The 144,179-nt window shown below is 40.7% G+C and overlaps 1 protein-coding gene across 3 annotated transcripts; it reads right to left on the bottom strand.

Moving 5' to 3' along the window:
• Nucleotides 1-46,027: 46,027 nt before the first annotated feature.
• On the bottom strand, nucleotides 46,028-120,136 carry col5a1 (procollagen, type V, alpha 1). 3 transcript variants are annotated; one of them, XM_063478176.1, is made up of 66 exons: nucleotides 119,753-120,136; nucleotides 104,253-104,420; nucleotides 98,348-98,561; nucleotides 97,842-98,004; nucleotides 86,457-86,588; nucleotides 84,278-84,376; nucleotides 83,785-84,165; nucleotides 82,042-82,647; nucleotides 81,884-81,940; nucleotides 80,115-80,156; nucleotides 79,532-79,594; nucleotides 79,358-79,432; nucleotides 77,855-77,947; nucleotides 77,339-77,395; nucleotides 77,155-77,208; nucleotides 76,896-76,949; nucleotides 76,684-76,737; nucleotides 76,502-76,555; nucleotides 76,363-76,416; nucleotides 75,877-75,921; nucleotides 75,045-75,098; nucleotides 74,532-74,576; nucleotides 73,733-73,786; nucleotides 73,596-73,640; nucleotides 72,596-72,649; nucleotides 71,544-71,588; nucleotides 71,246-71,299; nucleotides 70,557-70,601; nucleotides 70,382-70,435; nucleotides 68,562-68,669; nucleotides 67,134-67,187; nucleotides 66,097-66,150; nucleotides 65,267-65,311; nucleotides 65,027-65,080; nucleotides 64,896-64,940; nucleotides 64,732-64,785; nucleotides 64,579-64,632; nucleotides 64,429-64,482; nucleotides 63,689-63,796; nucleotides 63,490-63,579; nucleotides 62,923-62,976; nucleotides 62,519-62,626; nucleotides 62,313-62,420; nucleotides 61,169-61,222; nucleotides 60,983-61,036; nucleotides 60,775-60,882; nucleotides 60,641-60,694; nucleotides 60,415-60,522; nucleotides 58,646-58,699; nucleotides 58,343-58,450; nucleotides 58,156-58,209; nucleotides 57,998-58,051; nucleotides 57,844-57,897; nucleotides 57,705-57,758; nucleotides 57,475-57,582; nucleotides 57,245-57,298; nucleotides 57,116-57,169; nucleotides 56,850-56,957; nucleotides 56,553-56,606; nucleotides 56,431-56,466; nucleotides 56,282-56,335; nucleotides 55,898-56,165; nucleotides 54,558-54,670; nucleotides 52,962-53,030; nucleotides 48,629-48,862; nucleotides 46,028-48,386 (listed from the first exon to the last, which is right to left on the bottom strand). In XM_063478176.1, exons 1-66 carry the CDS (start codon nucleotides 119,850-119,852, stop codon nucleotides 48,240-48,242), a joined length of 6,060 nt encoding a protein of 2,019 aa, XP_063334246.1. In that variant the 5' UTR covers nucleotides 119,853-120,136; the 3' UTR covers nucleotides 46,028-48,239. The 3 variants fall into 3 exon arrangements, with proteins under 3 accessions (XP_063334246.1, XP_063334247.1, XP_063334248.1); XM_063478177.1 differs by lacking the exon at nucleotides 52,962-53,030 and adding an exon at nucleotides 52,828-52,896; XM_063478178.1 differs by having other exon boundaries at nucleotides 84,278-84,373.
• Between the last annotated feature and the right edge of the window lie 24,043 nt (nucleotides 120,137-144,179).

Raw genomic sequence — 144,179 nt, 5'->3', positions numbered from 1 at the left:
ACTTAGCTCCTCTGCAAAAAGAAAGACTTCTAACCAAACAATGTTCCTCCCTGGGCCTGGTTCTGCTGGAGGTTTCTTTCTGTTATGAGGGAGTTTTTCCTTCCCACTGTCACTAAGTATTTACCAAAAGGGGTCTTCTCAAACTATCAAAACCTATAACAAAATCTACTCTGTTATAATGAAATAAGCATCTTCAGCTACGATAAATTGGTAATATAAATTGCATTTCATTTTACCATATCAAGTTTCTACCAAACACCTGGATTCAGATTGAGTTGGCTTGACATATGTCCACTGGTTTCTTCCAGAAACGGAGTAACACAAATTTTGCAGGGTCTCTCTGCCAGTGATTTTCACATCGTCCTCAGAGCGCAGTGCTGTTCGCAGTATATTGCAGCATTTTTATGGCAACCCACAGCCATTGCCCAGAATGTATTTTATCCTACAGTAGAGCACAGTTTTAATGAGAAACAGTATGTAACTGTCAGAAGTTGGCCGTATTCTTACAGCAGATTGTTACAGTGTTTACTGATGCCTTTCTATGTAAACATTTTAATGTTTAGCAGATTCAGCTGATACTGTTTTCTCCACCACTGATCATTTATTAGTTGTTAAACACATTTCTTATAATACTGACTTCCAAAAGCAACTGTGACAATGATCTCTTTCCTCCATAAAGACGACATTTGACAACTTCCCCAGTACCCTTATTGAAGAACTTTGAAACCTCAACATGTATCATTAAACCTCTTGTTTGATAACCATTAGAAAAGTTTTGTTTCCAAGGGTAGCCCTAGTAAGTGATATAGGCAATGTTGACCCTCACTAATTTCAAAATGACACCGAGTCATTTTGTTCATGAAGGAGGCCTGAAATACGACAGAAATAGCTCAGATCAGAAAAGACAAACTTGGGTTGTTCTTAGCAGGTGTCCGGGGGGAAAGCCTTAGCTTTATAAAAAGCTAAGTAGCCGAAAGGACTCAAATCTGTTCCACCACTTGACTACTTGAATGTTTCTTCCAACCTGGGATCAGATTTATGAGTCATTTCAATTAAATCCACTGCACACTACATGCACTTGGGCCATTTTAATAATGGCGTCTGATTAGACTTTCCTTCGTAGAGGTGGTGCTTGATTGACAGTTCCCTAAGCCTCCCGTTAATGTTGTAGCACCTGTAAGGGTTGGACGGATTTTAATAATCTTTCATGGAGTCTGATAACTTCCAGTAATTCCAGTTTTAACGCACACTCACCTTCCACAGCCTTATCGTGAGCAAAGGTTTCATCAGCCAGAATAAAATGAAACTACCTGCGAGGAGGGGAGAGCACAGCCAAAATCCTTGGTTGCCAAGTTATATGTGAATAATTTAATGCCAGGTTTTCGTTCTCAGTGGTGTTCGTGTGTGTATGTGTGTCCTGTGATAGGTATGCACTCTCTTTCTGTGTGGGCTGTACAATACTTATCCCATTGTGAATGCCAACAATAGGCCTTTAATTGGGTGGTCATGTGGTTCTGAAGCTGTTCTGTTTCAGACTATATGAACCACACATTACACTGGAGCTAAAATAAAATCTCATTTATTGGCTTCAAGATGAATAAATGACTTCAGAAATGACATCAGGGCGAATTTACATCTGTGTCCTCCACAGCCGATTCTTTTTTTGTCTTTTTTGGCTGGTCTGCATACCTGAGAGAGGTAATACAAGGTCAGACTGAGAGGGCTCTTCAGACTGATATCCCAACAGTAGGATATAGGTTTTTCCAGATAATGACTTAAAGTGCACTGCACCTGCTTCCATCAGATTTACATCAGATTTTGTTTTTTCAAGAACGAAATATATGCGCTTGCCACTGAGGGTGTGCCTCTGCACATCCACAAATGCATGTATTTTTGCTCTTCTAGTAGTGCTAGTAACTGAGTTTCAGCTCAGTCACACGAAGATTTGATTATGGAGCAGGGGAATGCAGTCTGTGAGTAATGAAAGTGAAATACTCCAGACATAAAGAAGAACATTTGTTTGTTGGCAGGAGCTCTTCCCTGCGTGGCAGTACACAGCCCACACACTGGACAGCAGGGGATACATCTCACTTGCACGTTGGCCAGTATTTAAAGTTTGTCTCGTAAGCATGAAGTCACAGCGGATATCGCTAAGCTCCCCTAAAATCATGCCTGATGAAATGTTCTATTATTACGAGTACTGCAATAGCAGACTTTTAGTTTGCATGGGAAAGATGCCATTAAAAGAAACACAATGGCATCTGTTTTTTTTTTATATTGCAGTTTGTTTGGGTTTTTTGCATAAACATGAATGTAATACGGCAGCAGTTTTATTGATTCTGTGCATGCTAGTTAGTGTGAGATGGAGCCATGGAAATCTGCGTCCCAACTTCCTATGTGCTACTGGAAGGAGGCTGATGATGAGGAGGGAACTAGTATGGGAATAAAGCAATGAAAGAACCTGAATTTTAAAAAAAAATAAGACTTTGATTTCTTTTTTCTCAAACATAGCAGGGCTGAACAAGAATTGTTTATTACACTGCTGGTGTGAATATTTCTCCTTATGATTTATTTTCTGCCCATTGAGCTGAAAATGCAAATGATGGAATTGTCTTGTTTGCATGCAGATATATGGAAAATGTCTTCATTGCAGGTGCATTGGAGGGGAATTTGCTCTGCTTCTCTCATTTGCTTTTGGTGCTTGCAGAATTTAACACCGCAAAAAAGCACCTGAGATTTGGCATCGTTATTCAAGTTTCACAGAAAAACTGATTAACCTTCAGGAATTAGTATCCATTTGAAAAAGGCTCGCTTCTTTCATGAGGTCAGTTCTTTTCTTTTTTTTATTTTGTTCAGCTTCGGTGTCTGTGTGTGTAGGTGTGAGTGTGCGTGCATGTGTGTGTCTCATTTCATGAAAGAGACAGGGAGCGAGAGGCAGAAAGAGAAATTGAGTAAAAGAGCTCCAGTTTAAATATAGGTCCTAATAGAATTTGTGTCTTTCCTCTTAGGCAAGCTGCCATTACCTCCCCCTTTCATCACTTTTCTCTCTCCCTTTGCTCTCCTCGGGGTTGATGCCACAGATAACTATTAAAGATATGTTTCCATTATGTCCCAGTAAGGCTCTGCTCATTTAGTGTGCTGAAGACCCGGTCAAGATAGGTCCGTGACCTTGATCGGTTCTGTGCTAACAAGGAGAGCTCCATAAAAGTATGATTTAACAACCTCCTGTGTGTTAATCTTAAGTTGGCATTAAAGCATCGGATAATCACTCTATCAACATTCAGCCTTCAGCCCTTGGGAAGATAAAGCCTGAGCTGTATAGAGGAAGGTAAAGAAAGTGGGATGGGTAGGGAGGGGGTGGAAAAAACAACATCTATCTATCTATCTATCTATCTATCTATCTATCTATCTATCTATCTATCTATCTATCTATCTATCTATCTAGTCTCTAATGCTGCCACAATGCCTTCATTCTGTCTTTCTCTATCTATCTCAATGACTAGTAGTGGTGTTTGACAGTTTCATAAGATATCTAACATTTATCACTTTAAAGGTCACATTTGCATAAAACCAACATCTCTGTGAAGCAATAAATTGGAATCTCTTAGCCTCATACAACTAGCATCCAAGCCACAGTTTCCATTAAACATGCAGATATCAAAGGTCAGTGCAAAAAAATAGATGAAACGTGTAATGTGATTAGTTTTTTTCGTCTCTTTTCACTGTCCATACAGATTTATGTTTAGAGGCTTTGGAGAAAAAAAACGGTCATTGATGCTCAGTGTCAGTTGCAAGATGTTAAACAAGTTTTTAAGTCTGGAGGGATACAGATGGCCATCTACTGTGAAACACTACAAGTAATGATTGCACTACATGATTGGATAACCGGTTGAGGTGCATTAGACTGTGTTTACAGCATTAGTTGAGCACACGGTGAGGTAAATGCATTCCCCTTGTGGTGTTGTCATACCGCAGGACTATAATGTCACCAGACAGGCTGCTAGAGCTGTTCACGAGCGGTTTCACTGATGTTTGGATGAAGTCAAACGCATTAAAGTTCTCTTCCAGTTACCACATCTTTAAAACATTAAAGTTTTATGGGACATTTGTTATTGCTGAAGATGAATTAGATTGTTAACATACAACCTTCTTGACTCCCTTTATCAAGGAAGGCTTTCTTCTTGGATGGACAATCCACGGATAGGATGGAGCGGTCATATAAAGAGACTGGTGGAGACTGGAGGTGGCCAAGTAAAAGATGCTAAACCTTTCACTGGGAATGGCCAGCATGGACAAGATTAGTATATATAGAAGAGGGACAGTTCAGGTTAATGAGGCAAAGCTGAAATGGTTTAGACATGTGCAGAAGAGGATATATTAGATATAGTATGTTAAACATCGAGCTGCTAGGCAGGATAAAAAGTCATGAAATGCCTGATCTCATGAAGTTACAAAGCAGGACTGCTGAGTGTTGGGGTGCACAGTGTGGAAAAATCTTCATGCTATAGTGAGCTACAAACTGCCTCTGGAATCAACATCAGCACAAAAACTGTGTATCAGGAGCTTCATACCTGGGTATCCATAGCTGAGAAGTTCCTGCATACACAATGTGTAGGTGGTCCAGTACCTTTGTTCATATAGTGTATTTAATGAAGAGGATGGAGCTGGAGAAGAAGAATAGTTGGAATGTTCAAGAATCTGAGACTAATGTGCACATGTTAGTGACAGTTTTATTTACATAGAGCCAGATCATAAAAGTGGTAACCTTGGGGTGTTTAATGCAAAGACCCTAAAATATTAGAAATAAAGCAATTAGACCATCGTCTATGAGCAGCACTTTGTGGGGAGGAAGAACTTCTTTCTTAAGAAGTAAGCCTGTCATCTGAGAGCAAAGTTCTCTATTATGATATTATGTTACTGTGAGGTCTTTAAGATATATAGAGATCATATTCCTTCAGGACTTTGTATTTGAGAAGAAGGATTTTAAAATCCACTCTAGGTTTAATAGGGAACCACTGAATAGATGCTAATGTGTCAGATATATGCTCTCTCCTTCTATTCTCTGTTAGTACTCTTTGATTTTAGTCCATTTCCAGATTAGAAGTAACAAATGCATGGACTAGTTTTTCGATAGACACACCTGAATATTTATCTGCTACAATACAGGTAAATATTTTAGCCAAAATTGTATCCACAGCAATATGAAAGACTCATTAGTAGTTATTGAAAATGCTTGACTGCACTTCTTGGTACCAAGGAGATAAACCTTGTTACTAGTTGTTTGGTTTAGGGGCCAATTCATTTTTACATAGGGCCAGATAAGTTTGTATAGCTTTTTTCTACCTTAAATGAAATCATAATTTAAAAAAATGCATTTTGTATATACTCAGATTGTCATTACCTACCTAGTTTGTTGCACAAAAGACACAATTTTTACAGTTTTGCCTCTGTATACCACTTCAGTTCATTTTAAATGAAACAATCAACATGCAATTGAAGTGCTTTCCTCTTCAATTTATGCGAGTTTACCAAAAACTGTTGGAACAGTTCTTTTTAATCATATTGTTGGAAAATGACTGTAATTTCAAACTGTTTACAGCTTTTCAGTGTAATTGCCAAAGAGATGACAAAGCAAGTGAAGGAAGTTATCATTAGTGAAAAATCTGAATAAACCTACAACAGAGGTTGCAAAAAAAAAAAGAGTTGACAAACAAACAATTTTGGTTCATTCTTAAAATGAATGAATGCAATGGCCAGCTCAGGAACACTAAGATGCCTGAAAGACTACAGAAGGAAAACAATGTGCATGGTTAAGAAAAACAACTCCATAACATCTAACCAAGTCAAGAACACTTTGAGAACTTGGGCCTGTTATCGCCAAACTCTACAATCAAGAGATGCCTCCATGAATAGGCACATATGCCTGCCCGAACCAGGTCACTTGTGTTTGCTGATGATGAAGCTGCTGACAGAAACTAGTGGCTCCATAGTGTAATGCTTTACACATTTGCTTGGAAAGCAAATGGTTGCTGGAAACACAACTCCCCTTATGGGTTAGGTCAAGACAGGCATTCGGCATAAAGACAAATCCAACATGCGGACCTACCCGCTGCAGTACTCCCTTATGACATGGGAGCGGTTGAAAGCTGTTTCTTCTGAACTGCTGATAGAAGTAGCAGGCTTAATTTGGAAGTGTATTTACTGCTCACATTCAGCTAAATGCTGCAAAACTGATCAGACATGTCACAATGCAAATGGAAAACACGCCTCATTGTAAAAACAATACAATTGCAATACAGATAAAAAACATTTCCACTTCACTTACACTTGCATATATTGCACACTGCAGTGACGTAATATCCAAATACTCATATGGTAAATGGACTGGTTCAGCGCTTTTCCACTCAGAACACTCAATGCAATTTACACAACTTGCCTCATTCACCCCCATTCATACAAGCACTTTTTCTATGTTCTTCCTCTGTAAATGCTTTCTATCTAACATGCACACACATTCACGCGCTGGTTACTCAAGTATAACTGGACGTAAAAGACTGGATCTAACCACCAACCTTACGACCAGCAGATTACATCAATACATCAAATACTCATCATCTTTGAAATCCTTTATTATATATATGGAAATATGAACAATAAATTACACATCCTGTAATTATCAGGACATCTGTGTTTATTAAATACGTTTTTCATCATGTTTTTTGTTGTTGTGTGAGCTAGATATCCAGTCAGGGAAATGTCAAAACAAGCCAAGTGAAAACATTTATCATCACCGAAATTAAATCATAAAGCGTGTATTACTCCATTAGGTAACTCAACCTTGCATTACAAAACCAGTGCTGCATGTCTTCACTGATGATCATCTTGCATTGATATTAACTTTTCCCCGAGACATGTGCAGAGTCATTAGGACATGTGCTATTTCAGACCTTTTTCACAGAATTTTCTTTTTAAAAGTAACCACTCTGCCACGTGTCATGTTATTCATTCAGTAATTCATTGCAGCAATTAACTAGTAGACTTTGGCAAAATGTTTCAGTGACAGACAAAACTGACATTTGCTGGATGAAAATGAAAAATCCCTTTTTGTTGTCTATGTCTGTGTGAAATTAGTGAGCCATTGTTTTAGAAATTACACATTTCAAGTGGTAAATCTGCCACTTTTGTCCAGTATGTACATTGTGTACTATACATGTCGAGCTCAAGGAGTGAGTAATTAAAGGGGTTTGGGTGGGCTTGCATAACAAGCTGTCAGACTTGCCACCACCTGCCCCTTTTGCACTAGTAAGCTGGGAGATAATGGAGACATTTAGTACATGCTGCGTGTGTAGGCTGCTGTGAGTGTCGCTAATCCAGCACAGTTTGCTATGGTAAACAAAGGCAACTCTGCCCTGGGGTGGAAAAGCCTACAGGCCAACCCTCAGGCCTTTCCATTGATTCACTGACTAAACACTGTGATTTCACTAATGTGGCATTTACGACAACAGCACAGAACCCCAAATTGACCGACATTGTGCATTTCACCCACCGTCTACACTGAGCATACCTTTTTTCCAAAAGATCCAGAAACATTCACTGTGCGACATGCTTACTGTAAAAAATTGTTTCTTAGTACTTCCAGTCTGATAAACCGCTGTACACGCTTCACAACTACATCTGTCAAACATTGTAGAAGGTTTCGGCGTGCCTGTGTTAGCCGATTTGCATTCCCATTCAATTCCAACCTTCTATTAAATACAAAGTTTGTGTATTTCTCTCTTCGTGTTTTAATTATCCGTTCCATTTATTTCTTTATTCCGTACACCCAGTGTCTACACTGCGATATTATCAACTCCTCTCAGACTGTGCAGTCTTTCACCATGTTTCTCTGCCTATGAATAGGCTGCAGTGCTGTTCATGTGTGTTTTTGCTAGAGGGGGCTTATGTCAGTGAATGACTGCTGCAGCTTAGATTTATGCTTTCTTTGTGTGTTTGTGTCCAAGTGTGTGCCTGACATAGCACTGTTCACATCCCCAGGGGGACCTTGCTGCCACAAGAATTCGTGCATCATAATACTTCAACAGTATACAAAATTGATGACCACAGGTTATGTGGGTCAGGCCAGAATGACGCAGCAGACATGCACAAGGGGGATGTTGACAGACAATGGCAGAGAGGGTTAGGCTGAACACACTGGAAGCTGTTACAAACAGAGAAACATATTTAAAAAAAAATAAAGTCATATAAATGCTCCAATGTGATGAGTAAAACAAGACAGGAGAGAATAAAGGAGAAGGGAAGTACAGCGAGAGCTCTTGATGTTAGTATTTTTGTCATACAGTACCATCCTTTGTTTGCTCATCACACACTGCATCTCTGTGTGCTCCTTGTATTCATGTCAGAGCTAATTACAGGACGATGCTGCCAGTTGCCAGATCAGTAGTTAGAGGACAGAGCAGCATCTCAGCAATGTGCTTTCCACCCTACTGAGTTGCCAGATTCCTGAATGTCTTAATTACGCTGTATAGGCTTGCAGCAATGCCTCACCTTCTACGTGTCCTCAAAAAACAATGTCACTAGGATTCAGATTTCTGGAGTTGCCGTTCAACTTGGTGCATTTAAACATTCATTTAAATGCTCGTAAATGTAGCTGTGAAGAATACAGCCATTAAACACTGAAGTTTTGCCCAACATTTTTATGATTATTTCAATCACATTTTACAGATTTTCCTCTGTATTTTTCAATAACTTTTAACAAAATTCTGCATTCAGGGAGCAAAACAAAGATGTGATCAAAAGTAGTAGGAAAAGTTATGGGTCTGAGAAGCGAAAGGCCTGAATTCAGAATGACTTAAGCATCGTGTTATGTATTGTCTTATGCTGTGCTGGAGGACTGGTTGGTTAATAAACAGAGTGGTTAATATTTATTCACAAAGCTTTTAATTCTAGGACTCAGTAAGTGCATCAATATAGTCATAGCTAAGAAGAAGTATTTCACAAAGAAGTTCATGCTGTATTGAATACATATCACAGCAAGTATTGATTACATGATTTACACAGTTCCCTTTAACACCCTCATTACTTCTTGTATGGTGATTAAAGCCGCTATAATCAATATTTAGTAGACCATTAAAGGATGTGAAGATTACCTATTTGTAAATCATTTTGCTTGAAGTGACAAATCCAGAGACAATAACTGCTTAACACTGCATACAAAAGATGGATGTGGTGTGCGGGTCTGAAAGTGAAGTCAATATGGATGTGCATTCTTTCTAAAAGCCAACAGCTGGCAACTCTTATTGTAAAAGTAAAGCCCATTTGTATATAAGTCTATGTATGCTAGCTGTGCCCTCAGTAAATAATTTCACATTGCTCCCAATTGCTGGTTTGAGTCTAGTTTTGTCAGATTTCCCTACTCCTACCTACTGAATACAGCTTGATTTATAAGTTACAGTAGTTGGAGAAGCTATAAAATCATGAAACTTTGAGCTGAACCTTTTAGCCAAAACGTCTTGATTTTTTTCCAACCAGCTGAAGAGAGAGGTGGCTTGCTGTACTCTATGTGAAAGATTGATATTTCCATAGTGGTTTCTAAACTCTACATTTTGAAGCCTCATTGCTGGCCGAAAAGAACATATTTGGATAACAGCATGAGCCAAACATGAACTTGCATTAGCTGATAGCATTAGCTAAGTTATCAGCTACTGCTAGTAAGCTTGATTATTCAGGTGCTTTTCACAAAATATTCAGATGCAGTGCACAGCGACACATACCTGCTAATTAGTGCTAAGTAACAGGCTAATAAAATACAAGAATTTCACTCACCAAAATTGAAGCGCAAAAGAGATCCAGGTAAGGCTAAGCAGGAAACTACTGGCTAAATCAAAGTGGTCCTATCACTAACTTGCCTCACCAAAGGCCAAACAGGTGAGCTATGAAAAAAAGAGCTCACAGTTCGTGTCAGGCTTTGATCATGTTAACTTTAACTAGATCTAACTGAGAAACCAAGACACACTGCAACCTCAAATCATCAATCACAAGATAGGCCCACCTTAAAGCACACCACACTTTATTCTCCTTTTTGATGCTAATAGGGACCATAATTAACTAAATGAGCATCATATCTATGAGAACTGAAACTAGCAACTAAAATTAGGGATTTTTTTTCACTGAGGGATCCTAAGTCTGAAATCTAATTTTGTAACCAAAAAGAGGTCACCCCTGCTGGCCATTAGAAATAATGCAGAATTTAGGAACTTTTACATTGTCTTCATGTTTTAGACAGACAGCTACACCTGTCTTTTGATTTCTATGCTCAAGTGACATGTTTAGTAGTTCCCTGTCAACAATATATAAAAGTGTTTTTTTGGAAATTATATCCACATATTTGCATAAGTGCTCTAATGTTTTTGGAGATGCCTGTTACTCACCAGCTGACTGGGTGGTCACTCGGGTTAAACATAATATATAAGGCTGAACTGACAAAAAAATCGGCCGACTACACCACCAGGTATTATAGGAAAAACCATAAATCCTTTGAACTAAAACAAACGCTGTTGTGACAGTGATGTACACTGTCTTGTTGGTATATATGTATGATTTGTATCACCTTCATGTTTCCCTCTCACCAGATATCCAAACCGATATCATGACCAGCAGCTTTTACAGCTGTGGCTCCAGCAAACATCAGCTGATACTAGAAAGTAATATTAAATAAATTCAAACAACAGCTGATCAAGCTTGAACGTGCTGCTGTTGTTTAGCACAACATCCCCTGGTTTCCTCTTTCTGGCGCAAAGTGGGCGATAAACAAACAAGAGAGACGATTAGCTGATCATTGATCAGTTTCATGACAGGAGAGGGAGGGGAGAGAATGAGAGAAGAAGAAACAGCTGTGCAGCAAAAACACAGAATAACTCTAGCGTTGTGTCTTTTTTTTATTCTAGCTGAAGTACGGGACAAATCGCGTTCCTTTTCCCCTCAATACGGATGTATTGTAATTGGTCCAGCCCAGAGTTGATCATGACCAATTGGCTACCTTTCATTGTTTATACCGTTATAAAAACAAACAAACAAACATAAAAATGAAAAATCACCATCGGCCCACCGGGCAAATGTCCGGTATGCCCAATGGCCAGTCCAGCTATGCGGTCAGCTAGTGGCTAACAGGCATCTCCGAAAACGTTAGAGCACTTTTGCAAATATGTGATGTCTTGATAAATCGAGCAGATATTTGAAGTTTACACAGCACCATTCTCGCATGAAAAAATCTTAAAAGTTTATTTTGTGACCCAGAAAGAGTAATATTTCAAACTCCGCCACTCTGTGTTCCTCCGCCACTGCCTCGTTTGAGTTTTGGACGAAAAGGATTCTGGGATATTGCATTTCGTCATTTCGAGCTGATTGGAGACCAAAACAGCCAATCAGATTTTTTTGCATCCAAGTCTGTGATTGGCTGGTTTTGTGGCACAAATATAACGGTGTACAGAAAGAGTTGAGCGCGCACGGGCAGAAATATTGAGAGCGCAAGCAACACATTGCGAGCAAGCGCAAATGCAAAAACTGAGCAAGAGGGGCTGCTATTGTGTGTGTGTGTGGATAATAGCAAACACTGAAATACATTTTTTGCACGCAGCAATGAATTTTGTTCACTCAAATTTAGCTTTTCTTCGCTCAAAATAAATTTCTCCTCAAAATACAACACTTGCACCTGCAAATTTTTTTTACGTGCGCTCAATTTTTTTTGACGTGCGCTCAGAATAGTGGCACAAAAATAACACCATACACAGCTCGACACTGATTTTTTTTTATAGATTAGTTTGGTTATATATCAGTATTGAAACAGGCTGAACAGCAAGTGCAGACAAGAAAATGAACAGCAAAATGAGTGGAGAAGAAAAGCGATTTGGCATTCAAGGTTGCTATGAGGAAACATTGTCAAGCCGGTTGCGGTGATTTATGAGATTGAATATGTGTGATTTGTTCTTGAGACCAAAAACTGTGATATGAATGCGGCTCATGGTTTGTTCGTGAATGTTATATGCCAGCCCTATAGAGTTCAGTTAAACATTGTTTCAAAGCCCATCAAAAGAAGAATTTGGATTATAGTGATATATTCGCTACTCTGAGACATCACAGTGTGAGTGTTACAACTTCAAAGTGGTGACTGCAAGTTCCACTGGCTTGAACACTGGGGTGCCATAGAAACCAAAGCAAAATGAAAAAAAAAATCCTTCTGTGTAAAAAAATAAAACCAGCCCATAAATCAGAGAGCACTGAACATCCTCAGTGAGTGTGTTGTCTGAGGATAATCTTTCTAACATCCAAAGAGCTCTGGCTTTTATCTGCATGCCCTTGTTCTTGGCTGTTGGCTTGTTTTTGACAAATGCCAGTTGCACCTGCAGGGGGTAGTTACAATCTTATGAAGACCTTTACAATGTTAATGCACCCCTGAGAAGCTTCTAATGTGCACTTTTTTGTTGAGTCTGTGTCTACGGTTTGTTGACAGCTCTGTTGTAATTTGTTGAGGCAGTTCATGGTCTTATAATGGATTGCAGGGGGTTAAAAAGGGGCACCCAATATTTTGTCCACCTATTGTAATAGTCTTTAATCACACTTAAAGGCTATGCAGAAACTCTGCCATTTGCCTCATTTTTATGTCTATGTGTACCTCTTTCTCTTCCTCTGTGTGTGTATATGTGTGTGATATAGTTTTCATCTTTTTGTGCTGTGTCTGGAGGGTGCCCAAGCAGGGAATTCATCATCCTAATACACCGTGTATAAGCACTTGTTAAAACCCCAACACTGCATTTTTTCAATATTCGTTATGGTTGTAATATTACTGCTCCGGGTGCCTGAGGCAATTTCTTCAGCCGGTCAAAGAGCATCATTGAAAAGCATGAAATCATGCAGAAGGCTATCTGGTGGAAATCCCAGATATGATAGAGAGATGGGAGTTCAGGAATACTGTTTTGCCTTGAGGAGAATACCAGCACATGTGTATCAATGGGTGAGTAACTGAATGGATTTTTATGCCACTTTTGCAAGCACAAAACAGTGCATGCAAATCTGTGTAACTGAGTCCATTATTACTGAGCTGAAAGCACTGTGCATAAATCCGGTGTATGTACCTTCATTCATTGTTAGGAAGTACACATTCATTACACAACTTCCAGATCACCTTGTAAGCCCATCTGGATAATGATCTCACACAAAGCTACAAAGCCAATAGCACGACTGTCTAAATGTTATTTCCTTTGATTTGTTTTTTGCCCTGTCTTGCCACACACACACAGACACACAGCGAAAGACCCTCCACACATTACCAATGTAATGAGACTGCTTGGCTCTGTATGGTAATGATGTTGTTCACTTTGTCGATGCCTCCCTAGACATTGTAGTTGTTTGTTTGGTTTTATGGATAATAACCATTAAAGGTCAGAAAAAATGTGATCCAAAACACTGACAAGCCTTTCATCTGGGAAACTAGGGTTCAACTCCCATGTGGTTTGCCAGGATGATGCGATCAAGTGCCTGAAAAAGAGATATAGTCATATAAAAAAATGGCTAAGGTACATGGAATATAAAATTATATGTGGTATGCAGAAAACAAACACAATCCAGAATAACTTATGTTTCAATTGAAGCAACACACGAAATATGCTTTCTTTGTATGTATATTTTTTTGGGGGAGGGAATGTGTACAGTGAGACATACCATATCAATAAATAGTCAAAATCTGACAAAAGATGCCTATTTTCTCATTATTGTTCCATACTTTCTACTGGAAAAAAAATCAAAATTTATATATTACTCAGGATTTAAGAAAAATAATTACTTGGTTTTGCTCCCTTACAACCGAGCCAGAATTCTGGTTCCCATAGATTGGCTTTATATGTATACAGCACATCTGTTCAAAAGATCAGTTTCTTCCATTCCAACCTCTCCACCACCATGGGCAAGACCAAACAGCTGTCAGGGACAAGATATTAGGCAATGACTGTAGAAAAAATGGCCAACCTGGCTGGAATTCCTCCTGTTGTTCAAAATCAATCCAAAATTTCCCATTTGTGGGAGTTGCCATGTTGCCCTTTTGGAGCCAAAGTCTGTGCACTAATGATTGTAAGTGCTGGACATGACCACGAACACGCCCCTCTGCACTTTTTCTGTAGTTTAGCTGCTCTAGTTTTGATGGTATCTGCCCATGGGTTTACTGCGACTGACAATTGGTTAAATTAAAAGGTAAGTATAACCATTTCTATATTATTAAAAAGACACACAGCTTAACATCTTATAGTTCTACAACATCTAACATCGCTCTGTAGCTTCTGTTGTTAATTCTTTAGTTAGATTAGCCATTAGCATAGGCACTGTGTTAGAGGCTTGTTGCTAGCTAGATAGCAATGCTACACACCTGTTACTCTCATAATCTATATGTTTGAATGATTTGCACGCCTTAGTTTGCACACTCCACGGAAGCCTGGAGTTACTGTTAATATCAGAAATATCTAGAAATGCAATGTTGCCCTTTGAGATTTTAACTTAAGACTGAGGATGAAATGAAACTGAAGATTTAAACAGTTTTAGAGCCATTACGTTACCAGCTTTCCTAGGTCAAGAGGTTCAGAAAAACTAGAACCCTTCTTTTCATCACAGCTGTCCTGTGCCAGATGTTCTGTTGACCCACTGAGAGAGGTGAAATTTCAGAAACATCAGGAAGACTGAAGCTCATTGCAGTGCTCAAGCAAGACTCACAGTTTTCATCAGCAGCTCCCTCAAAGGGATCCCAGAGATGGACAAACCCAGCACTTCATCAACAGTGTGATAGTCACCTTTGCTTTCTGTAATGCTCGAAGCACTCACATTATCCTCATATAATGCATCCTCTCTGGTTACTCTGTTACAAAAAGCTCTGAATGACTTTATGGCAAATAATACACTATTGGCAAAACACAGTGTGAACGAATTCCAGATAAAAGTTTTTAGTTCAACATACATGTGAAGACCTTTGATTTTAAATCAGGTTGTATTTAATACTGTCAGAGAAAATCATGTCCTCTTCATGTAGCTGACTACATTCAGTGTTAAAAGCAGAAGCTGTGCAGGTCTGAGATCAGCAACTTTCTGAAACACCAAACTGAGTTATTGTTTATGCTCTTATATAGTGACACTAGTTGCATGAATGATTAATCCCTTTGACTTTTTGTCTTTAACTTTATCAGTAAAACAGTGTTGTCAAATGAACTATTTAAAAATATACATACATACATGCTGGCCGGGTCAAGGCCCTGCCACAACAAAGCAAGCTGCTATGGTCAAACTGCAAGATGCTAGGCCGACCTTGGAGATAAAAGTTACTGCTGAGCACAAGCACCCGCTCCCCGAAAGAGGGGCTGGCTGCCACATTCAGGCAGCAAAACCTAGTGAAGATCAATCCAAATGACCATGTTGCTGCCACGCAAATGTCCAAGAGGGAGGCCCCCTTCTTAAGGTGGCCACCCCCAGATTGAGTGGGCCCACATTTCAGATGTGAGGGGAACCCCCAAAGAGACATACACCTGCCAAATGACCTCCACGACCCAGTGGGACAGCCAGTACTTAGACAGGGTTCTGCCCAGGATCTCAGAGTGGAAGCTCACAAACAACTGGTCTGTTCGGTTGGGTATGCCACAGGGCAGCCTGGTGCCAAGCCGCCTCCTGGTCCAAGCCCTCAGTGGGAGCTGTTTGTAGCTCAATCGACTGGGACAGTTGGAATTCGGACAGGACAAACAGCAGGAACCCTGGGTTGGGCCGGAGTACCACCCCTTTCCTGTCTTGCAACCATCTGCAGCAATCCATGTGGATTAACAGTTCATGGAGTTCACTGTGTCCTCCAACGGTTCAAAAAGAGGATGCTGAAGGGTGCCAAGGCCTAGGTTCAGCTCCCATGGGGAAACCAAGGGCCCAGTCTGTGAATTGAACGACCAACGCAAATGGCCTTGATCACTGGCACTATGACATGCATGGGATTGAAAGCAGGATTGATAACAAGCATGGACAAGCATGGATTTTTAAATCTCTTTGGGGCCAAAGAGGGGCCTCCAGGATCAGCCTCAGCATCTCAGTCTGGACCAGGCAGATGATCGACTGGAGGAGGAAGAAAGCAGGGAAGGCGTAGAGGAGAGGCTGGTCAATTGGCCATTGACCCGTAGATCGCACCCCAATCTACTGGGGAGGCGTCTCTAAAGACTAACTGATGGTAAGTCTGGCTCTGCTCTAGGTTGGACGAGTCCCTCCACTAACAGAGAGCTCGGTGAGCCCTTGAGAGAAGACCACTGTTGCCTAGTAGGACCTCTGCGGGCACAGACCCAGGCTCAGCAGGTGTCTTTGGACTGGTCTCATGTGCAGTAGAGCTAACGGGACTATGTACACTGTAGCAGCCATGAGGTCCATGAGGTGAAGGCACAGCCCCCAGCTGATCTGCAAGTAAAGCCCAAGTTGATCTAGGCACGCCCTAAAGGCTTGATGTGAGGGAACACAGAGGCCATGGACATGCCCAGAAACATTGTGACCTGGAGGGCTGAGAGTTGTTCCCACAGTATCTGGGCATCTGGGCATGTAATAGTAAATACCACCCAAGGATCCGCCCCCAGAGCTGACCAAGCCACCCTGCGCTGGGCAGAAAGGGAAGGGGGCTGGCCTGACCCAAGGAAAAGTCAACAGGGAGGGGGACGACCGTAGGACAGCCGAACCTTGACTGCACATCCTCCCCGTTTCTTCTGTGTGTCGGTGCTATGTCGGTGAAAGGCCTCTAGCTGAGGCCTGAGGTCCCCAGGGCCTCCATTCAGCAGAGGATCCAATTATTATTTCCTCCACTGTATTGAAAATAAAAAAGTAGGGTAGCTTAATGGTACTTCCATACTTTTCTAAGGGTTGCACCTGCTATGGGAGAAAACCCCTTTGGAAGAAACTGTTTAGCCCCTGTTGGCCACCCTATCTGCCATTATCATGTATTAATGCTGGTAGCATGTGTCCAAAGATTCATGATCAGTTTGAGAGTAAAATCAATAGTAGCTCCGTCTCTTAGCTCTTCCTGCTTAAATATTGGGAAGAGCAGGGGAAAAGAGATCAATGACCACCCAAGAGGCAGGTACATACTCTACTTACACCTGTGCAGCAGAACATATCCATCTTATTCATTGACACAGGAGCATTAAATTGCCAAATAAAACCCCACAAACAACGTGGCAAAGAGAGATCCCAGTCTTCCAGTAGAGCTGAGACACCATCAGTCTTCGACCCTCCCCCACTCCCCTAGGCTACCACAGACAGCCCGCTCTGCTCTAAAAACACATTAAAAATACTAAGTGTTAAATGCCTGTATAACAATTTTCTGTTAACTTGAGAGTCCATCTATTAATTTGCAGCACATCCAAACTAAAGAATCTATTAGCATCAGTGAAACTATAAGTAATTTATTTTTGCCTTTTAGATAATCCTTGTGAAATTTGACAAAATGATATTGGCACTGATAATATATTAGTTAGCAAATGGGCAATGCGGATTTACACCAGTATATATTTTTTAAAGAGTGGACAATGTGAAAAGTATGGCTGCATACATTTAAGCTAACTTGTACTTACGCATTTTACTTTATGCTCCTTCATCCAGTCTGAAGTATTTGTACACTTTTCACTTAAAATGACTGGTATCAAATCTTTAGCCTGCATTAGCTGATTTTGCTAAATTAAATCAGTTTGTCAGCCCAGAGACAAGCATGGATTTTTAAATCTTTAAACAGGGATCTTAAGTCAGCATTAATATGGCATGCCATCAGATATCCTCTCATCTGGCTTGAGGCATCCAACAGTTAGTATTACTCTATAAAGCTACTGTCTCTTTATTATTTCAGGAGGCTGCACAGTGAGAAGAGTAAATCAACATAACCCCGCAGAGCTGCCTCCTGACAACACATATTTTTCTCCTTTTACAGGAGGAAGTTGTGGGTCTCTTATTGACATCTTCATATATCAGTGCCGTCCCGTGAAGAGTGCTCGCCTGAGTTAGAGTTGTGTTGACAGATCCTCATCGCGCAAGCATGCACAAATATGCAGCTTGCAGGGAGAAGATTAATATTGGTAGTAAGCATGGTTCCAACTGGACACTGAGAAAATTATTTCTTCTTTATCTTGCCAAAAGCATCCGTTGTATTCTTTATAATTGTATACTTGATGCGTTCGAGAACAAGGCTGTGGAGAATTGTTTTTTTATTGCTCTCATTTTGATGTGCACTCACAAGCCTAACTTGATACCCAAAGCATGCAATATTAAACCACACCAGTACTTCTGAATGAATATGACACCATACGCTTAGCATCTTTAGCGCCATCCAATTGGCAGGGGTGGTAAATTGTCAGTGCGATGATGAGCAGGCCGGGCCCTGTGGACTCTTTATTTTGAAATAGAATTTCTAATGTAATTTGAACAAACATCCACAGGCTTTGATCAGATCCCTTTCTCTGTTTGATTTTGTTGCAATGGTGTAAGAAAAGATATTGTGTTTGCAAATGAATTTGAGCTCTATTGCAAGAACAGAGAATCCATCCAAACATCATTACGTCTGAGTCCCCCCCTCCCTTCGATCTATTCCAGGCGAAGCCAGGCAGCGGCTATGAATGAGTAATTTGCATCACACTGGTCATCATTAGCAGCCTTTACGGATCTTTAGACTGTGAGAGTGTTGCTCCTTTTTCCTGATGAGACAAAAACTCTTCCCTCTCAAACTCCGCAGGCTACAGAAGAAATAAGAACTTCTATAACTATAAGGGTGACGTATCTTTTCTTCACATATCAATCTGTGAATAATTCATTAGTTCACAACTAGAGTCACTTCATGTGACTGACTCTTTCCTAAGACCCACTACTGTTTGCTAGTGTTGCTGCTCCTGGTAAGCTTTATAATCTTACATGGAGTGTATTGCAGTTTCAGCCTAGATAGTCAAGAACAACTTCCATTACTAGCTGGTGATTATGCAGCTGGTTTGAACTGCAAACACCTTTTGTGGTTCCTGTGATAGATTCATTTTTTACTGGTCTCGTCCCCCTTCTTTAGTGTCTCTTGGTCCCCTGTTTATCTCTCTCCATGTTTATTCAATTAAGTTAAATTCAGTTTTATTTATTTAGTACCAAATCACAATACCTCAAGTCTTTTATATTGTAAAGCAAATAACCTGCTATGCAATAATACATAGAAAACTGCATCAATCAGATGGCACAGTATGAGCAAGAACTTGGCAATAGTGGGAAAGAAAACCTCACTTTTAGCAGGAAGAAACCTGGACAATAGAATAGAATCCCTTTGTTGTCACTATACAGATGTACAATGAGATACAAAATATACAGTCTGATAAAAAAAAGGAAACAAATATGTAAATAAATAGTGTTATGTATATACAGTTTGGATTATTGCATAGGTGGTTTATAGGGGGAAATCCTTGGGATGGGGGGTGGAACTGTGTTTATCAGTGCATGTCTGAGTTCAGGGTGGTTATGGCTTTTGGGAAGAAACTGTTCTTGAGTCTATGGGTGTTTGTGCTGATGCACCTGTAGCGCTTCCCTGAGGAAACCAGGCTGAACAAGTTAAAACCACGGTTGGAACTGTCCTCACAATGGACGAGCGGTAGAAGGTCAGCAGCAGGTTGGAGTTCAACATGACAAACAAGAGCAGCTGTCTGTGGTTACTGGTTGCGGGTGACTGCGGACAGAACAGGATGATAGACGGGACAAAAGAACCCAAATTGGGAGCTGGATCCACAGAAGGGTACTGAAAGATGAAGGCTCCGCTTGCCATTCTACTTTTAAACACCCCAAGAACAATACGTAAGCCTGCAGAGAGCAAAGGGCTCTACTGGGGTGATATGTTGCCACAGGGGTCATATGCAGAAAAAAACCCCTTCTTTTGAATCTGTCTGCTTTTGAGTCCAAACCCTTTGTTTATAACTCAGCTTGACCAGATTTCAGCTCTAGCTGTTCATGCAGCTCATTAACATTTTTGCTTGACTCATGGAGGGTTCACTTCGTGAGTCAAATGATAATTCAGTGTCCAGCTGACCCACTTTAAGATAAGTACCCCATAGGACCTAACATAACCATGTTCAGGGCTAAAAGACTGAGCTGCAAGCTGCAAATACAAAGCCAGCAAGCAGGGCTGATTATTAATATTGAAACAGGTTTTAATCAGGTGGGTACAGTTGTTGTTGGTTTATTTCTTAGTTGCACTGCAGCATGTGAAAATTAAAAGATGTACTTTAGCTATTAACAGTGGCTCATGGTCAAAGTAGCCATTCATTTCACCTCTGTCCTTGAATCCCTCCCTTCCTATGTGTGTATATATGTATATATATATATATATATATATATATATATATATATATATATATATATATATATATATATCCATTTTCTTACCACGTTAATTTCACCTTGCTCTGTCTCTTCCTCACTTGTGCCAGCAGCAGCCTCCTGTGACTGAGGCCTGGATACTAGTTGTTGCTGACAGAGGTGGCCAAACTCCAGACATTCTGTACTTAAGTAGAAGTAAAGATGCTTGTGTTAAGAGATACAACAGTAAAAGTTATTATATTAGTACATGAGAATACTCTGTGCAACAAAATGTACACAAACAGTTTGTGTGCTTGCTGATGTTTGTTGAGATGACAGAAATGTTGTAGGATGTTGCTGTATAATGTCCAGCTCACTTTGACCCCCAAGTATAAACGCTGTAAAAGATATCGTTAAACCTAAAGTAATGAGTCTGCTTTGAAAATGTAAGGAGAATAAAGAAGAGATATTTGTGTTAAAACATAGGGAGTAAAAGTAAAATATTGACAGAAATAAAATAGTCACAAATAATACTCATTAACATTTAAAAAGGTAGGGAAGCCCATTACGTGAAAGAAGAAGATCTTGTGATATGGGCCAGTGGGCAGGTTTAGAGTATGGTTCAATATACAGTCCCCAGCCACTTCATTAGGTATACCTTTATAGTAATGTGTTGTGCCCCTTTTGCCTTCTGAACTGTTTTAATTCCTTGGGGAACAGATTTAACAAGGTGCTGGGAACGTTCTTCAGAGGTTTTGATCCACATGGACATGATAAAATCACACAGTTGCTGCTGATTTATTAGCTAAAGATCTATGAAGATCTATGCTGCCTATGAAGCAAATTTCCCATTCCATCACATCCCAAAGATATTCTTCTAGACTAGAGTTCTGTTTACTGTGGAAGCCATTTGAGTACATTGAACTCGCTTTCATACTCAAGAAACCAGTTTGGATGATCTCAGCTTTGGGACATGGTCCATTATTCTGCTGGAAGCAGCCATCAGGAGATGGCACACTGTGGTTATAAACACAAGGCAGTATTTTTTCCAGTCTTCTATTGTTCACTTTTGGTCTGTGAGATCCGTAGCCTCAGTTCCCTGTATTTAGCTGGCAGGAATGGCACCTGGTGTGGTGTTCTGCTGCTGTAGCCCGTCTGCTTCAAGGTTTGATGTGTTGTGTTTTCAGAAATGCTCTTTTACATATCTTGCTTGCTTATTAGTTATTGGTTATTATCTCCTGGAGGCCTGATTCCTCCCTCCCACCTTCTGCTCTTACAGAATGCTTATCTGAATTTCAAACCACAAATCCTGGTTCAGCTCTAATTTTCTTAAGCTCAGTGAGGATGAAACTGAAATCTTTCTGTTGCTTTCCTATCAGCTCAGTACTCTGAACCTTCTTCTCTTCGCCTACTGGATATTTTCTCTTATTCAGACCATTCTGTCTAAATTCTAGAGATGGGTGTGATGAAAAATCACAGTAGATCAACAGTTTCTGGAATACTCAGTTCAGCACCCATGTCACATTCAAAATCACTTTAATCCCCCTTCTTCGCCATTCCGATGCTAGATTTGCAGGTCTTGAACTTCAGCAGGTCATCTCGACCATGTCTACTTGCCTAAATGCACTGAGTTGCTGCCATATGTTTAGCTGGCGAAAGATTTGCTGTTACAAGCAGCTTGAACAGTTGCATCTAATAATGTGAGCAGTGAGTGTTTGTAATTAGGCACGTGCACAAATGTTCCCCTATTATTACACATCATCCAAATAGAAATATCGGGCTTTGCTTGACTGTATGGTTCTTGCCAAATACTGAACATGCACAACATTCATACCCCTCCCCCACTCACCCCCTACCCACCTCCACCTAGCTAAAAAAACAGACACTCCTTAAGCCAGACAATTGGGCATCCAGTGAGAGGGAGAGAGGAGAGAAGATGATGATGATTTGCCTGCAGTGAGAGTGGACTGGCTCTATTCTCTCTCAGGGTAACTTGAGATTTCCCTAGATGTAGATGATGCAGCTTTTAGCCAAGTTGTCTGGGAAGCTATGTGAGGATGCACTGCCTTCATTAGGCTTTATCGACTGCTAATGCTGCTCTTAGCTTGCTAATAGATGAACAGTTCACGCTGCCAGAGAATGATATAACTTACAGAGACTTTAAAGAAAATAATGGAAGCTTGCGCTTTTTCAGTCCAAGGATCCGAGGGGTGTGTGTTGTTGAACTGCTGCACCTGCAGCTGGTAGAGCTGGAGTGCAGTAGAGTATAATAGGCTGACATCATCTCCATCACCGTCTTGGCCTGTCATGCTCTCTTATCAAATCCATCAACATCAAAAAAAAGAAAGAAGGTAATCAAATTCTGAGATTTATTTGTCCTGAACCCTCTCCATAAGCTCTCAAAGTTACTGAGAGTGCTTTGCTGCAAGACGTGCTGGGCCATTTCAAAGATCGCTCGCTTCACGGCTCTCTAAAACTTTTATAACTCTTGACATTGGGTGTGAGAGGGTTTTGTCCAGAAGTAACTGTGTTTCAATTTTGTCCTGTGGAGAGAGGGCGAGAGAGAGGACGCATGCTCGAGGAGAGAGAGTTGCTAAGTAACACCTCAAAAAGCCTTCACTAGGCCTTTTACCACCTCGGAGTTTATTCTTCGGGCTCAGCAAAGTATCTTCACAACATCAGCAGCTTGGCCAAGTTAACTTCAGAAACTCACAGAGTAGCTTCTTTTTGAGATGAAGCTGCCATCCCTTCCCAGGTCTCAAAGCCACATTTATTCCTACTCAGCTGTTTTGCTGTTTATTCAAAATGTATACAGTCTGTCCACTTGGTCCATGTGGTACACACTGCATTCCAATTAGTTAAAAACAACTAATGTTTAAATAGAAGAAAAGATCTTAGACAAAATTGCGCTTTCTTTGTTATCCCCTGCAGTGCTCCTTCCTCTTTTTCTTTTTGATCTCTACTCATGAACATCTTAGCTGCATCAGACATAGAAAAAAAGCTGCTTGAGCTTACTTGCCTATTCAAAAGACAGAATAAAGGGGAACGATAATGTCCAACTGCACACACAGAGGAGAGGCGAGAGGCAGCAGAAAATCATAATGAGCAACCGAATATAAATGGCAAGTGTGAGAAAATTGGCAGTTGGTGTAGGGAAAGACATATAAAAAGTTAGAGGGAAGCAGAGAATATCCAGTGCAAGGGGAGAGAGGAGGATTTAAATTCAGCGGAGCAATAAATGTTCACTGGAAGACAAAATAGAAGAGCCACAGAGAGAGCAGGAGGTGGAGGGGGACGCGGTGACTGCACAAAGATAATGGGTAGAGAGCGATGAGTGACAGTAGTACAGAAGTCACTGTGAGCATCGTTTCCCCCCCCTTTTCTCAAAATGTGATAAATACACACACACATGCGAGCACACACAACTAAAACAAAACGCCACCTTCATGCAAAAGTCAGTCTGCAGGCAGTGATGAAATCAAGAGGGAAATAGTGGGAGCGAAAGCAAAACAATCCTCTGCCTATTAGCAGATTCATAAAATAACAGTAAAATACAAACAAGTGCCCTACTTACCCTGACATGTGATTCCACCCCTCACCGTCTACCTCGCTGTACACTGAGCTTACATTTGCTGGATGCACATTGTTCTGATTTACTACTGTCAGTTAAATATTCATTTATTCATACATAATTAGTTTATATCTAGGGTGAACAGGCTAGCCAATATTTATTCAGAAAGCATCATCCGGTCTGAGTTGTATTTTGTGGCCATCTCTCTCTCGCTCCTGTTTTTTTCCTGTGTTTTGATAGTCACTAACACTTTGTTCATCATTTGATCCTGGGCCATCTGGTAATATGGCCCAGGATCAAATGACTGTTCTGTTCTCTCTGAACAGAATTCTATTAACTAAACATCATGTTTTTTTCACCAGCCTTTAATTTAATTTAATTTTATTATTTTAATGTCAAGTATGGTGGCCTCACTGAAAAGTTCTCCATTATGGTGACTTTACTTTTTGGGTGAATCATATCATGTATAGCATTTTCAGAATGGCGGAAATCAAGAATAAGAATTGAAAATATAAAAGTTTGGGTCTTGGGTGTTGAAGTGCACCAAGGACACAAGGAAAATGAGCCAAAGTGTTAGCATACAGTACCTTTTAAAAAAGTACAAATATGTTTACTGTGATGAATTACCCATTGCAAGCTGTTTTTAATTTTCTCCATAATTCATTGAACTTTCATGAAGAAGTAGCTGGAAGCAACAAGCTGCCAGGAAGAGAAAAAAATCAATCCAGAAATTGCTGGTATGACTTGGAAAAACACTTGATGGTAAATTCAGGTGCATGGTGTATAATGACTAATCTAACCACACAAAACCACCAGTATGGCCCATTATAGCTCAACAATCACACAAACCCCGTGGGTGTCTGTCTTTTTTTTTTTAAATCTTCGCTTGTTTTCTTGTTTTTGCTTGGTCCAAGATGGCATCTCTAATTAGAAGAGGGATTAGATGGTGAGGATAATGTGCCATCGCCAACTTCTGTCTGCCCGTGCTTTTATTAGCTCAGCTCATCATTTTGGATCATAGAACGCTGGGGAGACAGACAGATAAGTACTGATGGATTAACATGCCGCCCCCGAGAAACCCAGGGGCTTAAGCAGGGTATGGCTAATACCGCCACACAAATTTGGTCATGATGGGAAAGCCATTATGATCTTTAAAATACAGTAACAAGCTCCAGGATCCTCAGCTTGCACAAACACTTTCAGCACAGGAAGCCCTGACACCTCGGAGGTCTGTGACATTTGGGTAGGGGGAGGTTTCGGAACACGTGGGAGCAAAGTGTGATGGTCGCTGAATTTGAAAAATCTCTTCCCCATCGTCGTGTCACGGTAAAATAAATGGCCTGTGAAGAGGAGCTGTGAGTCACTGCCGGTACTGTGACTAGCCCCCAACAGCTGTTTTGGCAATGTTTCATGATCCAATGTCTCATGTTCAGTCACAGGTTTCATAGAGAGACTTTAATCCTTATGAAACATTGAATTCCTTGGCCTCACGCCTAAGGGAACACTGAGATATGGGTGTGCGTGCATGTGTGTGTGTGTGTGTGTGTGTGTGTGTGTGTGTGTGTGCGTGGTGTTCTACCTCTCCCTCTTCCTCTCCGTCTTTGTGCATGTTTGTGCCATCGTGCTGCAATCCCGCCATCTGTCCTAGCTGAGAATCAGGTGCTGAATGCTTTGTGACTTGGCTTCCAGCTAATTCCTTGTTCCCCAGCCTCGTTTGCTCTCCGAGGCCAGTTTATGCCTAAATGAGCCCAATTGTAATGACAAGGATACTGGCACTGAGCTGTACAGGTCCAATTTGCATACTGGAACTAAGGAGTGTGTCAGAATGATAATAGGCTATCACCACTTAACCATTTCCTGTTCTGTATTTGCTTCCTTTTTCCTTTAGTGAGGTGCTTTTTTTTTGTTGTTCATTCTTCCCCTCACCCACAAAAGAAAAACGAACTGTACGAGAAACGAATGGAAGACGGCGCTCAAACAGCTGTTCATCTATGAAATAATTAACACAATAACATCAGTATTAATCTGTGATCATGAAGCCTGGATGCATGAGCAATCTCAGTGCCTTGCTATTTTTTTTTTCCTTTTGTGTCCTAGCCCATCTTGCACTGGACCCTTGCAGTGTTATTGGAGCACAACATAATTAATAATGCATTAACTGAGAGACATATGTGGGCCACAGTGCAAAAGCTATTTTTGTGTCAGAAAAAAACAACAACAAAAAACCCACAGATTTGACTTTTATTTACAGCAAAAATGGCGACCACACAGGCATTACCAGCCTCCAGAATTTTGTTTGCCTGGTGCTGCTGCTGCCTGTTATTACAGGGCTAGACAGACAACACAAACTGCAAACTGCTTTGATAATTCAGATGCAAGCAACAATATGAAGAGGGTCTTGCCTTTTGGAGTTTATCATTCGTGCAGACATGTAGATACGGACAGTAAATCACGCCCACACACTGTACTGCTCAGTTAGTTTCTGCCACCTACATATTGAACGAGGCCGTGTTTGGGTTTACGGCTCCTGTAGCCAGTTGTCGTGTCGCACAAGCAGCCCAGCGGTGTGCACTGTTCTCTGTAATGAGTGATAACCCACCTCTCTCCACCAATCCGCTGTAATAAATGACATCATACGCCCTGCTCTCGTTCCCTCAAGATCCAATTTCCTTCCTGTGTAACCCCGGGGTATCTGACTGCAACTAATTCCTCCAGTCCTGCGCGAATCATTTCACTTTCTTCGCCTTCCTATTGACTTTGGCATTAATGTGTGCGAGCCAGCACGCGGCATCAGGCGCCGTGGCCATCATCGAGGAGAAACGGCGAATTAGGAGAGAACGGGAGGAATGAGAAGCGGATGTAAATGAAATGAGTCAACAGCCAACACAGATGGCTGTGAGACATCCAGACATCCTATTTCCACAGTCATGCATGAATTGCAGAACAGCCTTGTTCTGCCAATATTGTTGCCGTGTACTCTTAAGTGCAGAAGTGACTGAATCACCTGTGACCCTCCCCCCTTTTATTCGAGTTTGTTTTTCGAGACAGATTGTGTGCAAGCTGTTTAAATGCGCAGGCGTGCACATGAAAACAATGTAAAACAGATATGCGGGAGTCTGTCAGACTCAGTTCAAAGATGTACACCGATCAGACATATGACCGCCAACAGGTGAAGTGAATAACACTGATTATCTCTTCATCACGCCACCTGTTAGTGGGTGGGAACTGTTAGTGTATTAGAGAATAAGTGAACATTGTGTTCTGCTGGGAAACCTTGGGTCCTGCTATCCATTAGTTCTCATGCAGCTCTTGTGGGTTATTCCTATTTTGCAGCGGTCAGTATCTATCAAAAGTGGTCCAAGGAAGTAAGAATGGTGAACCAACAAAGCTGGTGGAAGCAGTCTAAGGCTACGTTCACACTGCAGGTCTTAATAGTCAATTCCAATTTTTTGATCAAATCCGATTTTTTGTCTGCTTGTTCACACTACAAATAAAATGTGACAGCAAACGCGCTCTAGTGTGAACCCTCAAAGTGGCCCGCATGTGCAAAAGAAGACGTCACACACAACGCGCTCTGTTTAGACCCAGACCAAACAGTATTGTTTGAATGACGGCCGTTAATATAAAGACTTGTTTCGGACTTTACGTTTCCCAATTTTGCTTTAAGTTATAAAGTTATTTTGTTATTTACATATGGCCTAATAATGATCCTTATTGCTGTTTTAGAGAGGAGCGGTGCTTCAAAGGATAGTTGCAGATTTCTGTCAGAATCTGCAGATTATACAGTACAAATACGTTTCTCCAACGTTGTCTTCCCAACAGTTTCACTAACATCTACACTGGATGGCCAGGAAGCGTTCGCGATGTCTTCTCGGGCACTTCTCCGGTGCTGATAATTGGCGTCTGTCCTGTGTCAGTGATGTAAAAGACTAATTTAATGCAACATGACTATTCAAACAGCAGTCGCTTTCTAAAACATCAGATATGTATCGGATTCAGTACCACATACGAAAGTGACCCAGGTCGGATTCGAAAATATTGGATTTGTGCCGTTCACACTGGCATACCATGATCGGATATGGGTCGCATAGGGTCAAAAAAGTGCGCTTTCGCCTGCAGTGTGAATGTAGCCTAATGCTTTGGGCATTGTTCTGCTGCCAAAACTTGGTTCCTGATATCCAGGTGGATGCTACTTTGACACATACCACCTACCTACCACCAAAGCATTGTTGTAGACCATATATACCTTTTAATGGAACCAGTACTCCCTGATGGCTGTGACCTCCCTCAGCAGGGTTATGCTCAGTGCCATAACGCAAAAATAGTTCAGGAATGGTTTGAGTAGCACAACAAGGAGTTTGAGTTGTTGTAGCTTCCAAATCAAGCACTAACCACTGTGCTGCCCTGCGCAAGAGGTGGAACTCATTTTTTTCAGTCTGTATATTGATTATATTTTGCTCACTCCCAGAAACAGACACACTCATATACAGTGATGGGAATAACGGCGTTACAAGTAACGGCGTTACTAACGGCGTTACTTTTTTCAGTAACGAGTAATCTAACTAATTACTATTCCTATCGTTACAACGCCGTTACAGTTACTAACAAGGAAACGCGGTCCGTTACTATTTTTTAAACAAACAGACGGTTGAAGCTGTGTTCAGCTTACCGCATCTTATATCAGCTGCAGGAAGTAGCTGTAAGTAATCTGGGTGCTACAGCTTTAAGCAGCTGCGCGCTCCCGCGGATGGCAATCACGATCACTGTCTAGCACAACACCTGGAGCTAAGGGGCAAAACAATGGCCGTTTATCAATATGCGTACTTGTGCGTACTTGCGTTCTCGTGTACTCGTGATACGTCATCAGTCGGAGACCAAGTACTGTTCCAATTCGAAGTACGCATCACGCCGAGAACGCGAAAAAGTCCCGGATGTGTTCTCGATCCGCCCGTTTTATCGAGCATGCATCGGTGTAGACTTGGGACAGCTAAATATCCCAGAATGCATTTCGTCCAAAACTCAACAGCGGACTCCCGGCACATCGTTCCCCCCCCCCCCCCCCGAAACCGCTCGCGGACTTCTCACTACTCAGGTTAAAGAAACCCCAGCAGCTGTCTATAGTATTGAGTGTCCACTAGAATAGAAATAAAAGCGTTCTAACATCTCACCTGCTTGTTTGTATTAAGGTATGTACACGTATGTACATGTACACTATTTTTATTAATAGAGGTTTCACTACTGAGGTTAAAAATGATATATAAGTCTCTTAGATCACTTCCAAATGTTAATGTTTGGTTTATTTCAGTGTTTTATTTGTTCCTGAGAAAACCGGTTTGGCTGTGATTAAAGTTAAGCTTCATAACATGTTACTCACAGTTAAATTAGGAGGGGACGGCAGTAAAAACTCCGGACCTGTGACATCATCACGCACGCAGGTGTTCCGACTGTACAAATCACGAGTCCGTGCTCGCGTACTTGAGAATTGAGAAACGGCCGACGAGTCCGTGCTCGCGTTCTCGGCAGGTACGTACTCCCGTGCGTTCTCGGCGGGTACGTACTCACCGAGAACGCGAGTACGTACTCGCGTACTTGGGCATTGATAAACGGCCAATGGCATGAGTGCTGCTGTTTGACTGAGGAAGAATAAAGTAGTCGTTGTAAGTCAATCACATGACCACTTAAAGACAAAGCAACAAGGTGATATATACCAGTTTATAAAATGTGTTGATAGGCCACGTTAAACCAGAGTCATGATAAACAAGATATACGCGGCGTTTTTACCTCAATAGTTTTGCCACGTTAGCGCTAGCAAGCACTCTCTGCTTATGAGCAAAAAACCAAAACAAAACAGGGGAAGTTTTAGGAGTGACGGCGAGAGAGAGAGAGAGAGAGAGAGAGAGAGAGAGAGAGCAGAAAAAGAGAGAGAGCGAGTTTTGAGATGTGAGAGATTTGTGACGTTTAGCGTGTTTGGAGTGTGTAGTTAATGTGTTGTCTTGTGTAGTTAGTGTGTAGTGTTGTGGATAGTTTTGTGTTGTGTGTTAGAACAATGAGGCGACTGCTGTCTCCAGGTAGAAACAGGAGTGATACACCTGCTGCTGTCAGACCTGCAGGTATCAGGCTGTGATCTTCTCCTTTATAGTGGACAGACATTATGTTTTTGGAGTGGCACAAATAATTTGTGGCATCTTATTGAAGAACAGCTGATTGTTCTGTAAATAGTTTGAAATGGTTATTTAAAAAATCAAGGTAAATGGATGCAAATAAATTTGTTGTTTGCAAAATTTGTGCATAGGATTTTAAAATTGACAATTAATATTTGCATTTGAAGTTATGAAATATGATTCATTAAACATGTTTATGGTTGTTACAGTAAAAATATAACTTTTTCTACTCTGATTTTATGGTTTTTGTCTGATTTTAGATCAATTCTGGTTATACAGTTTGTCAAAATGAAAACATGACTGTAAATTCAGACACGTGATGTTGTGCTAAAAAGAATGATACCAAACAAGGCAAAGCAAATAGTTTTTAAAGGTAAAATGTGGAGGGAAAATCAAGAGTAGTAAAAAAATGGCCAATTATACCCTGGACCCCAGAGGGTTAAATGTTCTTTGTTTTTTTTAAAGTAACGCAATAGTTACTTTTCCAAGTAATTAATTACTTTTAGAATATTGTAATTCAGTTACTAACTCAGTTACTTTTTTGAAGAAGTAACTAGTAACTATAATTGAATTACTTTTTCAAAGTAACTTGCCCAACACTGCTCATATACTTACCTGGCCTGTTTCCCTGTGGATGTGCTGTATCATAGAAAATTCAAAATGAATTATTTATCAGAAATTGCATATTATAAGTGTGCCAATCAGTGAAAATAGTCCTTGAAACCTAACATGGCCTTACAAGCCATGTTGCAATATAAGTCTTCAAAGGTGCTACCACCTGCCCGCAGACACATAAAATGCAATCCACTTTCTAAATAACTGAACTGATTTTTACACCAGATGTTCTGCAGTTTCTCTCCGATTATTCCAACTCTCACACTCCTTTGAAAGTAAATGCTATGGAGGACACTTTGCTGAGGACAGACCTCATGATAGACCCCTGTGATGTCTGAAAGCGAGCCGTAAAAATTTCTCATGGTCACGGCCTTCACTCTCATGGCTCAAACTAGGTTTAATTCCATCCTGTCACCAGCTGTGCCGCAAGAGAAGGGCTGTAGCTACCAGCTACTGCAGGAGACGAGGCTCCCATAATGATCCCTCCTGACTGCTGCAGGGTTTTGCTCACATCAAAGCTAATACAAAATCCCCCCCCCCCCCCCCCCCCCCCCCCGAAGATGGGCGCAAGGTACAGAGTAGGCCTGACAGCTGTGCGTGAGCACGATGCCAGGCTTAATATTCCGACTACTATCCATAACAATTCTCGGGCAGATGGAATCCTGTAAAGTGAGATCAGCAAAGTGGAGGGTTGCCACTGTTTTCCAGGCATGTAGGTTAACATTTCATCCCCCAGTTTTTCTTCCAAATTGGGCCAGAATATAATTAGCATTCAAAGTGCTTTGTTTTTTGAGGTTTTTTTTGTCCTCTGAGGCTTTGCACCGCATTTCTCTTGTTCTAGAAACTTCCTTTTCACTACATATTATCAATAAACTTACTTCACCTTGTGCAGCTCGCACACGTCGGTGGCTAATGCGCACACTCTCTGAACACTGCATCATTATTAAAGAGGCTGTAGACTCAGGATTGTGTTTTGAAGAAGTTAGTGAGATGTCACACTGAGTTTTGAGCTGTCAGACACATTTCTGGATGAGGCTCTAGCTGCCAACAGCACACCTGTGCTGGCACTCAGACAGGCACGATTGCACCCTTCTCTGAAAAGCGCTTGAATCGAACAGTTAGCGACAACAACAAATGGTAAGGAGGGTACAGAGGCATGAAGAAGCATCTGGATTTTGGTGACAACCTGCCACTTCATGACAAACGAACGACTCACTGGATTCCTAATTTATTGTTTAGCACTTTAATTAGTTAGGAAAAAGCATATGGTCATGAGATTCATCCCCTTTTGTTTGCTAAAAATACACTTAAATAATTAAAGCAGTGTAGAGAAATAGAGTTAGGATGTTTTTTCCTCTGTCCATATTGGATTTTTGTTTGTTCTAAAAAAAAAAATAAGGGGGAGAGAAATGTCTGTTCTTGATTTACTGAATGTATTCACTGAGAGTGAGAATTGTGACTTGTGTGTGTGTGTGTGCAAGGGAGTCAGAGAGTTGTAGAGAGCAAGGAGGGAAATAGACTTTCTTTAATTAATAAAACAAGATTAGGGAGCTTGTAGATTCAGGTAAATTTATTGTAAGCGCAGCAAAATGAACTAAAAGAGGAATGAAAAAGCAAGAAACCCATGTACTGCGAAAAACTGCATTAATACTGAATGTGTCTGTGCAGAGCTGCTTTTAACTTATTACCAGCTGTGATAGTGTAGCTGTGACTGTTTTCACCTTGTAAACCTGCCTGTGTGAGTGTGTCATCACGAGTAAAATGAGGCCCTGGAGACACCCACATGCGGGAATTATTACAAATGCTATTTTGAGTGCTTTTGACAGTTTTTTGCATGTTTGCAGTTTTTGTAAACACGACAATATTACAACTGTGAAAGTCAAGAAATATACTGTCGTGTGGTTGAGAATGGTTATGTTTATTAATTAGATGCAGTAATAAGAGTGCTGATTGGTCGGTAAAAATCAACACATTGACAGCTAGTGTGTTCCATTCATAAGGGGCTCTTTTGTTTTTCTCTAAAGTCATCACATTGATGTCCAAAACACCAGTGCTCTGAATTTAGCCCAGCGTATATACGGATCAGGAGAAATTCAACACAATTCAGTTTTATTTATATAGAGCAAAATCACAACAGCAGTCACCTTAAGATGTTTCGTATTGTAAGGTAGAGACCCAATAGTACAGAAAAAACACTAATAATGAAACGACCCCCTTTTAACAAGCACTTTGTGACAGTGGGAAGGAAAAACTCACTTGTAAATGGAGAAAAACTGATATAATCAGGATCAACGTAGATCAGCCATCTGGCATGACTAGTTGGGGGTGAGGGAGACATTATGAGCACTGATGGGTGATCTTTTTGTCATGACACCTGTTAGTGGGTCGAATATATTAGGTGAGTGAACATTTTTTTTCTAAAAATTGATGTTAGAAGCAGGCAAAATGTGCAAGCATAAGGATCTGAGTGAGTTTGACAAGTGTGATGGCTAGATGACTGGTCCTGCCATCCATGTGGATACTACTTCGACTTGTTTCACCTACCTAAGCATTGTTGGAGACCATGTACCCTTTTTGCATTAAAAAAACGTTAGTCCCTGATGGCTGTGGCCCCTCTCAGCAGAATGATGTGCCCTGCCACAAAGTAAAAATGGTTCAGGAATGGTTGAATAGCACAACAATGAGTTAGAGGAGTTGACTTAGCCTCCAAATTCCCCAATCCAATCGAGCATCTGGGGAATGTGCTGGACAAATAGGTCCAGGTAGAGCCTCCCACCACACAACTTACAGGACTTAAAGGATCTTTTGCTAATAACTCAGAGCCAGATACCACAGCACACATTCAGGGTCTAGTGGAGTCCATGCCTCAACGGGTCAGGACTGTTTTGGCAGCAAAAGTGGGACCAAAACAATATTACGCAGTTGGCCTCAATGTTATGCCTGATTAATTTATCTCAAATTATTTTCTTATTGCCTTTCATGTGTCTAAATATTCTAACCCATGTTTTATTATAGAGAAAAACTACTCACAATGAATCTCTCTGTTGTACTTGTGGCAAGGCAAATATAAAATGTATTAAGTAGGGTGTTGCAACATATTGTTACCTTGGTGAATATACATGTAAAGCATATGTACTTTTGCTTTTGTCATAATTTCATTTACAAAACATCTGTTGTGTCCATGACAGGTTTTCCATTATATATTTTTTTCTTTCAGGGCAACCTGCTCTTTCTTCTAGGTTACCTGGTTTTGTTTTTTTCAATGAAAAATTCTTCTGGCTTTGTTAACCTGAAGCCATCTGAACAAGCACCTTCGAGTCAGGCGGTCTTGTTCATGAAAGTCAGAGAGATCAACAGTTCGACAGGGTGGTGCATCAGCAGTTAAGCAGGTAATGTACTGTACTGCTGTCTGAAAGCAAAATTTCTCTCTACTTTCCAAACCCTCATATGTGGTCATAAACTTCAAGTGCAGACTAAAGGAATGAGAGTTCAGATACAAATGTCAGAACTGAGTTCTCTTTGTAGGATTTCTAGAAACAGCCTTAAAGAGTTTAAAGAGAGAACTTTGAGTATAACTGTTGATCTTTCAGTGCAAGTTCAGTTGAGCTGGCTGAGGAATGTAATACAATCTGAAGAACAAAGAACTGAGAAGAATATCTTGGCTACCATGCTTACTTGGCTCCCTGTCTACCTGCATAAATGTAGCAGATGGATGCTTGATAAACAGTAGACATGAATGCAATAGGTAGCTGAACAAGAAACAGAATAAAAAGCATGACAATGATAATATATGCACACAGCATTGTGTGTGTACTAGTTTCCAAGCTTATTATATTTATATGTTACTATTCCCTCCTCTGAATGAAAGCCTCTACACCCCTTGGGTTTGTTAAAAGCTATTCAGCTGCAGAGAAAAATCACAAAACACAGCAGGAGTCGAAGATGGCTGACAGAGTGGCTGCACGGTGGAAGTCCCCTTACAGAGGGAGTGTCACAGATTGATGATAACTAACAGTGTAAGAATACTTGAGGGTGGATTATTCCTTAAAAAGTTAATGCTTCCTGATACCTGCCTTGGCGCCATTAAAGATGCATCAAGCACATGTATTTGATCCAGCTGAGTTTTGATGATGAAACATCTTTGTTGTACTTCTAACGTGGTGTGCTCGGCGTTTCCTAATCCAGCTGTCATTTCAGGTTTAATGACACCTCGAGCAGACAAAAGTCAGCCCTTAAACAGAATCACTTTGACTGATCAGCGTCATGCTGCACACACGGGTAGAGATATTTCTAGGCTGGGATTGGAGACCAGTGAGAGGCTCTGTAGTTTTGAGGACCATTTACGGTATTTGTGTGTGTTTGCTGCAAAATAGTTCAGGAGGTGATGATCACAGTGGAGGTGAGTGGCAGAAAGAGCAAAAGCTGCTTTAGATGTACAGAAGCTGAGGTGCATCTGCCAGTCTGAACTTTGCTATGCATACAGTACAGTGTGTGTGTGTGTGTGTGTGTGGGGGGGGGGGGGGGGGGGCAGAGAGGCAGCAGTATGGTACCAAGGGAGATGAGTGATGACAGCAGTGAGCTGTGTCAACTTAATACCATTAGATGAATTATTCTCCCCATCAGTCAGTCTGGCTGTGGACACCAAGAAGCACAAGCTTGACAAGCTGCAGTCCAGCTGGTCCTCACCAATCATCTGTGTCTCACTGATGTCATTCTGCTACAGGGAGCACAGCAAACCTCAGAGCTTTGCTTTGTTCCCAATTCCCCCATTTCAAGAAATCCTAAAAAAAAAAAAAAAAAACTAAACAGGGGATGAAGATAAAAGAGAAAAAATTGTGCTTCCTCAGATTTGGTCAATTCTGTGTCTGTTTAACAAATATCAAGCTGCAGCTATCAAATGGTTAGCATAGCTAAAACCTGTATAAGCACCTTTAGACTGTTGTTTGAACATGCTTTACCTTAGTGGTTTCATCACAAAATTGCTCACATTTCCTGGATTTCGGTTTTTGCTGTTACCTGCCACGACAACAAATCAACCAATCAACATCATTCCTATATGCCAGTTCCACAGGGAAATGGACATGGTGGTTAAGCTGTTAACATGTTTTTTTCAACAGTGACTTGCAAAAACCACCACCTAGAACCCTCTTTTTTTCTCAGGTGGAGTCTCTCATTCAAGTAAGGTGTGATTTTTGAGCATTACTTTATTGAATGGCTTCTTATTGTAAAATCAGCATTGAGTGATGGTAAGAATGGCACAAATAAATCATTTATAAAATTTCAGTCTTACTCTTTTTTAAGGCACTCAGGAAGCCAATGTTAAAATGCTACGAGCGGGATAACCTCATTAGGATTAAATGTTTCTCTTAGGACCGGTTAGTGATCTGTCTTGCTTAGCTGACTGCAAAAGAGTCTCCTGCAGGCCAAAGATGCTTCACTGGTTTTGATTCTGCTTGGCACCGCTGTCTCCTGCTGATGTTTAATCAAAGGTTTGGGAGGGTTTTTTTTACCTGCTGGGAAGGTGTTGATGTTGAAATGACAGTGATGAATTACCTTTATGCGCTGTGACCTCAGGTGGTACATTTGCACCCATCCTAATTTAATCTTCTCTTCTTTTTTCCGACCAACTTTGTTTTGGCAGGATGCAGTGAAGCTGGATGATTCTGGGTGACTCTAATCAACAGAAAATGACATTTGGGTAAGTTGGCAGAGGCAGTTCTAAGACTTGAAATAAGAAATTGGAACAAAAAAAGTAACACTGAGGTGATTTTAGACACTAAAAGTGGCTCTGTCTGTCACACAAGGACGAACCTTGTATGTAGAAAGGAGATTACAAATCATGGAAATAGCCACTGGTATGACAGAGTGAAAAATCACAGGCACTCAGTGTTGTCAAGGCTAGTCCAAGGACCCATCCAGTTATTTTAGGTCCATTAGGGTCAGTGTGTGTGTGTCTGCTGGGAGATGCAGAGCAAGGTGTGGCTCTTTCTTTTGTATTTCTTACAAAGAATATCTCAAAATATGGCACGTTGATATATCACCATGTCATTTTTACAACAGCGTACATGCACGTCTCTCCATGCTAACGCTTGCATATACCGTGTGTTTTATAGCAACTGAATTTGCATCCGCAAATCACCTAGCCCCGATTCTACTTTGTCATTCGGCAAATGATTTAATAGCACGTAAAAGCAGGGCAGAGAAATGTGAGACAGCGTTGCCGATAGCTTTTGTCGGCGTCATGAAATATTCAGTTGAGTGCACAGACGCTGAAATGATTTTATCAGCTGATTCATTTGAATCTGTTAGACATATGCTGCTAGAGACCTGAAAGATGTGGCCTCCCATCCGAGAAAACAAAGAGGAACTGATGACTGAATCAGACATGTCCTCCGCTAGATCTTCCCTCGCATTGTTTAGAATGGCTAATAAATGGCGTGCAGTCTCCATAAAACAAACCCGGGGATTGTTAAGATCTCGTAATAATGGCTTCATAGTGATGCACATTCCTAATGCGACCCTGCTGCACACTTGCATGTTAAACAACTGTACAATGATGACACTGATCCCACCTGTGCTTACCCAGCATGCACCGGCAGAGATGTGGCTCATTTGTGAGAGGAGTAAAGGAAATAGAGTCAAAGAAATATTAGCAGAAAGTGTTTGTTGACAGATACCAGAGCCACAAATAAAAGTCTCCCAAGTGAATCTGAGCGCAAACAAAATTGGTTTCTGTGTCATCGCCCCCCACCCCACGCTTCCGTATATTCGCTATATGATGTGCTTTTTTCTCCTTTGTGTCTCAAAATGTCAAGCCATAAGGCATCTCCATCTCCTCCCCTGACTCCAGCGGCAAACCTTTCTCTCTGCACACTGGACGGTCAGTCTCAGGAAAAACATATGATGAAAACAAAACAAAAAAAGCTGCCTCAAGTGCATTCATTTATTTCCACTGAATTTATTGTCCTGGCTTCTGGCCAGATGAATAGAAAAATGTGTTTGTGCCTGGTCTGTTTTCCTCATATGAACTATAAACCTTCAAGGTGGTTTTTTTTTTGTTGTTGTTGTTGTTGTTTTGTGGGTATTTTACATGAGAGATGCCTGCAATTTTGTGCACCCAAAGGAGCGCCATTTGAAGTGAAATTTGATGGGACTGTTTGTGCTTTGTTCCCAGGGCTCGAGGCATTTTGAGGTGTGAGATTTGCTCGGAGAACCGCAGCTCAGTTTTAAGGCAGAAGTGTATATAATACAAAACACAAGAACTGAACTCGGTTAAGTGAATTCATTAAGCGATTAATTCACTCTGTCCTTGTTTGTCTTTCTTGAATGACATCAAGGGGAGAAAAAAATCTGCTCGTATTGTGCCTAGGAGAAATAATTAATGCTTTTAATGTGGGCCTGTCCTTGGCTGCTGTTTGGGCCCTGTACCACACACAGGTTTCAATGACCCTGCCTCTCTACAGGGGAGCGCCGTAGTGTGGAGGAGAAGCCTGCAGCTTCAAAGCTGATACTCTAAGAGCCTGAAAATAGAACAGTGCTACTGTATGTGAGTGAAGAGCGGGGGGAAAAAAGTGCAGGACCATATGCTCTTCCTTCTGGCTGTGAAACAAGATGATCTAATTAAATCAAGTGCTAAGTTTTACATGAGCGGGACAAAGCTTCTCCTGCTGAGAGAAGGTTCAAAGTCATATTGCTAACTGTTTCCATTTGGCACCAAATTCAACAAATCACCTCGATAATTTAAGAATTCCTTCCTGAAAGTCGTCTGCACTGACACGCAATATGCCGTTTATGTTCAGGTTGCAGGCTTTAATATTTCTTACTTCAAACTTTGAACATTTTTCTCAATCCATGAGCCATCTCAAGCTTTCTCAGTCCCCTCGAGAAATCTCATTTCTACTAGGAAACTGAATTTAACGACCTCCCAGATGCTGCCTTCCCTCATGACGACAGCTGAGAAGAACAAAGGAGATCCACGGGACAGCAACGCTAATTCATCCCCGGCATGCTAATGATAACCGCTGACAATTATTTGAATATTATTCTAAATCCGATCCAAACTCATGTGTTATTTACCTGCTTTTCTGCAGGGAAAACATCACCGGCTGTGTGCTGTGTATTTACACATCAAACATCTCCCTCGCCTCCCCGTCGCTGCTTTCCCTTTTTTGTCTTCTAGTTTTTTTTTGCGATCCATCTGCTCTTAGCATCGGTTTTGCCTCCTCTCTAATCCTTTTACGTGATGTTTCTCTTTCCCTTTTTTATTTTCTTGAAAACTTTGGCTCTCTCCCTCTCTCGCAACACAAAGTACAGCATTGTGATTATTGTCTGGTAATCATCTTAAAATTAGACCATGGTAGAAATAATTAGTTGTGCAACATCTGCTGGAATACATAAAATGAGTTGAAAGCCAAAGTAAAGGAAATAACTGCATAAATGGCACTATGAAGCAATGAACATCCAGCCCTGCTCTGTGACATGCATTAAAATGCTGAGCAGGCTCAGCTTGTTCCATCCTGCAAAGAAGATTAGATCTAAGACAGTTTGAAAAAGGGTTCATTGTTGGGAAATCAATCATTGTTTACAAGTCGAGACAGAAGTACAGACATGCATGTTGACCAGTGAGAAGATCCGTTGGCTCTACTGCAAATCGGTGTAAAGTTGTTCAGATTTGTCATCTTTATTCAATAAAATGATTGGTTTGAAAAGTATGAAACTGATGTAAATCTTACGCTGTGGCCTTAATGGTCACCAGGTCTCAACCAGTGTGGACACGTCCGGTAGATTTTGGACCGGACGTGTCCAGACTGTGTCAGACAGCACTCTGTCTCACCAAAACACCAAATCTGTAGGGAATATCTGTAGGGAGGATGGTGTTTCATTCATCCATTAGAGTTTCAGAGACCTTTCAGAAGCCAAAGAGTGCTGAAGTTTTTAAGGTGACATTTGATAGACCTCCGCATTGCCAACACACTTGTTTTATCCTTCAATTTGTCACCAGTCTTCAGCAAAATTACAGAACACAGATTTCTTGGCAAACCCAGATGCGATTCACAAACTTTGAATGTTTGCAGAATACTTAACACTAATCAGCAGAGCAGTGAAACAAATATATACAATTCTTCAGACTGCAGTGGCTCCTATTCTGCCTCTGCACGCCCACACAGGTGCTGGAGCGCCATGTGGGAGTGTGCAGACTATGTTTGAGTGGCATGTTCCAGACTCCCCTGACATTTTTTTTCAAGATCCTGTTTTGATTGTTTGGGAATAAAATATGTGGTTTTAAATCCTGGCAGATTTGTGTCATATGTGTGCATAATTTTCAAATCCTCTTCTATCCTAGCATTCAATACAATTCTCACGGCCCCAGTCTGCCGGTAGGCAGCATTGACTGTTTAGTTTGGGGTGTTTATCTGCTGCTCCGCTGAACTGCTGTTGGGGTTCTAGCACAGCTACAATTATTGGCAAGGTGGTGGCAGAAGGAACGCTGGGAAGCAGCAAAGGTCTTAAGTTGGAGAAACTATATTTTGCTGCTATTGACAACACTAAGATGGTGTCACTTCCGTACGGTGGTACTAAAGGTGTTGGAGCATTGGTATTACAGCTAAATTAATTTTGCCACACATTTGACTGTTGTGTTAATTGTGGAATGCAAAGCCGCGGGACGTAACAAAACGTCGGTATACTATGCCCCGGGAGTGAGAACGGGCTGAAAGTACTGTGCAAAAGCCACGTGTCACCCCTCATTTCTTTATTCTGCTAGAAAAATGGGGGAAAAGATGCAGCACATGCATGAGGCAAAAACAGGGTTTTTATTCTTCTAACAACCTTGAAAGTCAGTATTTGGTATGACCACCTTTATTCTTCAACACAGCCTGAACTCTCTTAGGCAAACTTTCTTCTAGTTTCTTTAAATAGTTCCCCAGGCTTCTTGAAGGACATTTAAAGCTCTTCTTTGGTTGTTGACTGCCATTTGTTGTGTTCTCTGTCAAGATAATCCCATCATGCTTCAGTAATGTCAAGTTATGAGTTCTGGGCTTTGTTGTCATGTGTTTTCTTTTTTTTCTCCAGGTATGTTTTTACTGTGTTAGAAGTGAGTTTGGGATTATTGACATGGTGAAAAATGAAGCTGTTGCTAGTCAGATGCTTTCCTGATGGTATTGAACTTTTATTTTTCTGTGTTATAAGATCCCCAACACCACTGGCCGGAATGCAGAGCATCTACCATGTTTTACAGAATGTAGACACTCACAGTTTTACCAATCTTCTGACCTCCTGCAAACATTTTGACGACCACTTGAACCAAAAGTTGGATTCATCACTTTTATAAGATGGGTTGCCACAGATTTGAAATCCAATTCTTGTATAAATTGGCATACCTGAGCCTTTCCTCCCTGCTTCCCTTTCTGAAGAATAGTTTCCTGACAGGAACCATTCCACATGCATGTCTCAGGATTTTTTCCTATTTCTTAAGGACATGCCCTCCACTTGTAGAGTTTCTTCAGACTTTTTTTAGGAGCACACTGCACACTGTGCTGAGATATGCCAAGTCTTTGGCTCATAGCTCTTTGGGAATAACTGTGTTGGTGCAAAAACATTATTTTATTCTTGTCTACCTGTCTTTAGCATTTTTTGTACATTCTATTAAACTAAAGAAATTAGAAGAAAGGATGTGTTACATTATGGGCTTTTTTATGTTTCAGTGAACTATAGGTCTGTGTTTTTAAAAGGTTTAACAAACATTTAAAAAACAATTATTTCTCTGAAGACAATCAGGTAGGAGGGCTGGATTGAAAATGAGTGAAAAAGCCAATGTCCAAAGAAAAACTGAAAGACCTTCGGAAAGCCTGAAGAACTATTGTTCAAGACAACTTTGAGAAAATTCAAAGAAAGTCTGGCTTCGTGGAAGCAAAATAAAAATATATGAAGGGTAGCTCAAACCTTTTGCATGGTACTAGTCATAAGTAAAGCTGAGATGAAGTTGAAATCTATCACGTGTAAGGATTTAATTGAAAAGCAGACCCCAAAATGCTGGCAGGTGCAAAACAGAAGATGATTTGAATAGGACTCCTGGAGTGTGACAACAACAGCCACTGCAAGCTAAACAGGATAAAAACCAAACTAGGGTACAGAGAAAAAATCCAATGAGTAAAAAAGGAGATTAATATTAAGGAAAAGTAAAAAAAAAACAAAATAAAAAAAACCCACATAGGGCACACAAAAAGACAGGAGGCTGATAACTTGATGAACTGCCAAAGACTAAATGAACAGACTAAATACACAGCAGGGAGAAGGATAATAAGACACAAGTGAGCTCACAGGAAGACAGAAAGTGAAAAAGTATAACAAACCAGATGAGGATATAATAAAGAAAAAAGGAAATAAGAGAAAGAGTAACATACTGCACTCACACAGTTACTAAAAATAGGGAAGAGAAGAAGAACAAAATATTTGTTGTTGTTTTTTTTTTTTTTTTCAGCTACAGAGACAAAATCTCACATTTTTCCCTCAATGTCTTCCTTAAATCTTTGAGAATCTTTATCCCTCTTAAACTGCGACAGGGTACAAACACGGCAGCGATAGCCGAGAACTGCAGCTCCATGTAATGCTTGGGTGGCCGACGCTAATCACATTACAGCACGCACAACCTGAACTGTATGGCCATTCCTCAATCTCAAAGTCTATTAGAGCAGAAAAGCCTGTTATTAATATTCCAATATGTCAGTGCCAGTGTTGTAACACTATCTCATTCTAGCTCCTCTATCTGATTCGTATGTAAGTAGGTCAGCAGTGCAGGGTCGGGCGATGAATGGGCTCTGTTAGCTGAAAATCCACAGGCTCAAAGCAATTACACGTGAACACGGGGGTTCGGTCCCAAATTTCGCGTTTAACATCTGGCTTTTGACCCTTTAGCTCTTCCCCAACTTGCAGACCAAACATTAACAGCACCCTTTAACAATGAATAATTAGCCTTTAGAGTGTTGCTGGATTTTTCTTTGTATATATTAGGATCACTTATAAGAATCTAGAGGAAGGCCTATCCTCAACCCGCACTTCACATCATCAGTGCTACACACACACACACACACTCACAAGTTTCTTACTAAGCAAGCTATCAGAACAGAGGAAATGAAACTGGTTGACAAATAACTGCAGCTGGGAACAGTTTGCTAGCAAAACAATGAAACACATTTACAGTGTTCAGATTTAGAATGGTGTCCTATTCCTGTGGGATGCCTCAGAAATGACCTGCAGCAGTCCCAGACACAGGCACTCTTTTGTCACTGAGTGAAGCACTAACATACAGAATGCCAATAAATCCTCAGCGTGCCAGTTGTTCCAGCCGGGCTCAGTTTTAGCGGCTATACTTTGGTTTATCCAAAGCAGTGGTTTGTTTCCCATGAAATATGATTATAATGTGAAGAATAAATATGAAATAGTTTGTACTCCATACATCTTATAGAAGCGTCAGTTATTTAGCAGATTCATACAAGACTCTAAATATGTTGTGCTGTATTACCACTATAGAGCATGGGCATCACGCATATTTTAAAGCTAAAATCTTTGTAATATTACTATTAGTTGCCCATATTTCTCCTAAAGAAAGGCAATATAAAGTATAAGCCTACGTGTCATGAGACGGAGGACAGGTTTTGAAACTAAAAGGCCTGATTTGGCATAGCAAAAAGATCAATAATGAAAATAAGACAATAGGAATGTATAATAAAACCAACTAAGAGGATGACATAAAATACACCAGGAATTCAAGAGCAGGATCAGACTATATATACATTTCCACATGTCTGTCTGTCTGTCTGTCAGTGAGCCTGTGCAAACTGTGCCCGATGTGGACTTCTGGTGTTGTTGCCCATCTGCTTCAAGGTTTGATGTGTTGTGCATTCAAAGATGCTCTTCTGCATTGTGATTGTTTGAGCTACCATTGTCTTGGATATTGTTTTCTTTGTTGGACCATTCTCTGTAAAGCCTAGAGATGGTTGTGCAGGAAAATCCCAGTAGCTCAGGAGTTTCTTAAATATTTAGAACAGTCCGTCTGTCGTTAATAACGATTTGGCGTTCAGTCACTTAAATCACCTTTCTTTTCCATTCCGATGCTCACTTTGACAAAAAGTGAAAACAATAAGCACAATCACAATAGACGGAAGAAAAACAACAGATGCTGAAGATTAGCCTAAACTCAATCACAGACAGTGAAGCACAGAAGGCATAAGCACACAAACACAACAGAGGGAAAACAGTTTGGACACAATGGGAAAACAGCAAAACAGAAAGAAGAATAATTTTACAATCAAAACAAGTCCAAAAATACCAAAATAACTGTACTAGAATAATAATTCAATCAAATATGAATTTAAAACTCAAAAGCCACACAAAATCCTAGAACTGTGGTATCACTGTTTAACAGTGACAAGCTTGTATCTTGCAACAAGCCAAGAGAAGAAACAATGGAAACTAAAACAGAGTGTAATTGGTTCAGATGTCAGTGAATTGCTTGAAGTTTCAGTAAAGCAGTTGTTCCCAAACTGTGAAGCTGACCCCCCTGGTGGGACAGAGAGCCATTGCAGGGACGGCGCTGACAGTCAGGGTAAATGTGTGGTGGAGCGAAGCGAGCACAAAGTGTGCAGGAGGGGCAAAGAGTACGCTGATGGGACTTTATTTTACTTACATTTCAGCTTTGATCCTTTAAACTACAAAAAAGGAGAAGCTTTCCTCTGAATTTCATAGGACACAAGCTAACTTGGCACAAAAAAGGTGAAATTACCTTTACCATAAAGTAAGTAGTTTTACTTTTAAGTTAGTATAGTTTATATTATTGCTTAAGTCTTACCTACGTAGAAGACCCAAGGATCAGAGTACTTCTTAAAATTTCTCTGAGCTGATTGACCTGAGCTGCTTTTGCATCTTAAACAGCACACCTCAACATTTGGTGCTACATTTCTTTCACTATGCACTTCCTGGTCTGCAGCATTGCCCCAAGCACCTCTGCATGTCCCAAATCCACCTTTGCATCCATTTCAAATCTCACCACATCCTGAATCCACCCCTACAAAGGTTTCACAGGGCCTGTCACCCTCGTGTTGCTGTTGCAGTCTTTGACACATCACCTATTGCCATAATTGGAGGGATCTAAAGGCCCTATGTGTGGCCCTCTTATCCCCAATATTGTAAAAAGTTGGGAGCTTAAATGAGGAATGAACTTTTCGCTTTGGTTTTGCTGCTTTACTCACCCAGGATGCTGCCTCAGTGGAATCCATGCATTCTGATCGTCCCGAATCTATCCTGTAAACACTGCATTAAATATTGATCACGGGTATCATGCAGAACAACTTTTTATTTATTTATTTATTTATTTATTTTTGCTGCGCTAAGGCTTAATGCACACTGTGTGAGGTTTTCTTCCTAATGAGACATTTGAAGTGCTGCGAGTCATCCTCACCACCGCAGATTTGATCAAAGCTTTGGAGATTATTGAAATTAGTGGTGCATGACAGGCTTTATTATAATGATCACCGAGGAAGGCTTACATAAAATACACACAGCGGTTAATGCACATATTCCTCCGCTTGTCCTGAAAAAGCTGCAGGGCGAAGTAGAAAAATCTGCTGGAAGTGATAGATGTACACATTTTCGGTCCAAAAAAAACAAACAAACAAAAAAGCCTAGAAAGGAAGTTGGTTCTTTCTTGGAGGCATCAGCAGGGAATAATCCACGGATGACCGTAGCTGTGATCACCAGAGGCAGCCTTAGATCTTGCCTTTTGTGAAGCATCTGTGGAGCTACAACTGTTTACACTATTAAAAACATATTGTACTTTACCTGTTGTGTAGCTTAAACAGACATCCCTAAGGACGATCTCTCACACACACACAGCCCACAGCTCCGTAAACAAGAAAGCATGGCTGCCTCAATGAATGTGTCAAAATGCTTTGTGCCTGGCTCCATTAAAAAGGTGCTCTCATATTGTGTAAAAATAGATAGCATGTGGAAAATAATAATAACCTTGCACGTAAAGAGGGCGCCTCTTACACTTACACTATGGTATCATTTAACATTTATTTTTTTATTTTAAATAATACAATAAATATACTACAAACGAACATTGGCTTTGGTAGAGTTACAAGTTCATCAGTTTCTCTCCACTTCACAATTGTGGACATGACCTTTTTTTTTCTTCTTCTTCTTTTTTTTCCATCTGTAGCAATGAAAAAAAAAAAAAAAAAAAGCTAACGTATCCTGATGAATAACACATGGACCGGAGATCATGCCACGCTACAAAAAAATCATAACAAGAGAAAAAACTTTACAATTTCATGCATACAGATAGGTTTTAATGCTTCAAAAGACATACAAGAGTGGATGGCCACAGTAAACTTGGATTTATTGACATAAAAACCAATATATCTTCTATCCTCTGATCCTTACACAGGTTTGACAAAACTGTGAAAAACAAACAAACAGAAAATCTACAAAATGAAACAAAGACAAAAAAAAAAGAAAAAGAAAAAAAAGAAAAATAATGGCAGCATCACTGCTGGTTCTGGAAATTTACAAAATAATTGTTTGTCCTTTTTTTAAAAAAAAAAAATCATTATAATTATTATTGAGAGCGGAGTGTTAAATTTGGATTTACTGCATCAAATGAAAAATAAAGCCAAAGATCTACAAGCATATTGAGTTATCTTAACAGAAAAGGTTCAAGTCACATATTTAAAGATTTTTTTTCTCTTTTTTTAAAAAGGAAGCCAAAAAAAAAAAAAAGAAGAGCTGTAACAATTCTGTGGTAGATACTAGTGGTCATAAGCATAAAGAGTGCATAGTTTGAACAAAGAGCAATATTACAATAAGGGCAAAAAATTAAAAAAAAGAATTATAGACCGATAGGCAAGTTTTGACGCTGCATGAACAAACCGTTCCATCTGGCTAATCAACAAGTTTCTCGAGTTGTTTTCCCATAACAAAAAAAAAAGAAAAGAAAAGAAAACCTTTGGTGGAAGGACCTTCTAATTTGCACTGTATCCATTTGGCCCAATTGCAACATGTCCATCTTTTAACCTAGTTTCATGTGGCACATATGATCAAAAAAAAAATAAAATAATGCAGCGTCACAGAGCATTGATACGCAAAGCCAACAGCACCATCTTAGATTCCTCTCGTCATTTCCAACATTTGTTACAGACCCATTTCTTATCTGCGTGGTCCGCTGAAGCAGGAGATAACATACGGTACCATGCTGCACTGATCTCAGAGTGGCTATGTATGGGAAACAAACAAAAAAATAACGGCATGCATAAACCACCACTGGATGCTCAAGCGAGTCAAAGGGGCTGGTGGCGATGGAGTTACTCTCAGCACAAGTTTTCCATATTTCAAACACAAAACTAGAAAAAATACATAGCACCACAGAAGAGAGAGAAAATAGCACCTAGGTTTCGATTTCTTTGTGTTTTCGTTACAATGTGACATCATCACCATCATCATCTCCCACTGCATAGTCAGATTTCAGGAAACGTGAAGAAGGCTTTTATTAAGTTAAGAATATTGCCACCAATGCGGGGTGTTCTGTTCAGAGGACACAAAAAGGAGGAATGTTTTTTTTTTGTTCTTTTCGTTTTCTGTCTGCAAATTAACTGTCACATAATAACAGAGCTTGTTTTCGTCCTTTATTTCCATTTTGTTCTTAAATTACAACAAAGGCGTGCTCCACAGTTGCAACAAGACAGGACTCACCACGGGGTTGGGTTTGTTTTTTTTTCTGGATTTTGATTTTACAAGTCGAATTCTCTCACTTTTCTACAATTTTGGATGTCGTCCACACTCTCCTACCTCACAAATATAGAAAGTCACATGCATGTTTTGAAGCCAGAAGCAATAAAAGATACCCAGAAAAATATACAGAATGTACTTACAAACATAAAAAAATCATTTATATATATTTATATATATATATTTTTATATATATATATATATGTATGGCCCATCCCAAGAGAATGGGGAGACAATTATGCACAAACAAAGCTCCCGTAGTGAAATGAGCAAACAAACTGAGAAAAAAGCAAAGCCAGGGAGATGAAGGAAAACATGAGATCAAAACTAAAGCAAAGAAAAAAAAAGAGCCAAATCAAATGGAGTCCAAGGCACATAGCGCGACCGTCTGGAACGGCTGCGGCTCTCAAGGTCGCCTTCGTTGTTTGGAACAAAAGTGTGGTGACATGGGGCTAGGTTTTTGTGTGTGAGTGAACTGTATAGGAAGGAGGATCTGACATCCAGTTTCAAAACTTGCATGTGATGGAGAAGGCACACTGAGGTTTCAAGGTTATTTCCTCTGTTTCCTATAAAAAAAAAATTTCACCGCATTCTCAACTTGATTTCATTTTACTTTATACTTGTTGCTTTTTGGAAAAAAAAAGTAACGTTTTTCTTTTACAAATAGAATCGTCCTATTCTTTTTCATCAATTGTTTTTGAGAAAACAAAAATATGCTTTTTTTTTTCTTTCTCCATTTGCTCAGTTAAAAAGTCTTAGCCGATGAAACAGACGGGCCCCACTTCGAATCCGAACTTCTGCGTGGAGCCGCCAAAATCGTTGAACATGATGTCCACAAATGGCACCTGTTCCACCTTTGGTGTGTTGATCTCAAGTACTGTCTTTTCATAGCCCTTTTTCAGCTGTCAAAGAGAAAAGACACAGTGGGGTTGAAGAATCAGTGTGCGGAAAATATTCTTTTAAAGCCAAAAAAAGAGAAAGAAACACCACACACACACACACACACACATTCGCTGGACTCCTGCTCACGCAACGACTACAAAGATACTCAAAGCATAATTTTCCAACAGTTTCCATCAAAGGAACCCAGCTTACCTCCCAAAAAACACACACCCACACATACGCACACACTTCCCTGACTTACCGCACAGCCATCAACTAAGGCGCGGATGTAGGGGTTGTTGTCATAAGACATCTCCTCATCGTTGGAGCCCAGGAAGCGGATGGCCTTGTCATAGTTGTCCTGCTCCTGGTCGTGCCATGCCACCGATTGGTAGCAGTTGTATGTCATGTTCTGCCTGGCTGCTGCACTCAACAGCCGCAAGAAAGTCATCTGGACCACACCGATGGGATTGCCCTCGGCATCCACATAGGAAAGCTGCAAAAAGAAGACATTTCCATGTTTACACCATGCAGTTTCCTCTGTCACCTGGAAGCATTTTTTATGTGTTGACTGTTGAAAATTGTGTTGATAAGAGGTGCCAACCAGACAAAAAACTTGATGTGCCATTAATATATAATATGACTCAGCATATAGACCTAGTAGAGCAATAAGGCTGGCATTCATCAAAATTAGTAATAAAGACCAAAACCAAGTAATGCTAATGTCAGTCTAATACTAAAGACATTTCATTGTTTATTACCTCCACCAAGAAAGTTTTGTTTTTTAGGTGTTCACAAATATGTCGTTCTTTCTGTCTGTAAACGTGATAGCTTGAGAACCTTTGAATGAATTCTCATCAACCTTTGTAGCGGTGTAGAGTGGACTAATGTTAACAGCCCATTAAAATTTGTCTTACATCCACCGAGGTCGTCAAGGTCAGCTTCATGATTGATTGGTTGGAAATTGAGGAAATTAACTTGATTTAACTATGATTCTTTCAAGTTTGGTGTATATTATCAATATGCAGAAAGGACCAAGCTTTAAAATGTCACATCCTACCTCTGACCTTTCCTTCAAGCTCAATAGATTGATCTGAAGGTCAATGTGATAATTACAATATATAGAGCAGTAAAACTATGTTTCTTACTGCCATTGTTTGTATTGATAACATCTAGGCATATAGGGATTCAAAATATCACATTACTTTGGATATCTAACCTCTTCTTCAAGTTCAAATAAGGTCAAACTTTCATAAAATGTCTTTTATCTTTAAAACTATGCTAAAAAATTCTACTGCCTTTGTTTTTATTGCCAACATTTAGGAAATGATACTGTTATATGGGAATTATAGAATAGAATAGAATAGAATAGAATAATCCTTTAATTGTCCCACAAGGGGAAATTTGGTTGTATCAGCAGCAAAAACACACATATACAAACAGAACAGGACACAGAACAGAACATAAATACTATATTATAGTTTGCATCTAAATATCATGTCACATTTGACCTCTGACCTCACTTTTACATTTCACATCAGCCTTTCTTTGAAGCTGACTCCAAAATGTGTGATAAACTTAAAAAACAACTGTCAAGTTAGTCATAAGTATACTGCAGTATAACATTATATAATAAGCTCAAGTTATAAAAGTATCTCCCCAAAATGCTGACTTTAATTAATTTAATTAAATGTAAATTTTCCTTGTAATTTTGTTACATAAGTACAATGCAAATTTAATGAAATCTGGTTAAATGAAATTCACTTGATTGGTACACATTCAGTTTGTACCGAGCACATTTTCCTTAATGATTAATTATTTGAATAAATAAAACTTTGACTTGATATATTTCAGATACATTTTACTCAAAATTACTGCCTCGTGTGTTTCGAGAGTGAAGAAATCTTTTTTTTTTTTTTTTACTGTTATTTCAGTTATTTACAAATCATGCCCTACTCCTACATATTGTTTGTGTAATCGAAGTAAGCATCTATCATGCTACCCTTACTTAATTTTTTACTGCACTACAAATTTATCAAAATATGTTTAAAAAGAACAAAGAAACAAAAAATGTAAAATGTGTAAAAAAACAAAACAAAAACAGCAACAACATTAAACATGGCGCCTAAAATGGAACCAATCGAAGAGCCCATGCAATTAGTTTACTGACAGCATCCTCTTACAATCAACAGGCTACTTATGTGTTGAATAACAGACATGACCTTAATTTAGATGTTAATTTGGCCCCACCAATGTATGAATGTCGCACACACAAGTGCGAGAAGAACAATGGAGAACTAATCTGTCTCCCCTGTTCTACGCCTTTTGAAGGCTTGTTGTTTAAATGCTTTTCAGCAGCACTTGACAAGCTGACTGGGCAATACTCCAGGTGTGACAGAACAACATCAATCATAACAGAAGCAGGAACATACACGGAGCATTTCCTCAAAATAGCAATGCCCTTTCCCATTTTGGAGACGATGAAATATCAAACCAAGACAGGGGGTAATTTAGTTTTTAGTGACCTATTCAGCTGAAATCCCATCTTTGGACAGGTGAAGTGCCTTGACATTACCAAGAGCAACCTTACTACCGAATACAATATGTTTAAATCTTTGCAAAAACAGTCCCAAATACAGAGCTGTCGTTTTTACTTTAAGTTCTTAGAGCATCTGTGTTGTGTAGTTTTATAAGAAAAGATCAAAAAGCACATATTCAGCTGCAGTTCAATACACATTTAGTACAATTTTGAGTGTTTATAACAGCATCGCTATCAGGCGTTAAACACACTGTGCTTATTAGTGCTTTAATTCATTGTTGGTTTGGGTCTTTAATGAAATCTGCTGACGAATAAAAAATTTAATTACCAGCCTTATCCTTAAGTAACGTACAAATATGTGTAAATTTTTAGAAGAGGAGGATAAGTGCAGAATATTTCCAAGGCCTTATGCCCGGGAGCTGCACTGATGTTCAAGGCTTAATGCGGAACAAATCTACCTTCAAAGTATAAAAAATAAGCATAACTAAAGAGCTCATTTAAATCGTAATTGTGTGATTATGTAAAATATATAAGCGATACGAGCAAATTATGGTAAAATCATGAAAATGTATTCTCGTAATAGGAACTATGTGGCAGTAATGATATGTTAATTGCTTGCTAATTAGCCTATAATTAACCCAGCATCCCTGCTTTTCAGGCTCATGTTACAAGAAGGAAAAAAAAAAGTTGCATTAAGCTGATAATAGTAATCCTGACTGACTGACAAGACAGCAGATTTTGGAAGCAGTTGTATTTCATTTTAATGTCCGTAAATGACTATTTGCATACCAACCAGCAGGAATCCATTAGATCCACATGATCACTTTGTCTTTCAGACAAACAGGACTTACTGAAGATTCATGCACATGCGGATCCCTTCCATGCAGCCAGAGCAGCAAACTGTCTGTGTGTCTGTTCGTCTATTACCGCTCATTTTTGCACATAAGCGAAAGTCCATGCACACACACATGCATATAAAGAGCCCAGAGTGCCGACACTTTGACTTGACGCAATCTCCAGCTAATAATGAGGATAATTGATCTAATTAGATTTTTAATTATGAATATATTTTAAAAAATTAAGACTGTTTCTCTGTAATTTATGTCTGTGAGTGTCGGCACTGTGGCTCAAACTGTGGCTGAGCAGGTCCGTGCTTTTCTCATTTACCCCACCACTCGTCATCCCCTCCCTCCCGCCCTGACCCGCACAGCGTGTGGATCCAGCCTGGCATCATCATAGACACATTACCTCTTTATCATCACAGTCGCAAGTCAACAGTGACTGAGTACCCAGAGGGCCCCTGGGTAGTGACTGAGTGCCTGACCCATTTGACTCAGAGGTACTCTCCAGCGTTTAAGGGAGAGACTGGGAATGTGAGTGCAAGCTGAGAGAGAATGACACTTGTGTTTCGCCATTTATGGAGGACAGATGCCCTACTGAGGCAAGAGCTTGTCGAGATCAAAAAAAAACAACAACAAATGTGTAAGCGATGCATTCAGTCTGAGACGTTTTGTCCACACTAATAAATCAACTATCAGTGGATGAACTAATAGAACCGTGGGATTGTCAAGGCACACAGTCACTCTTTAGAGATGCTCTCTTAATGTAGCAGAGGTATGACAAGAATTTTTACGCACATTGTTTTCCTTTTTTTAGACTAAATATGTTTCTTCACCAGATTCCATTTCTTGCTTTGAATGGTCCACAAACCTCTCCTCCATTTCCGTGTAAGAGCATCCGACTATGTTGTTGGACTGAAGGTGAGTGCAGCTCATGCTGAATCATGCAACTCAATAACGAAACAACCAGCAAGCGAGGAGCCAGTCGATACATACTTCACAGAACCAGAACCATGCAGAGCCTCAGGCACACGGAGTCCAGACCTGAGCCAGGACTCCGGGACCGCGGGCAGCAACACTTACCAGGGAACCTCTCTTGTAGTGACTATACCATGTGCCTGGCGAGTCTTTGGGCCATTTTGCCATTTTGCTCTGTAAAATATAAGAGGCATTCAGGGAAGGGAAAGGGACTTGAGAAAGTCGGGGGTCTGGCTTACCAGTTTACCACGTTTGAATTCACTGAACCAGGAACCGGGATTCTCCTTTAGCCAGGAAGTGAGCCTAGCCTGGGGGCATGGATCAACAAAGAGGAAGAGGATGGAGGAGGAGGAAAAACAGCAGTGTTAAAAGAAAAGGAAACAAGATCTGACAGAAATCCCACATCCCCTCTCAGCTTTGTTCTCTCGCCTTCTGTTTGTCCTCTGAGGAGTCTTCCAAAAACCTGAAACAGTTTCTCAGTGAGACCGACCGACTGGACCAGGGAAGAAGATTTTTGTAAGCCATTATGCTATTTTGTACTGTACACACTGGAGCTGGCAGCTAATTGCTGCTGAAAAATTCATGAGTACACAGTGATTAATTAAGAAATGATCGCAGGCAAGGAGCTCTTATAGTGGGGGCCTCCATCCCTGCTGCTCGGTGTCAGCGCCGTGCAGCCATGGTGCACTAACTTTGTTACGCCATTAAAAGCTGCGAACTGGCCAACGGGGGCACAGCTCTAATGGTCTCAGCCATGACAATGATGAATTTCTCTATAATTAGAGAGCAGGGTCTGATACGGGGCTGTCATCAATGGCTTAATGCGTTAATGAATGATGGGCCGGAGATCGCTTATCGCTGGGAGATGGCACACATTAGACCCACGCTGCATCCAAGGTGACCTTCACTTTTTTTCACCACGGTGCACAGAGTGGAGGAGAAAATTCAACCTTGAAGGCAGCACGATCTCTTTGAGGATCTTACAAAGCGTGTGCTCTCGTGACCACTGCGCCCATCTCAAAACACACGTGGGAGTGTTTGGGGTCTGAAAGCAAAAAGACAGACAACGCGGGCTTTTCTTTCTCACAGCCCTGACACGAATGAGAACAGCCCATCACCAGCGCGCTATAAAAAGTCTGCTTCATTATTCTGAGCTTAGGCAAACTCCCGCTCCTCTGAGGCTTGGTGAGTGGGATCATTAAAATGGCTGTAGCGCGCCTCTATTACACAACCCCCGACTCGTCAAAGACAGTGTTCCCAATGTTTCACCACTCCGCTGTGCTTCACTCCTTCACGCACTCATGCATAATGAAGCAAAAATCTTCTCACCTGCCAAAGGCTTTTATGGGTGATAAAGTCCTTAATGTCATTCTATCTAAAAATGGTTCTGAAACAACAGAGTGAATGTGAGCGCTTGTCTCGCTGCAGGACTAAAAGGAGACTTTTGCACGCTAGCAAAATAACTCGGTCCCTCTCGTGGGATATGCAGGGGGAGTCCTGGTGAATCATCTCCCACATCTTCTTAGAAGCAACACACCGGCTAATCTCGCGGAGGCTAATTATATGGGTAAATAGATTTACTGTTGTATATAGTGTTGCTTTGACATGCTGAGTTTAGTCCCAAATGTGAAGGGTAAAAAATTTAAAAAAGCGTTTACTTATCGAGAGTGCTCGGCTCACATTACCCTTGCTGTCAATCTTATCACCAAACTAGATGATGAAAATAGCAAAGATTTTGTTTTTTGTTGTTTTTTTAAGGCCCAACCTTTCGGCTTACTGTGTTGTCATCTCATGTTGTGCGAGTGCATTGCTTATATACACACAGCCAGACTTACCCCTCCAGACTTCTTATCTGGGAAGATGCAGCTCTCGCCGCCTGCTGTGAAGTTGCAGTAAACCTTGAAGGAGTCCCGAGAGCAGCCCTGGTTTGGATCAATCCAGTACTCACCTGGACAGATAAAGGAAGGGAGAAGACACACAAAAACACACCCACGCACACACACACAGATGGGAGAGGGAGAGAGAGAGAGCACAGAATATATAACTTGATATCTGTGTTTCACCGAGGTCAAGGTAAGGCCAGACACTGGGTGCGTCGTGCCTCTGTGTTTACATCTTCAGTTCACATTAAACACATTCTAAACTGTGGGTGTTTTTCTTCTAAATTAGCATTGCTAATAAATGCATAACTCATTATTTAATTTCATTATTTGATCCTATTTTTTAAGGTTTTGGCTTCGTTTTAACAGCTGCCAAAGCAGACAGCGATCAGAAAACTGGAGCAATTAGAGGGAATTGAACCTTGGATGTTGTGGTTATGCGTTATGTACCTTACTCATTAGCACGCCAGACATCCCAGATGGTTTATCAAGCATTCATTTTTGAAAAGTAAATCCTGCTGTTTGATAACATCATCACCTAGAGATGGATGATGCACCGAGAAGTGGAAAAGTACTTTGTTTACTAATTAATTAGTAATTAACTAGTCCGTATGTGAGCAATTGCAAGTGTCACGCTCCTGTGACGGATACACTGCAGATATAATACGCCTCTGTATTACAAAACAGAATTAAACAGTGATTTATATTTGGACGTATGTTTGTAACTAACAATTATTTTCATGATAAATAAATATTAGAAAAACACAGGAATGCGATGGCTTGTTTTGTCCAGTCAACACATTCAAATATGAATACAAAAAGGTTTTTAATCTGCAGGCAGATTAAGAAAAAATTACTTAATTTAATGCATTATTATATTATTAATTTATTTTTGGTTTTTGTTTTGTTTTTAGTTGTAAGCATTTTTCTGATTTATTCATCATGACCTATTATTAAAGGCTGGGTTTAAGTTATGCTGGGCACATGACTCCCTGTACATGTTACAATATAGAAATAAGGGGTGACGAGTATATCCACCCCTGGAGCCTAGACGTGGATGTTGGGGTGGTGGAGGGGTTAAAAGAGCATGTAGTGAAACAGGAAATATTGAGTCAGGCTGTATTATTCTTTTTTTTTTTTGTTTCACCATTAACATTACATACCCGATTTGTGGCCAGTAACACTGACTTTCTACAAACATTTCTAGCTAGCTGTGTTTGATTTTGTTAAAGTTTAAAAGGCGTAAAGAAAGAGGATTAAACAAAGCACCAATTTGGGCTAAATGTGACACGAACCATCAGGGAAATCAGGGTGGCAAAGCTGCAGGTCCTTGCAGGTACGCGCAGGGTTGGCCTGGGTGCCCAGTGGGTGCTTCATCTGCTCAATCTCCAACTTAAGGGAGTTAAGTGAGCCAAAGATTTCCTCCATGCCATCATCATAGTCTTTATAGTTGGCATCCATAGCTGCATCATCCACCATCTGGCTGGCATCGATGTTCCTACGTGATCGGCCCTTAATAGGAGCCTGGATGGGGAGTGGGTGGATGACATCACCAGGAGGTCCCTTTTATGGAGAGATGACATAAGAGGAGATAAATGTCGGTTACTGTCAACCAAAATTATAATGACTGATTTCGTCATTTTGCATTTTACTGCTCAAAAAGTAGAGCATCTACTTACAGGAGGGCCAGGAGGTCCAGGTGTACCAGTCTCTCCCTTTGGTCCAGTTTGACCCTGAGCAGGACAAAATGAAACCAGCGGTTAATCTTCGTAAATAAGTGTCATGATAAATGCTTGCGTTTTTTTGCAGCTTTTGGTTAATCACTTACCGTTGAGCCTTTAGCTCCTTTAGGACCCGGGGGACCCTAAAAACACAGAGACAATCAAGTGATCAGTACTGGCTCAAACATTACATCATGAGTCTATAGTAAGACACACGTGCTAAGCTTACAGGTAATCCAGGGGGGCCAATGGGACCAAGTGGACCCGCAGGACCAGCAATACCCTGAAAGAAAAGAGAAATTGCAAATCCATAAATGTTGTGTGCCAAGAAAAAAAAACCTTCTTTATTCCTAAAGCAACAATATTGACTAGTATGAAAGATATTAACACCAGTGGTACCAATTTGCTCTTGCTAAATAAGGAAGATCAAACAAAGGTCTGTCAATAGCTAGCTAACTAATGGCACAAACTGAGCTGCTGTTCAAAAATGTAGGTCTTTAACTCCAGTGCAGTGTTGTTTACTCACATTGTCTCCTTTGGGACCAGCTGATCCGGAAGGACCAGGAAGACCTCTGTCACCTTTCTCTCCCTGTTCACCTGGTGGTCCAATTAAACCGATAAGACCTGGATGGCCCTGAGCAAACAGAACAACACAAGCACATGTAATCAAAGCAACATTTAATGAGACACGTTCCAATCAGAGGCGTAAGAATTTGATGGTCAGTGGAAAACAAAAAAATAAAAGGAAAAAACAACTCAGCAATCACTAAATTGGTTCCTGAAGTAGCTCACCTTTTCTCCTTTGACACCAGAGTCTCCTTTCAAACCAGGTAAGCCAGGTGGGCCCTGTGAGAAAATGTAAGTTGTCAGATCCAGTCGCACATTATATGAGGCACGGCAATACAAGTTATTTCTACTCACCATAGGTCCGGGAGGTCCATCTGGACCTGGGGCACCAGGTAGACCTTGTTCTCCCTGCAAAAACATTTGTAGAGTTTTTTTAACCCCACTTCACAAGAAAACCAGTTCCTTTTAATATTCTGGATTTATTTAGCAAATTAGCGAATCATATATGCTGTTTAAACAAAACCACACTACATAAAGGTATGACAGTGATGAATCGCTGCGAGGCTGAGAAATAAGATACTTACAACAGCACCAGGGATTCCCCTGAGACCTTCAGGACCTGGCTTTCCGGGTGATCCTTGAGGACCAACAGGACCTGTTTTTCCAGGGGGACCTTCTAACCCAGGCTCTCCCTTTCACACAGGAAAATGATTCACACGAAAACATTTGATGTTAGCTCATTTGTTAGGTTGTTTTACTTACACATAATGCGAAGAGAGAAAAAAAAATGTTGCTTTGTTTTTGGATGAATTACCTTGCCTCCCTTCTCTCCTTGTCTTCCCTCAGGTCCTGCAGGTCCAGGAGGCCCCTATTTAAAAAAAAATAAAATTAATAAAGCAAATTTTTAACATTTTCACAAGGATAGGAGTAAAACAGTACAGGGCAGCACTTACTCTCTTTCCTGGTGGTCCAGCAGGACCAGATTCTCCAGTGGGTCCAGGTGAACCCTGGTTTAAAAGGAAAAGGAAATAATTCAACATTGAAATGACTATTTACATTTCTCAGTAATGACATGCAGCAGAGTGGAAAAGAAAAAATAACACTCACAGGCTGACCAGCCTCTCCATCATCGCCCTTGTCACCCGGTAAACCGTCTAAGCCCTGTATTGGAATTGAAGAGGGTCTCAGTCATGAGGTTTTGCAATAAAAAGTGTATAAAGACTTAAGTTTGGATGGTTTATTCACAGAACAGCTGCCATACGTACAGCTGGACCAGGCTCTCCAGGGGGGCCGGGGTCACCAGGGAAACCACTTGGACCCTGAAAATGAATAAAGTTACATGTTTTGTTTGTTATTTTTTGGACATTTACTTTTAAGTAACTATGATCGTCCTCTGTTTAATGACTTATGTTGCGAAGTGTATTTTAATAAAAAACCTGGAACAGAACTTACTGGGTTGCCTTTTGGACCATCATCTCCTGGGGGTCCCTTAGGGCCTGGAGGTCCAGCAGCACCAGCCGGACCAGCCTCTCCCTTCTCTCCTCGCTCTCCTCTTGGACCCTACAATAATATGCAGCATGTTACCAGTGCAATTACTTGTATAATCCAGAATTCAGAGTTGCTAGTGTACAACATGAGGAAAATGGCCTGTGGAAGATAAATACAATCTTTTTTTTCGTCATGGACATTATAGATAAACTCTTTGTTGGTTTTTCTTTTAATAAAAATGAAATGAAATAGACTGAGATAACTCACTGGTGGGCCAACTTCTCCCTGAGGGCCTGGCTCTCCCGTTTCACCGGTATCTCCCTGAAAGAGGTGGGCAACAAGGGGTATTAGTAGGTGAGAGAGAGACATACATTATAAGTAAACTGATTTGTTGATTTACTGTGGTTCTAAAAATCCCATAATTTACTGCAGCCCCTCACTGTCCCAGTGTCCTTGTCACCAAAAATGGGAATAGAAAGAGATGGCACAAGAGATTTCAATCCATCAAGTGCAGGCAGACTGGGTGGCAGGAGCAAGGAAGGCGCTGACCTCACTGTTCTCCCTGGACCCTGCCCATATATCTTGTCCTCTTCCTTTTGCCTTATTGGATAGTTGCCCTGTTGACTCACCTATATGCCAGGCACTATCGTTATTCACTGCCATATGAGACTACTGTCCTCCCTACTGAGGTCTACCACACACGTGTTTAGTGGAAAAATATTAGCCCATGTCATGTTTGGGAAACAAGGATGTCAGTTGATGGCACAGCTCTGCAGAGCCAATGACAAGCTGCACGGTGACTCGTTATGATAAGCATATCCAGATTCCCTCTAGCATGAACAATGGCTCTGTGTTGTGAACATCAACTGATACTCTAAATTAGTGTCTGGCTGTTTTCCAAAATCTGCCTCCACGCTGTCAAGAAATTCCCTCTAAGCAGCTGGTATGGCTGTTTACAAGCCTCACTGATCCGCCTGTATTAGCGGCGTACGCTGCTGTTTCATGCAATGCTGCGCCTCCGAAGCCCTGCACAGGCCTTGACTCCATTCTTATGATGACCTTCACTAAGGACTGCTGAGAATAGGAAAACCAGGAAAAGGCAGCTGCTCATCACAGATACAGTGAGGGATGTGTTTACCAAAAAAAGGGCCAGGACTCTGTTGCTTGGCAGCTCCCTGGGCTGGATAATAAAATGCCAGCTCAGCTGACGCCCGATTAGCCCAAAGACCGCTGTGTTTGTTTGCACAGAAGCAGGACAGGCTATCCTCGGGGAGATTAGAAAGGAGCAAGAGGTGATTCTATTGACCGAAAGAGATAAAGCAAATTATACCATCACCCCGGACAGCAAGCGCTGAAAAACAACAAAAAAACAAAAAAAACTGCACAGCGCTGCATTCCAGCAGCTGCAAAAACTACCAAAGGAGGCCTCGATGATGAAGCAGCGGCAACAAATGAAAGCTGTAGCCACCTTTAATAATGCATTTATCTTCTTAGAATTGCAGTAAGATCTTTTTGACAATTTATTTATAATCTCTCCACCCCAGCAGTAGGCTACTGTCGGGAATGACACCCTGTCCATTCGATTTGGCGTGCATCTGTCACTCTCGAGTAGGAAAAAAAATCCCAAATGGTATCATATAAATAGGCATGTGAAACATTAATAGCTGCAAAAGCCTTTCAAGAGGTATCAGTCTTTGTATAAAACACAACCCAAACAAACTGCTTAGCACAATGAATCTGACTTTTTTAAGTTGGCTTCTCCAAGTTAAAACTGTTTCTCTATGGCAGGTGAGTCTGAAAACAAACATATCCGGCACCACAAATATATCTATAACGGAGGAATAGTTCGATCGTCAGGAGTCTAAACAGCTGATATGAATGTGTCATATCAGAATTTTAACTCATTAAATATTGATTATGTTATCAGCCTCAAAAGTCCCACTACTGATGGGACTAATCAAACTACATTATACACATGAATGGTTGATTTTCCGGCTAAAATCATTCCATCCAAAAAAAAAAAAAAAGAGTCTTACCTTTTCTCCAACAGAACCAGGGTTTCCAATACCACCGGGAGGTCCCTGAGAACCGTCGGCTCCCGGGGGTCCTGAGGGACCTCTGGGACCAGGGGGACCTGGTGGACCCTGTAGGCAACAAGCAAAGCCACCTCAGTTTAAGAAATGGAATTCATCTTCATGCTCCTTGTAGTGTAAATGTGCTCAATGATAACACAGTCAGAATGCGTACAAACTAAGCTCTTACCATTTGACCAACATCTCCAGTTTCACCTTTCTCGCCAGGTGGACCAGGTAAGCCCTGAAAGGTTTAAAAATTATTTAATCAGATCTTTCTAAATAAAACCATGGTTGAAGTTTGCTTAATACTCTAGTTCGCACCTGCAGACCAACTGGGCCTGGAGGTCCGGGGAATCCTCTGGATCCTTCATCTCCTTTCTGGCCAAACATACCCTGCTGACCTCTGGGACCAGGCTCACCATCTGCACCCTGCACAGCAGAAGAGATAATGAGATAATGAGAGTCAGTCTGCTAACACATAGATAAGGCACTGAATAGTGTGAACACATAGCTCAAAATGGACACTTACAGCAGGACCCGGTGCTCCAACAGGTCCTTGAGGGCCAGTAGGACCGGGTGGACCCTGCAGTTGGGGACATGAAAATGCGTAATAAATGCATTTCTGTCACTCAGTATTTAAAATTCATGTATCAGCCTCAGAATTCTAGAAAGCAAAACAATGAATAAATGATGTGTTTTCTACAGACAAACTTACATGTTCTCCTTTGTCACCCTTACTTCCTTTCTGGCCCGGCTCTCCAATCTCTCCCTGTGAAGAGAGCATCAAAGCGTGAAACAAAAAAAAAAAACAGGCAGTGGTATACACATAAAAGGGAAATAAACTTTGACAATGAATATTCTTAACAATCCCTAATTTGCCTGAACTGTTCTTCCTTTCAAAAGACATTGTTTTGTACCTTTAGATCTGCCTATAGATATCTCAATTACATCACTCCTTCTCTAAAAAATATAATTCACTTCTGAAGGGGGCTTATCGTGATGGCTGACTCAGTGACAGAGCAAGCAGCCAAAACAGAATATATTATGACTCCCATCAGAACCTGTTTAAACCAGAATATACCAACTGAAGAACCTTGTACTTTGTTCCCCCCAAATGCCTGTGTGGGTGTTAAAAATAATGCTAATAACCACCAAAAACCAAAGGCATTTACTTTGGTGTTTGAATCAGAAAAAGCTCTTTCTGTGGTGGCTTTAGTCTCCTAAATAAAGGCCTTGGACTTATCCATTCCCTGTGAGCTGGGCTTATAATGAGAAAGTGTCTGAATGTATGTAAACATTATCTGGCAAGATCGTTTTTTATCTGCATGGCAAATACCCTCTGTATTCTCTTTGTCCGTTTACACCACGGGGAATGTTGTAAGGCCAGTTAAGAACTGAGGCATTCTTCAAAGGATGAGAGATTATCCTCTGAGTATTTCCGCAGCTGATCTTCCTGCAAATGTTTTAGAAGGGATGAGCAGTTGCTTGGATCTGAATACTAAAGGGTCACTTTCACCCATCCTGTCGCTGCCTCTCTCTCTCTGTGTCTGTTTGTAAAGACGGGTACAAAGCAGCAACAAGGCCAGTTCTCCTTTTAAGGATCTGTTAATCGATGCAAACCCTGTCAGACAAATTCCCCTCACAGCGTTTTAAGGTCACAGAGAAAGAGACAAGAGGGTCTGGCTGGGAGCCCAATTGCAAAGTTTAGTGTCTAGTTTAGGTCTGTGCGTACACAGAGAGACACAGATTGTGAAACACAACTGCTCAAAAACCAAAAAAAGAAATTTAAGTGCAGCTTTATTGAATTGCATTATATTTTTCTTCACATGGATACAAATAAACCAAAAATACTATCTTACCTTGTCTCCGTCCTCTCCAGGTGGGCCAGGAGGTCCTCCAGGTCCTGGCAGACCAACAGGTCCCTGAATACCATCTCTTCCAGCTGGACCTTGAGGTCCTTTCTCTCCCTAAAATAATGATTGTTGACATAGTGCAACATTGTGTTTGTCAGTGAGACAAAAATGTGCAGTGTAGCCATGCTATTCCTACAATGTGGTGCTCTTACCGGTCCACCTTTCTCTCCAGCAGGGCCTGGAGGTCCCTGGGGGCCAGAGCGTCCTGGGAGACCTGTAGGTCCTGCTGGCCCTGCAGGACCACGCTCACCAGGAGAACCCTACAGCAGTACCACACACTGTGTTATTAGCTAGCTGGTAGCTAGTTATCGAAATAAGACACCATTAATATCAAAGACATCTAACACAGGAAACTAAAGCATAATATCAGGCACATCAAATAGGTCAGACCTCCCTTATGTAAGTAGCAAACAGTGCATATCATTATATTATATAAGGGTCTGGAATAGCTGAGGGTAGGAACTTTACTATGAAGATATCAGAGATGCAGAGAGAGTACAGAAGGTGAGAGTGAGAGTGACAAAGTGGGGATACGGATGCGGTAAATTGTACTCACAGCAGGGCCAGGTGGGCCAGGAGGACCCTCATTCCCTTTCAGGCCATGAGCTCCCTGCAGATGAGAGTGAAATAAAGGCCTCAGAAAACAAACACATCTGTTGGGGAAGCACACATTCTACCTTACACGGCACTCCTTATCTGGAAAGAGGCTCAGCATGAGATGGAAAGCCTCCTATAGACTCCAAAGTGAAGGTTGAGAGTCGAAGGGGAAAACAGTTTGCCAAAACTGCAGCAAACACCCAAAGGAGCTAGTGCATCACATAAAGTCTGAATCCTAAGGTTAATGAAAAGGCTTTGTAATAAACAGGCATGAAGAAAATAGCATAAGTTGCGTAACTACCAGGACACGACTTTGTCAAGTTAGAATTATTTGAAAAAGATAGAAAAATCAGCCAAGAGCAGGCTGTTCCTTTACTGACGAGTGGATCTGATATCATCTCCATTTCTTGAGGTTTACCGCATTCTTACAGAAATTTAATAGTCCAGAACTATTATGCAATAACCAAGCTGTGGGTGATATTGATTTTGTCACGAGGCTTTAAACAAAGCAGAAGGCAATACTAACCACAGGACCAGGCAGACCTCTCTCTCCAGGGAAACCTCTTTGCCCAGGTGGGCCATCTTTACCAGACGGGCCAGCAGGGCCAGGATCACCCTGTAAGTGAAATGGGAAACAAATATGAGCTTTGTAGTTACATACATGTATTTTAATTAGCTGACAGTGTTAAAAAAAGTTTACTAATAAATAGAACTTCAAGTTTCACCTTGGCTCCTTCTTTTCCTGCAGCTCCAGGCAGACCTTGCTCACCAGGTGGTCCCGGGGGTCCAGGGTGTCCACGTTCTCCCGTTTGTCCAGTCTCACCTGTTGGTCCCTAGAATTGAAAATAAATAAATAAATATATCCCATTCAACACTAAAGTATAAAACCAAGTTACAGAGGAAGTGTGAAAAGAGGGACAAAGCAGAGAGCAAAATCAGCAAATTAACACAAAAATGACATAACAATTTTTCCATTTATTAGAAACGTGGCGAGGAAAAGCTGAACATTTGCTGTGTGGGAGGCTTACTAGTCATTAAAGCCACATACAGCTTCATTATTATGAATGTCCTCAGCCGGCATTAGCAGAACGGCTGGGAGGAAAAGTCTGTTAAACATTTATGCATAATGGATGAAGAGCCCATTGCAAATATGAAAGAGGATAAACAACACTTAAGTCGTGGCTCTTGAGATATAGGTAAGAGGAGCTAAATCGATTTTCATTCGCCCAGCAAAATGCTAAGAAAGCATTCCTAATGACAACTTATAGGTTTCTATTGTGCTTCTGTGTGTGAAAGGTTTGCAATTCTACAAGAGCCTAATTTTTCAAAAAACAATGCAAATGCATATTTAATTATTTTTTGTAGGAAACTGATAGCTATTTGTTTGCGCACAAAGGAATACAGTGAACAAAAAGCTGTGCGTCAATGAAGCAACTAAGAGAAACACTCAATGGCTGTCACTCACCTGAGGTCCAACCACTCCTGGAGGACCAGGAGGGCCTGTTTTGCCTTGGAATCCCTGTGTATTATAAAAAGGAAATAAAAGTCATACAGTTGCCTCAGTGGATATAGATATAAGATAAAGAGTTGAATAACCAAAGCACAGCACACTCACAGTTTCTCCTCTCTGTCCAGGATGTCCTGGCAATCCGTCTTTCCCTGCAGGTCCCTGAGAATTTCAAACAAATTAAAGAATTTATATTAAAGGTCACACAGAATGGAAAGACAAAGGGCAAAGGTCATATTTCAGTAGAGTGTCTGGACTTACAGGGGGGCCCTTTGGTCCTGGGAAACCTGTTGGTCCCTGAGGCCCAGGCAATCCCTATAAAAATTAAAAAAGCACATAATTGAGTTAATAATCGCGTGTCTGATCGAAACCTCTGCACGTCACGAGAATAAAATGACTCCTGGTGATGCTGTTACGGTACGTACCCTCTCACCGGGAGGTCCCGGTGGGCCGTCATTCCCTGAGTTACCCTGGACACAAAAAATAAGGAATCAAATGTGAACATGTATAACAACATATTTCAGAAAGTGGCATTAAAATAAATACTAATACTCACCTTTGGACCAGCTTTTCCTGTCGGTCCTCTTGGTCCTCTCTCTCCTCGAGGCCCCTTAAGAAAGAAAAAAAAAGCTTTTTAACAAAAAAAAGTTTGTAAAGGATGCATGTGATCTGAAAAGCTTGGTTATTGTCTCAGTGTGGATTCCCCTTCGAGCACGCTCAGGTCGAACGGCCACTTTTACTCAGGTGCCAAGTTCGCCATCTGCATGGAAGCACGAGTCTGCTGAGTAAGACTAACCGTTGGTCCTCTCTGTCCGCGTGGGCCCGGCTTTCCTGCTGTTCCCTGTGGACACGAAGAACACACACAACGATCAAAGGAATGCCACTCACATCATTAAGATCCTGCATCCTCTAGAAGAATGACTCTAATGCCAGGAGACAGAAATGTTTGCAAGCACAAGTGAGCCATTTATGAGCTCAGAAATAGTCTTTTTATAATAAAATAGGATTTACTGTAAAAAAAAAATGACCATTAACATTTATCTTCACTTACATGTGAAGTCATTGCCACCTTGGAAAATGATATTTTAATAATCGCATGATATAGCAATTTTGCAGCAGTGTTACAATGACACTGGCTACATACAAATTTAATGAGGAAAACAATTAAATCTTTTATGTAGCTTTTTAAGTTTCAAACAAGTGTTGTGAAACTATCTTAATAGCTCTATTATCCCTTTCTGTCTCGGAGCTGGGTCTCATAAACTTTACAAATGTTTTGTGAAGATGAAAAAGCTTTATGCGCCTTGCTCCACTCGTGTTGACAAACCATTACTCTTGCAGGCGAGCTAATGACCCATCCCTTCGACAAAAGAAAATGAAGCATTGCTCAAGAGCCACAAAGTGATAAACAAAGCTTTTGGGATATCCAAATGAATTGTGCAAGTGGTAATGAAAAGCAATTGCGATGGTGAGCAATTGTGTCTCTGTTGCTTTGTGTTAGAGCCATGCAACTTCCACTAGGTTGATAAATCTGGAGCTGGGACGGGAGCCTGTCTCTGGCGGTACGCCTGTATCCAACCCTTGAAGGAATGAGAAGAATATCAAGAAGTCTATCTACATACATACCCGAGTTCCTTTCTCTCCATTGGCACCAGGGAAACCTTGGAAACCCTGGGATCCCTGTGTGTGAGCAAGAGAGCAATTAATCATTTGAGAAGCAAACACAGTCATTATATTCCTTGTTTATACCCCTAGCTTAATACATTTAACAGAAGACTGCATGCACACAAGTAACAGCATTCCTTTATTGCTATTGTATCAGCAACTGAAGGCTGACACCAAATAGCATATTCAAATCCCCAGCTCTTTGATCAGGAAGCTTCAAGCATGTCCGCTTGTCAGACTGCAGCTTTGCCTCAGAGAGGCTAAACGATGAGCCATCAAAAAGTTCAGCAAAAGCAGCCTGCACAAGCACGTGTGTGTATTTTTTATTTTCCCCGTTCTCTTTCAAATACACACAGAAAAGCACATTTTGGTCAGGTTAACTGTGTCTCTGTGAGTTCTAACATTAGCTTAAATTAAATTGTCAAGTAAGTTTAATAACAAGCAATGTTGGCCAAAGCAAGGAAATAAGACATAATTTAAATTATTACACTGAATTAAAAGAAAGATAAAGTCACATTAAAGCACAATTAAAAAAAACTGTTAAAAAAAAAGAAAGGCAATTATTTGAGAATAATTTGGGATTATTAACACCATACACTAAACAACTTACACGTAAGTAGACATAACCTGAAAAGGCTTATGAATGGAGGTATATTTTCAGTCACGAAAAAACTATTGGAGAGCTAGATGATCAGCAATTAAACCAACCTGACAGGCTCTGCAAATATGGAACTTAATAAAATAGTAAAAAGCAGCGGTCGACTGACCCTAACAAGTGTCACGCAAGTTCATGTGTCCATGAACACAGAAAGCTCTAACAGATAACACAGAGCTAGCCCAGGGACTTGTGGTGAAATACTGTATGTTCATCTAGCGGCATCATTGGTTTCATTGGTGCCTCGCCCAAATTAACATACAGTAATTACTGTAACCGAGCACGGATATGGTAAAATCAGTAAATTAATAACAATGCTCTTTAGCAGTATGAATGCAATTACCTTTGGTCCTTGTCTTCCTGGGTATCCTGGCAATCCAGGAACTCCGAGTTTACCCTGTAAAAGAGAAAGATTAGTAAGTATACTGTTATATACGGTCCTGACAGGAACTTATAAAAGTTAATCAAAAAGTATTTACAAAAATTCATTTACTATTTTTACAAAAAAAGGACAAGGTTGAGCTCCATGAAACGATTCATCAAATTAAGAGACATAATAAGGTTCCTGCTCTATGTAAAAATGTAAAAACTGAACATTTAACGCAGCATTTACTTAATCCACTGATCTTCTCCTGCCTCAAACCAAACTCCTTATTAGAGCCGTACCAAATTATTCCTCTTAAGCCGTGACACCTGATAATAGGTGATAACCACTTCTCATATTAAAAAGACAAGATGTTTCAGACTTTGAGAGAAATGTCTGCTTTTGGCATCTGCCAAATGCATGGCGATGATGGGATTATTTCGAATAAAATCATGTAAAAAAATGTAAATAAACGATTTTAATTAAGCATTCTCAAGCCAACAGAGGATTTAAACTGGCATCAAATTAAAACTTTTAATTACAACGTCTAGTAAGATTCTGTTGATTTATAATTTAATATTAACACTGTCTTTGCTATAGTACCTATAATCCACACATACATTATACTGTATATGAACCTTCTTCTGTACCCAGCTAAACTGCTACACTCATCTGAAGGGCAGCAGGACACTACAGCCATTACACAGAGGCTGCCCACTGTGTTTACTGTGATTAGCCAGGTTGCTACAGAGTAGCCGCAAACAGCTCTATACACATGAAGCACTCTGCTTATAAATCTCATCAATCCCGTATCCCACAGCCTCTATTTCAGCTATGTCTGTAGCAAAAGCAGTATCTTAATTTTTTTGATTCTTGCAATGCAAGAAGTATTTATAATGTTGAACACAAGATATTTTCATGAACTACATAAACCAAAATAGCAGCACTTGTGAAGATGCCCACACAGTCTAAATAGGGTTTAAGAGTTATCTACAGACTTTCTTTACCTCGCTGATCTCCTAATTCCATGTACATTCCTAACTTAATGCAAGGAAAGAAGGGTGGCTCTCTCCCACAGTATGCTGTAAGCTCTTTGCATCTGTGAGTTTAAGTAATAAAAACTCTGTTATTCTAGCGAGTAACATCTCCATTAAAACGTGCAGAAACACTACAGCGGTATTTTTAGAACCGGATCAGCGTGTGGGGAAGAGCTGGTGTGAAGGCTATAATTAGGCATGAAAAAGACTGCTGTTAGCTAATGTGTGATCAAGATTTGGATGGATATCTGCTTTTTAAATTACACTGTGAATAACAAACACAAGTTTCGCCTGTCCTCACTGGATAAGGATTGGACCAGTCAAGCAATTACTCTGCCTCTGTTTAAGTCAGTTTTTTTAAGAAGCTCACCTTCTCACCACTTGGGCCAAGAGGACCAGCATCTCCTGGAAGCCCGGAACGACCCTTTGGCCCCTCGGGGCCATCTTCACCTCTGGGTCCTGCTGGTCCAAGTTCTCCCTGGAAAGCACAAGATGTAAAAAATACAAATGCCATTAGCCTGTATAGTAAACAAACAAACAAACAAACAAAAACAAGGTACTTGAGCTCATCTTTCCCCTCAGGTTTTGCAAAGATTATTCTATTGACTGTGCATTCACAAATTAGTAGCATCAGTGGGAATATTTTTCCACTCATATAGCTTTCTAAGGTGATTACAATGAATCTGGGTACTATAAGAGAGATCTGAAACAAGTATTTTGTTATGACTGGTATAAAAAAACAGTTTTGCTCTCTATAGTCTATAGCTTGTTACCTTAATAAGCAAGATGCTTGCCTTTAAAGTGTTTTACTTCCTCTGAGGGAGTATATCAACTTGTATGTTTACTCATAGTTGCCATAGTTGATCTCATTTACATAATGTTTAGTAGGCTATTCAATCACTTGAGCGAAATGGCCTACAAGATTGTGGTAAGCGGTCACGTGCCTGCAAAACATCTGTTAGCACTAATTAGCTGGTTGCTAACCAAGCTAGCTTGCACTTTTGACAACTTAGACCTCCATCCTCTTGCACAAATATGGTCACTTTTTGCTCTATAACTTAAAAATGCTTTGCTTTTATTATTCATCGAAGAAATCAATCAATTCTTTGTTTATATTTCAAAACTGTTGTGAGTAAAAAGGTGCTTAAGGATGCTAATTTCTGTTGCTTCATCATTAAAGAAATTAGCTATTTTAATATTGCTTCTCTATGTAAGTGTGCTTTCCTTCTAGCGGGACACATATTAAGTGACAGACTACAAACTCACTCTGACAGCCAGTCACTGTTGCAGGAGACCTGGTGGTGTGTGAAAAGGTATCTAGCTAAAGGCTTGCGAAGAGTTGAAGGCAAAGCCAGTGTGCTCACACACCAGCACTCAACTGCACATAAAACGGCATCAGACAAACTGTACTTGACTCACACTTGCAAGCTCATCAAACAGAACACTTTAAATTGAGCACACTCACACACTTTTCATAGGCACGCTTCAAAATGAGTCATTTAGATTCCGGTCTATGTGCGTCTCCAAAGCAGAGGGCCTCCTCAAATCTTTGCTTTCATCTGGATCTGCTGCATCTCCAGAGGAAAATAAGCCGGAGCCCCATGTCTCTCTCCCGGGTTTAAAGGGGTTTAAAGTGCCATTGATTTCTCCTTCCTTTCTATGCTCAGCTAGAGACAGCCTGGTCAGGGATTGGAGGGTTGATGTTTGAAGTATTGGCTTGTGCAAGTTATGTTTCTTACTGTAGAAAGCATTTTTTTCTTAAGACTTGACAGTGTAAATCCCTGAAGCACTTTGGAGAAAGAGGCTGTAGTCGGGAAAACCTGTCAAAGTCGCGCTTTTCTCCTAAAGTTGTCGAGGTTAGGACTGACTGGAAAGAGGCAATGGGGATGGAAAAGAAATTGGAAACTGCTCACATTAAAACAAACGCACGCACACAAACCGCTTGTCAACTGGAACAACACCTTATGTTTGCTCATTAGCCGCAATTCCGCGGTAGTCACAGAGGCTTAGGCAATGAAAGTGGATAAAGTGACAGGAGTGGTTGCTCCTTTCACTTACTGTGGATAAAGGTCACCCTCACCCCCCAATAAAACAAAAGTAAGTTCTGAGTGCAGCACTTAAGAGTTGTTTCATTAATGTGATCATTTGAGTGATTCATCCAGCAGTCAAGTTTAAACAAACAAGCCTTACCCTGTCGCCTTTGATACCCATATCTCCCTTGAAGCCGGGGAAGCCGTCTTCTCCCTAGCAGAAGGATAAAGAAAACGATGTTGAAACCATTTGATTGGTATGCATGCAGAGATGATCAAATAAGTCCACACAACTTTCTTAGACGTTTCTTAGCCAGCTGTTTGAATTCCTTTACCTTTTCACCCTTGTGTCCTTTAAGGCCACGCACACCGTCAGCTCCCTGTGATGCAAGAACAGGCAGAAATTACAAACCAGTGGGGAGGATAAAGGACGGCTACACTTTTTTAAAACTTAGAAGTAAATTGTGCAAAAGAGGATACTCTTTAGGATGGATTCATTTTCATTGTTTTGGTGTATAAATTAGCATACAAAGTTCTTTCCTTCTTGACCAATCTTTTCATCTTCCCTGAGAGCAGACTTCAGCCATGTAACAGGGGGACTATTAGCTGAGAGTCGAGTCACTTGTGTGATCCCCCTAGCTCAGTAGCAGCTTTAATGATTGGATCAGTCACACTTTCTTTCCAAGAATTATTTGATGGGAATTCTTTTGTCTCGGTTTCATCAGATACTAATGGCACAGAGGAAGGAGAGGGCCGTGCACCTTGAGCTGTTATCAGCCCCTTTGCCATCTCAGTCTTTCTGACAAACACAGACACAAGCCTATACAAAACATTTTTAAGGGGATTTTTATTTATTTATTTGCAAAATCACACTAGTCTGGTTGGCCAAACACCAAAAAAAAAAAAAAAAAACCAAAACAACAACAACACTCAAATGAGATATTGGGGAAATATTAGCACATTAAATGCAAAGTACAAAAAAAGTACATAAAATTAATTTCTTAGTGGTTGATAATCAACTCACCTTCACGCCTCGAGGCCCAGGATAACCAATAGGTCCTTGAGGGCCAGGAGGGCCCTAGAGAGACAAATATTTAATAAGAGTTTGCAGCACGTAGTTTTTTAACAATCCAAGCATGCACACACACACACACACACACACACACATTTTGCTAATCTTATCTTCGTGAATGCAAACACATTTTATGCAAATGTTTCTGAACAAGGACAACAGGAGGGGAAACGAAAAAGCGAGAAAAGCGTAAATAAAGGAAGGAAGAAATGAAAGCTAGCTCATGGGAAGCAAAGGTAATAAAACTCACCATGTGGCCTTTCTCTCCAGAAGGCCCCTCTTTTCCAGGGTGACCCTGTGAATTATTAAGAGCAATATTATGGCATTTCATTTGAGGATAATTACTACCATAAATACCACAAGGCCCCTTAAACAGAGAAATTAGGTTATTAAAATTGTTGGAGGGACGTATCAAAGTGGAAAACTGCAAAAAAAAAAAAAAAATAGAGCCATTGCAGTCTAATTGCATTTGAGATTTGTATTAAAGAGGCCCTACTAGCTATCACTGAGCTCGAAAAGCACAGACTGTCATTTTCTGAATTTTGCACAAGCAATATAGCAAACAGCATCGTGCATGTAGGACACAAAACTCCACCTCATCAAAAAAAGCGCACATCCACACACATGCATGGATGCTCATCTGAAAGGACTAAGGAAATTGATTGGATTCTCATTAACAAAAGGAGCTGTGCAAACCCTCTGATGGGCTATTAGTGATATGAGGATGGAGAGAGAAACAGATACAAGAGAAGAGAAAACTAAGGGGCAGAAAGGGAGCACTGAGGTTGGGAATATTGTGCTTGCTTTATATGCAACAAAACAGATTTAACAGGAACAGCCTGGCTGTGTAACTCAGGGAGAACCACCCTCAAAAGAAATTATTAAAAGGCTGAGAGATATTTTGTGTCGTGGGGCTCTAATTTATCTCCTTTTTTCTGTTTTGCTTTTTTTTAACATATTTTTCTTGCCCTGTAGTTATTCAAATCTTGGCCCCATCTCTCTTAGGTGCCACCTGGTACCTTCCAAGAAACATCTGCCATTATAGCAGGTGTACTGTCTGTGCAGGGATGGCAGAGGGACTGTTTGCCTATATAAAGTGCGCCTCAGTGTGCGTGTGTTGTTCGTCTGTTGTGATGTGTTTTATCCTGTGAAGCAAAAGGCTTTACAAAATAAAATTAGAGATATGGCTTTAAAAATGTGAGTTCTCACAGCTATGCTACCTATAAAAAACTCTTTATAAACAGACAGAGGGGAGGAAAAAGAGGACATACGGCTCTTTGGAAACGTGGCCTAAAAACTCACCGGTGGGCCATCAGCTCCTGGCATTCCTGGCAAGCCTGGCTTTCCGGTCGGGCCCTGGGTAGATGATAGAAGGTCAGAGTAAACATGACAAGATAACAAGAGCACACGGAGCCATCACAGGATATAGATGTCTATCAGTATAACAACAACGTGAGGTTTAGCTGATATAACACTGACTATTGCTACATAATCCATTCAAATGCTGGCGAGACATATCCCAGAAACCCACACATGACACCAGAACCCAGGGGATCACAAAATCCTGTAGGTGTCATCCTTTGGTGATGATGAGTGTGCGTAAAATTTCATTTATTGTCATTATAATTCATTTTAACCTCAGTGGACAAAAGACAAACAGTAGGATTCTTAGACAAGCAAAGGTAACGGATACATAAAATTAATCATGATGATAATAGGATGCAGATTTCTTTTCTCTTTGTTATGCTCATTAGCTCTAGTCCCAAAAATTATGTACATGGTGTTTTGGGGTTGCAAAGTCTTGCATATGTATTGAATGTGCTGTATTAAATTCGAGCTCTTAAGACAAAGATCTACGATTTAAGTCTACTGTTTCGCTTTATTACACTTAGCAAATATCATGATGGCTTTAATGTCTTTTAAAATCAGGGCACACGCGGTACCTACATTACCAAATCCCAAATGCTCAATAATAAAGTGAGTGTGCTCCATATAAGTTAGCCAATGTAATTTAGCTGAAATGAAATTAAAATGTATCAGGATTCAAATCTGTCTGTACCGTCTACAAGGCAACATTTAGTCCTGCATTGGGGATGAGGAGGCATTTGCATAATTGTGTGATAAGCATTTGGAACTGAATAAGATAGCAACTTGGCTTTCCGATCATGAAAATGAATGCGACCAGCTATTTTATATATTTTTATTTATATATTTTTTACTTTTTGTTTTTAAAGCATCTTAGAGTTTTTTTTAGTGGAGTTACAGGATTTTAGATACACTCAAGAGTCACGTGGTATGTTACCTTCTCTCCTGGAGGTCCAATGGGTCCTTGAGGCCCTGCAAGTCCCTGTGGGGAGGATACAAAAATGATCAGCAAGCTTTCATTTCACACTTCCGAGAAAGAAAGATCTAAATTCACATTACATTTTCATCACTCACCTGGGCTCCTGGGTTGCCTTGCTGTCCGGGAGGTCCTGGCTCTCCTTGGGGTCCCTGAAAAAGAAAAATTTTCTTAGAAATCTCCCCATGTAGAAAAGACTGAATAATTTATTAATTTTCAACCAGGCTGTGTGAATGTGAAACTGATTTGGTGACCAGCATTGTCCAGCAAAGGGGAAAATTTCCTCTGAAAAAATATAAATGAGAAGCAGTAGCACACTTCTGCATGATTACCTCATAACAACACAATAAGCCACAACTTTTGGACTGATGGAGTAGTATCTTTCCACGGCTCGAGGTAAGAGACACACACACACGTACACAGTGCACATTACCGCAACTACTTTCCTAATGAAAGAAACTGCTGAGGCACAAACACAACAACACCTTTCCCAATGAGATAACTGGCAATCAATTATATTTCCTCAGGCCAAGAGTCGGGGAACGCTCCTGGTCTTTCATCTCTACCTCGTTGGATCGTTCCCAACAGAACAAAGGAGCTGCTTCAGTTAGGCATTCTCTCATTACAGCCGGGCGCTGCCTGAAATTGAGCTGGAATGGTACAAGCGGCCGAGGTGGACTGCTCAAATAGACCTAAACACAGGCAGCCTATTCTTCATTATGTCTTAATGTCTGATTGAACTGGTGTGTGTGCTTGTGTGTGTTTGCCCATGAGGGCATATCATGGGCTTTTTGAGGGTGAAATTAAGCAAACGTTGATTGAAATTGAAATTGTGTGTGTTGGTTTATCTGAGAGTTTGCACATATAGGCAATTTAGTTCATTCCAGCTTCACTTACTATGTTTCCCTTGGGTCCAGGGTGGCCATCCATTCCAGTAACACCCTACAGCAGGTGACAAAAGAACATTAAGAACAAAAAATGAAAAGGGAAAGGCAGCAAATCTATAAAAGACTAAAATGGACAGAATCGACTGTGTGAATGAATTTTAAAGTGTGATGTATTTGAATCGCTAACTCCTACAGAGAGATATCAGTTTCAAAAATGTGCAGTGTCCACGTTAAATTAAATCCGCTGGAACAAATTAGATTGAAGCCTCGCTGCACTGTAGACATCTATCAGAGAAGCTGAAGTTAAACTCAATAACATATGCTACTCTTTTGTATATTGTGTCTGAGAGATATTGAGTTTTGTATTTCCCCGTGGTTGTTGTTTGCCCTTCCCTTTTCTCTCGCCGCTTATGAGATGCTAAAAAATTGATTCTGCTCTCTAAACTGTAAATCTATTGCTGGATATGAAAAGTTGAGAAGTTGAAGGAGAGGTGAGAGGGTTGGGTGGGGGGTGGGCACTCACAGGTGGTCCAGGAGGTCCCTGAGGTCCTTTTGGTCCCAGCAAACCCCGAGGCCCCTGTGGTAAAAATGAAGGGAAATGAGATTGAGAGTGATATCACACCTGTGAAAAAGGACTGATGCATTATTAAACACGTTCAGCTAAATCAAGTTTCAAAATTATACTGCTGGAAATAACCTCACTTTCCAAATGTCCTTGAGGATTTTCTACAGAGTGAGATGTGAGAGAAAGCTGAAGCCCGCTCTCCTTTGTTTCTTTCTTTCTTTCTTTCTTTCTTTCTTTCTTTCTTTCTTTCTCTCTCTTTTTTTTACTACTCTTGCATTTCCCTCAGCCATACCCATGAAACAGTGCTCTGATTTTTTTTTCTGTGTGCCATGCCTCACAGCTACAGTTACCCAAGTAGATGGATTGTCCTGACTGTGTGAATTCAAACCAATGTAGCGCACCCTGGTGGATAAAAAAGATCATAACATGCAATATCAAGGGCTTTCTGATGGTTTCTCCTTTTCCTGTCTTTTCCACCCTCCGCAGGGAGTATCCTGCATGGGTGAGGCGGGGTGTGGGAGGCTATTAAAAGAAGCTTGATGTGTTCTGCTTGCTTTTCTCACAGCCAGAGATTCCCCTATACAGATGAGGCCTGATCAACATTCACTTTGCACCACAATAACACTAACAAAATAAAAAATTCCAAGTCTATATGACTATGAATATGTGATATATGATACCAGCCGACAGTATGATTGTTCAGTAACACAATAACATGATAAGAGCAGGCCTGCAGCTCTTATACATTCCCTGAGTGTAAGACTGAATGGTAATATATGTGATCACTCACTGGTTCACCAGGAAGTCCCCTGGGTCCGATCTCTCCATCATCTCCCTGGGAAAGAGACAGAGCAGGTCAGACTGTGGAACAGACAGTGAATTATAATGGAGGAGAAAGTGAGGATGTGCAAGTGTGTGTGTGTGTGTGTAATGTGAAAACACAATGAAAAAGCAGAGGAAGTGGGGGATCAAGTTGCATCAGTTGTGTTTAATGGAGAAGGAGAGGGAAATTGGGAAAAGGTATTTTTGCAAAACGAAAAAACTGAACGTATTATAAGGAACGAAATCGACGAGAAGGAGAAAGTAGGAAGAGGAAGCGGAAGCGCAATTCAAATGATGACAAAACGGTGCGTTTGGGAAGAGTCCTGCAAAGAAGTCATTTGTGCAAGAGCAGAACAAATTCAGATAGTGCGACTTCGTGTGTACAGCACTTGAGGTTGATAAGAAAATGAAGGGGCAGGAGTGAAATTCTTTTCTTTTCTTTTTTTTGTTTTACCCTCTCTCCATCCTCTCCAGGACCACCAGGAGGTCCATGGGGGCCGGGTTCACCCTGTGAAAACAAATATGAACATGTTTAACTGTTGTCCAAATTCCAACAGACACACACCTCTCAGGTTAAAGGTTAAAATGCTTACTCTGTGTCCTTTTTCACCAGGAAGTCCAGCCAGACCATCAAATCCTCTGTCTCCCTTAAAAGCGAAAAAAGAGAACATTTAATGATATAGATCACCACCTCAGCTTAAAAATTAACTTCAAAAAATCTTTTTTATCAAAAGTGGCACATTTAAGTGCATCGTGAATGGAAAAGACGACATACCTTTGGTCCAGTCTGTCCTGGCATGCCTCTGGCACCATCAGCTCCAGAGCGACCCTGTAAAAGCAACAGCACATGTTCTACCTCCAGATCAAGACAGTCACAGAGCATTTATTGCAATCGCAAACAAACACTGTGAAGTGCATAAAAACTATCATGCTTAGTGTTAATATTGCTTCTTTCTCTGCTGCTGAATAGCTTGGTTGACAACTTACTCTTCTACCAGACTTTCCAGGAGGTCCAGGGGTTCCCAAAGGTCCACGTGGTCCCTAAAACAAAGGTGCTGTAAATCACTGAGCCATCTTTTTCATTTCCAATCTATCCACCTAAATTAGGCTTTTCAGCTGATTTGTTAGTAACGGAATATTACAAAGGCTCAGCATTAGTGAACACATTTCCAGAACTGGCTTGCTTAGACTGATATGATCAGAAACAGATCCTGAAAACAGAATGTAGCATGGTGATTTCTAGTACCTGAGGTCCTGCCTCTCCAGACTCCCCCTTCAGTCCTGGTACACCAGGAGGACCCTTAAAAAGAAAAATACTGACTAAAAATTCATATAACAATTGAGCAAGACCATCCTGTGTGCCACAGAATCTGCAGATCAGAGTATTTGTGCTTCAGTGTTTTTGCTGGGAAGTGATTTGCCATACATACCAGCGGTCCAGGTCTGCCAGTCAAACCCATTGGCCCTGTAGGACCGCGCATAGCCAGCTGACCAAAGAAAGGAGAAATAACATAAAAATGAAATCAAATGAAACATATGGGAAAGAAGGAAAGAGGACAATTTAGCTCATGTGTGAATAAAACTGCAGCAGATTTAGCAATTTATATTTGTCTCTGCTGTACACTGTGTCTGTACTTGTGCTCTGCATGTTAATCTTAAACTTAATGCACAAAATGCAGCATCTATTAATAATAAATGAGGAAGAACATTGTAGGAAATGTGCCGCAAATACAGCAAAAGTCACGTGATAAGCAGTAACAAAATGTTAAAAACGAAACAAAAATAAAAAAAATATGACATTTGAGGAAAAGTGAGGGAAAAAGTTAAAAGTATAGAATGAAATCATCTGAAATAAGATATTTTCCACATGAGAATCTTGTAGTTTGCAGAGTTTAGTAACAAAGAGCAGTAAAAAATAGCATAAATGTGCAGGCGTAAACTGTTACCCTAGCCTGCTGCATGATGGCTTGCATCTGGGCCTCCTGTGCTGATACAGCAGGTCCCTTCTGCCCAGAGTCACCTCCGGCGCTGAGTCTGAACTATGGAAGGAATGATAGCTTGGTGAGACTTCAGTCCCATAAAAAGGAATACACAAGAAACAAAAAAATGAGAGCCAAGAGAAGCATGTGGAAGGACTAAAGTGTTGGCCTGTGGCAAAATGAATCTTTTAAGTTTATACAGCCACATACTGTTACCAACAATAGCTCTAATATTTCTTTAATACAGTCTGTCCATTTAAGAAAAACAACAACAAAAAAAACAACAACAACTATGCTACAGCCTCCAGCTGTCAAATCAGCTCCATCCATGGCTGCTTGCAGGCCATAATGTTCACATTCGACTGCCATCTGGTGGTGATAAGCCAGCATTACACCCTAACATGAATATTCATGCCTATGGTGCAACTCTTGACTTTGTTTGGGCCAGACATCTTGGTTTGGATTACACGGCACAGTTCTCAGGAGACTGACTGTCAGTTGAGCTGCAGATGCAGAGGCAACACAGCAGTGAAATGCTGTGCAGGATTTCAAAGTCACAGAGAGGGTTGTTGCCACGAAGCAAAATACAAACCGTTGATCTAGAACATCAGGGATGAGTCAAATGTACTGCAGCTGAATAAAAACAATATTTTTTTCATATTTTCCCGCAGTTTTTCTTCGTCCACTTGATTCTATCTCTGCCATGCAAACGAGATGTTCTGATGTATCAAGAAATGGCAAAAAAAAAAAAAAAAAGCCAGACGTCCACAGACGACAAAGACAAGCTGCATCACAAGTGTCTAGATTTGCCACCTAACCCTGCAGTGCTGCTCATGTTGACTCCATCATTTCAAGACAGAACGTCTTGAAATGATGAGAAGGCGTGTTTCTCATTAGACTTGGAGCTCAAGGATCGCCGGCTTTCTGCCAGCGGATACACCAGAACACCTTGTCCAGACAGAGCTTGCCACATGGCTCCGCCAGACAGTTTTTGAGGAATCCTGAAGCCACAACTCTGTATCTGCACAACTAATCAGTTACAACCACAGCAGCAGCATTTTCCCAGCACCTAATAAAGAAAGCGGAGGAGGTAGACATCACAGGAAGCTATTAGGATGTCTGAGCAACTGTTGCGGTCAAGTCTGACATAGAAAAAAAAAGATGCTCGGTAGCATTAACTTTGCTAACTTGGCTAGGATTTGTGTTTGTGAACTTAAAGCAGCTGACATTACAGCTGTTCTTTAAGAATTTCACTCAACATGTTGAAGCACATATTTATGCAACAAAACACTCATAAGGGTTAGGCTCATCATAAATGGCTTGATGGGAAACCCCCTTTATTCCACTTCATTGTGTAAGTTATCGATAAAACACCGTGTCAATAATCACAGTTAAAGGAGGTTAAACAAGGATTAAAGCACAAAGTTAGCATTTCTGACTTTGGAAGAAGAAGAATTGCATTTTACTTACAGGCAGCATCAGGACAGTTCCAGGAGGTCCTGGCAGGCCATCAGCACCAGGAAGACCAGGACGACCTGGAAGACCCTTAGATGGGAAATTACAAACACAAGTGAGTGTTTTATCATTTGTATTTGTCAACCTCTGGTGATGTTTAGGACATTAAAAAAAAACAAAAAAACTTACCCTCTCTCCAGGATCTCCAGGACTGCCTGGTGGGCCAGAAGCACCTGGGGGTCCAGGGAGACCCTATTTTAAACAGAAGACCTCATTTAACTTCTATATATACACACAATACAACACAAAGGTTTTGCCTTCATCTTGCAAAATGGTCACATACAGCAGAACGGAATGTGCATGTGGCAATATTTTATAAGAGAGGCTGCGAAGCTGTAAATCTTTTGTGGGGTATTCTTATTTGTTTATATTGTAGTGCAACGCTTCAGTGGCTGGACTCCATCTGCAGGGTGTCAAAGCAAATCTGTATTAAAGGAATCTTCCTAAATAAATGATGACGTTCCTTCGACATCTAATCAAGTCCAAAAACCGCTTTGGGGGAACTACTTGGGCCACTCCTTTTTGCATCGGGAGCCAGCAAAGCATTAAAACTTGAATTTTCTGGTAGTGCAGACAAACAATGAATGCGTGAAAGGAAGCTCTATTGGCTTTTCTTTACCAAGCCGCTGCCAAGAAAAACGGCAGCGATTACGATGCGAGGGGGGAAAAAAAGGAAAACACAGGAAGTTAAGAGACAGGAAGATCGACTTACTGTTGGCCCTTCAGGCCCAGCCGGACCTTCCACTAACATTCCCTGAAACACACAAGCACAAATCATTAGGCCTCATTCATAAGCACGTGGCTGCAAACAACACTGTCACACTTGAGTACAATACACAGGAAAACGTTCACTTGTAAACTTGTCCCTTCATCATGTTCCCATCTTTGCTGACTCATGTGCATGCATGCCTGTCACTGCAGCTGTGTTTGCAGTCGATCCACAGAGAACGAGAGAGTGGCTGCAAACAACAGGCAAAGCCATCCTGAGGTGCTTCCCCTACCCGGACAAGTTAAGGGAAGGGCTAATCAGATCAGTGGGGATGTTAAACTTATTCACACATGCAAACTGAAACATAAAGCCAGTTTAGCCATGTCTATGAACATTTTGGAATTAGTTCAGTCTAAGTGTAGGGTTAGTGTTTGAGTTAGGTTTAGGCCTGATCAGTAACACTGCACAGGCAATAATAGCAGTTCATCTCATTTCAATGTCTCAATGACTCAAGGATCTGACTTAACAGATGCATCAGTGCAGCTCTACAGCTACATAAACACTGCCTTGTTTGCTCTTGTGGTAGCAATTTGGCTTTTTGTTTTATGAGGTTAAAATTCTGCCCACTCTCCAAAGTTCAAGCTGCCTTCAGAGCATTTTTATTTTAAACACTTCCTTCAGACTTGTTTTTTTTTCTTCAATCCCTGCAGTTATTCCTGTGTTACCTGCATTGTGGCTGCTGATTGAGGGGCTGGGTCTGTACATGTATTTATTTTTCATTGAAGTTAGCACTTCATAATATAGCCCACACTTATCTTGTAGCATAATTTCTGTCAAAATTCCTGCAAAAATATCCAGACGTTGTGCCACTTAAAATTACTTACTGACCAAATAAATGTATTTACAGAACCGTCTTTCCTGTAAAAATCTGACTTGTTATCTCCTTATTTTAGTGTACCTATCATTAAGTATTTGTAGGTAAATCTTATTGCATACTATTTAAAAATAAATACATAGAAAGTCCACTCAGTTACAGGGGAATTACACCCTCAGTCAAGGGCTGTATTATAACATGTTGCCCTTTTTTAATTTTTTAGCTTTCTTAGTTTTCTACCTCACAGCTTTTTGCATGTTGCAAAGGGACAAACACACACTGGGGGGTTGCGTATGTGTGTTCCAGCATGCTTATACATGTGCATATACAAAAGGTCATTAAGGAAGTGGACTCAAAAAACATGAACTCCTTCTGTAAACACTGAAGGCACTCAGTCACAGAGGCATGCATGCCTGGTGGAGCTCCATGACTTCTGTTTGAAGTAAAACAGCTGGTGCTGTATTAGATACATGCAAACCTTTTGTGGCATATATATCCATATAGGAAGACATTTTCACAGTGTTACCTGTATATATATATGAGTGTCTGTTTTAGGTTTTTTTAATTGAACAATTCCATTCATACTTCCTATTGTTCTTCCTGGTGTTACTTCCCTTGTGATTACATGCTACCTACACCATGTTTAGAGCTTATTAACAATTGCCGCATGGCTCTACAACAAATGTTTATGCTTTAGCCCCGATGAACAGCCAGGAGCAAGGCCTCGTCCGAGGATGCTAAGAGAAAACTGTGGTGAGTGTGTGTGGCTTATGGAGCCTTATTCAGGAAGTAAGGGATAGTTTGTGTTTAGATGTGGATTACACATATGTACTCCCCATGAGCCCAAACGGAGCCTTCGTCTGCTGCTCGTGTATGTTGTTCAAACAGTCATACTCACAGGCTCAATAACAGCAGGCTCTCCCTTCTGTCCTTTCTCGCCATGAGCTCCGTAACCCTACACAGCACAGACACAAAAACAAAGTCAGCCCACCCTCACTTATCTTCATCACCTTTATGATTTATTTTTATTCTGCAGTGTATCCTGTTTAATTTCACCTGCCCATAATCCTGAGTGTTAGCAGGCAGCCCTATGTTAGGCAGCTCTGTGCCGTAATCGTAGGTTTCATCTAGCTCTCCGTCATAGTTTTTGAGGTCCTCCTGATTGAACCCTTCCAGATCTGTGTAATCATCATAGCCATCCACACCCAGGCCAGTGCCGGTGGCGATGGACCCTCGGTTTCCGGTGCCTGCGCTGGCTGAGCCGCCTCCCACTGACACGGAACTTCCTCCACCCCCGAGGGTGATGGTAGAACTGCTGCTGCTGCTACCACCACCTCCACCACTGACGTGCACAGTAGTGCTACTGCTGCTGCTGCTGCCTCCACCTCCAATGTTCAGAGTACTGCTGCTGCTGCTACCACCTCCACCACTGACGTGCACAGTAGTGCTACTGCTGCTGCTGCTGCCTCCACCTCCAATGTTCAGAGTACTGCTGCTGCTGCTGCCTCCACCACTGATGTGCACAGTAGTGCCACTGCTACCTCCTCCACCGCCAATGTTTATTGTACTGCTGCTGCTGCCATCTCCATCAATGGTGTGGGTCCTGTCAAAGTCATATCCGTCATATCCGTAGGATCCGTAGTCATCGTAGGAGGCTCCTGCCTGTTGGAACAATTAACAGGACAGAATAATTGAGGATAACTGGCAATGTGGCCTTTTTGAATACCATTCCATCCATAAACATGATAGCTCGAAAAGTTTTGAATGAATTCTGATCAAATTTTGTAGGGGTGTAGAGTGGGGTGGTGTTAACAATCCATTAACATTGGGCCTACATCCACCAACATTTTCAAGATAAACTTATTGATTTGACAATCTAATTATAATTGACTTACCATTGTGGCGTGTTAATGTATAAAAGTATCGGATAGAGATTTAAAATATCATGACAAATTTGACCTCTGACCTATCCTTCAAGGTCAATAGATTTAATGCTGATAATAATGCTACATAGAGCTATTTAAAACCATGTTTCTTACTGCTATTGTTTACACTGACAACATATGGGCATTGGAATGACATATGGGGATGACATAAATATCACTTTACTTTGAATCTCAAATCAAGGTCAAATAAGGTCAAACTTTCATGAAACGTCTTTTATCTTTAAAACTATGCTTTAAATTCTACTGCCTTCATTTGTATTGGCAGCATGTAGGAAATGATACTGGTACATGGAGATTCTAAACATCACACTATAGTTTGCATCCAATCTATGCTTCATTTTTACTTTTCTTTGTTTTTAATCACTGTTGCATATGTACATTTTCTCAGACCCTATAGACCCTTACTAGGCACCTGTGGCACTTTTACATTAACTTTTTTGTTTATTTATTGTAGACTTTACTATCAATCTAGTCACATTTGACCTCTGACCTTATTTTTACATTCCACATCTGCTTTTCTTTCAAGAAGGCCCCAAAATGTTTTATGTCAACTGAATGAGAATGAGCCGCCTAGTTAGTTAGAAATAAACTGTAATATAATATTAATAAGCCCAATTTATATTCATGTCCCGTTATTCACAAATCAGTAGTTATTATCTATGACCTATTCCTACATAATGTTTGTGTATTCTGTCACCCTACCTTTGTCTGATTTTGCCTGCGCTACAAACTTCTTAAAGTTTGTTTAAAAGAACAAAGAAAATAAAATGAATATATACAAAGTACAATACCATTCATAAAGGTGTACAGTAATACTGACAACAATTAACTCCCATGATTAATGTCCACCTACTGATGTTTTGTTGCTGGAGATTGTGACTGTAGTCCTTTCACCAGTGGTGATGACCTTCGTTCCAGTCCCGGCATCCAAATCAACCCTTCCCCCTGCTCCCAGGTCCAGCTCGCCCCCAGTGCCGATGCCGGTGATGGTGACACTTCGAGAGGTATCAACGCCACCAGGTGCAGGCGTGGATTCATAGTAGTCGTCATAGCCCTCATAGGTGTCGTACGTGACCCCCAATGCGTAATCATCTTCTCCTCCTCCAGTGGCAGTACTTGAAGAGCTGCTGGATGAGCTAGAGGATGAGCCGGTGGAGATGGAGGTCCAGTCGGTGCCAGTAGAACTGCCTTTCAAAATCTCACCCCCTGTGATCACACTGTCCCCTTCTGTCTCCTGTAAAGATATTTGGAGGGGGACGTTGGCATTGGATGCTTTACTGTAGTAACATAGAAACAATACAGTTATGTATAAGATGCGGGCATTTAGAGCAAACATGAAATGGTACCTCTTTTGTGGTTGTCTCAGAATCAAGAGTTAAGTCATAAGGCCTTTCCAAATCATCGTAGTAAGGGTATTCATAATAGTAGCTGTCCTCCTCTTTCTTCTAAAGGGAGAAAAACATTCCACCAGCATTAAGAGAGTGTATGACTGAGAGAGAAAGACTGGCAATCAATTATTAGCAACACGATTTTTAAATATGTTGCACTGCGCTATTGCCTCTGGCTGGCTGATGTTTGTACAACCGGTCGACCATCGATCAGAAGCACACAGGAGTTCCTCCTCCTTGTGGAAAGCTCACACTGTATCTCCCTGTTGTAAACTGCTATGACTGAATGACAAATTGCTCTTACATAGTTTTCCTAATGACTCCAGCACCTATCTTTAGAAAAAAGGGAAACAGAGGGGCAAGATTTTGTGTAACAAACAGGGCCCTGGGCAAATCAAAAAGTCAAAAGGAAGAGCTTCCTGTTCATCCTGTAACACTTCTTTGACATCATTAGCACACACTGAGTATATTGGTATTCAGTGGGAAAAATGACACAGTGCATGAATGCAAGCTTATGCAGGCACCACGTCATTCCTAAACATGATTAAGTAAATGCATAGACTGATAACTTGGTTCTTCCCAGTCAGCACTTTTCCTCTGGCACATTGCAGGTCTCTTGCACAATGCCAAGAGGCTCTTTTCAGCACAGGATCCAACAAACATCTGATTTGAGTATTAGAGACAATTATGGTTTAAGAGAAATCATTTCCATGAGTAAGACCAGCAAGAAAATACTAAGTGGTCCTTTTATTGGATTCTATAATGTGTAGTTTCATTCTGTATGTAAAGAATCTACAAAAACTGCTTCTAGTAAGCGGTAGCCTACAAAGCTGCACTTACACTTATGCACTGGTTAACAAGTAAAAAAAAAAACTTGGAAGAAACTTGTGATTTTTTTTTTTTTTTGTCATTTATGTATAATTAGGTGCATAGGTTTTTGTACACTAACATCTTCACGGGAAACACAGCGTTTGTTGACATCCAGCAGTTCTAGACTTTCGCACATTTTGATTACTGGCTTTAAAATACATTGTGGGATTGTACAGAGGCAAAATTACAAAAACCACACCATTGTTAACTCTGGCCCTGCATTACATTTCTTTCTTTCTCTGTCAGGGCGAGCATTTTCTCTTCTAACACTGCTTCTTTAAGCTGTGGGGTTCCACAAGGTTCAGTACTGGGTACATTACAATTATTTTAACAGTTTTTTTTCTACATCCTTTCTTTTGCTATCACAATTCAAGCACCATTCAAGCTTTTTCTATGACGATGACGCTCACCTATATATGTCTTTTAAGCCTCACCAGCTGTGCAGGCTGCTCACCTTAGTCCATGGTTTAACCAAGGTTATTGATTGACTCTTTAATAATTACCTTATTTTAAATGTCAACAAGACTAAGAAATGATTATATCTCCTTGTGATTTATATTCTCAAATCAGTCGGGCTCTTACTTCATTTTGTTCAAATCAGTCAGTGCTACAAACCTTGGTGTAATATTTGAATCCTCTCTAGGTTTCAACTCACATGTAAAATTCATGTCTTGTTCCTGCTATTCTCATTTAAGGAACATTTCTAAATTGCAACTTATGGTCTCTTTTGGAACTGGAGAAAATTATTCATGCATTTTTTTCATCGTCCTTAGATTATTGTAATGCTTTGCTTACTGGCTTAGATAAATGATCTCTTTCATGTCTTCAAGCAATAAAGAATGCTGCGGCCAGATTATTAACGGGTTCCCACAATCGAGCTCGCATCACTCCCATTTTATATTCTTTACACTGGCTTCCAGTAGGTTTTAGAATTTGTTTTAAAATTCTTGTTTTCACATACTGAGCTCTAAACAGACTGTTTATCCCGGCTCCTTACAAAGCACACTGCTGCTCATAGGCTTGGATCACAGGATCAGAATCTGCTGGTTGTTCTGCATATGAGGCTGAAGACTGGGAAGCCGATTCTGTGTACACTTTAAAAACCAGCTAAATACCTTTTTGTTTAACCAGGCTTTTTTTAATACTTTTACTGATTTGAATTAATTCTGTATCTTCCAATGAATCACGAAAAAATAATTTAGAGGAGTGCCAGAATAAAACATGGAGCCAGAGATGATTTGAAAAGCAGAAAAGTAATGTTACTCACAGCGTTGTCTGTGCCGGGGTCCTGGTTCTGTGGCTGGTCAGGGGATGGCACTTCACAATCAGGGCTGTAGTGCTCACAGTAGTCATAGGCAGCACGATGGTCTGCTACAATCATTAGCTGCTGGATGTCTCCCTGGAAACCCAAACATACATGCATGCTAATAAGTAAACAAATGAAAATGACAGAAGCAAAGCCTGACACTGTGTGACCTGTGAGGTGAAAAAGGGAAAGCATCTACATCTGCAAATGTGACATTGCTGCAGAACAGGCAGTCAAGAAACTAGGTCAAGCCAGGGGAATCTCAGGGTGACTAAATGATGAAGAACGTTGTCAAGGGTCCAAGAATGCCATTTTACATCAGAGTTAAGAGTGTCAGGCGAACAGAGTTACAGCAACACAATAAACAACATATAAGCCTGACCTCAGTCTGCGTGCATCGTAAGTGATTTTACCTTCAAACCGACTGTGTAAGACATGTGCATGAGCAGACCTGCAGCTAGGACTAGATCAGAAGAGATAAGAGCTCTATGTATATCTATGTATACACTGAGTGGACATGCAGTTGTGGAACAGAAGAAGAGGAAGAGAGATTTAAGACAGAGAGAAGTTAAAAAAGAGACAGAACAGAGAAGGCTGCTAGAAAATTACTGAGAGAGAACAAGGGAGAGAAAGGCTCAGAAGGATCCCCAGGCTACATAGGGAGCTGGGTGTGTTTCCCACATGTTTCTGAAAAGAATTCATATGGCACCGAAACCTTGTATTGCATTTATCCAAACATGTCCTGATCGCAATTCCAAATTCAGTGATGTCATTCCACATCAATCAAACACGATGTCAGCGTAGCTGAAACAAATATATTTCCAGGAGGCAGGAGGATCGTGAAGCGACGCAGCTATGGGAACGGACCGCCACGGAGGGTGAAGTGTTTTTAATTATGTTCAATTGCCAAAAGTTAAAAAAGAAAAAACCCTCAACATGTCTTTCCAGCTGAAATGAGCTTTCTTTACTGACATGCATAAATGGATTGCATTTGTGGTCTAACCAGTGAGAGTTCAATGAAGTGCACCAATCCCACTGCTTTGCTCGAACATACCACTCAGTACCCCTTGCCTCAGATCCTTTAATAACCCTTGCAAAACACTTCACTAGAAGTTGTTTCCTGCTCCATCCTTGGCTTATGTTATAGCTGGACTTTATAGTGGATGCAGGGAAATCAGTCTTTTCCTCCAAAACAGAAGGACTAGAGGAGCCATTACACAGCACTCCCAGCTATGGACTTTGAAGCTTTCAAATGGCCACCTCTGAAGCCACAATCTACAGGAGGGTAGACTTGGTATCACTGTAGCGCAATGCCCCCTCTTATTTCAGCGGAGCAGTGTGCCGCAGCTGCGCTGACAGGGGACGGTGGGAATTCAGTGTTTGAAATGAGGTCACACTCAATAAGAATAAACCCACTCTACAGCAAAATAGCCCCCTCCGTTTGGAGCATTGCACCGCTTTCCTATTCACATGCCATTCTTGCACTTCTCTGTTTTCTTTTTTTCCCCCTCCATCTCCCACAGCAGCCAAAGGAATGTCAGGGTACATTATGGCCACAAGTGGTATTGCATGAACCTAAGTTTTCCAAGATGAGACTATTAATCATACACCAAAGCTTTAATTAGCACATCCTCGCAGCACGTAGAGCACCGTGGCAGAATGCGCTTAATGATCTGTGACATGTACACAGAAAGAAGAAAGAAAGAGGTGTGTGCTTGCCTAGGTAGAAAAGTATACTGTTGCACAGGCCCTGCTGGGGATAGAAGTAAAAAAAATCCGACCCCTTCCTGACTGGCAAAGGCTGTCATCCATCAACCTACACTAGAGTTTATAATGAGGCTCTTACTATGACTTCAGCTGTTTTATGAGTTGCATATCTGTATAAGAACTCCTTTAACTTGTAGCCCCAATTGCCATATGATAATAGTAAGTCCACCACTTTCTTGTGTGTTTTGTTTTCTACACCGACATTGAAAGCTGCACACCTTCACAGTAAAACTACTGTCGAAGTCTCGAGGCGGCATGGCAACCACTAAAGCTGGTTCTGATTTCCTGTCTTTGAGCCTCTTTTCACCACAAGTCACTCCACGGATTCTGAAGCCAAATGTTACATAAGCTACTATTTTACAGTTAGAGGGGGGAGTTAAATGTTCCCTATACTATACCGCAGACGTATGCTGATGCTTAAATTTCTCATTTTGAATTCTGGCCCTGAATGCCCAGCTTAGTCCAGCAACCCATTAGAGCATGAGGAATTTACTCCATTAGTGCAAATGGGTTGGGCTGTGTCGCCATAATTTTGACGAGGGGAAATGGCAGCGCAACTGCAGAGTCAGACATTCAGCGTGTAATAAGGCTGATTGGTTAACAGGAAATTATAGATTATTCTTCACCTCACGAGTCACATCACAAGGAGCCGATATGTGACCCCGAGAAATGAGGTGATTGATATCCGAGACAAAGGGTTAAAAAAAACAACCAAAAAACCCTGGTATTATAGCATAACACCTAAATGCTGGGTGAAACCATAGAACACATGCAATCAGCTCTCCTGTTAGAGGAGGGACAGTGATATTTTTTCACTCTGGAGCATCATGTGGCACATCAGAGCAGTGCTTAAGGCAGAGTTCTCAGACAATAACAGGGCTGCAGTTGTCAGCATCTCCCCAGACTCCGCTGAAATACGACTCTGCTCCTCGCCAGTGCTCGCTTGATGTCGAGCTCTGGTGTTAAAGCCATCGCCTGTGGCTGTGAGCGACAGCCAGCCTCACTTGGACACGATTCACGCTGAAAGACACCTGCACGCACATAACATGTTAAGCCAGCAGAGCGCAAGGCCACAGCTCGCGGCAAGAATGTGGAATGGGAGCAAATCCGTACAGATCAATGCCACTGAAAAATGCATCTTTTCAGCGTTTTCCTAAATAAAATATCACACAGTCTTTTAAGCTTTTATTCCCCAGCTCACCATATTTTCTTTTTTTCTTTTTTCCCGAAACACAACACTGCTAGATTTTTCTGCTTATGTCCAGATGGGGGCAGGAGAGTGCTCTGGTGAGCAGTCTCCATTTGTATCTGACCCACAATCATGCAGGGTGGACCAAGTTCATTGTGTTCCGTCTTCTGAATTACAAAATGCGATGGATAGGACGAAAAGCAATATTGGTGACATTTCAAAATCATCACATCGCATAATGAACAGGAGTAAACGTGGCTACATTTGGGGGTTAAAAGTGGACAGTTACCAATGCACACATATTCTTCTTCCGTCTTTTTCATTGTTTTTACTTGCACACACAGACACATACTTAAAGCATTAGGTGAGCATAGACCAACAAAGGTACATTTTGATTAGAGGAAGGTCCTAAGGCAACTCCCCCCGCCCTGCTGGTGGAGGGGCAGGCGCTGTGTCCCATGAAATCTGCACCTTCTCGAGCTTAGAGCAGCGTACCACGAAATACACAGCACAAACCAACGCTCATTATGTTCACATATCCACGGGGACATCTGATAATGGTTCTTTTTACCTTCTAAACCTCACAGGAGACAAAGGCAGCAGTCAAAAGAAGAAAAACTCTAGGTGAGTTTTCATCATTTTTACGATCAGATGTCAGCATAGGAAAATGAGTAGGTGGCCCCCAAAGAGCAGAATGTAACTCTTGGAGGTCTTGCTGCAGTTTAAGGAGTGCTACTTTCCCAACATATTTACACAGTCACCCCCGAGCTCCGAGCCAAGCGTTGGTGTCACTGCCAGCCCACACCGGCGCACTCACATGCAGTCCCAGCATCTGGGCATTGTCCAACCTGACCACAAAAACCAAACAACAAGCTGCAGAGGTCAGCTCGCTGCGCTGGGGAAATAAATCAGAAAGGACACATGCATAGATAGTCACATAACCACGCACATGTAGGTATAGAAATATATGTGTAGACACACACACGTGCAGAAAACTAAAGCAAAATGCATAAATGTAAACCGTTGTCAGACATCAACTGAATTTTCATCCACTTTCCCCTCCAGACTCTGGTCCAATCTCAGTCCTCAGAGCTGCTGCCAACAGCAACATGTCTGTCTGCCGGCCCCACTTATCCACAACACAGCCCCCTACAGTAACCATTCCCCCACCTCATTGTCGCTGCCCAGTTTTTTGATTCCCTCTGGATGTCCCGTGCCACTCTAACCCTTAGTTTCCCAGCCCCTGCGACACTCACTGCACATAAGACTTTAATCCCACATCTCTATGGACTGCGGGAAGGCATATTCCCATTTCCTGTTCTTTTGGGATAGCTGAAACCGCTTCACTCACCTAGGAGGGCGTTTGGCTCGGGCATTTGCTGAAATCTACATTAAAAAGTGCTGAGGGCACACTTCACGGTTTGCTGACACAGTAAAGGAATAACACAGAGAAAAAAAAGGGAGTGAAATATCAACTTTTGACATGAGTTAAGGAAAATCTTAATTATCCGTGGAAATTCCATCTATCCCAAGGCTAGTGATGTCTGGCCTAGAATGTACAGAGTAGTGTGCTTTTTCAGTGAAGCAGGATGTATACCTTGGACAAGATAATGCAAAGAAGCACGTGAAGACACAAGTATGTGGAGCAAGTGACTACTAGGATCCAGGTCCATATACTTGGGGTTTAAAGTTATATCACTAACCACAACCCTTTTCCACAGTACGGTTAAATGCAGTTAAATGTACCTGGCAAAGACAGCTGTGGCTTAAGGAGTACAGTTGTCTACTAATTAGAAGGTTGGTGGTTCAATCCACAGTTGCCATCACAGTGTAATGTTAGGTATATAAGTACTTGTGTGATTGGGTGAATTAAACTTTCAGTAAGGACTTTCAGCATCATACACTGAGTTCTTTATTAGCTAAAGCTTTCTGCTGGAACTGTTTTGAAGTGCTGATTAAACTTTATCATATATTTAGGGGCTGGGTTTTGTGCATTGCATTTCATTGGAGTTTGCATGATATATGTGCCCTCTCCATTTATGCCCACCCCTCACCCAAACTGGTTGCATCTGCTGCAACCAGTTTGGGAAATCTATAGCCTGGTTCCAAGACTATAGGTTTAAAACCTGGGAAAGTTTAAACAAAAAGAGGTATTGCTGGAGGTTTCTTCCATTTAAAAGGGAGTTTCTCCTTCCCACTGTCACCAAGTGTGTGCTCATAGGGGGTCATCTGATTGTTGGGGATTTCTCTGTATTATTCCAGGGTCTTTACTTACAATATAAAGTACCTTGCAGTGACTTTTGGTGTGATTTGGCGCTATATAAATAAAATTTAATCGAATTGAATTGAAATGCCATTAGAAAGATGTAAATGTAAAAAAAAGACTAACAGCGCCAATAGCTTCTGACTTGTAAATGATCATGATGATCAGTCAGCATCTCATAGAAATAGTTTCAATATAAACTGAACATCATGGCCTCTTTGGATTAAGGATTTATACTCTGGCAGAATGCATTTGAATTCAGAAAGCAGAGTGTAAGATGAGTGAATTGGATTTAGGAATGTAGTTACAGAACTTTCTCTGAGCTATATGTTGATCAGCCATGTTTGTGGCCTTCTCAGTGTCTGCGCTCAAGGGCTAATTTGCCATCACACTTCTGAACAGGGGATTTGAGGGCTCCCTACATTGCAATTCAGGGTTATTTGAGACCTTGAGATAATTTGAGATCATCTATCCAGAAACACTGGTCCCTGGATCACATGGTGAAACACGTCGTACAATCCTTCATTTGGAGTTCTGCAGAGCAAAGACAGCCCGGGGCGAAACTCTGCATTAAATTCTGACTGTGTTACAGTCAACCTAACAGAAAAAATGACCCAGCACACACTATACTAGTGAATTATATTTAGTAGGGGGGAAAATGCACACACATACACACACACACACACACATACACACACAAGATTGAGGCTACTTTTTTTTTTAAGTTTCTATAACATTGGTAAATTAGGAAGTCCTGTATAATATATGAGCAGTGTAAATGAGAGACACACTTTTGTAATGCTTTGTTTAATTACTATGTGTACCACTTTTATTGTCCACTTGAAGCCGGATCTCCTTTTTCCCCCCCTTTCTTTTCTTTGTGGAAGAACCTAAATTTCCACTTATAATTTTTTTATACAAAGCAGTCATGGAGACCCAAGCAGGGCATCAAATTTCTTGGCCTCCTCTAATGGGGCAAAAGAAGAGAGGCCATTATCCACGCATTAGAAAAACTGAACAAACTGCTACTGCTTTCTGACACCCAATGGAAATCTGAGGTCAAGTACATTTTTAACAGTAGAGCCACAGACTGAAATGCTTTTACTAAAGCTACTGAAACTATTAACTGAGAAAAAAATAATAACACAGGAGCCAAGCCAAGGTCTGGCAAAGTCACTCAAACCGACCGATGAAAACTGAGTGACAAAGGGTTCAAAGTGTGTTGGGAGATTGGAAAGTCTGCTGCAAATATCACTCATTCTGTCAAATCTTTACCTTAGATGACTGAAACATGTGAACAATAAAGATATCGGCGGGAAAAAATGAAGGAAAGTCCTGAGGTGAAGATGGGAAAACAGGATGTGTAAAAACCCATCAGGCCATGACAATATTAAAGCTCATTATGAGCATCAAGCTCATGTGTTGCATGTTTTTTATTAGTTTTTCCTGGCTCTATCTGCTCTACAGGGGCCCCGCAACTTGCTTCTTTCCACTCGGACTGAAGGCTTCCAGACCCATTCCCCTGCTCCCTTAGTCTTACCCTATTACTTTTAACCCTCCCTATTCATTTCATCATTAATCCTTTATTTCTGTATATCTAAAGCGTAATCATCTTTTGTTTTGTTACCTATCCTACCAAACTTATCACTCACCCTCCCATTCGCTCCTGGGACAGCCTATCAGCGGATACCAAGGAAACCTCTGGATGATGTCATGTGGTGCGGCTCCTGTTCCAAGACTGACATCAGCTGGGGAGAGAACTCCTCATTCTTTCCAGCGAATGACCCAACATTTTTGGCTCCTGTACCCACACCTCCTGTTCTGACCTCCCCCCTCTCCTCCAGCCCTTCTCATTTCAGAACATTATTTTGTTTTCTTTACACTCAAAACTTCCCTCTGATGTCTTCCCCTATAACTGTCGAACAGGCCGAATATATCTTTCTGTGATAAAGACTCCACCATATCATTGTCCACATTCATGCATGCTGCTGTCTGTGCTTTTGGCCAGACAAGAAGTGCTGTGTTTGCACATCTCCACCTCAGTTGCTTCAATTCAACCGCTTTCCCCTGTGGATTACCTCTGAGTGGGGCCAAGTGGTTCATCTGTCCCACTTAGGTTACCTCAGACCAACCACAGGCCGCCATTTCACTGAATGCTACTTACAACTAAGGGATGGGTATTAAATTATCTCTGATAGTTCTTGGCAAACTCAGTTGGAAACAACATTGAACAAGGAAATCAGGGGTACATTTAGAATCTGGAGTCTTTCATGCAGACTTTTTTTGTACTTTACAGAGATAAAGAGACACTAGAAAAACATCCAAACAGAGAAACAATATTATCTAATCTGTGCCCACAGGTATATCTGTCAGAGAAGTACCCTTTAAGGTGATTTAGCTACTTTTTATATTGCATTTTTGTTATGTTAATTTGATAGTTTTCAAAACAGCTTAATCTAATGTTGGTTGATGACACGCTTGTTCTCTTAGAATGACCAGTCTACCACTTTTGTGTAGATTTTGCAAAGACCAGCAGGGGTCAGCATTCCAGGTTGCATTCCCAAACATAAAAGGGCACCTTGCTTTAACTGTTGTGTGAATATTTTCCAGAGCTAAACATATAACAGAAAATAAGTGAAGTTTTAATCGAAATTAACAAATATGGGGAAGAGAATGTAAAGGTATGAGAGTAAACCAGTTTCTAAAAGACCTCATGTTAGCTAGCTATGTCAGCCAAGCTAAATGCTACACAGGCTACGCTCTCATTTGCTGTTTCAGGGAGTTTGTTCATTGAATCAAAGAACTGTTAATCCTAATGAGAAGACCATAGCTGTGGAAAGCACTCTTAAGTAGATTTAAACCACAGAAGGATGATCTCAGGGGTGACACCGGTCAGCGTAAACAATAATTCAACAATCAAAGCGATCTTTGACTTGGTTTCAAATTAATGGATAAAATGAGTATAGTCATTTTTATTACATTCATTTTACATTTAATCTGCTTCAAACACACATAACTTTATGCTTGCACTTTCGCATTTCAGTGTATGAGGAGTAGCTCTACTGATCCATGGTCATCATCTCAAAACAAGTGAAAACTTAAAGAAGATATTTCTGTCCATTGGTTGGCTTTTATTATAACTGGCAGTCAATGTAACTTTGCTTTTGCCAAGATCTTAGTTATCATTTCTCCTCAATTTTGTTGGCTGGATGTGTTTGTCAGTGAAAGACTGTACCACGACACATGGCTGGCCCTCCCTGAGCCTGGTTCTCCAGGAGGTTTCTTCCTGTTAAAAGAGAGTTTTTCCTTCTCACTGTTGCCAAGTGCTTGCTCATAGGGGGGTCATGTGATTGTTAGGGTTTTCCCATTAATATTGTAGGGTCTTTAACCTATGATATAAAGCAGCTTATATTGAATAATGGCAATTAATAGCATTCAACCAAAAATCATAGAGATAAAGGGAAAAAACAAAAGATTACAAATAGTTTGCAACAGCACTGATTACTGTACCTGGTTCCAAAAAAAATTTGCTTACTTGCACACCTAAAAATCTTTTTAATTCCCTTCACACTTTTTATTGGCACAAGCGCAAACACAGCACCCTTAACCAAGCAACTAAAAAAGAGTGGTGCAAGAGGACAGACAGTCTCTTTGTAACCACAAAAGCCTTGTCAGAAACCAAACCACAAACCACCTAAGCATATAAGTACTGCTTTTCTTCTTACTACTGTATGCAAAGGAAAGGCTCCACTAAAAAAAAAGTATAGCACCAATCACCAATCACTCTGATTTAACAGTGTCATAAATCCTAATCTTTTCACTTCATGCTTTTCTCTCCAAAACAAGTGAAATGGATTAAGAGCAATACAGGCAAGAAGGAAAATATGTAAATGTGATTCGGGGTTGTACTTTCCCTTTAGGACCCATTAAGTATCTTATAAATCAGTAATTACCAGCAATTATGTATTATTTTTAAGTATCGTGCAAAAAATAAAAATAAAGGTTTGCAGTTTTCTGAAGAAATTGACCTGGAAATCCCCAGACTCTAATGTAATTGGTCCGACAGTGAAATCACATATGTTATTTTGTGTTTTCACACTTACCAGCTCTCGGGGGTAACCAGCTCTGGCAAAAGTCAACACAGGATCAGACTAAACTACAAAGGGAGTAATGGGAGGAAAAGGAGTGCAACCTGAGCATAATTTGGAAACTATGTGGCATATTTTCCATTTTCTGCAGCACTGCAGCCTGTCCTGTCTCCTAACTGGCAGACGCACAGCAGGGGGGGCTTTAAACATCTCCCACAAAATATCTGTCCGTTCCCACGGTAACTACTGAACTGTTACCGCCGCTATAATAGCTGGCTAAGATTTAATTGTTCCAGTATCACCCCGATCTCCTGATTTGTATGCTAGGGGCAAATAATAAAAGTAGAGCAGAGTTACAAACGGATAAATGCCGTCATCTTTTTGGCAGCTGTGAGCTAATAGGCTGAAGAGGGGAAATAATGGCTGTAACACAGAATGCAGACATATAAACAGATGACACGATATCTTTATTTGTGCTCCAGTAAAACTGGCATCCTTCCCTTTTTCCCTCATGAACCACATTTTCCCCACAACACTGGATAAAAAGCTTCATATGTAGAGTTCATTTTGCAGATAAGTCTCTTACTTAGAAACTTGATTTTGTTTACAAGGCCATAATTTTGTCCATGGCTTTCAGGGAAACTTTAGCGACAGTGGCTAGGGAAGTGATGTCATATTTCTTTCTTTTCATCTGATATGGCTGAGTAACAGTAAGGTTAAAGGTCAGCTGGCTAAGGATCAGTCACATCAGTCAGCCTCTGTTACTAATTACTATTGAGGGCTTTGGCCTCGCAGACTAATCCCCTCTTTTAAACAAGCACAACTCCAAAGGGACAAAGACAACACTATTCCTTGAGCCTCTCAGCATATTTTGGTGTGTCTGTGTGTGTGTCTGTGTTCCTCACAAACACATGGGTCAGGTTTAAGAGACACACATATCCAGACAAAAACTTGTTACAGGAACCCCACAAAAGCTCTCTTACAGGAACTGTCCAAATGAATTCATAGTGCACAAACACTTTTTGAGCCATATCAGGGACTTGCAGGTATTATAAAGCACAAAAAGCTTCTTCTCACCAGTCAGATTATCATACATCTTTTGACTCCCTATCTTTATTAACCCTCTCAAGGCAGGCATTGCCGATTTGCAACAGTTAAAAACTAACAACCTGATTACCCCACATACATATTTTATGAGGTTTTTTTTACTCAGAAGTACCACTGCAGGACTTGGTTGTACATTAGCAACAAAAACTTAATTTGAGCCTGAGAGGGTTAAGCATAAACGGAAGAGAGAGGGTGGAAGGAATAAAGCTCTTATTCTAATAACTGAAACAAGTAGCTGCCTGTGGAAAAACCTCTGTAAAGTGAAGTGTCATAGTCCTTTTAAACAAAGAATCCAGACGTGAAGCCGCAAAGAGAACTATAACAGCTTGATTATAGATTTAGCTACAATAAGGCAACACTTTAAAACAGCAAAAGAGGATGAACTGAGCAGCAAGCAAATGCAGCACAGCTGGCAGTAGAAGGGAACTGCAGGACACAAAGTTCTTTTGCGGACGACGTGGGATATGTGGTACCTTAAATTAAGTCTGATTTACGATTGTGTGCGTGTGAAAGAGTGGGTGGCAGAAGGATCAGATGCTGGTGGACTGGGGCAAGCCAAATATCTCTATAGAGGATGCGGCCTCTCCCACAGTCCCCAATTTCGAGCAGTATGTCAAAAGAACTGGGGACTGGGGATGACCACCATTGGCACCACAGCCACATGTGTCTGTGCTGTAATTAAAAAGGACGAGTCTGATTATATAGAAATGGGCCTAAATCTTCTGTTTAAAGGCACTGTTTGTTTGTTTTTTTTGTTTTTTCATTTTCATACAGCCTTTCAACATAAAAACAGCAAAAGCTGAAGCTAATTTGAACCTGGAATAAATGGCAAACCAGCAGTCCATGAAGCAAACAGTCCCAAATGACCCATCAAATTTGCCAAATTATACTATATACAAAGCTCGGATTAAAAGTTAGAGTTTAACGCCTACCTCAAAGACTTCTTCATCAAGTATTCTTGTTCCAAACACTATAATTCCTTTGGTATCAATGACTGGTTGGGGACTTCGGAGTAACTTCTGTGTGGTCCTCTTTTTACAGTCCAGAATGAGGGTGATGGTCTGCTTGTGCACGCTGATGGCCACTCGATGCCACCTGGAATGGGAGGTACAGTCAATTCACACACTTACTGGATTACAGGCCTCTTTTTGTGTTTGTCCATTTGAATTCGAATCTATCCATCTCTGTCTTCCAAAGTGAAACACAATCTCAAATCCTAGTTGTTAGTGAGCGTAGAGAGGTTACGCAGTCAATGACACTTAAGGTTGAGAGTGACAAAAAGTTGCTTCCAAACTTCTAAAATTAAATAAAACTGCTGTCAAAGCCTACCATCATCGCGAGGGTCCACTCTAATAGGATGATTTAAAATGGTTTTAAAAGTAGAGCCTGACACTCTTTTTAAGCGTTTTGTACAAGTGAGGTGAAAGACTGCACTTACTTTCCGTCGGCTAGGTTGACTCCTCTGAAGAGGGGGTAGTCCTCAGGGCTGGGTCTGCCTGTGTGGTCCTCATACAGGAAGACTGGAGAGCGGCCGACTTCTAGACCAAGCTGCTGGATGCCCTGTTCATTGTACAGAGACAACAGGAAGGACTGGCTGCCCTTCTTAGGCTTCACTGTGGCCATGATGGAAAAGTCCTCAGGGAAGACATCACCTGGCAGGACAAATGGTGGGTTGGATAGAAAAAGAAAAACATTTTTTTTGGAGACTTATAAACAGCCGTAACCATTCATCATCGTAAGAGGAATGAAGTATGAGGTTTGCTTTTGCAAGGTTGTAGTCGTTGTGTTATTTTAGGAGACTGATTGCGTTCTTTGATGTCTAAAGGGAGCGTGATTATTTTTTACTGTTGCTTCTAATGGAAATCGAACAAAAACTAACAAATATCATTTAAATTGGTGGAATCAAAGATTTGGCTTTGCGCACCAAACGGAAACACCAGAAATTTTTGAGTGCCCAAAATATAACCGGATAGGATTCATCTGAACAGGTTGGCCGGTAAAACGAAAGTTAGCAGGAGGAAAAAAAGTGGATTGATTCCAGCGCGGTGCAGAGTGAGAAGCATTAATGACAAAAGCATGTGATCCCCAGAGACTTCGTCAAACTATCCTTCAAACTCCTCCTCTCCGCTTCTCTCCTCTGCCACAGCTGATGGGTCTAGCAGACGCCGAGACACCAACGAAGGGCTGGAGAGGAGCAACACATTTTTACAGCAGAAATAATGAAAGACACATTGCCTGGAAATGGAAATACCAGCAGTATAGTGGTATTTAAACACAGAAAAATATATAAAGAGGATGTGTTGGCCTCCGTCTGCTCGGCTCCTTTGAGAAGCCTCACAAGTTCCTCCATTTTGCTTCAGTGTGGAAAACATCTGCCAGACAAATTCCTGTAGTGGGGTGTTCTTAGGACCTCCAAAAAGGAGGAGGCTTGCCAACTGTCTGTGGAGACTGTTGCTTCCCAGATAGTGCTAATGCAGAGGTCTGACTACATTTGGGAACACAGATGACCTTTCAGAACAGGAGGCAACCAGAGTATATTAAAGCCACCACTGTTATCTGGATTATACTGAACATAAGCAAAGAAACCACTTGAATTCCAGTAGTAATCTCCGGTCTTTAGCATGTGCAGAGCAGAGATTTCCAGACAACCGGAAAAGAGAGGCAGGGTTTGTGGCTACAGTGGCTACGCTGGTAAAGCCCCTTAGCCAGCCACCATTTTCAGAATATGAAGACACTGCTAAACTAAACTGGGGAAATTTTGGTAATACTAGCCAATCAGACACTGTGGAGAAAAAAAAAGGACCTCAGTGGGAATGCTGGTCGGGTTAGAGAAGCGAAGAGAAGAGAAGGGAAGAGAAGAGAAGAGAGGAGAATTATTTAGTCTAACCTTCAACTGCAAAGCAGTTTTTCATGGGTTTTAAGAAGTCGCTGTTTAAACAGGCGACCTCTGGTGGTCACATGAGTGCACAGCAAACACGAAAATGAATGGCTTTTTTAAGGACAAAGCAGTCTGCCTTGTAATTTGTGTCCTTCAGATCCACACCACCACCTTAGCTCAGAATATTTGTTTCAGCAAATACTCGTATACTTATGTCATTTCTACTTGGTAGTCAACCGATTCTGAATTTTGCTACCGCCACCCGTTCGCTTTCTTCTTTCTTTTCATCGGCCTTCAGCCTTGTCAGCATCTGGATGTCTGTTTGCCTTCCTGTCTTGTCTTCCTGCCTTTTTCTATCATTCCTTCATTAAACGCTAGGCATCAGATCGCATCATGCGGAGAGCACATGCCTTGGCAGGGAGCTCCCTCAGGAATTCTGCTTGGCATCATATGAAAAACATTGCTTTAATTGACAGATGCTTCAGCGGGACGGTGTAAAGCAGAGAAAAAGGAGAGACAGAACACAGACAAGCAACAGGAAGGCAGCTCTTCAAAAAAAAGCTCCTGAGATGTTAGCATTTTGTAAGGAAGACAGATCCACAAATCTTTGGCTGGTTGCATAGTGAACATGAAATTAAAGCACTATGATGTAAACAATGCAAGTGGGAAATACCAGAACAAAGAAACACAATTAAGGAAATTTAGCGCTGCATCTGTCTTGCACAATAGCCACGTCAGACACTCAGGCAGTGATTCAGCACTGGTTTGGTGCAGGCTGTTTGTTCAGAAGTGAAGGGTCAGCTAAGGGGTGAAAGGGAAACCAGAGCACACGGGAAAATGAGTGGGTGTTTTCTGTGTAGTGTAAGCAGCAAATTGCAAAGCATTGTCCTACTGTATCTGCCCTGCTGGGACTATAACGACCGAACCCCAGCCTGAGAAAATCTAACCCCCCACCCCCCCGCCAGAATGTGTTTCTCAACCTGCTGCTCCAGGCCACCAGATGAGAGATACCTCATACCTCGTGTGTGTTCGTGTTGTCAGTGTGTGTCTGTGCCAACATGGTAGGAATGGAAAGGCTGGGGTGCCAACAGTCCCGAGAGTTTACGCTGGCATCTCAGCCACCAGTGTCAGGCCAAAAAAGGCCTGGGAACGGGAAACTCAAAGACACCTCCAGCCAGCCAGACTAAATCCAGCATTTTACTCCAGATTTTGCTGAAGAGTTTAATATAGCTATCTTTTATTCGTCACGTTGGAGAGGGCAGAGGGAATGTTTTGTCCTGTGATATCATGCTACAGGTATGTGACGTGTACACCTGAATATTCTTCCTTACAGAGCCTCAGAGAATACACAAAACGTCAGCATGGGACCCAGTTATGGCGGCACTTTGTCTGATGATGTCTGCCATCTGTTAGAGTGCATACACGCAGGTAATGGGGTAGAAAGCTTTGTGTCCTGTAATTGGTCATTCAGTCATCACTGTGTCCAACTCTCTTCTTCTGTATGAGACAAGCTGCATTCCTGTGGGACTGCATATTGCTGCAGAGACAACAACTGCCTTGCAAAGCTGTCTGTTTGCAAAGGAGTGCACCTAGCAATAGGAAGAAACAGTGAAGCGACTTAACATGACAGTAAGTGGCTCTAATGTAAACAGCTCCCACTGTACAACTTAAGAAAACGCTAATAATAAAAGAAACATTTTAGCTGTGATATGACATGGTATTACTGCCTTACTCTGGAGTCATTAAACTTGCCCTCAAAGATCATGTTGTGCATCTAAGAATGAGATAGGCAATTTTCCCAAGGGCCCACATGAGAAACTATGACTGTTGTGGAGGGCCACACCAATGAGCTTGGAGTTATTCTATAAACTCTTTATAGGCTTATTTGTGCAGCTCTCCACAGCAGTCTCCGTTTCTCATGGACAATTAATTGTCCATCCATGAATTCTACAAAATCTTCCAAATAAATAGTAGTAAACACGATTACAAGCTAGTTTTGCTTGAAATTAAATGCCACTATATATGTAGCATGTGGCACTGAATGCAACATATCACTCTTGAGGGATGCTGGCACACAACAGAACCATGATTGCTTGTTAGTTAAGCTGTAGCAGAAGCCCCTGGCCATCTGCTGTGGTCGGTGCCATCTAGCTACAGCAGTTGTGACCACAAGTTTGCAGGCTAAGTAACAGCTAACCCCATTCAGAGAACGTAGGATTTGCTGAGTCTTTCTTCCTTTGGTGTTTGATGGCTATTGTTTATGATGGCGCACAACATACGCAGAAGGTAAAGAAAAAAATGTTCCAAATGGACAAAATTAAAATGCCCAGATTGCGATTTACTGCAATTTTCATTGCAATGAATTCTCAGATGCTTATTTGTCCTTGATGGGTTGTAGTTTAAGAGTGAGGCAGTTTTATTGCCCAGTTTCTTCCCAGCGCCTTCACTTAATAAAGGTAAGAAAGGTCTCTTCTGTTCAGAGTGCCTCAGAAGTTTCAAATGAATCATCTCTTCCACATGTTTGCCTAATGAGTGCATGTCTGCACTTGCTCTTTTCCAACACATCATCACAAGCTGTCTGTGGCTATGGGGTCACAAGGCGGTGTGATCTTAGTCGGTGCTACTGTGCTTTTGTTTCAATACCATTATTGTAAAGCAAAACAAGTGTGTTTGTATGCCTTTATTTTCTATATGTGACTTTTTTGTACCTTTTCAATAATTAAAGCAAACTGTACCGCCAGACTGAAGTCATAACTCAAACTGTACCTCCAGACTAAAGTAGCAAACTTAGTTAAAGAGGGGAAAAAGAACTGGATAAAATGACCTCAACTGCCTTCTGGAATATATTAGCTCTATGTTCTTGTACCATAAAGGCAAGAGAGGGCCACATCACAAACACTGAGTGAATTTTAAAGCCTTCAAGCCAAAGACAGCTAGTTAGTCTGTTTGCACCTTAAGACTGTGCGGTGCCTGTTGTGAATTCCTCCAGTTGATTTGTTTTATCTAGACTGTTATTTTGGATGATCCAGTGTAGCATGTGTGTAATTACAGCATGTGTGTCTAAACAGAGACTCATATGGGGACATGCTGTCATAAAGCATCAAAGTGAACAGTATTTGTTTGATTGGAGGGCATGTAAGGGCATGCAGCCCACAGGAGCCCTGCAGCTCTACATTAAGCCCCTAGGAAGAGTTATGCCACGGATCAAAGATCCACCAAGGCCAATGTAGCATCTCAGAAGACCGCGAATGGAGTTGCTATCCAATCTAAACTTTGTGGAAGCTTAGCGCACAGGAAGGGATATTATTTCTCTCTTGTTGCTATATCTAGACCTCAGCGGCTTTTTATATCCTTAAGCCAAAGGAAAGGCAACAATCACAATCATTTTCAGAAATTGGTTGTCTGGGTCATGAAACTGTGGTTTTTTTAATTTATGTTTTATGGAAAAAAAATAAATATACAGCAAAGACAAAGGAAGAAAACACTGCGAGGCAGAAGCAGTCTAGGAGAAATGATAGAGGGAGAAGTGATGACGCTTGAGGGAAAAAATGAGAGAAGGAGGGAGAAGAGCAAGGAAAGAGTGCTGGAGAGGGAGGGGAGAAAGGAAAGAAGCACTGCAGCACAGTATATAGCAGTAACTCAAAGCCACGTCAGCATGATAGAACACAGAAAAGTGGAACCCCAGGCTTCCCTCCCATCCACCAACCATATTTTCGCTGCTTTTTCATCACCCAGCTCCTCCTGCTGCGACATTAAATATTACAGGGCTGGATGGCAATGCATCTGATGTGCACTTTCATTATCGTTCTTTTACCAACATTTGCTAAAAGTGTCCACACGTGGTAGGCAATTTGTTTCAGTAAAAAATACAGATGCACTTGGACATGCATTAGCAAGATGTCAACATGTTTGCAGGGGACTTAACGATTAAACAGCAGGCACAGCCATTTTAAAACCTAGAAGTTAAAGGTAGAGTCGAGATAAATTATCAGCTTATGCTAACCGACAAAACTGCGAACCTGGAGGGGGAGAAAGGAACAGGCTAGATGGGAGCAAATGCAAAATGCTTTCCAGCCAAGTTAAAACATTATATTTGGAGTTTAATGTGAAGTAGGATTAAAGGTCACGAAAGCCAAACAGATGGCAAGACTTTAACTTTAAAACCTGGGAAAATGTCTTTAAGCTGAAAGAGGTTTCTTCCTGCGAAAAAGGAGTTTTTCTTTCTAACTGTCACTGAGTGTTTGCTCATAGGGGGTTGTGTGATTGTAGGGGTTTTCTCTCTATAATTGTAGGGTGTTTGCATTACAATATAGAGCACCTTGAGGTGATTGCTGATGTGATTTGGCGTTATTATAGAGTTATGTGTTTCATGTTTGAAAGAGGAGAAATACTTCATTGCAAGTTCTTAAATTACTTCTTAGTTGAACATGTGCAGCATGAAAAGTTCCTTGAGTCATATACTCACCTGGGTACAGCTGTTTGGTGGGGGCACTGAGCTGGGCATCTTTGGATACTCTGTAAGCCACATCGGGTCCTTGTGATGACCTTCTATGTGAGCACAATCCCGTTGTTTTCGTAACACCTTCGGGTAAACTGTGAAAATCTAAAATCTTCAAGAGGTCTGCTGGTTCCACTGCAGAGAGGAGAGAGAGACACACAAAAAGGACATTAGATTCATATTCAACAAACTTAACTTTGGAGCATTTGGCTAGTCTCTATGCAGGCCAGCGCATTGCTAAAACAATGCCACTGCAGAGTTTGTGCAACTCCAAACTTCTGCATATTAAGCAAGCCTTAATTATGGCGCATTCAATCTATTTTCTGTCCTTTGCTGACTTAGAAGCACTAGTTACTCAGCAGGAGACTCCACTGTTGTGGTTCAGTGAAGATTTCTGTTATCCATTTAGGCGCTAAACAGAGACATGCCCATTTATAGATCACCCATGATCACTGGTTTCAGCTGCACCAAAACCCATCCTTCCATCTCTTTCCCTGCTATGTTAAATCTACCGCTGCCTCCCTTAGACCACAACCATGCAATTAGCACACTCTCAAGCCGGTCGTCCAAGCTGTAACCAGGCCACCGCAGAAGTACACTAGGTCAGAACAATGTGACACGGGGTTTGACCCTGGACCGCGCTGTCACATGCCAAAACCACCCAGGACAAACAGCTGTTCCTGCAGCCAGATGCACAGATAGCAAGCTACCCAATGACACACATTAGTACCAAGCATTGCCCAAGAAAGGTTCTGGACAATAGCACACAGGGTCACGACTATAGGGACGGTCACATAATGACTGAGGATCAAGGGCTGTCCGCATTTTTGAAAGGACAATCTAAAAAAAGGACAACAGGAGGGGTTTATGGCAGTAGAGTTAGGAAAGAAAAAAAGAAAGCATTTTTGTATTGTTATGTGAATACCAAGGGCCAACCCACTAGACAAGATTAAAAACACGCCCACACACAGGTAAAGCTGTGTCTTTTTCGGTCTACAAAGACCACACACACTGTTTAAAAAAATGTTCAATGGTCCCATCCATCTAAGAGTGAAAGGGCTGCTAAGAAAGGTGAACAGGCATCTCTGCAACAACCTCCAGCTGGATGTCATTACACATGACTCACGTGCAGAGCAGATCAATTAAAAAGAAAAAAACAAGGGGGGGGGGGGGGGGGGGGGGGCGCGTCCTAAACAGAGGTTTTCAGTTAAAAGTACTTTGGATGCACGTGTTCCTCTGCAGCTGTGCAGGCTTTGTAAAAGAAAAACTTCCTCCTCATCCTCGAAGGTCTGATTGCATGTTTCCGACATTATCTTATACAAAGAACTAACTAAAGAGGGCTGCTGATGTCTAAGGCTACAATTAGTAAAATAAAAATCATACTGTTTTTATTTGTTTGCTTGTTTTACTAAAACATCAGGTTGGCAATAAACACAAAGCAAAAAGGCTGAAGCATCTGTTTCCAGTTCAGATATTACTTTGTAAAGGCAAGAAAATTGTAAGATTCGAGTCGTGTCTGATTTACACTGTGTTGTTGTGCTGGGGTCATATTAGGCAAAAGTGGTTAAGGGATTTGTGATAGCAGCTCTTTTACACCCACTGCACCCATCTGTTTAAAACCCCAACTAGTCAAGCCTGTAAGTATGTCAAAAAGATAACTACTCTCATATTCCTGTCAGTCCAAACCCACAGGATGACAAAGCCTCTGTGCGGGTGAAGGGTCTAAACACAAAGAGCTTCGTCTGTCATCAGCTCACAATGAAGCAGCAGCTCACCCAGCAGCCAGAAAATGTCTATCATTCAGTCATGATGACAGAGGTTCACCTAATGAGGCTTACTTTCAGAGCTCAGCAGCAGAGTAATGATATATCACACTAATGGAAATGTGCTTCTTGTACAAATTTCCTCATTGATAGATTACTAATCTGCATTCGTGTTCTACATCATTATCGCATCATTATTGCTTCATGAACAAAAGGTCAGAAGAGCCTATTCCTACTGAAGGAGTCACGCAGCACAAGGCGAACAAAGCCTGTGAAAACTTGGTCCACCTATCATCATATAGACTGATTTTTAAGGCCAATATGTTTCAAAATATCCACTGATTTTATTTTTTCAAACACGTGAACAGATTTCCATAAAATTCATTATGTGTAGATATTGATTTACGCTTTGTGTTACTCGACTCTGTTCAGATTAGCTGCTTGTTGTGTTTGTGGCAGCAGAGTTCTGCAATACAAACAGGGAGGGTGCAGTGCCCTCTGGTGGACAAACTATGCAACACTAACACTCATAACATGGTTGAAGGGTGTTTCTCCTATCTCTTGATTTCATTTTTATTTATCAACTGTTATAAAAACAGATACCAACAGACTGGCAATTAGATAATATCAGCCTGCTGATACATTGGTCACCCTCCAGAGTTGAAAAAGTTTAGAATACTTTAACTCTTTTTTTCTGGTTACGGAAGCTGTTCCTGTCTAAGGTATAACTTTAAAAATGTTACCTATAAATTTTACAGTAACAAAATTGCATTTGCTTTCAATGTCTGTGTCATTCCTCAATTGATAATGTGAGAAATGTTTGGCCGAAAAAACAACTTACCCTGTATCTTCACACTTCTGGCATTAGCAAGCACAATCTATTCATCAAAATATCCATCCGAAGCCTCTCTAATCCATTATTAACCACACAGGAAGATTATTTATAAGGCTGATGCATTAAGCATAGAATCACAGAAACATTTTTATGTTATTTGCTACAATTTTTTGAGAGGGACCACAAAATGCAAATATCTCTGTGTTTGCTCTTTCTTAAAACAGCCCCAAAAGTTCTCCAGCAGACTTCTTTGCCCCAACAGTCATTCCCTTTAACCTGCCAACATCTAACAGCGCTCACTGGGAGACAGATCAATTGATAACTGCACAGAGGCAGTCCATACAAGGGATAGAAATAACTATCTCACAGCTGACACAGTGACCACTGTCTAAATGATGCAGCTTAGTAGTGTGGTCAGATTAAAGTCAGTACACAGTGTTGCAATCCAATAGTAATGCTCAGGTGGTGGCGTACTGTGGTGTCTTTGATTCTCAGACTGTTTCAACCAGCAAGCCACAACCTCCCTTTTCCATCCCACCTCCTCATACATCTTCATGTAATCTTTCTATCACACACTGTCCCCGTTTCCTTATTTGGACACAACCTTGCTATTCCCCACTGCTGCAGACTCTGGTGGTGACAGGTAAAAACACTAAGTTCAACTTTAACTCACTGATAAAAAAAAGCCCAATTTTTTAGTCTGTGCTTCTAGACCGTAGGGGTAATTTAACACAACCCCTTTTTATCATTTTGCATGAAGTATGAACACAAACAGATACACTACCTCCACTTATGAGATGTTTCCAACAAGCCATTTTATTAAGTCACAGACAAATACTGACAAGTTAGATCAAATATTTTTGTGCTACAGCCACTTAAACTCAGATTAATACTCAATAACAAGTTAGTAATAACATCCAGGTCAGTACTAAGGGGAGAAAAAAAGGAGGATGTTTGTAAGGAGCACCCAGCGACCCTTTCCAAGGAGTGTTGCTTTTGCTAATCCACACTGACATGATCAAATGTCAGTGTGGATTAGCAAATTGGAAGGGAGCATCAGGACAGCATTCTTTTATATCCACTTCAGAGCATCCATAAGTCAATTTCTTATATTATTCTTTTATCCTCATATAAAATCCTTTTGGTTTTCAGGTGAGGTTATGGATGCGCCTGGTTCTTAAAGCAACCTCAGGGATCGGTCACCTGGAGGTGAGCCAAGGTGGAGCCTGCCAATAGGATTAAAAGAGAAGGGGGTAGACTAAAGGAAAGCATAATATATTACACACCAGCTATAAAATAAAAGCCCTATTGAAAAACCCATTTGAGAATCAGCCAAAAGCGTGTCTCTTTCAATAAAGCAATCTTTTTGGGCACTTTAGAGCACAAACACCAACATTATCGCCTATGTTTCCATCATCCGTTAACACATACGCACTTTCATTTACAGATTTCTGTCACTGGCAGTCGACCTTTCAGCAGAAGCCGTCCTGACCACATCCTAAACCACAGGTATGACTCTCAATCCCACCTTGTTAACCTGAGATGTTTACCCACTTAGCATGGCAGATCCCTCAAGAGACCAACACCTGAGGTGCTGGATGCTAAAAATAATTTTCTCCCAGACCACAGCCCCTCACATCCAAGACACTGGCTTTCCATACATACACAGAAAACTGTTTACATGACACGGTCTTGTGTACATTTGCTCACCCAGTGGACCTGCTGTAGCACTTTTGTTGTTGTTTTTACTGCTTTCATGCAAGTGGATGTGACACAAATATGGTAAATGGCATTCCTTAAGCTTTACTCTACAGGAACTCCTTCAGTGTAAATAAAAACATTATATATCTCATGTTACCTGCGCATGCTTCCACTAAATACTGAAGCACCATTCAAGAAGCAATGCCACATGAATCCTGCATGAAAAGTAAACCTGCACTGCCACCACTCAGAACATCCGGTGGTATTAGCAAGACTGTGAAATTAATGGATCTTTTCTCAGTTATGAAAACTACAACCTGAACACAAAATTTTTCTTTCTATGAAACTTTCTGTTGGTTTTTGAGAGTGGCTGTTATCCTACAGTTAGTGCGTCCCCATCCATGTACAAAGAAAAAACCCTGTACATTGGATACATATATTAGCCACCAAATTACTTTGATCTTTGATGTGACATGCTAAAAAAAGCAGTTTATGGTTTTATTTGTCAAGCACAGGTTGTCACAGTGGAATAAAGTGTAATGAATTCATAAAGTCTGAGTTAATTTGAAAGGTGTGGTGAAACATTACATTGCAACAAACTGTTATACAAAGAAGTTGGCAGAAAGCTCTTTTATAAATCTTCCCCTCCCTACCTAACTACTCCTTTTTTATTTCAGATTTTCTCTCTTTATGTGAACAGTAGCTCGAGTGCCACATTCTTAATCCACATTCGGCTCCCTGCCAGGACTGTGGTGGATCCCATTCCCCTAAACATCCATCTACCGTCTACTTCCAATAACGCACACATACGTGTACACACACAGAGTCTCTGTGACAACACTTAGCGACTCCAGACAGCAACATTTCATTTGACAGGAGGAGGGGTGCCGGACCACTGAATTAGGACTTTTTCATGGTGGTGGGGTGGATTAACATTCTTCCCTCTTTCACTGCCTCCTCCTCCAGCCCTTCCTGAAGTGAGGCCTAACTCTCCAGGCACATGCTTGACCTGGCGCTGAGGACAAGGAGTAATTAGCAGTCATAAAGAGGACCCTGGCTCCTCTTGGAGATCAGCACAGTCAAAAACAAGAATGCCCAAAGAGAGACTTCCCCCTCCTAGTGCGCATCACAGATGGGGAGGGTCTGGGAGTCTTTTTTTATTTCACCTGATTTTGTTATAAAACTTGAAGCCAAGTGTTGTGAAGCTGGAGCCACACTGTGAGTACAGCAGGTTACAATTAGGGCCCTGGCTTTAATTACTTAAAGCAAGACTATGTAACTTTAAAAATAGGGCGATGTAAGGCATTCCTACACTTCAAAATTGAAAGCAGAATTCATAACCAACAAAACACACAACCAAGTACCCTCAGGGGTTTTAAACATAAGATATATTTGGACCGGCATGACTCATGCGGGTGGATATTATCTAGTTCACCAACTTACTTTTGCAACTTACCCTTCTGCAACACCTCATTTAAACATTTATTGTTATTATTCCATATTTGTCCTTCAGCAAATTAGAACACTTTGCTTTACAGTCTGAAGCAGAAAGATTTATCTTAAAACTGGCTTAGATCCTGACAGAAAATGCCTAATCGATACAAATTATTTGAGATTTTTTGCCATCCTTTTTCTTTCCCCGTTAATGGTTCACATTTAATCCCATAAAAGTAACAAACCTTTTATTAAGTTTGCAGATGTTGTATATGAAACCTTGATCAAAATACTACTCCTGCAAATGTACAGCATATTAGATCCAGAGCATGAAGGAAAAAAATGAACACACCTCCATCAGCGCTGACCTTAAGTTGTTGCTTCTGGGTTTCATGTGACCAGACATGAGAATCATACTGTAGGCATTATGCTCATGCTAGACTGAGCACATTATACACACTGCATGGGCACATGTTACTGCAGATGCATGTGTAAACTAATGCAAGCACATACCTGAATGGGATGCCAGTACCCAAGATGGTAATCATCTCCACAACTTTAATTAACTCGTAAACTATAATTAGACTGGTTTCTTGCCAATCACACTTCTCTACATGCGCTGCAGTAAGGCTCAGACAAAGTTTTAAGTTGTGGCAAAGCACTGAAATCACCTTAAAAAAAAACACCTACACTGGATACCAAGTGAATGTGAAAGTCCCTGTTAGCGTAAACTATATAAAGAGAATCACAGGGCCACAACACATTACACCGACAGGAACTTTTCAGCCATACAAACTCACGTCATGAAGCTCCCAGCATACAGTATTTGTGATGAAGTTAATGCCAGAGGTCTCGGACTTTGCAAGTACTGAGTCAGCGGAGTGTTGGTGACTATTATACACCATGTGGGTCAGCACTATGTGACCCAACTTTATATGGTGTGCCACTTTGTGGTTGAACTGCTGTGGTTTCTAAACACTTCCACTTTGCAATAATACCACTTAAGTTGGTCATGGAATATCAAGGAGGTAAGAAATCTCACAAACGGACAATGTCATAAAAAATGTCACCCATTTGTGACATTTTGGTCTCAAGTTTCTGGTAATTGCTAGAGTAAAAATGACAACAAAGAGGTATTTGGTGCTGCACCAAAAATCTCTTTGCTTTGATTGTTAGCAGGTTGCTGCAGTTGCCAACAGATTGCATGGAAGACAGTGACTTTTCTGCAAACACTGGCAAACTACTCAGCAACTGGTCATGAAACTGTGAGAAGAGTGAAACAAACTGGAAATCTATACCATTTTCCTTGGAAAAACCTATACCATGGTAAAAGTAAACATTTTACCATTTGAAATGTGTCTGCTGCAATTCAGCTCAAGTTACAAGTCTAGATGCCTTTGCTACTGTTAGCATTAGCAATAGCAACCATCATGTCCTCAGCAGGGTTGTACTTTACAAAGATCCAAGTAGGGATGAACCAAAGTATGAACCCAATATTGGCATCAACTGATATTTGCGCTGCTGACAAAAAAAAGAAAAGAAAAGAAAGAGAAAGATGGTATTTATTCATGTCATTGGTGGAAGTTTATTTGTTGTATTGCATTACCTTTGCACAAACTAAATGAGCTGGAAAAACTTTAAAACATGTCCAGAGAGAGAGGGAATAAATGAGCACAAAAACAAAAGCTTGAGAAAAGAAAAAAAATTAATTGGTTTCAGGTATCACCCACATTGTTCTTTTAAACACTGGCATTGGTATTGAATTTAACAATCAGTGCAACCCAAGTAGCAATACACAGTACATCTAGTTAATGACTAGATCATAAGAAAATGTTTTCTTAGGCAACAACTTCCAAAGGCAACAAAGGCCAGTGTTTAGTCTGTAAATGACTTCACATGCCAGTATCAGTTTCATTTTATCCGCCAGCTTCAGTCCCAGACATTTCAGGACACTGACCCAGTGACCAGCTGAAAAAGCTGCACAAGGATAAAGCAGCAGGGAAGATAGGAGGAGAGGAGGAAATGAGAAGCCCAGGATCTTTTTGTTTACATATCCACTGCATTTGTTCCTGTGGTTTTGATCAAATAAATCTGACATTCATTTAAAAAATGAAACATTAGCTCAAGCCTAGTTGCAAAATGACAAGACACTAAAAAAATGACAAGCAGGTAGGATTCACACACAGACACACACCTGAAAGATGATCCAGACAACAGAGTTTTCCTGACCTGAGCTTCCTCAATGCAGTCTGATGCTCTGTACTTTAGCTGCACTCTTATTGCTTTAACAGTGTAAATGCCATATGGTTTACTTCACTGTCTCCACACTCCAGCTCACAGCCCTGAAGATTAATCATTGTCTGCCGTCCACCACAGAGTCAAGATTCCACTGTGCACCTCTCATTTTACAGCAAAAAGTACAGAATTGGTTCTTTTGAAGCGCATATGTGATCCATGTTATCTCTCACTTATTAAGTCTTTTCTCATTCCGCCCACTGTGGTTTTGTCTTTTTCTGCAGCTTCTGTTTTATTTTTAATCTCTGTGTGCAACCTTCTTCCACACACAGACTGCCTGTTTTATCTTTTTCCTTTTTTCTGCACTGAAGCCTTCCCCTCATTCTGCCTCTCCCACAAGCAGATATGGTTTTAATAGCAGACTGCTGAGAAATTCATGATAAAGGAGAGCCTTGCAGCACTGACATTATGGAACCATTTCCTCTCGGAAAGCCTCACAAATAACAGCTCCAGCACCAACACACTGGGACAGCGCAATGAAACAGAATAATAAATACAAAATCCTGCACAATAATGATGCTTTTGTCTACGTTGAGGACTATCCAGCACTGCCTATCAAACCTATTTGCCTCGACTGAGCTACTGTGCCTCACAGCTAATGATGGGAATCAAATGTGCAATGTTTTCTCACCAAGAAGGTGTTTCATCATCTTTAGTGAACTCAATGACCCATAGTCCCACTCAGCCCACATAATCAATAATACAGTGGTTAGACATATGTGTGGTGGAACATGGGTTATATTTTGTGTGTGCAATAAAAATCCAATTATATTTCTAAATTGGGAATGTTTACATTCGAAGGCATGGCTAAGGAGAAGTAAATGAAAGCATCATTTCAAGACGCACATCAAGCTTGTCAGTGATGAGAATGGAGATCACAGAGAAAAGAATGAGCAAAGTTTTTTCTTTCTTTTAAAAGCAAGCCAATGAAGTGTGAAAAGGCATGAAAACAATAGGAATATATAAACTATCAGTCATATTTCTCATTATACAGTCTTTATATGAAACTTGCAGAAAAACAAAACCTTGCCATCTCATCGCGGTGCCAGATAACACGCAACGAGCTGCACTGACAGCCAAGTCAACCATCAATTCATCTCCTGCTGACACTTTAACCAGTGTCACAGTTGAGCAACATCAAGCCTGTGGGTGAACAGAAGTTAAAGCATGAGTAAATCTCAGGAATGACAGACAGCTGCAGTATAAGTGATCAAAATCAGCTGCTAACTATGATAAGATGCACAGTCATGAAGTCTTGAAGAAATGATCCTTCAGGTTAATTTCATCGAGGAAGATCTGTTCCCTGACAGCTTGCTTTTGTTCCTCTATGTGTCAGAGTGCTGCTGGAGTCCCGTTCTGTTGCTCTATTTTTCATCATTTTTGCTTTCCCACTTTGTCAAACTCACTCCTTTAACAATTTTGACATAACTGTGTTCTGAAAACCAATCACATCCTGTTCTTGAAGTAGCCTTTACTTTTTAAGAATTCTGCCTTCCCCGTAAAATGCAGCCCTCCTTTCCCTACCCATCACCGCCTCGTCCTTCTGGGTTTCCAGGGAGCCTTTTACTAACTCTACATTATCACCACTAGCATCTAGACTCTGGAGGTCCTGCACTAGCTCCGAACTTCATTTAGAGCATCACTGTATGAAATTGCTTCTTATCATGAGTCTGTTCACAAAACTGTAACTCAAGACTCTAAATTACACAATTTTTTGTTGTTTTTTTACTTTCACTGGAAACATTTTCTGGGTTTTTCATGCAAACAGAGTACATGACATCAATGCCACAGGCCATAGTTTGTATTCTGAGTACAACTTGTGGTTGAGTTTGCATAACAAAAAAGAGTTTTGGCCTAGGATAGGGAAAGATTGCGGTTTTGGTTAGCATATCAGTGCAACCAAAACCCTTTTTGTCTCAGTTTTTAGCTTTATAATGTGTAGCTTTTCAATATCTAATGGGGACGATAATCATTCACTAAACCGCGTATTGTACGTGTAAAAGTTTTATCGTGTTTTAAATTACGCTATTTTGTTGCAAGATGTTTTGACAGTGAACATTTTCCTCTTATATTGTCACCATTTTGCAACTGGGAAGATAATAAGAAACAGGGTTTCCTTTCCGGGACCTTTAGCCTTCATTGAGCTTGCTTCGGCAAATTAGTGAAACTCAAGCTTGTTCCTTTGTTGCTCCCTTGTAAGTTCATTGAGGCTGGTTTCATGACAAAACACTGCTAAATAAGCAAAACCTTACTTTTTACTGTGTTATTATTTCAACTCCTTCTAAATTTGTCAACCAATAAATTAAAGAGTACATGGGGCTACAGTAAAGTTTCTAGAGTGACCAAAAAGCCATTGTATTTCCCCCTAGTAGGAAAAAAAATGCTTACACTCAGTATTTCTGCTGCCCAGGCTGTGGCTTAGCTCGGGCTGGGGAAGGGGGAATGGGGTTGGAAAGGATGAGTCATACATTGCTTTCCATGCTCAATGATTATAATACCCCATTACAGAGAGAAGCACTGTTTCCCAGCTAAAGTGAATACTCGGCTTGTGAGCCTGGACCAGAATTCACTTTTCACTCTGCCATGCACTACATGCTGCAACAAAGCATACGGTTGAAATCAAAAACAGGCGTGGGGGGTTGCATCATTAGGTAGAGCATCCAACTTTTACATCACTCGTAGGGTCATGTTGACATTTCCAACACCACTGTCTCCATTTGGTTCCGTTTGTCTCTGAGAGTGTAAGGAACACATCGTCCCCGTTTGCTTGTATTTTGGAGCTGGAATGATCCATCTATGTCTGTGTGCTTTTAGCAATAAGCTAATTTGGAGAAAAATCTATCACTGGCTTCAAATCAAGCACACTGTGTCATGAGTACAGAGGACCATTGAGCGGTTCAACACAATTATTTGAACCTTAATTAGTCTGGAAAGGACTAGACGATATACTGTCCAAGATATGGCAAATAATGAACTATTTGTGCAGCACAAAGGATCTCCTTAACTCTGACACGGGGTCAAAAACTTGTCCTGCATATTTTGTTTTATCTTCCATGCTATTATCAGGCATTAGGGCTGATTTACAGAGTCGTTTCCACAAAGCCTGTATTTACAGGGCTGAAGTGGCACATGCAGTTGCAGGGTCACTGCTTCTCCCCACAGAACAGCTAACTCAGATTCCTTCCTCAGCGCCATGGCAATAGGCACACACAAGAAGCCACTTTTTCTCATCGCCATTTATCTGATTGAGTTTGACGTGACCTCAGGATTGCCACTTCAAGGTAAGTAAGAAAAGCCCTTCAGAAATTCAAAACAAAATTACAGTTACATTCTCAGTGGAAGATTGAAGCTAAGGCAGATGGGTGATGGTAACATAAATCTGAATATCCCTCTTAAGGTTAAAACCTAATGTTGTAAATGAAACATTAGCATTGTTGCCTTTAATTTATATAAACTGATATGCAATTACCAATTAGGAAGTAATGTCATTGGTTAAAATCTCTCTGGTCACAGTATCTTCTATGATTTTTTCTTACTGTGCTCATGAAAAACGGTATATGGAAAAAAAAAAGTCAAAATCAGAGTAAGCCACATAAATTCCTTTTGAAAACGAGTTGTCCAGATATGGGACTATAAATAAAAAACAGCTGTGGACCAGCTGTAGTCGACCTTTAACCCTGCCATAAACCTGGCTTGCTTAAACAGAAAGAACCTTTTAACAGCCCTCAATGTGTATGTGCAAACCTTGCTGAAATGCAAGGCGTAGCATCATTATTTTTATAAAATCTGCTCTAAGACTGCAGATGTTATTTGATTAGAAATCTTCTCTAAAACTAGCACAGAATGTATTTTCACTTGAAAAAAATGCAGCAGTATTTTTTTTTTCATGGTCCCCTGTTCCACATAGAATGGGAAGAAAACATCTGGAAGCCATTTTTTCTGGCTTTTTGAAGGGCTCAGCAGACAGCACAATGGAACTTATCAAGTCCAGATGGGAAGGAACTCAGAGAAACAGCGAGGCCTTCTTCTCTATATTTCTTTAAAACTTATGTAGAGAATCAACAAATATCAGTTCTTACTGTATAGTGTATTTCTCAAGTCATTACCATATTTTGTGATCTATTAGCCTGTCAGCCTTTTCTTCCAATATTTTCAATGCCCTTGGTGACTTTGGCCAAAACCTATTCATGTTTTCATTTGCACGAGGTATTCAAAGAATGTTATTTCAGCATTTTCGATGACTAAAATACACTCGACAAGTAGGATCTGAACTGGCTTAAATGTCTGTTATTAACAAGGGTGATCCAAAAAAACCTTTTACTTAATTAAACAACAACAAACCAAAGAAAAAAGAGTCAAAGCAGATTATCTAATATTTGTGAAAAGAGTCCATTGATTGAGGAGGCCAGATTAAAAAATGCAAGTCAGCAGAAACACAAAGGAAACCGTTTGTAAAATAAGCTAGATTTAGTCTATAGCAGTTATACTGTGTCCCACAGACATGTGAAAACATCAGTAAGCTAAAAAGTAGAGACTACACATATCAATCAATCCTAATTTGAATTCTGCATTTCAGGGTTTATATTGGCTCGGGAACTTCAAACTGTTGCAAAGGTTCTTTGAAAAGCACACATCTTACCCTGTTACCTCCAAGACACAGAGAAGAATTATGGGAAACAAAGATGAGAGGAGCTACACTATAAAGAATGCCTCTCTTCAGGCAGTGAAACTGTAAACCTGACAGCAGTCCTGACCTTCACCTTTGAACTCTGACCCCTCTTCAAATTCTTGTCCAGGACCTTCTGTTATTACCACTTTTCACATAGCTTAAACTGAGTTTTTCCTCTCTAATACCAAGACAAGGTCTTTCTAAACTTAAGTCTACTGAAAGACAAACTGACCGCAAAATATTAAAATATATACACTGTGATACAAGTATATAACTTAATCATAGTATAAATTCAATGCATATTTCTGTATTTGTCTTTATAAAATAATGAGTCAGGAGCTTATTCCACATAATTCAATTCTGGTCAGCATCAAATAAGCTAAGCTACATTTAACAGCAGACACATAGCATTAAGACTGCAAAACAGCAGTCTTTTATACTTTAAGAGAGACTGTAATAAAGCTGCAACAAATTAGATTAGCTCTACATAGCAGGCTATTTTAACATCATTTTCCCAACTGCGTTAGTTTACAGATTGTGGCGTTTTAGTTTTTGTTTATTAACTAATTTCTGTGTTTCAAAATGTATCACATGCCAACAGTTCACAGTGAAAAAGGCTCTGAATCAAATGTAATTAAAATGTAGTAATGTTTCATGGGTAAGTAACCCATTGTGTAAAGAATATGCTAACTGCTAATAGGTTAGGCCTTGCTGTATTGTTTGCTTGTCTTTTTATTGAGCTCTATATGCATTTTAGTTATAGGAATTATTAAATCTATATTAATTATAGATTTATGAACATATTATATATCATTTGATAAGAAATTTGTTAGACTATGATCTTGACTGGGTATTGTATTCAAAACAAAAACCATTGTGGAATTAGCATCATACTAATACCTAAACAGCTGGTGATAAAACATGAATACAACATTAATTCTTTAGTAAACGGTATTTGCTCAACTGCCCTTTTTTGATTTCAGTGTTAAACAAAAACAAAACAAAAAAGCATACTTAACTTTTTGGTTTTTAATTTAACCATAGCTGACAAGCCCTAAAACAATTAGTATTGTATGCCTGGGCAGGTCTCTACTAGTCTTCAGCTTGATGCATTTTGGTCCTCCCTCAGGCTAAGAGGTGATGAGGCTTAGGTCAGCAATAAGCTTTCACTTGTGATAAACTTGCTAGTTGTCAGTAATTATTTGTAGACTATTTGTCTTATCTGATTGTAAGAGGTCTAGAAAAGCCATTAAAAAAAAAGTTTTTATTAATAGCTAAACTGGATTTAATTTTTGCATTGCACAGTGTTTAACTGAAAGCAGCTAATTTTTAAAAAATGAATGTAAAAATCTAAAAGAAATTTGATGGACAGAATAATTAGTTCACAAAAAAAAAAAGAAGCTTTCATGGAGTTGGCATGTTTCTTGCAATCAGTCATGAAGTGCTTCCTGTCTGGCATGTGTCAAGTTTCAGAAAATGTACCAGAACCCTTATGGATTTCTTACAAAACTCTCGTTCCTCTCTGTCAGTTTCAAGAGATGATTAAATCCAGCCACCAGCATCAAAATGACCTCAGGCCCATGCTCTTTAATGTCCCACCAAAAATTCAACTCCTCCTCAGTCATCAAATATGACCCAGATTTGAGTCCAGCCAGCATACAGTGACCAAGGTTTTGTCCAGTTAATAACCAGCATTTATAGGAAACACGAAAATAAACACTTTGCAGTAATTTTCTTAGTGTATATTCAACGACATGAGCCTATAAAACCACTTCAACTTCATATGTTATTATCATGGCTTACTTTCTAAACTGGAGTGCATTTTGAACTCCATAATGGGCTGTAATCAGGCATCACAACAAATTTACACCATCAGCACAATCATGGAAGCTTTTTAACTGTCCTGAGCAGACAGAAGAAGCCATCTGTTCATCTCAATGTCCTGTGTCAGACCTTTACAGCACACAGCAGCCCGCCACCCATGCCAGGCAGTCTTAAGGTGCTAATAATACATATAGGCCAAGCATAAACCCAACTGCATGCCCTCTCACCACTGAGACAAAGAGGTGGTCACTTCTCCAATTAAAATAAGCGGGCCTCTAACTGGCATACCAAACTATTATTTGTTCATGTTTTTGGACTAGACTCATATAACTGTCACTGAGAAACATCGGGAGGATTTATAGAATGCATTTAGTGAAAGATGTGTTTGCTTGAGCCTCAGTGCAGGGCCCCAGCGCTGTCCCCTTATGTGGAGTCCTTAAGGCGGCTCCACCCTACCACTTCAGAGGAGCTTCAGCCCCTCCTTCTTATGAAAATTATACTCATCCTTCTCATCTGCTGAAAAAGGAGCACTGGTAAAAGAGTATTTAGACTTTAAGATGCACCACAGCAATTACTCCTACATAATAAGTATGCCAAAAAAAAAAAAAACTAGTTACTTATGATGGTTACTAATTAATGCATATATTTCCTATTTTTTATGCATTAAAATAAATAAATGCACTTCAGCTATACTGCTTTGGCAAACAAACAAACAAAAAAAACTATGCACAACTTGCAGATGAAACCTCCAAAAGCAGTCTTTTAATTCTTAATGACAAGTTCCCATAGTTTCGGGGCACACCACCAAGATGAATACATTAAAGAGGAGGGGCAGACATCTGTGGTCCACTATGAGCGAAAAGGCAAAAAACTTTTCAGTGCAACGCTCCTCCAAAGTGCATCCACAAAAAAAGAAAGAAAAAAGCCCCACACAGCTGCATCTCACCTGAACTTGCTTGCGACGTGATAAAAAGGAGAATCACGGATAAAGTGATTTGGACGTCCCTTATCCTCCGTTTAACTTTCCATCTTATATGGGTATCCATGACCGCCAGAGACGTCCACGGCAAAGTGGATTCACTTTTTCAACAGCTAATTAGACTTGCAAAAACTTCTGGTCAGGACAATAAAAAAAAAAAACTAAAAGCCAAAAAAGTCCCAGAGAAAAAAAGGGGGGAGGGGGGGTATATCGTTATTTCTCAAGCAGCCATAAGGGTTTGTTAGTGTGTGTTTTCCCCCAGCTGGTTGACGGACGGCCACCGTCTCTCCCGTACTCCTCTCCTCTCTGCGCTTCTGAACTGTCCTGCACCGCTGCGCCTCCGATCTGAAGTGCTGGCCCCTCTCTTTCAGTCACGTAGAGCCCCTTCAAGTCAACAGGGCAACACACACACGCACAGAAGAGGAAAAAGTCTTCCCCCCCAGGCTGTCACTCACTTTGCGGACAGGAGACTCGGGCAAATCAGAGGAGCCCGTATATTAGGGCCAGCCCTGTTATTGGCCGAGGGTGGGAGGAAAAGTTGAGGTGAAAGTTTCACGCCTCCAGCTCTTGCGCTCGGAATTCTTTTACATGGAGTCCGCTATTTCCAGAGACGTGGTTCAGAGCGGGAAAAGCAAAACTGCTTTTTTATAGGTGGAAAGGCGAGGTGTTTTATCTGCAAGAGCTGATTTATCTGGAGCTGATTGTCATGGGACTGCGAGAAAAATCGTGCCGTGCAATCCACAGGTGGACCCCCAGTGCTAGTTGATATAACAGTATACTGAGCCTAGATGATCAGATATATAGTGAGGATATACATCTATTTATGACTTTTTGTAATGTTCTGCCTTTTAAATGAATCAGATATTTACTCTAAGGAATAATCCACTCAAAGCTCATATCTTTTTTTTATGTTAATCGGTGATCTACGGGCTTTAAACCTGTTGAATGTATGATGAAATAATGTGCTTGCAGATTTTATTACCCTCTGAAGTTTTTTGATTAGTACCACAAAACTTTAATGTTTAAGAGTTAATAAAAGTAAATCTGTAAAAGAATTTCCACCTTTTATGTGGTTTCTTTATCTAGAGCAGAGACGTGAATTCATTTAATATCATTCCCACATACAGCCCACTTTGTCCTTATGCAGGCCAGACCAGTGAAACTACCCTTTATGTCAGTGTAGAGAAATTTAACTACACATTTAATCAATGCAAGATCTCAATATGAGAAAAAGAAGTTCAAATTCAACCGTATGTTTCACTCTCTCTACATGGCAAAGTAATGCCTCTGTAGTAAATTAAAGAAATCCCTCAGCATGACTCTTTGGGCTTGAATTGTAAGAAGTAAATGTGTAAAACACAGAAATCTATTGCTTAATTGCTTTGGTGTTGTATGAATGGCCATTAAGTCTTTATCAGTAGGAAAAGCTGTAAAGCTTGTGAAAATACAGTTAAAAATACCCAATTTTCCTAAATTTCCAAAGCCATCCAATGGGCTCGAATGGAGTTTTTGCTCATGTTTGACAACCCTAATCTAGAGGAGCAGAGGTGGGAGGTGATCAATGATAAGAATTTATATGGCAGTGAAAGGGGAAAAAAAATAAAAGCTGAGGGTTAAAAAGAGAAACATCTCCAGGAGGACCAGGCTCAGGGAGGGTGGCCATGTGCCGCAAAGCTGGTTTGAAGGGGGGGAAAAGGAAATGGAAAAGATGAGGATAGAGAGACAACAAACAATGCAACACACAAGAAAACAACACTTAGTGCCATATAGTCACCAAATAACACTTTTTTTAGAGCTGAATGTAGCATGAGATTCAAACTTTCTGTTGTTTCAAGAACTGCCAAAAATGGCAGCTGTCTTTTATAAGCTGTCACATGCCTCCTCCAGTGGGGGGCAGACTTCTATTAATTGCCCAGTAAAAGTTGGTTTTAAGCAAAGTAAACAAGCAGCAACATTGGAAACCGTGCCATGATGTCACATTGTCAAGTGGGATAGGGTAGGAAAGGATGAGTCTGAACGTGGTCCCTCTAACTTTAGACCTCTAAATTCAGACTAAGAGGTGTTTTATGTTACACGCTGTAGGATTTTTAAGAGTAACAGCTTTACTTGAAGGCTGTTAAGCTTGTTAAATTAGTTCAGCACCTTTGAAAGATCTCTCAGATGGCCTCTCTCAGATCCTCAGGTGACCTCTTTGGCCACATGGAAAAACTCCTTGGTTTTAAAGACATTCATTTTTTCCCCTCTGTTGTTTGAAACGAAAAGCTTGTTCTCAAAAGCGGGGTAAAAATTTACATTAAGTATAAAGTAGTATTTCTAAACTGACCGCTTACCCATATACTGTAACCGTTCCGTGGTAACATGGGTCAAATTATGGCCCGAGCCCTATATTTAGGGTGGGTTCATGCCTACACCACACTTGCCCACACTGTGTTAATCTCAGAGACTCCAAACTACTCCTGAACAAGGCCGTCACGTGCTTACTTAATTTGCCTTCTAACAAAAAGGATGTTGATACGCTGATGCTGGCACACTGCTGGTTAACTTTCATTTTAATTTTGACTTTCATCATTTGCTAAAACAAAAAGTCCCTGTGAGATGTAAGATAGGATATAGTGTCTAAAACAGGAAATTATGATTTACTCCTCAAGTGTTTCTATCAGTTTCTCCACGCTTTGTTTTCCACACACACACCAAATGTCAGGCAAGCTATGACAGTCTGGCAGTCTGTCTGGCAAGCTATTACTATTAATATTATTATTACTATTATTATCCAGCTTTTGCTCTCTTTTTTAATTCTTGTCTGCTGCTAGTGACACCTAAGGATGGTAAGACTGTGGCTGAAAAAAAGAAAAGTAGCTGAGAAATTCCACATCCTTGCTTGACAGTTTCCTCAGTAAACATATACTATGAGCAGAGTGCACCAGCTGTTCGTAGGCTCAAGCTTAGCCAAGTTATAATATTAGCAAAGTAAAGATTTATATACCACTAAATCAAAGCATGCAGCACTGCATAAACTGCAGTCACATGTTGAGATTGGTTACAGTACCTGCCAGGTGGGCCCATAAATATATATGGAATTTGACTGGCACACATTGCTTTGACCTTTAATTAAATGTCATTAAAAAGGATTTAAGTTTGGAGGTTAAAAAGTAGGATTACTTAGGTCAGAGCTAAGCATTTAAAACTGCGTATGACAGCAGGCCGACTGCTGCAGTTGAACCCACACACCAACATGAGCTTTTAAACTGTTAACACCTGATTGCAGCAAATTGCATGTAATTTGTGCTTTTTCTCAGCGGGCTGGCGTTGATTGTATTATGGCTCCAAGAAGGGTAAACATTAGAATACACTAGTCACAAAAGTAGAACGGAGGAAAGTAAAGTCTGATTCCAGACTGATGTGTTCAGTGCCCCTAACCAGTCATGCTTTATGGCCCAACATGACCGCAACCTTAACCCTAAGCAGTAATCTCCATCTAAGGTGTGCTGGAATTATATGTTTACATTTCTATTACAGCTAAGTACATTTGAAACAGAAAATATTTTTGAATTTTAGAATACACCCATAAATCTCCTTCACAGTTTTACAGTGATAAGATAAGATAAGATAACCTTTATTAGTCCCACACGTGGGAAATTTGTTTTGTCACAGCAGGAAGTTGACAGTGCAAAAGTTATATAGCAAAAATTAGAATACAATACGAATAATATACTGTACACAACTGTACAGAATAGAATAGAATAAAATAAAATACTATATACAGTAGAATAAAATAGAATAAAATATACAATAGGATAAAAATACAATACAAATTCTATATACAACTGAGTAAAAATACAACTTTGAGTATTGCACTTAGTCTTATTGCACATGTGTGGGTTTGTGTGGGTTTGATCAGCCGCAAAAGTCTTTGTTGTGGAGTCTGACAGCAGTGGGGAGGAAAGACCTGCGAAATCTCTCCGTCCCACATCGTGGGTGCCGCAGCCTGCCACTGAAGGAGCTGCTCAGTGCTGTCACAGTCTCCTGCATGGGGTGGGAGATGTTGTCCAACAGGGATGACATCTTGGCCACCATTCTCCTGTCACTCACCACCTCCACTGGGTCCAGAGGGCATCCTAGAACAGAGCTGGCCCTTCGGATCAGCCTGTTCAGTCTCTTCCTGTCCCCGGCAGAGATATTGCCACCCCAGCAGACCACACCATAAAAGATGGCTGAGGCCACCACAGAGTCATAGAAGGTCTTCAGGAGTGGGCCCTTCACTCCAAAAGACCTGAGTCTCCGCAGCAGGTACAGCGTGCTCTGTCCTTTCCTGTAGAGGGCGTCTGAATTAAGAGTCCAGTCCAGTTTGTTATTCAGATGAACACCAAGGTACCTGTAGCTGTCCACAGCCTCAGTGTCCGTACCTTGGATGTTCAGTGGTTGCAGTGGAGAATGTTTGTGCCTGTGGAAGTCTACCACCAGCTCCTTGGTTTTACTGGTGTTGATGTGGAGGTAGTTCAGCTGGCACCAGTACACAAAGTCTTGGGTCAGTCCTCTGTACTCCTTGTTCCCCATCAGTGATGAGGCAGACTATTGCAGAGTCATCAGAGAACTTCTGCAGGAAGCACTGGGTGGAGTTGTGGGAGAAGTCTGCAGTGTAGATCAGCAGTCCCCAACCTTTTTTGCGCCACGGACCGGTTTATGCCAGACAATATTTTCACGGACCGGCCTTTAAGGTGTCGCGGATAAATACAACAAAATAAAACTAGTACCGGTACCGAAAAAAGAAGATTTATTCATAACACACGTGAAGAGACCCAGGAAAACCGAGTTAACGATAAAAACGATAACAAAATAACGCTGAAAACCGATAAAAACCCTGAAAACCATACATTTCACACCTGAGCCTCAACTCTCGTGGCCCGGTACCAAAGGACTCACGGACCGGTACCGGTCCGAGGCCCGGGGGTTGGGGACCGCTGGTGTAGATGGTGAAGAGGAACGGTGCCAGAACCGTTCCCTGTGGGGCCCCCGTGCTGCAGACGACCCTGTCCGACACACAGCCCTGGGTTCTCACATACTGTGGTCGGTCAGTGAGGTAGTCCAAAATCCATGTTGTGAGGTGATTGTCCACTCCTGAGTTCTCCAGCTTGCCCTTCAGGACCGTGGGAAGAATGGTGTTAAAGGCACTGGAGAAATCAAAGAACATGATTCTCACAGTACTCCCAGCGATCTCCAGGTGAGAGAGGGAACGATGCATGAGGTGAATGACAGCATCATCCGCTCCAATGCCAGGCTGGTAGGCAAACTGAAGTGGGTCCAATGATGAGCTCACCAGGCGCCGAAGCTGAGCCAGTACCAGACGCTCCAGGGTCTTCATCAGGTGGGATGTCAGAGCCACCGGCCTGTAGCTGTTGAGGTCCTTGGGGCGTGATGTCTTTGGCACTGGTACAACACAGGAGGTTTTCCAGAGCTGTGGGACTCTCCCCAGCCTCAGGCTCAAGTTGAAGATAATTATCGGTGCAGCTGAATTACATATAGCATGATGCCTCACCTAATGGCAAATCAACTCTTTGGGGGAAAAAAATTAGCACTGCCAATTCTGAAATTGGTAGTGCTATTGGTGGGCCAAAGTGACTTTCTTTCTTTTCTTTTTGTCTTTTCATGACAAGCGTCACTATGAAATATAGGAGCAAAATTGTTCTTTGATTGTTCCTACTGTAAGCCGTTTTAATGAAATTGCATATTAGTTTTAATAAAGCAATATAACCTAAGTCTTGTTCCCATTTATCTAATAGAAAATCTGTGAATACGCAACCTTGAACTGGATAAGGAGAATTGGATGAATGGATGGATGGATAGAAAAAACGCCCAATTGCAACTTGTAAATTTGAGTGCATAAATTTGACTTCCCCATTGTCAAACATGAAAATCAAGTGTTACACCTCTGAAATTGATCCGGCAGTTGAAATTATGAGGTAAAATAATACTTTTGTCAGAAATGATGTCTAACTTGGAAAATGGTGGCCATTGTGAAACCCCAAGTGGCTAGTGGAATGTTTAAGATTACTGAATATGAAGGGACAGATACAAGGTTTGATGTTTTTGTTGACATTACAGTTATGTGCGTCACTAAAACATGCGTCTCGATCGCTTGGAAAGGAAGGAAAGTATAGAAAGCCACTTCTAAATATGGAAGATGTACTCTCTGCATTTAACCCATTCACTATAATGAAGCAGTGGGCAGCCAATCCAGCGCACGGGAAGCAGTGTGTAGGGACACTACCTTGCTCAGGGGTACCTCAGGATAGACGTTCAGTGGATTCGAACCCCCGACCTTCCAATCATAGAGTGACCACTCTACCTACTGAGCTATCCCTGCCCCTTGCCCTCTTGATATAATAAAGATATTTTTGAGATATTTAGATATATTGATATTTTTAAGGTTAAGTTTGTTTAAAAAAAATTCAGCTCCATGTATGCTAGCTCCTCAGGTTCCCCATAAGCAAACACATTTAATTCATCAAGAACTTGTAAACTTTGTGCAAGCTGACTTACATATACATCAAACCTGCATCCTGGAGCTTTATAGTCATTTCAAGCAAAGACAATTTTTCACAGACACTCCATCAAAACATTGCCCTTCAGCACTGTGACCTGGAGACAAATCACAGAATGGAGCCCATGCTGTGGTTACACTTTAATCATAGTTTCTTCAGGAGGTAGAAGCAGGAAAGTCATATACAGAACGCCAAAAGACCAGATAAATTGTAGATCCTGTCACCGAGTTCTTCATAGCTCCAAACACAGAAAGGATTTTTACACAATATTGGATGCTGCACTCCAGATCAAGGATGTGGAAATAACAAAAAGATCAGAGGTATGACATAAGTGCTTGTCTGCTTGCATGTTTTGCTCTCTGATCTGTGAGCTCACTGGCACATCAGCCTCCTTCAGGTGCACAAGCAGCAAGAGGGAGATAGGAGAACAAAGAAATAGAGGAAAAGCCAAAAAAAAAAAAAAAGATACATCTATCATCTCAAACACAACTGATATCTCTGGGTCAACTCACAATTATTTTTAAATCAAGACTCCACAAAACAAGCTGGTAGCAAATTATATATATATATTTAAATTATATTTGATCTTTTTTTTTTTTTATCTATGTATAAAATGAACCAAGTGCCTTCTCTTTCAGTTGCAGGCTGTTTTTGTTATGCTTTGTTAAAGCCTGTTTGGCACGATGCACTACAGCAGCACACCATATTTTCCATTCCACAATATGTGACTCCTTCCGTGCCAGATTTTATCATGGCAAATCTCCCCGTGCACACTGTGGGGAAATTTTGCAGAAGTCTAGAGAGAAAGAGGCTTATACTTACACACTCATAAAGACAAAACGACATCTGTCATCAGAGAGGAAAAGCACTGGTGTTTAATGAGTCAGTCTTACCTATCTGCTCGTCTCCTTCAATATGCTGTATTGGAAAACATTTTGGAAGCACAGATTTTTCTCTTGCAAAAGAAGTAGGCCAAACATATTGTTGTCAACCATGAATCAGTCAGCGGCATTAACTATAATAACTACAATAAGAAACAGACGCGTGGGTGTATTATAACTTGCAATTACATGCCAAAGAGTGTGAAACAGGTAGGCTCAAAGGACAATGTAATGTTGGCACTGTGATCACAGACGAGATGTGGTTTTCTCTAGTTTATCAGCCGTGACAGAGATCTTGTGGAGCACAAGAGTTCCCTGTGATCCTTGGGCTCAACAGGGCTGCAACCTTCCTGTTTTAACAATACTGAACTTGATCCAGCTTGTGCTATTCAAGAAATGCAAGACATCTGCTTACACTCTTCGAAAGCCTGTGCTCATAAATGCTGTTGTCAGCTTATTTATCCTTTCAATTCTATTTAGTTTGATCTATATAGCAACAGCAATCACCTCAAGGTGCTATAGATTGTATGGTAAGGACTCTACTATATTAGAGAAACCTAAAAAAAAAATCTGAGGAGTCCCTGTGAGCAAGCACTTGGCAAAGGTGGGACAGAAAAACTCCCCTTTAACAGGAAGAAACCTCCAGCAGAAAAACACAGGGTCAGGGAACGGTTGAGACGTTTGGGGAGAGAAGAGAAAACAGAACACAGAGAGACATGCCTTATCCCTGTTAATGTGGTGCGTAGTAGAGTTCATTACAATTTGGGGGCGGGGGGTCTGTGTGGTAATGGGCAAATTAGACTTGCACTTGCTTTAACGTAAATACAAGTTGAAGTTGCTTGTCATCATAAACACTCACTGCTGTGAGGTGCATTATGTCTTGGCTCACTAAATTATAGTTGTTACGACTATGTAATAAGCGCAATTTCAGGTATAATTTGCAAAATTAACCAAATTACAGAAGAACATTTTTAAGGTGAAGCAATTTTTCTTTTTGTAAACTATCATATTCAACATGTCTTTGGATTTCAGTGCTCTGAGTGAAGAGATCTAACACCGCCTTAAATAAAACCTTTCGGCCAGAGCAGCAAAAATTAAAGTGCCAAAGTCGTCGCCTGTCGTCTAAGAAATTAACTACCCATGTCTCCTTCCCCAACCCTGCAAGTCCATCTCCGCCCTGTCGGCTGTTTGTAGTGGTCACTGTAATTATGAAAGGCAGCTCATAACTACGTGTTTTAACAAGACCCATTTGTTATGTTCTTCTCTCACTGCTGAAGGCGGCTTGTCACATAATTGCAAGGATCTGAGGAGAGACATGGTGCAGGCAAGTTACTAGTCTGTCCAACAGAAGGAGGACTTAAATACTGATACAGTATTATGGTAAATACATTAATGCTTTGTGATGTAATCTTTGGGTCAAACTGTTTTCTCACGGAGATGCTCAGATTATCTTGTTTTCAAATAAGCTTCGTTAGCATAGCCTTCCTTGAATGTGTGATTATTTGGCATAACATTTTGACATAGTTATGACATAAGTTATTGTTAATGTCAGGCTCTCTTGCACAGTGTGTCTTTTGTTCTGCCTTCCTTCCCTCACCCCTCGCAACTGGTTGCAGCAGATGGCTGTGCCTAGTCTACTGGAAGTTTCTTCCTCTTAAAAGGGAGTTTTTCCTTCCCACTATTGCCAAGTGCTTGCTCACAGGGGGTCGTCTGATTGCTCGGGTTCTCATTCTATTATTGCAGGTTTTTTACCTTTCAATAAAAAGCGCTCTGAGGATACTGTTGTTGGGCATTACATAAATAAAACTGAACTGAACTGACTTGAATATAGGGAAACTTTTTTGGGTAAGTCCTCTATAACCTGACTCTCTCTGGGCAAACTGCAAGATTCTCCAAGCTGAAACCGAGTACCCACATTTTTAAAGTGGAAATAAGCATATTTCTGTTTTAAGGGCCAAAGTCAACCCAGGAGAATCTTAAAAATGCAGACCAGTTTATATTTCACTTGCTTCTTCAGACCATTTTCCAATTTACTGAACTCAGAAGGTGGGAGGCCTGGCAGCTGATTGGTGACTCACTGTAATCTTGCATCAGTGTTCAGTACTGCCATTACTAATAAATGATAAAAAGCAATGATTTATGACGTCTCATTGCTGTGGTTAAGCTTTAATTCGTTTTAGAAAAAAAACTATAATGTGTCAACCTGTCAAACTTACGGACCTTCCACCATAAAGACACATTCTCAAATTCAACCAGAAACAGCTCCACAAGTCTACAATAAATAGCCTTGGGCCATGTGAATAAAAGACATTTCTTTTAATTTAACCAGGTAAAAAGTCTCATTTGGTTTGAAAATCTCTTTTTCTGGACAAGCTGCACATTTGTACAATGCCCCTTCGTCCCAGCTAACCACAATGGACTCTAAATAGTCTGTCACAGACTCCACCGTGATGCAGGACTATGTGTCTACGCGCTACTTTCTGCTTACTCTCCAGAATAAAGTTTCCAAACACTCACTGTGTTGTCTGTGGTTATGTCAGGACCCACCTCCTGTCAGTCAAAGCCGACAGACAAACCAAACCTTGGCAATTAGTTGTGGGTTTATGCCTCGAAACTGAAGGCCTCTTCTTCATGTTTCTACATAATTAGGCACCCTTTACTGAGTTTCAATAACATTTACTTTTTCACGCAAATATGGGAAGCGGGAAAAAGCAAGTGCCAGCGCAGGAATTTGGCCGAATCTGTCTAGTTTGTGTTTCTAAGCAGGCACTTTTACTGGATGCTTGAAGGCACCTACACAGACAAAAAGATAAACTCACGTGGTGCACCCCCGTCTTTTGCTGTTTGTTTTGATCACGATGATATGAACGCCCAAAGCGCCCAAAACACAGAGAGTTTCCACTGGCCTTTGGTTGGAACCGAGCTCATATAAATATTATCATGAGTGCATAATACTTGTGCACCTGTGAATGTGTTTTGCAGCTGCCCGCAGGAGAGCGATACATCAGATTAAACTAGAAAAGCATGAATGCACACACACACACACACACACACACACACACACACACACACACACACACACACACACACACACACACACACACTCGCATACTTTTAACAAACACTAATACATATCTTTCCTAAAGATTTACACAACTGACACGTTGTCATGAACTCACCAAATGCATGTTATCAACTGAGTGCAAATCCCTTCCTGGCAGTGTACAACAGCCTGCATGGTTGTGCTCTAGAGAAATGCCTTTCCCCTGAGTATGAAGGGTAATCCCCCGAGGAAGACCTTTCAGGGTATTCAGTTTTTGTAGAATGAAATCAGAAGGATAAAATGTTGCTTAATTGTGAAATACTGTTTGTGTGTCTACCTCAGTATGCTGGTACACACACTGAGTTTAAAATCACAAGGTGCGTGTGCATGTTTTGTTTTTTCCAACCAACCATGTATTTTTCATTCCTACTGATGTTTTTTTGAGTCGCGTCATTCTGTGTTCTGTTCCCTGTTATTCAAAATGTTAAATCTTTCAACTTGTGTAATTAGGCTAAACTGTTACACATGATTAAGATGTTTTACCAATAACGGCTCAGTAACTACACTGCTCAAAAAATGAAAGGAACACTTTCTAATCAGAGTACAATATTGAATTGGTCAAATATGAGATATTGATCCAGTCAGTTAAGTAGTGGAGGGGGTTGTTAATGTGTTTCAGCTGCTTTGGTGTTAATGAAATTAACAACAGGTGCAGTAGAGGGACAACAATGAGTCAACCCACAACAGGAATGGTTTTACAGGTGGAGGCCACTAACATTTTTTCCCTCTTCATCTTCTCTGACTGTTTTTTTTTTTTCACTCTTTTTATATTTGGCTAGGGTCACTGTCACTACTGGCAGCATGAAGCGATACCTGGACCCTACAGAGGTTGCACAGGTAGTCCAGCTCCTCCAGGATGGCACATCAATACGTGCCATTGTGAGAAAATTTGCTGTGTCTCCCAGGACAGTCTCAAGAGCATGGAGGAGATTCCAGGCAGTTACTCTAAGGGAGTTGGACAGGGCCGTAGAAGGTCCTTATCCCATCAGCAGGACCACTGTCTGCTCCCTTTTTCAAGGAGGAACAGGATAGCAACATCCTCTAGTGGACTCTATGCTCACTGTGGAGCCCGATTATGATTTGCCAGAGAATACCAGAGTTGGGACGTCCACCAGTGGTGCCCTGTGCTTTTCACAGATGACAGCAGGCTCACCCTGACATGTGACAGACATGAAAGGGTCTGGAGAAGCCAGCATATTATGCTGCCTGTAACATTGTTTACATGACCAGTTTGGTGGTGGGACAGTGATGGTCTGAGGAGCTATATCCAAGGTTTGTATGATCCCCAGTACGCTGGGCTATAAGAAGTACATGAAATGTATTTTATTACCCAGTCCATACCATTATAGATATTCAGCATGATTTTTATTCCCATTGAGATCGGCATTCCTTTAGTTTCTTTGAGCAGTGTATTTAGCACCAAACATCCATGTAAAAAATATCAGATGTGGTTGGAGAGGGAGGCAGCGAATCGAGCAGAAAGGGGATCAAACTGAAGATGGCCCCTTGCTACAAATTTATGCTCTACTTGTTTACAAAGGTATTTCAGAAACTGTCTCCTTTTATTGGTGGATTTAGTTGCACTAAGGGATCGAGCACTGAATCCTTTGACTTGATACCTAAAAAGTCTGTTTCATTATCTCTGCAGAGTTTTGACAAGCTCAGCCTCATTCTTGTGTAAACAGGCAGCAAGTCAGAGAGCAGAGGCAAGGATCACCTCAGAAGGGAGTTGTAGGTGGCGTCCTTAGTCAACAGCATGCTAAGCATTGTCTGATGCAATTGGGAGATGTTTATGTGGAAATAAATATCATGCTTTTCTGACAGTGATAATTTATGCACTCCCAGTTAAGTTTATTACATGAAGGCAGAGTGCACCAATCACTGGGGCACCGCAGTTTCCCACCTGGTAGCTTGTTTGTAGGTTGACTCATTATTTCAGCAAGCTGGGTTTGATTCAGCGCCGGCTCTTTGCTGCATGCATGTAATGTGTATAGCTCTCTTCCACTCTCTTTCCAGTACTGGTAAAAAATACTTATATTTTAATGAAATGTTTTTCTTCTAATGAGATTCTTGAGGCATGAGGTTTGAGACAGCTGTACATATACATATATTATATATATATATATATATATATATATATATATATATATATATGTGTGTGTGTGTGTGTGTGTGTGTGTGTGTGTGTGTGTGTGTGTGTGTGTGTGTAAAAGGAAATTATCTCATTAATGAATACAAGTTTAGGTTGATTCAGATGAATGTTTCTCCATCTATTCTATATAACTTGAATGACCCCAGTGACTCTGTCAGCAGCTGAGGAACACTTTGGATCGCTCCTTGCCCCAGGCTGGCTGTATACTCTGCAGGCAAGCAAGCACTCAGATGCACTACCTTAGTCTCACATATGGCATGCAGCCCCTCTTGGCTCACACTGGTCCTGCTGTTCTCTGTCCCACTCTGTTTTTATTTTTTATTTTTTTGTTCTCTTTGGAGAAGTGATGTCATAAATTAAACATCACATACATGCTGTAATAATTAAGAGCCAGCAGGATATGCTAATCAGAGACGCTACACTCTGCACTAGAAGGGGAGTTTGAGAGATAAAACGCACGCCAGCTGCAGTCCGGGTGGCTGTGCCTCACTTGAGAAAAAAATGTCCACATTGAATAAGTTGAAGTGGTGTGGTTGAATCATTAGTGATGTCACTGAAGGGGTAAGAAGGGGTAGTCCCGAAATCTGGATCAAATCTTCTTTTTTGTAAATCGTGTCTCATTTTATGTTGCTTTGTTTGCCAGCTTATAAAGCAGAGGCAGTCCCTTGTAAGTGCAAAGTTGGAAGGAAAAAAGCTTGTGGTAAAGCTCGTTTTCCTTTTATTGCCAAAAGCTTTTAACCCTTTGGCAACATCACAAACACCAAATACTCTAACTTCCACATTTAAATGAACTGTATGTATATAATATAAAGGGATATTACTAGATATGTGTTCTGTATTTGCTTTCTATTCCCATTCATCACAATCTGGTTTTATGCCAAAGAACGTATATTATATTTTTTTGCAGTTTTTGGTCCACTGAGCATTAATTCTTCAGACTTTACATCTAGTGAAATGTCCTGACAGCTATTGGATGACGTGCTTTAAATTTTGGTGCATGGTCCTGAAGGATGTCTACTAATAATTCTAGTAATCCTCTGTCTTGTTGTCTCTTCACAGCTGGCACTTTCTGTATTGGGTCATATTGACTCTGATCATCCATTTTTTCATGAGATTAATGACATTAATGATCTTGAGTAAAATCTCTACAAAACTATTGGATTTACTGTCATTTTATTTGCTACATATTCCAAGGATACATCAGGATTAGTAAAAATTAATTCTATTAAGATCACAGACAGTATAATTGATGAATGTAGCCACCCTGAAGGCTTGTCTTGTGTCAATGGTTAGCCATTTACCCATTGAAGCACTCTGATTTTCTTCTTCTTCCTTCCATCTCTATTTTCTTTATGAATGCACATGTGTGTGTGTGTTGTTTGGCCCCAATCTGCCAATGACACATATGGTTCCCCCAGTGTATTGTGATTCATTATTGTGTTCTTATTGGTTTGTTTGTGGATGTTTGTCAGTGATGCAGACACGTTGTAAGAACCCAACCCTGACAGTGTCCTAATTTTGTGGAAAACTAGCTTCAGTCGCTGAACTTCAAACTGCCCATGGTAAATGGACTAGTTGTTATATAGTGCTTTTCATCTCGAGAACTCACTTTAAACGACATGTCTCCTATTTCACCTATTCACACAAACACTTTTTTCCCCTAAATTTAAGTGCTTTCTATCTAACATTCACACACTAACAATCTGATTACATGAGAAGCAATTTGGGATTCAGTATCTTGCCCAAGGATACTTTGGCATACCAACTGGACAGCCAGGGACCCACGAACCTTTAGTTTAGTAGATGGTGATTCTATGTTACCTAATTTTGCCAGCCCACTCACATTGTTTGTACTTATTTTAGGGAGGTATTAGACTTTGAATATGGCTTTGTAAAGAAATGAGAAGAGATGCACCCAAGTTTAATGAGATTCAGTTAGCCATAGTGAAAGGTGATGTAAGATGTCCCATTTTGTTTAGATACATTGTTTTGGTGGTGAGTTGATTGTTGAGGACCCAAAGAGCCAAACAAAGAAGGAATAGAATTCCAACTGAAACCAAGAAATCTAACTGTTCATTAGAAATCTAAAAGGTAGACCACAATCGAAAAGTTACAGGGCACAAGGGAAAACAGAAGAACCAGAAACATTACCAGCATATTAACAGACAAAATAAAAAAGACTAGGAAAGGACTATTTATACACTGTTGATTGTGTATAAATAGTACTAAAAATAGAATGATAGGTAACTCATGACAGGAGGGGAACGAGAGCTAGCTGAACACAATTAACTCATGTGTCAACAATTAGGGAAGTAAAAATACCACAGGGTACAACTGATAACTAACCTTCAAAGTAAAATAGGAATTAGCCAAAAGACTAATCATAAACAGAGACAAGAAAACTCACATTAAAGCTGAAAAAAGACAGGACAATGGCACAACCACAGAAAAATGAAATGGGGAGAAACAGGAAACACTGAGGGAACTAAACACAAAGGCATCCAAAAGTCTATAAATACTAAATGGAACTTAAATAATACAATAAACACTGAGGCCCAGCATTAGTAGACTAAAAAGATAACAAAACTCAACCTACAAAAAAAAATCAGAACTTCAAACACTAAAATGACAGAATATGTTAAAAAAGGATTCATAATTCAGAGACATCAAGTGGCCTGCAACTCATTAATGTTTTAGGCTGCTTGTTTACATATAAATATTATATTAAACAGTCTTTTACCAATCATTTCCTGCCTTAGGATATACAGTATATACTGCTATTGATGCAGTTTTGGTTTTCATAGTGCCTTTATTCTAAAATCCTTTTCACACATCGTCTCCCTGCTTTCAGAAGAATGTGATCCAATCATTGTCTGAAGTTGCACTTTCTCACATGCAGCACATAACTGTAGTTTGTCCACATCACACATGAGCTCACTTCTGTTAGTGCTCTGTTTGGTTCAGTCACTGGGTGGGACTTGCTCACTGAAAATTCTCCAGGACATTTACCTGCTCTTGGTTTCATTAGACATTTCTAAGACATACAAGTTGTTTACAGTACAATTATTTTATATATGTGAAAACAGATTAACTAATTTGGACTGGTAAATGGTAAATGGCCTGTATTTGTATAGCGCTTTACTAGTCCCTAAGGACCCCAAAGCGCTTTACACATCCGGTCATGCACCCATTCACACACACATTCACACACTGGTGATGGCAAGCTACATTGTAGCCACAGCTGCCCTGGGGCGCACTGACAGCTGCCCTGGTGCAAGTGAATGTTCTGAACTTTATACAAAAAACATCCAAGTACTACGTGTCCCTCTTAAACTAACAATGTTCTTGTTTCTCATTCCAAACGTTTCTTAAAATTCTTCTTTTTACTGAGCTTCATAAGACCTTTTGTGATCACACACACAAACTACACCCTTTTTGGCTCCTACCTCAAAGCACACTGTGCGCTGTCGATCTTACGTGCTGCACAATAATGTTTAATATTAAGTATTTAGTGTTATATTCCCATATATCATTGTGATGTTGTTTATTCTATTACTCTCGTTTTCTTCTGCTTGTTTTCTTTTTTCTTTCTCAACAGGTGATCCAGGTGATCGATATATGTATTTTTTGTCTGCTTATTTTGTTGGTTTTTGTTTTTTGCCCTTTATCCCCGTCCCTCTTCTCCGCTGTTTTTTTTTGGTTTTTTTTGTTTTTTCCCCCCTCTTTCTTTCTCCCTTTTCTTTTCCCCTGTCCCGTATCTAGCAAGTAAAAAAAATAAAATAAAATAAACAATAAAAGGTAAATCAAATGGACCATTACGGCAAGGCTGGGATGGTCCATTTGGTAAAGTAAATCCGTTGGGCATCTTTCGTCGCCTTTAGACAATAATTCTGATGGCAAAAGAACCAAACGGGACAGGTTTAAAAAAAAAATAAAAAATAAGACCTTTTGTGTATGAATGAAGCATTGCAAGATGTTCAGGAAATGCTGGAAACAGTGAGATGTGCTGAGTCAAGCAGCCTGTGGTCATCTTTTTTTCCCTTTACTGCTCATGATGCCATTGGCTCCACTGCCTCGCTGTCTAAATGCAATTTGAGGGTTTGGATTCCAACTCATATTAACCTTTTAGAGAAGAGGCACTTTGTGTCTTTGTCATATTTCTTGATGGTGAAAGTCTTGGCCATATGACTGACTCCAGAATGGAGGAAACTTTACAGTTAATATAATGTTAAACTAGTAAAGAGGAAAATAAGTCCATTGATGTATATAGTTTACAAAAGTAAGGACTGAAAACTGCCTGACAGTCCCTAGACTATTCTCCATTGCACTTCCATTCCCATATCTGCCCAGCAGATGTTCTTACACATAGTCAGATCTACACAAAAAGCAGTACCAAATGTAATACGGTTATGTCCTGGTGCATTAAATAGGCCTCTCTGAATTCCAGGATCACCCATCTCAGATATTTGAACTATTTCCCTGTTGTGTTTTATGCCTAAGGGAGCAATCCTTCTCACCTCTGTCCTTTATGCTACTTAAGAAAATACCATGTTTATTCTATGCATGAAGAGAAGTATTAAAAGCCAGGTGGAAGCATACTTATACAAGCACTCCAAGTCGTGCAGCATGAACACGGATATACAATCCATACATGTGCATGTCTTTTCCATCACTCGTCTTTTTACTGCTCCTGTTTGATACACTTTCCATCTAAAATGATTCATCAAAACATTTAATTGAGGTTTGGCAGCACTCCTATGGAAAATCTTAACTTTTCAGCTTGTGCCCAACTGCTATTGGTCTTGATAAACACAATGTCTGGAAACGAGACTCGCAGCATAGTAGTGAGAGCTTCTTGTGAACTTACTCCTTCAGTATATTTAAAAATCAACTGTTTTTTTTAATCAAAGCGTACATGAAAGAAACATAAGGGCACAATTTACCCATTCATAACATGCTGTAATACCACTCCTTGGATGTCTGTTGTTTTATGGCTGCTACTTGCCACTTCTCTTGCTAAGATCATAAAAGCTGAAGCTGTTACCATGTAATGGTTTGCACTGGAAATCCAGATGTCTTCTGGTGAAAGCACGGTTGGGGGGAAAAAAAGAGAATAGGAGGAGGGTCTTTCAGTGGAAAGAGGAGGGAGGGAACAGAGGACATGAGAGTTGAAGAGTGTGGGGTTACTAGGAGATGCACGTGATGAAGATGGACTGGGTTCAGTGGGAAAACCTGAGAGGTTTAAAAGTTCCTGTGTCTTTGTTAAAAGACATATGGCCACAAGTGATGCCTAAAATATGTAGACAGCCACAGGACATGGCAGTCTGGTTGTGAAAGGCTGGTAGCAAGGAAGAGGGGGCAACATGTCAGAAATTGTGGTCTGTTGGTTGCTTCATGTGGTTGATGACGCACTCACATGAATACACCACAAATCTCTGAATGAGTAAAAAGCATTTGTGAAAATTTTCCTCTCATATAAGTCCAGACTACAACAGTGTGGCTCAGACTTAGGTAATGTACTCCATAGACTGGGCATAAAATGTAAATGTTGAAATATTGATGGAGCTATAACTGGGACAAAATCATCCAGAATTAGGACGGTGGGTGTTAGTGGAATAATCCACCTAGTTAAATGCCATCATTTCGTTCAGTCTAGTTCAGTCGCAATCAGACCAAGACTGGAACTACTGGTGAGGGAGGAAGAGAAGAACACTGGAATTTTTCTGCTGCTCCCTGGGAGCTACTCATTCACTCTGTGTAGGTTTCACTCCGTATTCCTTGCTTATCCTTTTTCCTTTTTTCATTATAGCACCATGTATAATGTTTGATTCTCCTTTAAAATCCTTTCAGCAGTATGGGTTTAGGTGATCAGCAATCCAACACTTGGGTCCAGATCGGTTCTGATCTGAGTTCATACACAGTACACACAGTCATTGGTCCTTGAGGGTGACTCCGCCCAGTAATGGTGTTGGCTTTCACATTTGATTTTTGGCAGTAATATGTGACAACAAATTTTTATAGATTATCCTTAGATTTGGTTTGTGCCTGTGTCCTGTCCCCCCTTGCCTGCTTGGCCTTTTATCTCATTCTTGCACATCTACATTTTTATAAAAGATATAAAACACTATACCTGTTCCTGCTTAGGTGTTAGCATTTAACACAAAAGCCTCACAAAACTGCTAATGTGGCTAAAAAGCAGCTATTATTTCTCTACCAGTTTATTTGCATGATCTCAAAAAGACCATGAATGAAAAACAGTCACTGTTGCCAAAAAAAAGCAACATCCAGAGGGAGACACCTTGATGGAAAAAAAACAACACAAAAAACACAGAACTTGAAGTGGAGAGAGGCCAAAATGAACAGAGGGTATTGGATGGTGTGATGGGAAGAGCGTGTCTAGACTGTTCCTGGCCTGCCTGAGCTCTGCCCTTTGAAGTGCGCGTTCATGATGCGTGCTGAACTCTTAGGGCATTTGTGCAGAGCTCTGATGAGGCTTACACCAGATCTTCTGATTTTAGACCGTCATCTCCGGGTTTATAGTCCCTGGGCACCATCATACTGCTCGCTGTCTACTTTCCCACTTCCATTCATATTTTTTCCACTGATCTCTTTCCCTTTCATGCACCCCCTTCTCCTTCCTGCATGCCCTCACGCCATTTTCTGTCCTTTTTTGCAGTGCTGGCCCCTGCCAAATTCCAAGCAGATGTGTACGTGTGTGCACATGTGCATGTGCATAAAAGAGAAAGAGTGCTCTTTTTATCAGAGGTAGAGAAAGATCTCACACTCGAATGCTGATTTTCTTTTTGATCACTCGTGAGACCTTAATTATAAAAAGAGACACTTCTGCACAAAAGGCATAGAAAAAAGGCCAAAAAAATGTGGCAGATGTAATGACTCTACCATAAACACAGAAGACATTTTCAGCATTTGTGTCAAAAGTGGGCTGTAGTGTAGTGTAGCTGAACAAATGGACATGGTGGAGTCTTTAACAATGTAGTTTCAGCAGAGGTGGAAACACTTCAGAAAGTCACACGTAAAGAGTTGCTCAAGGTTTATTTTAGACTGGTTTATAGAAAGGATGAGGTAGCACTTTCCAGAATCTTCCAAAAATTACAAGAAGGGTGGGCGGGCAGTGGGGAGGAGGGGACTTTGTCTTCTCAAAGACTATTAAGCTATACAACCCAATGAGAAAAAAAAGTGCACTGAGAAAGCTGTTAAAAAGCCTACTGTGGCAGGCAAAGTGTGTTTGTAATATGCTCTTTCACAGACAAGTGTGGTGAATTAATGAGCTGAGTAAATTAAATAAGATGACTTAACATTTTCTACAGTTAGTTGTGTGCTAGTTTGGCACACAGCTGGGGATTTTAATATGATGTCAGAACACACTAAAGAGATGAGTTCTGGAGAACTTGGGAACTAATATACAGACTGAAGCATCATTACAGAGAACTCATTCAGATAAATAAAATGTGTAAAGACAGCAGGCAGCCTCACTCCCAGCTCACTCCCTTCAGTCATTTGGTTGGACCTGATATATTAACTGACTATCCAATACTGCAGCATACAGAGTCGATGCTTTGAATGTGCCATTTTCAAACCCAAACTAAGTAGTTTTGATAGCTACACACTGATAGCAAGCCATTGTGGCAACCAAGTAGTTGCAGCAACCAAATTGTTGCCCAGAGCTTGAGTGCGAAACACCTTCAAACTCTCAGCAATCACTTTCAATCTCAAGGCAGTTGCACACCTCACCTGGTAGAAGGGGAGCCATCAATATCTTCCACAAGTAGCAACATGGAAGAATTTATTATCTTTTTCAAAACTATGAGTTTCTAGTGGGCCTATGAATGTAAGTAGTTAATGTGAATTTCTGTCTAACTGAATTTCTGTTTATGTAGACAGAAACAGATGCCAACAGGCAGGAAAAGAAGCGCAGTTAATTAGGATATTATCTCAAATAGATTGTGTGCAATTGTCAAGTGATTTCAAACTAAAAGGAGATTGACTCTGTTTCATCAGTGACTTGATGCACCAAAGTTGCTTTGAAGATAGTAGCTGATTGCAATTGTTTACTGACCTGGTCCTCATCTTCAAAACAACCATTTCAAAGCTAACAAGATTAGAAGTTCCTTGCACACGTTCATAATAATTTTGGTTATGCCATGGTCTCCAATTACCATTTTCCTTACTGTGAATGCAGCATAAACAAACAGCAACTGAAATGAATGTTATGTGGAAAAAAAGAATGTATAGATGGACAGTTTTGTCGGCAAAGTTTGGAAAGTTTTGTTCTGCCTCCTAAACGAATTCTTGATCGCTTTACAATTTGCAACCAGTATTACGTCACTGTGTCATCGGCAAAGTATGTCCTTGAGACACCAGCAGTATTAACAAAACAGCAGCGTTTCAAGCCCTCAGAAGAGTATGAGACAAAAAAGTAGTTCTAGTGGAATAGTAATCAGATTTAGCAGGATTGTAAATAGTTATGTAGACAGATAGAAAGACAGACAAATATTCCTCTGTGGCACAAATCACTGCTTCGGGCGCTCCTTGGCACACCTTAGTGGAATTATCTGGTAACGGAATGATCTTCATTACACTGACAGCATGGCATGAAGGAGGAGGTCACTGAGTTTAATATGGCACATAGTTTGCTGACATCCTTTTCCCCACCATTACCTCCAGCGCATCGAAGTTAAACCCCGCAAAGGAATTTTTCACACCAGCATTTCATCAGTTTGTCAAATGCTTAAATTAGTACAGCATGAAAAATTGGTTTCACATGTACACTGAGCAAACAGAAAGTTCCAAGTATCCTTAAGAGGAAGTTAGCTCATCTGCCATTTCATGTCTAAATCATCAGTGTTAGAAAGTGCAACCCATTTTTTACCCAGAGTAGCAATATTTTAGTGTAAAAGGCAGCACCCGGGCCAAATATCACTGTGTAGATGGCTTGATGAGAACCACAACAAAGAAGAACCGCACTGATGGTACATTCTGAGCCTGAGCGATCTCAAAAATGTATTCAAAATACAACATGAAAACAGATCATACAAGTTGGGCTTTATTACCCTTATGATAAGTTATTGCCAAATTTAGTAGTCTGGTGGTTTTGGTATAAAGTACTCTGGGACTGCATAACATAAAATAAAACAAAACAAAATGTTTTGTTCCACCCGTAGCCAGCACGCTAAGCATTTTCATATGTCGTATGTGCATGCTGGGTACACTGTGGTGAGAAAGTTGGACCTGGTGTTTGGATTCTGAGAGTTCTCACTGCCGGTCAAGTTCACTATTCACAGCATGTCCAACCCACCCTCAGTCCACCAGTTCTATTCAAACAAGAGATACTGTTCTCAGCAAATAAGTAATAATTATAATCAAACATTAACCAAAATGTTGTCTTCCTGGTCTCTGAGTATTTCAGAAGCTGCTGATTTACTGGGATTTTCCCCAATAACCAACTCTAGGGTTTACAGAGAATGATTTAGCAGGAGAAAAGACCCAGTGAGCATCAGTTCTCTGGCTAAAAATGCCTTGTTTATGCCACAGGTCATGGGAGAGTGGCCAGACTGCTTTGAAATAATAGAAAGCCAAAGGTAAATGAAATTATTTTTTATTTATCTAGAACCAAATCACAGCAGTCACTTCAAGGCACCTTATAATAAGGTAAAGACCCTACAATAACAGAGAGAAACCCCCCTAAAATCAGCCAATCCCTTATGAGCATTTGGTGACAGTGGTGAGGGAAAACTCCCTTTTAACCCGAAGAAACCTTCGGGTTAAAAGAAACCAGCAGGGGAAGCCTATTGCTGCAACAAATTGGAGGAGAGGGGATGGAAACGGGACAAAAGACAAACTGTGGAAGAGAGCCAGAGATTAATAATAACAAAAGATTAAGTGCAAAGTGGTGTATAAACACCAGTGAAAAGAGTGAAAAGAGTTGAGTGAAGATGTAGTGCTCAGTAATGGGAGGCCCCAGCAGCCTAGACATATTGCAATGTACCTGAGGAAGGATCCAACCCTGACTACAAGTTTTAACAAAAAGGAAACTTTTAAACCTAATCTTAAAAGTAATCTTAAACCTAATCAGACAGTGGGGCATCTGTCTTCACCAAAGAGGGGCCTCAAAGCTGAAGGCTCTGTCACTCATTCTGCTTCTAAATATCGTAGGAAGCACAAGTAACCCAGCAGCCTGAGAGCGAAGTACTCTAGTTGGGGTAATATGGTAATACAAGGTCTTTAAGATAAGATGGGGCGTACTTATTCAAGACCTTGTACATCAGAAGAATGTTTTAAATCCAATTCTTTAATAGGGAGCCAATGAAGAGAAAATAATATGAAAGAAATATGGCCTCCCTTACTACTCCCTGTCACTAGTCTTGCTGCAGCATTTTAGATCAACTGAAGATTTCTCAGGGAATTTTTAGAACAATGAATTACAATTCTCTAGCCTAGAAGTAATAAATGCATGAACTAGTGTTTCAGTATCAATTTATGCACAAATTCAAGAAAGCATTTTTGTTTAATTGATGTACATATCCTTGTCAAAAACAATTCCTTGATTCCTTGATTCTTTGAAGACATTCTTGTAGTTTAACTAATTAGTGTGTGTTATCTGACTTCAGATAAAGCTGAGTATCATCTGCATAGCAATGAAAATGTGTGCTATGTCTTCTATCAGTACTGCCTAAGGGAAGAATGTATAACATAAACAGAACTGGTCCAAGTACAGAACCCTGTGGACCTCCATTATTAGCGCTGGAGTGTGAAGGAGACATGATAAAGTTGGAGTCTATTAGATAGATATGATTCAAACCACTCAGACAACTACTCAGATACTCAAATAACCACACAAATAATGCTCATTACAAACATGATATACAGAAGAGCATCTTTGAACACACAACAAAATAATCCTTGAAGTAGATGGGTTACAGCAGCAGAAGACCACACACAGTGTCACTGTCTGCTTAGAGAAGGAAGGCAGGAAGGCTGATGGTTCCTTTCAGAAGGATAACTATCTCATTCTTTTGTGATCAACCAAGGAATGATTGTATTTACCTTATTTCCAAATCGATGTTGCCATCCACATATTGCCACATCTCTTTGAGCTACAGCTGACAATTCTCAAAATTTTGAGTCAGTTGTAAGAGTCACACCTAATGTGTAACTTAATGTCATCTTTTCTATGATGCAAGAACAGCTCTAGCAAAAAGAGTTCTCACCTTCAGCTGGCCTGACCCAGATAAAAGTAGTTGTTCCACATTTGTGGATGTCATTTTCTGTATTCTTCACATCCACTGGACAAAAACTAGAGTTTCTAAAGGTGTTTGTTGTGCAGTGAACTAGAACCACTCAAAATGTGGGACATCGAAGTCATGATTGCATCATTTAAAAAGCCTCTACATTCTTATGCGGTTTATTACGTTTTTTCGGAAATAAATAACAAAGTTGCAGTGAAATCTTTACTTTTTTCAGGCTGGACAATAGGGATGCTGTACTGAACTCAGATCAAGCTCTGGGTTTCTACAACATTTTCTCTAAGCACACACAAACAGCCATCAAAAGACAGTGAACCACAAAAGTAAATATGTGTTAATAGAACTGTGAGCTACTGTAACTGCCAGAAACCTGCAGCACACGCTTGCATTGATGTTGCAGCCATCTGGAACCCTACTGAAAGAATACTCAGCTCATTCTTCCACAGGATATGGCA

This window comes from Pelmatolapia mariae, linkage group LG7 (assembly GCF_036321145.2).
Source record: "Pelmatolapia mariae isolate MD_Pm_ZW linkage group LG7, Pm_UMD_F_2, whole genome shotgun sequence".
NCBI classification, from domain to species: Eukaryota; Metazoa; Chordata; class Actinopteri; order Cichliformes; family Cichlidae; genus Pelmatolapia; species Pelmatolapia mariae.
This window is presented reverse-complemented; position numbering and strand designations above follow the sequence as displayed.

Coding starts and splice junctions, on each gene's coding strand:
- col5a1 (XM_063478176.1), bottom strand. CDS start 119,852: ATGGATACCCATATAAGATGGAAAGTTAAACGGAGGATAAGGGACGTC. Junction 76,950..77,154: donor CTGGAGAGGCAGGACCTCAG/GTACTAGAAATC, acceptor CCTTTGTTTTAG/GGACCACGTGGACCTTTGGG. Junction 58,052..58,155: donor CTGGAGAGCCTGGTCCAGCT/GTACGTATGGCA, acceptor ATTCCAATACAG/GGCTTAGACGGTTTACCGGG.